The following is a 144,179-nucleotide window of genomic DNA, read 5'->3' as shown; positions in this document are numbered from 1 at the left end:
TAATGGTTACATGATACTGGCACAAATTCATTTCCATCTCAAAGAAATTCACATGTTCGATACGTGTTCGCAAAATAAGATGAAATTAATATTGTTTTATGTTTAAACCTGAAAAATAAAAAGGAAGATTATGAAATATGAGCTGAAAATGTTATTTTTTTATTTGAACTGAAATTAATTCTATCACCTGCGGAAAACGGGGAACTTGAACTTGAATTAAAAAAAATCCAATCACAGTGATGACGTAAATGCAGTTTCTGGGGTAGCGGTTAAAGTTAGCTTAAAGCTGTCGGCAAGAGTGAACAATGATATGAAATCCTGGTGTTCTGATACACACTTTTCATCCTCCTGTAAAAATGATCTTTTGGTATCCCGTTGTGCACAAACGAGAATGAATTTACTTACTTTAAAATATCGAATGGTCCCTTCAGTTTGCTGTCTACGTGTTGCTTTGTACTGTGATTTAACCTAATTTATTTCAATACGTTAGGTCACATGCAACACCCTTTTTACTGTTTTTAAACCTCATTTTCTGCTCTGTGAGTCTAACCAGACCAGCATGTCTAGTTGAGGCTCCTTGATCTTTTATTTTTAGTCAAAGCGTAACCTCACCACCCGCCTGCCCCGTGGGGGGAGCCCCATCTCACCACCCGACCACAGACGGTTTGGATCGGACTCATCTCTGGGGGGAATGAAAAGGCTTAGTTCAATTAATGGTTGAGATTCCCCCTTCAAGAGCAGCCGCACTCAGCGCAACCGCCACCACACCCAAAATGAGCCGCATGCCAGAGCATGGTGTCTCTGCCCGCTAAATACATCTGCCTGTGTACTGCTCACATGTATGCGATACCAAAACGTGCCGCATCTTCTTCTGATGCTGTGTTGTGTAACATGTCGCCTGCTGTGCCTGCAGGGAGCCTCATCAGCACTTGTGTCAGTGCGTTACTGTCATCTGTTGCAGCAGGGTGACAAGCGGAGTTGGACGCAGAAGGAGCAACACCTGTATGATGTGATGCAATTCATGCAACACCTCTGCAATGACTATTACCCACCCTGTTTTATTGTGTTCTTCATCAGACAGGCTCTGATTTAACTCTTTGAGTTAAAGTTGAGGTAGCTTTATGAGAGCATTGTGATTCATTCATCCAACCTCTACCCCAAAAGTTATTTATGCAATTCTATTATTTTTATAAGGGTATTTTTGCTTTCATAGCATATTCTTTCCTGTTTGAAATGATCAGTCCCATAGTGAGCATAAGGATGGCAAGGTCGCTGAGTCTGACCATCTTCCCCTCAATATTTTGATCCAGAGCCTTGATGTACTGTTTAAATTGCCTTTAGATTTGATACAGATCTCCATCGACTTCAAGAGTGTCCTCAGGCACAGCGGCGCTTTGAGCTGAATTCTAATCAGCATGCATGCTAACATGCTCACGCTTTGACCTTGAGGCGCTAGAGGAGAAATTAGGGGATCACCAAAGTCACCAGGGTTCATTCTCTGGGGACCATAAATGTGTGTACAAAATGAATGGCCATCCAGCTAAAAGTGGAATAGTTGTTGAGTTCTTTAAACCAGGGTGGACCCGCAAGACCATTAAGCTGAAGTTGCCTCCCCAAGAGTCATGCTGCCAGCATATTTTATACACAAGATATTGCAATTAATAAATGATCTCCGACAAAACATTGCTGCAGAAATTCCAGGTCTTTAGAGCATGACTACTAATGCTTTTTTGTGTGTGACGCTGGGCCTTTCCAACAAGTCCTCCAACCCATACGTAAGTCATTTGTTCATACCCTCTAATATGACCCACAGGAGTGCGTCCTAGCGCCACTGCCAGGGACAGCAGTTTTAAACATAGTTAATGTTGTAAATCAGGCACAGTTTGAGTAGTTTCAGGCACCAAAACTACTGGGTTAGGTTTAGGAAAAGATCATGGTTTGGGTTAAAACAAGTAATAATAATAGTTATTGTTTATATGTAAATAGGGAGCATGTACATTAGTTAACATTCAAAGCAAATTCACCGAGGTACATTTACGTACTTAATTATGTGACGTATTTATGTATTTGACATAGCATAACATTACTTAATGGACAACTTACAATGTAAACTAATGTACGGAAGTTCAAATAAGTCAATGTTGACCTGTGGTTTGACCCAGGACACAAACAGCAGTCTCCTGGGTGACAGTCCTGTGTTTGTTTGACTCATCCATCCACCTTGACCTCCTCCATGAGCGGACTTTGTCACTGTTAATACTGCCGTCACCTGACTTTCTCCTTTGCTCCCGTTTCCAGAGGCCTTTTCTTTAGCAAATTCATCAGGAAACCTGATCATTTGAAGGCTCAAAGAGAATCAGTATCAAACTCATCAATCACACAGTAAACTTTTCATCATTTATGTCTGGTCAGTCATGAAATCACATCTCTCTGTGAAACCTGTGACCAGCGTTTCTTTTCATTTCTTATGTGATGATCCACATGACACTGCGTCATTGAAAACAAGCTGCTCTCGTCGGCATGAAGAGTTGCTTAGATACAGCTGGGGTGCAGACATCGGCCTCGGCTGTAACAAAATACTGGGAAGAGATGCGGAAAAAAAAACGTATCATTTGTCAAACATTTTAAAAAAAACGGTTGTCGAGTTGACATGTGCCAGACCTCCTAACAGTCGATGTTTCCCTCGCTGCTGCATTAGACGTCAGGGGGAGAAGACAGGCTGTCAGGGCAACCGCTGCGCTGTACGTCGATCCCTCCCACCGCGTGGCGTACTTAGTGCAATCTCTTAAATGTTGCAGCGTTTCTCCGGCTCTGGCACAATAAACTGTTTGAACTGCTTCACAGAGATCACCTAGCGCTGATCCCTGAATGAAAGCTTTGTTGTGCTTGATTTCACGTCTGTAGCTACATATGCCATGAAAGTGTGTCGGTGCCTTATCGGGAAGATCAACTCTCAGTATTGTTGCGTAGTTGGAAGAATAATAGAGCCCCTGGGATAAGCAGGAAGAGAGAGATTCACACGGGTTTTGTATGTTGAAAGTAATAGTTACTTGAATCAGGTGAATACGAGGTAACAGAAGAAAGAAAGGATCAGGTGTTAATGACACATCTTCTGTATTAAAGAAACTCAAACCCAACTTTTTCTTTTCACTCCACATTTTTATCTCTTTTAGCTTAATTGGTATTTTATTTTAAATTTTGCATAACCGCTGTAATGTACGCATGCCGACTGGATAGAGGAGCATCTATATGATAAATGTGCTGTATCTTTTCTTGGTAAGCTTCCTTCCTTCCAGCTATCATGCCAAATGACTACTGTAGATAGATTGTTTCTAGTGTTTCCAGAGTATATTGGTATGAACTAAATTTACTGTGTGTTTCTTTTCTGCTTCCAATTTGGCCAAGTGAAAAAATCCTAAATCCTAAATCAGAGGTTTTCAAAGTGTGAGGCCAGGCTCCGGTGCTCCAAACAGTCAGGCCTCTCGGGGAGGCTCAGTGAATGAAAGTGGGAAAGTATTCAATTAGTTAGTTAATAAGTTATCAAGAGCAGTGCAAATGCTTGTGACTTGGCTAAAGAGAGATCAGAGATACAGCAGTTCTTGGGAATTTTACTGTTTTTCCCACATTCCCAATCATTCATTCATTCATTCATCTTCAACCGCTTGTCCCTATCAGGGTCGCGGGGGGCTGGAGCCGTTCCCAGCTGACATGGGGTGTGAGGCGGGGTACCGTGTCCCCCTCATTCCCAGTCAGGGCGCACTCACACTGTCTGTCCGTACCGTGCCCCGGGCTTTAGGGTACTTGTCCCCCCTCCCTCTCCCCCCGCGCCCCAGGCCCGTTTGTACTCACACTACCTGGGCCTCGGCCAATGCTTCTTGCTGCCTATACGTCATCACGCCGTAACACGTCACACGCATTGATTGACATCATCGCGATGCGTCGCTTTGTTTACAAATCTTTCCATAGACCTCGGAGTTTTTGTGCGTCTTGTCGACTGTTTTTGAATATTTTAATCGACCAAATCTGCAGTAAACACTCCACCTCCGCATCACACCAACGTGAACCTTTCGCCGCCATTGTTCCGTCCGTCCTTCTATTTTCTATGTCCGAGCAGGAGCACATAAATTACATCAGAACCATCGTAGGCCTCGTGCTAGTGCTCGTGCTTGTACATGTGCAAACGCGCTCTACAAAAGCCCACCTCTCTCAGGCGGGATGGACCTTTTTATCCTCACGTTCATCACAAACATGCTCCTTTTAAAATAAACCATGATTCCTAAACCTAACCAAGTGGTTTTGTTGCCTGAATTTAACAAATTCAAAAAAAGTTTTTGTTTCACAACGTTAAAAAGAACGGTCATATATGTCACAGAGGAACGACCTTGTCTGTCATTTCCAGTAGATGTGATGACGTGTTGTCCAAAACGTATGTAGCCTAAAACACGGCGTACATGTACTGGTCAGAGGGTAGTAAGAAATTCAAAATGATATACTGCAGTAGATTATTTTCCCTTGATCTAACTACATTGATATTTAAACTCCTTCTTAAGCATTTTGGCCAGGACAGCAGAATCCTTGACGTAAATAAAGGTTGCAAACAAATAAAGCAGCACCTTGTGCCAAAGCACCCATTAAATGAAAAGGTCATAAAAGTTGAGAGCGGACGGCAGAAAACCAGAGGCCAAGACTTTATAGATGCTGGCAAAGTACCAAATAAAGTGCTCTGTATTGAGTGTGCTTCAAAATCTTTCATAATCACAATTCATAATCATTCCTCATACTGTGGGATATGAAATATTTGAACAGCTTGCATGAAACACAAGACGGGAGGCAAAGCTTTACAGGATAAACCAAGAAGTCTGGATCTCGCAGACATTAAGACACATGTGCACTGACAGGGAACAGAGGTTTTTAACAGCAAACGCAGACACGTCGTGGTTATACAGGAGCGCCAAAATGTTCCAACGCATGTAGACACAAGCAGGAAATGTGCACGCGCCAATCATCCCTCATGCTCTGAAAATTAAGGACAGATGGGAAGAAATCTTTACCTGGATTTCACACACGCTAATGTGTCTGCTTTTATCAGGCAGGAATCTGAGGGAAAATACAAATACACACACACAGACACACACACACACACACACACACACACACACACACTCTTCTGTGGGGATATTAAGGTCACTGCTGTACTGAGAGAGGGATCTCTCTGGCAGCTGTCTGACTGGAGCTACACTTGGCTGACTGTTAACATGGAAAGCCTGGAAGTCATTCACACATGAAGCTTTTTAAATGTTGCATTTGTAACCGGCATTTCTTTCCACTTTTGACTTTTCATCTTGATGCAATAAACATTTTCCATCATGTATTATTTTGGGCTGCAACTCATTTTTATTTTCATTAGCTGCTAATCACTGTCAATTCATGTTTTTTCCTTAAAATGTCAGATAATCATATAATAATAATTAAATTCAATTCAGTTTTATTTACAGTGCCCAGAACAGTTATCTCAGGACACTTTACAGAGTAGGTAAAGACCACACTCTATGACTTATTTATGAACAGGAACGTCAGACAGACCCAGCTCTGTGGAGGACGGACATCTGTCTGTACCGGTTGGGAAGGAAGAAAAGGAGAGAGAAAGAGAGAAAAGATGGACAGACACACTTCCAGAGATGCAAGTAGCCAAAGAGTAACAGTAACTATCATGCTATCTATAGTAATGTGAATATGACTCATATGTTATGGCAGTTAATACAGCAGAATAGTAGAAACAAGCACAGCTGAGGTGATAGATGATAATAGCAGCAGGAAGCGTCATGCAGGACCAATAATAGTATAATAGTAATAGTCAATATCAAATTATTATTGCTTGCAAAACCCAAAGATATTATGTTTATTATGATAGCATGTAAAGTTCTAAATGTCACTTTTTAAAGGCTGGTCCATCAAATGTTTTTTGCTTGAAAAAACATGGAAAAGAGATGTGAACTATTTTAGTGACATCATTCTTCCCATTCAAGTGAAAAGAGGATTCCTTTTAAATGAAAAAAAAAACAGTTTGATCTTCCTCATTTCAATCGTATAATTAAAATAATTAACAGTATAATTTTTGATTTAACAATTACAAAATTGCCATTTAAAAATGTGTGTTTTATATGCCTCCATTTACTTCACACCTAGTTTATGAGACAATGATAAAACATCTGTAACATTATTACACAACTTATTTTCTTATCTTCAACAAATGCTAAATAAACAAATTGAACAAAAGATGTGCAAGCAATACTTTGCATTTAACAAAATTATTTATTTAAAAAAATAGACATCACTCAAGGCTGTATACTTGGTCAAAACTACAAGTTCTGCTTTAAATACATCTTCATTTGTTTCTTACAAAGATATGAGTATTAATATTTGTTCTTAAATAAGTCTAGAGTGAAATCATGCCTGCAGGTACATTCTTATACTAAGGTCCCACAGACAGGATTTTACTAATACAAGAACTCAGTGACTGCCAAGAAAGTTCACATTTCAGTCAACATTTACATATTATAATAACTATTTATATTATATACGCCTGTATTAAGCTTTTATTATGCTGTGAATCATTGTCTTTGACTTAAATTCCACTTTTTGCCTGCAAGGAAGTTGAGGATACAACAGCAGTGAAGGAGAATCAAGCACCGGAGCTAAACGTTCAAACACACAGTGAACGTCAGCGGGTCTTCTCCAGTCTGAGGTCATCTGAGGTGGAGCAGCAACACAGAGCTGCTTGTTTACTGCCAGACAGCGAGGACACTAATCGACATGCAGGATTTTCTTTCTTATTTCAATAAGTGAAGAACAACAATACATTACATGGTGGAATGACAGAGATGATACAGACAGAGATAGTAGGAACAAATAGACAGTAGGTGGGGTTGGGTATTAGATGGGTTGGGGGTTTTCGAATTATGTTTGTTCTTGTGTGTATGTACATGTGCAACCCCTCACGTCCCCTGTGACCTACTGTACCACAACTCTATAACACATCTGTCTTAAGTCTTCTTTGTCAGGAGCCAGATTTGACCCAACTGGCTTTTGGTAAATCATTCATTCATTCATCTTCGACCGCTTGTCCCTGTCGGGGTCGCAGGGGTGCTGGAGCCGATCCCAGCTGACATCGGGCGTGAGGCGGGGTGCACCCTGGACAGGACCCCAGCCAGTCGCCAGTCAGACAATAATTCACACCTTTTAGAAATTTAGAGTCACCAATGAACCTAACACCTACACGTCTTTGGACTGTTGGAGGAAACCGGAGAACCCGGAGAAAACCCATGCAGACACAGGGAGAACATGCAAACTCCACACAGAAGGGCCCCAGCCGGGATTCGAACCAGGAACCCTCTCGCTGTGAGGCGACAGTGCTAGGCCCTTTTGCGTAAATGGTCATTTTGCGAGTTATTCCCCGCACCGTTCATGACAGTCTAATATGTAGCTAAAGTAAAGTCAAAGTCAGTGACAAAAGTTTGTCTGAGAAACATGGAGCATGTTGCAACAATGTGCTGTATTTTATGCATCATGTTCAAGGTGCTACTCTGGACCATTACAACCATTTTGGTAGTACCTAAGTCCAAAACTCACTTTTACATTTTTTGCTAGCCACTAATGAAACTCTCTAACATTTGCTGAGAATTTTTTTAAATTACAAAACGTCCTATTTAATAAGGACTAAAATAATATAATAAACAGCCTCATAACAACACATGAAATATGTGTAGTTGTAGAATTGTACCTCTCTCACTTAAACCTGCATACTCTCGGAAATGTAACCATAGACATGACCTTAATGTGCTCAATGGTAGCTACAGCCCTGGTGCTACTGTAGACTGGAGATGGAGGGAAGTGATGCAGCATTTTTTTATTCCTTTATTGATATTTTAGAAAAGAAATACATATATATATATATATATATATATTTAAATGATATAAGTTTACATAGTATATTATTAGACTGAAGATTTGCTGATCCCATCAAGCAAGTGAAACATAAATGTTAAGACTTGTATTTGCTGCAGGTCTGTCTCGGATCAGTGTTTTACGCTTGTAGAAAAGAAATCTCAGACTCGACAAATGAAAGTGCTCAGGTGGAACCTGAGAAGGAAGAAAGGTGCACAGTTAGATGACTGAACAATAACCTCTGCTCACATTGCCTGCAGGCAGGAGGACCTGGCGTACGATTACAACTCCTAAAAAAGCACAAAGCAGAGGCAGAGATAGGGGAGTATTTCTCTCTTCCTCACCCCCGGGTGCTACCTGCACTGCAGCGAGCAGCTGAACGTCTGATTCAGCCATCACGTTGCTGCTCTGACCAACTTTAGAGACGCAGCTCGCTCTGGGTCTCTGGGACCACACAGCCTTGTTTGCCACATTCCTCTGGCAGCCAGGTTGAGTGTGACTGACAGCTGTGGCCAGTGAGTCACAGGTACAGGCCCCGTCTCACCCCGCTAAACCCCCCACTGACAACCCCCCAACAACCAGCCGCCCTCACAAAGACAGCCTCTGAGGGTGGTAAGCTTATCTGACAGCTAACTATCCAGCCTTTTGGGCTCCGACTCCCCCTTCCTCCCATTCCACCCATCCTTTCCTCTCCTCTTCTTCTTTGCTTTCATTCCCCCTCTCCTTTACCCTCTCGTTACTCTCTTATCCTATATCCTCTCCTAACCTCTCCTCTCCCTGTCCTGAGCTTCAGTGCCCAGAGGCCCCTGGGGGGGTACTAATCCAGCCTTGCCTCTCTTCATTCCTTCTGCATCCCTTCTTTGCTTTCTTTCCTCCTCCCCTTCATTACTCTCTTATCCTTTATCCTCGCTTCTCCTTTTCTGTAGTATTGTTTTAAACGAAATGGGAAAAATCAGCCAAAACTTGTGTTGCTCGTCCAGTCATGTGTTTCTATAGTTAGCATCCAAACAGACTTTAGCCTCAGACCCTTAGCATGATATCATGTTTAGTATATCGCCTTCAAAAGCATATTTCCATGTAGACATTTTACTTTATTCTTATTTAAAAATGAGGCAGCAGAAGCATTAAAAAAGTCATCTTGAGACTCAGTTCATGGAGCTAATGTTAGCTTATTTAGCCAGCTAGCTACAATTGACAAAATCTGCCATGAGCAGAGCTGTGTAGCAGTAGTTGATGAGGTGTGCGTACTACGAAGTAGATCGGTACTTTCCTATATATTCCAATGGCTTTTTGGCTTATAGGTAGGTTTCCTGTAAATCACCAAAAAAAGAGGGGGCTATACTCCTTATACCTGTGCATACCCTTCACCACTGCAACAGCTCCTATAATCATCAACCAGAAATTAAAAGCCATAGTATATAGAGAGTATATAGGTTCAATATTATGACATTTCATTCTGCCACAGTTAGAGTTGTAAACTAAAAGACAAACCAAACAGGATGTGGAAGGGAGATAAGAAAGAATAGGCCTAGCCAAGTCCCAAATTATAAAAACTGCACACAGTCTTTTTGGGTGTGTTCAATGATGGAATAAATATATATATAGATGTTTTACTTAAGTAAGTAGTTACCTCACAATGTAGCTACAAGTATTCCGCTGTAAGTTAAATTATTTTGCACACAACAGCACAAATATGCAGGTTCGTTAGAGTCACGCACGCACGATCAAAGGTAGGCGAGGAATGGCGTGTCAGCACCACCTAGTCAACACTCATCAGTCCACCACCCTCATCATCCTGGGAGAGGGTGGAGGTGGAGGTGGGGAGGGGGGAGTCGGTTGGTGGATGCAGGTGACCTGTCTCCCCACACGGTCCATCAAGCCTCTTGACACACTGTGCAGCCTCAAGGGGATCAAACACAAAGCTCCCACTCATCAGCGAGGACCAAGAATCTGATCATGTTTTTGTGTAAACACCCTGAAAGCCTCTCCTTTAATTATATCAAAAAAGGTAGAGATTAGTGTGCTGACAGTTACCTCAATGGAGCTAATTGTGAGTCATTTCATAGAGCAGCAGAGTTGAAAATGACTGCTGGCTTGCAGCCTAAATGTATCCATTAAAGACAGCTCTGAACTGGCCTGAGTCATGGAGGAAATATCTGGCTGGTGATGTTAGGAAATCAGTAAGACTCAAACAATGATCCAACTTCAGTCACACCTTACTTTATTTTAATGAAACTCAAAGTGTTTGTCCAAGTGGGGATGGTGAAACTTGATAAGGTTAGATTAGGTGTTAATCATTACAAAGTTTTTAAAGATTGTCTTGAGTCTTGTGAATTGGAGCCACTTAACATGCTGGGAATGAGTAACAGTTACAGCAGTTTCAAGCAACGGAGTAGTAGAACAAACTTTTTACTGTAAGCTCCAAGTTTTTAGCCAAATAATCTGCATTGTCCTCTTTCACTTCATGATTGACTGGCATACTGTGTTGTTCATGCGAACCAGTACATGTTGCTAATTTTTTTAAATCAGTAGTAAGTGACATATCCTGGTGTGAAGTTTTTCATTCAGCCTGGTTAGACATTGCACATGATGTTGTCCTTGTTGCAACGATGGTATGATGAGAAGGTATGGTGATAATAAGTTATGGTGTTAGAGACAACTTTGGTAGAGGTTTAAAGCTAACTATATATATTCAACAACATTGAATTGGTCATATTTTGACTCTAAAATTGCCCGTAGGTGTGAATGGTTGTCTGTCTCTGTTTGTCTCTATGTACCCTGTGATAGACTGGCATCCTGTCCAGGGTGTTCAACAACCAGAGAGCAGCAAAAGTTGGTGAGTTCACCCATGTAGCCGGCCATTGGTGGATTTGTGGTCAGCGCGTCCCTCCGACAAGATCCCGCCAGTACTGGTCTCTGCTCTTGTGACTCCATCTTGTTAGTTCAGTTCTGAGTTGTTGTTGTTGTTGCTGTTGTTGTTGTTGTTGCTGTTTGAATCCCTGAAAAGACAGTGTCGGTCTTCATGAGCTAGGTCAGTGTGAAGCTGGAGTGTGGTTTAATAGCTAGAGTCTCCATGCGGTGTGCACTTAAATCATTCTTCTTCTTCATCTTCAGAGCTTTGTTTTCTTCCTGTTTGGCACATGCAACATGATAGAAATCAGCGGCCACTCACTCACTATGAGTTCTCCGAACAAAGAGCTGCACTGTTCACACATGGGCTCAAGTGGACATTACACAAACTTTATAAAGGGAGATAGCTGGGTCAAGTCGGTTTAATGTCCCGTCCAACTGATTTGTGTTGTCGTATACAGCTCCTCTGGGTGATGTCTAGATCATTTTAGGTTTGCAACGCATGCGTGAAAGGAGCCGAAGGTAATAATGATGATGTTGGGGAATGCAGCAACATTTTTTTTTCTTTTTTTAAATTAAATTCTTTGGCACTGAGCAAAATAAATATCTGTAAATTATCTGAAAAGGACATGGTTCTCAGAAATGGGAAAAGTTTGTCTGTTTTTCTCTGTTTTGCGACATATTTCTGAAAACACAGTCTATAAAAACCTTTATTCCAAGACAGCAAATACGACAAAAGGGCTGATAAACATACTTTTATTGTTTGCATGTTGAGGGCACTGCGACAGCCTCAGTCACGCATCGTTTGCTGGGTTGACAACACAAACCCAAGTCCATCATAACAGTTGTGATTAACGGCCTGAGCTTGTGTACAGAGAAACACCGCATCCACCTTGTGACACAGCAGGCATCAGGGCAGATATGATAAACACTGCATTTCCCACAGACAGGTTTTCTTTTTTGTCGAAACTGCAATCTCAACAGCAACAGAGTGGAACCACAGTGCATTATCCAGTCTGATGAAAGTCGAGATAGGGTTTGAGCTCGGGCAGTTTGTCGGCGGAGTGCATTCCACTTCCTTGCACATACTGTACAGTCATTTATGCTGTAGGACTGAAATATGATCTTGGAAAGGCTGTCGTGAAATGGCAATATCAGAACCAGAATTTATTTTCCACTCTGATGGAAATTAAGATGTGCTTCTGTATGTTCGAGCCTTTTAAGGACACGGGAAAATGTGCATTCAAGACACTAATTCATGCGTACGAAACACAAAAGCTTAACATGGTGATTACCACTGTGTGAAGCTGCTGACAAAAAAAAGCACGGGGACAAATCAGAAACTCGCTAATTCTTATGTTGTTAAAAAAAGACAGATGAAATATGAGATAAGTGCTCAGCGCAAACCACCCCTCAACCCTGATTGCAAAGATACTGTACTGTAGGAGCAATGCGTGTGATGGAGGCGATATCATCAGTTTGGTGTTTGCACAGTGACACCTAATACTGCTTTATAGAGGGGACATTTATCCTCAGGAATGCAGGAGAGATAAAAGTGGATTTATGGCCAGTTATGTATGCTGGGGGCACTATAAGGCACACATTGTTGAAACCTCATTTACTTTCATTGTTAAAAAAAATGTAACACAAGAACAGTCTTTCACATACGGTTCCACGTAGACAATTGGACAAAATTGGTCATGATAATCAAGTAGGGTAGACCGGGGTTAGTCGTGCTTATTATAGCCAAACTAGAGGGATCTGTTTTGTCATGTTGATATCAAGCATTTGATGTCATTCACATTATTTGGTAATTTTGCGGAAGACACAAAAAAATATATTATTTGGTAATTTTTATGGGTCAGAGTTGTTTTTGTTATCTACGCTTTTTAAGCTGTTTCATAATCAAACACTTAAAAGAGATAAGTAATAGATTTAGTTGAACACATGGTAGCTCAACTGTCTTACTTGTACTTGGGATGGATTCTCTGTCAGAACAATGAAGCAAGGCCTTTCTATTGCTTCAGTAACTTTAATAATAAACAGTCGTGATGCGAAAAAGGGAAAAAAGGAAACAAAGGAATGATATTTAAGGGAAATCATTTGAAAACCAAGTAACTTTTGGCAAAACTAAACAACCTTTGGTGAAACATTGTCATGAGGACATACAGCAGATGCTCTATGCTGATATTTCCACATGTTCTTTTACATTCTGAGTCGTATGAAAGAAGACGTCTGTTGGAGTCGTTTAGTTGACATTAGACGAGATTGTTCAGCTGCATAAAAACTCATGTGGCCTGGTTGGAGCAGAGATGGCTCTTGGCAGATATAGAGATTAACTTTGCAAGCATTAGCATTCCATGTTAAGCGTGTCTGGGGGTTTGTCACTATGCCGACAAACACAAACTTAAACAGCAGAAGCGAGCGAGCGCGCGAGAGAGAGAGGGAGAAGCTCACAAAGCAGTCTTTTTATTACCCAGAACCCCACTGTCTCCCAGGGAGCACATATTTAATTACAGACGTGACAAGGAAGACATGAGGGAGTTCAAATGCAACGAATCTGTCATCCCCCCGCCCCGAGTGGAAATCGCACTCTCACCACACAGCATGCTGTACAGATTAGCTCGGGGTCGGAAATTACAGAACATCTCCCAACCTCAGTGGAACTCTCTGCTGAGGCTTGCCAACTTTCAGGACCGGCTTCCTGCAGCCTAATGAATCTCCCGTTTCTCTTTCTAGCTGGCTAAATAGGCCTTTCTGTCCAATGGTTGTTTCTAGCTTATCATGCAGGAGACAGATGTTTATTTTTGCTTCAAACCGAGCACGGTGAATGCGATGTTGTAATTAGATTTTATCCTGATTCGACTATTTTTCTAGCAGTAGCTCAAGGCCCGAGTCTGAATGTACCTTTTTTATTCATACTTGAAAAGTGTATCCCTAGGCACTTCATAGGCAACGGCGCACTTGACACAAGTGTAACTCAAGAAATGCTTACGATGTTAAGTTTTGTTTAATGGGGTGCCTCAGGGATCCATCTGCGCCTCTGCTCTTTTTTTCCCCCCAATGCGACACCATTTATGATATTTGATCGCTGAATCAAGGGACACAAATCAAGCGATCCTCTCCTGTGTGGGAGGTACAGTATACGCTCACCCGCAGTCAGCGAATTTTAACACAGCATTTCTTTGCACATTTATCATGGATGAACGTAACACTTTCAAAGCTATTATTTTCCGCCTTGACAAACATGAAATCCATCCTTGGGTAATAATAGGACGGCGGGAGGCATTTAAAGAGGTGGCTCAATGTACGGCAAAAGATTTACACACTTCTCCTCAGACAGCTTCAGGCTTTTATCTGTGTATGATACACCGCTCTCGAATGGCCACAGAGGATAACTTACTTAACCGTACAGAACTTCATGCTTCACAACTGAGTAAATAGATAAGTGCTGCATAATGTCTGCTGCATGAAGCATTCATGTCACGGTGTACACCAAGCTGTGGTGAAGAAGTGCTAAATCCTTAAAGCACCAATCAATATCTTTACACCAAATCTTGATCAAACAACTATGTGTAAAGTAATAGGGGCTGCTTGTAGTGACAAACCCTCAGAGAAGTATTGCCCAACTGTGCAGCTCCCCTCAGCTCTACATTTTAGCATGCTAGTGTTTGTAGCTTGCTTCTGCTGCATCCAAGTGGCTAAAAACGCTATCAATACAAAAAAAAGTAGCAAAACCCCAATGCAAAAATAAGTGATAACAAGTAAAAGTGTTTCCATATTGTTAAAAGTGACATTTCCATGTCTTTTTTATTATAATGCACGTCCAGCTGCTAATAATACTGTGAAAGGATAAAAACGCTTAACCCAAAGAGAATTGCACACAGACGGTATTCATGAACTGTGCCTTTAAAAGAGCTGTCAGGACTTCTGTACAGTTGTGATGTCACAACTATACCATATACAGGTAGAAAGTGCTGCCACGGTGCTGTTACAGGCATCCCCGGCTGCAATGACAATGCAGAAACACTAGAACACAGACCTGGAAACGCTGACCAATCAGAGCAGATTGGTATTTCTTTCGGCAGGAGGGCTTAAAGAGGCGGGTGCTAAAACAGAGCGTTATAGACAAAGGAGGATATACGTATTTGTATATTCAGACAGACAGTATGTGAAAAATAACATGTGTTGAACATTGAAGCATTTAAACATCTTCCAGTAGAAACCCCAAATACAAGTCTGAGCCTGAAAATGAGCATAATATAAGATCTATAAAACTCCCCCAAGCAATATTGTTGTGCAAAAAATTGCTAAAGTGACTTCATGAAGGTCAAGTGAAGGTGTCACTTGATTGTGCTTTTTAGCCTCTTTCGCTCATTATTTTATATTCAGGGTCCTCTCGTTAACCCTGTTTGCATCCACGGGAAGCAGCTGTTTTTCAGCAGAGGAAAAAACAACAAACCTGATAAAAAATGGTCCTTGTTATGTTATTAGCTGTGTTCTGCTGCCCCAAGAGGCCATTGCTATTGCTTTAAGTAAGATTAACTATGCAGGCACAATGGCCCATTTCAGTTTTGGATAGTTATTAGTATTGCATCTATGTGTAATCAGCATTTTAATGTTGTCAAGATGCAGCTGGTTTTAATTATCTAGTACACCGTTGAATAGCTTAATGTGCTTTATAACAGCACTTCTAAAGTAACGGCTGTCAAATCAACGTAGTAGGGTCAAAATCCGATATTTACTTCTGAAATACATCAGAATTGTTTTCAAGCTGTTCTTCAGTAAATGACAGCAAGTGCAGTTAAGGATCAGGCTGCGTTCGTCGATGTAACAGTAGGAAAGGGTTACTCAGCTATAACCGTAATCCCTCCCATAAGCCAGTGTAATGATGCCACAGTCATCAGGTCTAGTGTTAAACACCTAATTACAGAAATTGCTTTTGTTCCTTTTACTGAAGATTATTTCATCAGTAAAACACTTTTGCCTGTGAAAGCACAGCCCTGAAATCAAGACAACATGCATTGATTCTTCAATCCGCACGAGGCAGTGCAATAGTCCTGGAGATAATGCAAATATGAAGTCATCGGAAAGGGCGATCGGGCCGTGCTCGTGTGAATTACTTGCACATTTGAAAGGATTCCAACTAGTACTTAACTCAAGCAGCCATCAGTCTGACAAGTAACCCAGTGTGCCGTTCAGATCTCCTATTAGCCTGTGTCATTAAACCAACATCATAAACCCTCCTAAGTACACTTTACTGCAACTGGAATGTGTTCATGGATTTAGAAAATGGTGCCCCTGCTGATATGGTACATAATACCTTCATTTCAGTTTTTGCCAAGTCATTACCTTTATTGGTGACGAGGGAGCCAGTTTATGAAATGAGGTATATCTTTGATGGCTTAGAAAAGCGGTAGAAGGACCTCACAGCGAGGAAGGGAAAACTTTCAAAATGTAAAAATGTATGATCTGCCTTTCCTAATTCAGACGGAATAACTAGATATAATTTACAAGGTATTTTAATATGCAAAAATAATGGACAATAGTATATGAGAATTATACTGTGGCTGCTTAGCACAGAAAATAAGAGAAGCTCCATTTAAATGGCCATTTCTAAATGTATATGAGGCGCACTCACACTGTCCTTCCGTACCGTGCCAAAACAGGTTTTACAGGTAAAGCCTAGTTCGTTTGACCAGTGTGAATGCAACCGCTCAGCGCCTAGCTGTGGCCAGCTGGCCGTCCCCGGCCCGTTTGGGAGAGGTGAAGTGTGTGTTTGTAAAGTGTGTTTGCACATGTACGAGCACGAGCGTGCGCACGTGTACGAGCACGAGCACGAGGCCTACGGCAGTTCTGACGTCACTTTATGTGCGCCTGTTAAAAAAAAAAAAAAAACGGACCATGCGCGGACATTTAACAACAACAACAACAATGGCGGCTAAAGGTTCATGTTTGTGTAATGTGGAGGTGGAGTGTTTACTGCAGATTTGGTCGATGAAAAGTTCAAAAACAGTCGACAAGACGCACAAAAACTCTGAGGTCTATGGAAATATTTGTAAAAAAAGCGGCGCATCACGATGACGTCATCAATGCGTGTGACGTGTTACGGCGATGATGAGGTATAGCCAGCAAGAAGCATTTACGCAAGGCCCAGGTAGTGTGAGTACAAACGGGCCTGGAGGGGGGGGACAAGTACCCTAAAGCCCGGAGCACGGTACGGGCGGACAGTGTGAGTGCGCCCTTTGAGTCAGTTTAATTAATGGTAAGTGAGAGTTAGCTAAACTGTAAGCTACTTGCCATTTTAGGGGTACCAAATATATTAACCATTAGAGGCCCACCACAGACCTATTATTTTCTTTTTTATGATAAACTGTGATGTTGATGTTACAATATGATACACAGATTTGGTGAACATTTAACCATGTCTGACCGCTTGAGGGTCGATAAGAAATGGTCAAAACTCCCTCCAAAACACCACATTAAGAGACTCAGACCTTGAGGACCATCGCTGAGAAACCCATGCTGTGGATTTGATGTCAAAAACTTTCATCATTTGGAGATTAATGCAAGACTTGCATTTTTCAGTGATCAGATTCCTGGAAACTGCTCAGAAACCCCTTAATTGTTTGTGAGTCACCCATCCTCTGAATGCCCTGGGTCTCTAGTTGGTGGTTGTAAATTATCATGAGGCTGTGATTATCTTAGAGGTCACAGAAGCTCATCATCACACATGAATACAACTGGGCTTATGAATCCACAAGAGTCTCACCTTCCAGTCAGACCCAAATTTATGCAGTTCCAGACTTTTTAGGCGAAAATAACACATTTGTGCTGCATGAGAAAAACTGCATGTTTTTGTCCCAAACTACATTGGATTAGCATAAATTTATCATACTTGGCACCACTGGATTCCATCAGTCGTCTCGTGTCATATGATACCAATATCTTCACTCTAATTTTAGCCTGCTACAGCCTTTTAATGCTGACTGAGATTGAATCGATATTTCCCTGGAAACTCTCTCAGGCACAGAGGCTGCAGAGACCTCTGTCCAACAGCTGCACACTGGCCAACAGGTGAGAAGATCCATGAATCACAGCTGGTGTTCAATTCCTCCACAGTTGCTTCGGTGCCTGCTCTGATGAAGAGATGGAGATGGCCACAGAGATGGTCTGGCCTGCATGTAGATAGTAGCTCTTAGCCTTCTTCTTCACCTTTTCCTCCATGTTTACTCTGATTTACATTTGAAAACCTTGACCAGCCAGACTAGCGGAGTCGGCAGGAGCCTGTGGAGTTGATTTCCTATCCTGATGAGCAACTCGTAGTCATGAGATTGATGCCTGCAGAGATGGTCTTGCTAGCTGGAGCTCATCTTTACTCTGATGTTTACATTTGTGAACCTTGAGGACTAGGCAGGATACAGGGGAGTTGATTTCCTATCCTGATGAGCGATTCATGCCATCACCATTCAACGTCAACCACAAAAAGCACAACTAATATTTGTTTAATAGACATAAGAGCATGGATGCACTGACTGACAGAAACCCAAAAAGGGCCTTACCCTTGTTAAGGGAATGATCAGATTATTGTAGTTCCCCACGTGTACATAAGAGGGGGTTGAATGAGAAAATGACGAGAGTAACATAACCTCCGGTACAGTAGGTGGCGCTCCACCAATATACAAATGGTCCGAATATGGCTTTTTTTCCCGGTTCACCTTTGTCAACATCACAAGCGGCCAACTTTTGGACAGAATTACGGCAGAAACAGGTCTTCTTGGTAGTGATGTTAGTTGCCATGACGAAGTCCTCCCTCAGTTGAAAAGGTAACACTATCAACTGCATGTAAAAGCACTGAGAGTTGGGTTTCCCAGCTGACAACAGACATTGAAGATAGACGACGAGTAGCAGTTTTCTAGCAGTAGCAGTTACATGGTTCCATGTCTATGTTGTACAGACACAGAGCTAAAAAGGAGAAGTTATAATTATTACATTATTGGCAATCCTGGTAAGTCCTAAATGTTTAACATGTTATTTGATACCCGTTTGTTTGGACCCAGTTAGCATTAGCTAGCTGTCCCAGAAAGTTTCTCTTGCTTAATGAATGGTGGTTAAAACTGCTGACAGGAATTATTTTTAAGAAGATGTTGTCTGACTGTAAGGTATCTATCTGCCAGCCAATCAGATATGAGTATTTTCTGTGTTTCCTTAAGTGTCAGATGTGACTTTCTCTTCCAGACACAAACATCTGCAAATTCTATTCTAAATTCATTTATTTAGTCAAAACGCAGTGAAGCCTGACCCTCAAACTCTAATACTGCGTGACAAGGAAATCTCCACCATCTGCTGATTTCTTTTGTTTTGTTTGTCCTCTTTACCTCAGGGTGTTGGAAGAAACTCAGGTAAACTCTCAAACCACAGGACTGTGTTTTGAAAGGGCATCCAAAAGAAGTGGGTCCGGTGAGAGTGTGAAATTGGATAAGGGGTCTAATGAACAGCACCACACTCCACTCGCTGCAACTTGTCACTGTCCTCCTCGCTCCTCTGCAGCCTCAGTCTGGAGTTTGATATTAGTTTCAAAGGACTCAGAGCACAGAGTCTTCTTCATTTTCTAATCTTGAGTCACGATCAAACTGCATGAGCATAGCAATTTGTGGTGTGTACGGTAGCTGCCCTACTGTAAGATCCCCACCTGTATCCAACACCCATCACAGGTCAGATCGTTATTGAAATGATTTCAGTTACTTCAGACTTTTCTTTGTGGGAGCTGCGTCAGAGGATGAGAGTCTCTCCTGGGAAGCATTTCAGTACAATGGCGCAGTGAAAATGAGTATGAAACCAGTGTTCTCCACTGACATCAGAAGGATATTTAGATTTCCCCTTCTATTAAATCTTGCAGCTATTAGCCATAATCTAAATGTCATAAAGTAATGTGTAGATACTATTTGTCACTGGTGTGTGTGTGTGTGTGTGTGTGTGTGTGTGTGTGTGTGTGTGTGTGTGTGTGTGTGTGTGTGTGTGTGTGTGTGTGTGTGTGTGTGTGTGTGTGTGTGTGTGTGTGTGTGTGTGTGTAAACCTTCAAATCAACATATTTCCAGGTTTAGTTCCTGTTGCATGTTTATCATCTTCAGTTTTAATTAAGTTTTTCTGCAATTCTGCAACATCTTAATGAAAATATATGGCTGTCTGTCATTATCCAATTATGCCCAGTTAGTCAAAGCACAGCAGTGACCACTTTAGTATATGGTAAAAAAAAAAAGGTAAAAATGAACAAAATGCATTTGCTACTAGGCTAATAATGTCGATGACACACACCATTATTGACTCACAGATTAAACATTAATAACAAGCAGTTCATAATATGTGTAATCTCTGTGCCTGCGGTGTAACATATTGGCACCACTAGTTTGGAGAGGTTTGTGATGAAGGGCAGAGGATTGGTTATTCCCCTCTCTGTTAAAATATTTGGTTTTTCAAATTTCCATCCGCATTATCCTGCTATAAATAGGCCTGCAACAGGAATAAATAGGGGTTGTTGTTTGTGTGTGTGTGTGTGTGTGTGTGTGTGTGTGTGTGTGTGTGTCTTTTGCATGCCTTCACTGTTACTGGGTTCTGATCAAAGATTAGATTTTTTGTAATGATGCAATACTGACACCTGGGAGTCAGCTGAGGTACTGCATGTAGAGTGAAGGGCATTTTCTACCATATTCCACATCATGATACTGCATGTATCGCTGTCTTTATTGTACTCTCACTTACAAATCACTTTCGATTTAAAAAAAATAAAGGGTAAACATGTTCACCCAGTCATTTGGAAAAAAAAACATTACAACCCCACCCACTCGCAGATGTGTTTGGTGATACACAGTAGTTACTTGATTTGGATGTTTGACCTTCACTCTGAAGAGTTATGGATGTGCGGTGAAGGCTGTTTTTAAATTCATCTACTCCTGATTAAATCTGAGTTTAACACGTATATGTACAAGCAAGATATTGTGACATTGCAACTGGCATGGAAGACAATAATTGTCCGATATGCAACTTCCACACTGGAAACACAGTGAAGTGCACAAACACTGAGAATGGACTTTGATGTGAAGTAGGAGACCACTTGTCTCCAGTAGTTTAACTTTTGAACTTAAAAATATCAGCATATTTATAATATCTGTAGTTTTTACAGAGGGAACGGGAGTAAATCTAATTCTAAGAATAGAAATGGTAAATGGACTTTTACTTATATAGCGCCTTTATAGTCTTCTGACTACTCAAGGCGCTTTCACACCACTTGTCACATTCACACAGATGGCAGTGGACATCTACAGACCATCTAATCTAATCATTCACACCACATTTACACACCCATGCGCAGCACAGGGAGCAATTTGGGGTTCGGTGTCTTGCCCAAGGAGACATCGACATGCGGACCGAGAGGATCGAACCGACGATCTCTTGAATGGAGGACAACCCACTCTATCTCTGAGCCACAGCCGCCCCTGCAATGATAATTTAACTTTCTGAATCATGTCAGACCCAAATTAAAATGTATAAAGTGTTTATATGTGTCTTAAAACAGGGGTCTTTGAGACATCTGGGCTTCGTAAATCAAAGATATAAAGTGACTCATGACCTTTTACATTCCTTAATGAGCCCTAAAAAGCAACATCCTATTTCCTATTTCCTATTAAAACACGTGAATCATCAGGTGTAAACAATTAACAAAAGAAGCAGACAAAAGAAAGGATAAGACAACACACCAGTTGAGAATCAAACAATTGAATTGACTGCTTCATGGCTGAATGGGTTACAGTATAATGCAGTATCTACACAGTATATACAAAGTATGTGAACATTAAACATGCACTGGAAAAGATTACAAACATTTTTAGTGGACTCAACTAATCTTTTATCATTAACTTAATGTATATGTATATATACAATATATATATGTTGAGTGAACTTGAATCGAACTAAACTTGTTTCCTGAAGTTCAGTGAACTCACTCAGTCGTCGAGAACCAACAACAATTGCATTATGGGGCGTTTTTACCACAGGGACTTTCCCTTTGGACCTTTGGAGGAATTAATGCCCTTTACCTGTGTTTCAACCAGAAGTACCAGGGACTACTATTTAATCCACTATGATAGCTTCATGGCAAACAATTCCTGGCTCCGGGGTAAGTACTTTCTGATGGTGCAGGAACTGTCAGGGCGGAGAATGAAGGGCTGAACTGAAGCCGAACACAGGTGCCAGAAATGTGTCCTGGAATAGTTCCTAGAACAATTTATATATTAGAACAGTTGTTAGTGAGGTCGGCCACTGATTGAGCGGTAAATCCTGGCTCATAGTCCATATCTCAGTTCATCCCGAAGGTGTTGGATGGGGTTGAAGTCAGGGCACAGTGAAGTTGTTCCACGCCAAACTGGGAAAACCAGACATGCAATAGACAGTAGACGGGGTCGTCCACAGAGCTTTCGGCCACATTGTGTATTTATTTGCCTCGAATGTCACAAAGTAATTAAAGTCGCCAGACATTTGTTCATGTAGTATACTGGCAGCTTCATTAGTGAGTTAGCTGAGGCTCTGAAGTGCCAGGATGGGTTAACCGCTCCATCTCATGTCATCACCCTTTTCCCTTCTGACTGACTCCAGTGAGAAACCCCTCCTGTATATTTCATCAAAAGATTTGTATTCTGTAATTCTACATTTCAACATGGCTGAAACATTTGGCCCTCCACCCCACAATGAATGACTGTTTGGTGTGTTTGGCAAACGCCGGCGCAAGGGATATCTCATACAACGCCCATGTAATGTACCCAACAGTAGAGTTTACTGATTGATATTTATTTCCCCGCGCTGAGATTTTCTCAGTGTGAGCAGACGAGGGAGATGGAAACTGGGAGAAGGCGAGCATGCTAGGAAACAGCAGGCCCTCACATTAGACTCCGCAACAAGGGCTTGCTGGGAAAACTCCCGCAGAAAACTAGGACGACGATTTAAAACCCGAAAAGCATGTTAAACAAATACAGACATGCAATAGATCCACTGACAGAATTAATGGCTGGCCGTTCACACACTGGTTATTAGAAAAGAGGGCAGTGTTGTTTTGCTGGCTCGCACTTCCCCGAGGCATACAATAACCTTTTTGTAGCTCACTTTTTTAAGCCTATTCAACTAAACTGCCGTTGCCTGAGACCGAAACCAACGGCTTGCTTGTAAAAAAAAAAAAAAGTAACAATTTACCCTCCTCTCCGACAATGTTTCTCCTCGACCCCTGAGGGATGAAACAGGACTGACCACGAAAGCTGCGCTCAAGCGTTACAGAATGAACAACGCACGATTAGCATGTCATTATCTGCCCTTATATCTGCCCCGTACTCAAAAAGTTCAAACCCGATTGTCCTTCTTTTGCGTCAGTTCATTCAGGTCGGATCCCATTTCCGTACACTTCACAGAAGACAGAGCACGGTGCGTGAATGGCTGCTTTGGATTACCGCAGCCCTTCATCTTCTCATTGACTCCTGCATTTGATCTTTACGGCCGAGCTTTGACTTTACAATATGCTGATGGATTTTATGAGAGTAGGCACTGTGTACTTGCGCTGAGCTTTTTTTTTCAGAGTGGAGGAAACAGCCTTTGATAGTCTGAACTAATTTTATTGAGGGGATTTCACGTTTCTATCTGACATCTGTCTGCCTCGTCCACGATGGGTGATCAACGCGAGCCGAAGATAATTTCATTTCACTTTCTTTTTAACGTCCTCGTCAACTTGCTTTGCATGCAGCTCTCTGCACGGCCTCATAAAAGTAATTTTCCAGACACAAACCACTCACAACACAACCACTCAGTTGGTGCATGATTGGTTTTCAAGGCGGTGTCCTGGTTTTTCATTGAGCACCGACTCTAAACTGAAAGCGGCACTGTTTGTATGTAAAAAATTCAAACAGAATCATCTTGATCATCCAGAATCACAAGGTGGGATGCAGCTAGGGCCATTTCCTGTACTTGATTTGTGTTGAAGTGATTAATAAGTGGGCAGATTAATGAGTGGACAGGTGGTGAATAGATAGTTTGATCCCTGGCTGTTTGAACCCCAAACTTGCTCCGTATCTGTATATGTAGGAAAAATGTGAGTCATAATGGGTTTTGACATAATCATCTACCAATCAGGGGCTTATCCAGGAGGTGAGCTTGGATGGCACAGGGCACCCTCAAAATCTGATTGGCTAGCCCATGTGCCGCCCCAGTAAGAGACCCACAACCCTGGGACATTACTGTCTTTAAGAAGAAGAATTACTTTATTAATCCCGCAAGGGGAAATTCAATTTTTTCATATGATTCAATATTATTATTAATCAGGTTACACACACACAGGCCCAAAATCCAATCACATGCACAAACAGGACCTATATACATGCAATTAATGGAGAGATGTCAGAGCGAGGGGGCTGCCAATGGATCGGCGCCCCGAGCAGTTGGGGGTTCAGTGCCTTGCTCAACAGCGCCTCAGCAGTGCCCAGGAGATGAACTGGCACCTCTCCAGCCACCAGTCCACACTCCATTCATGTCCACACAGGGACACGAACCGGCGACCCTACGGTTCCCAGCCGAGTCACCTCTGGACTGCGCTACTGCCGCCCAAAGAGGCTGTAGCAGGCTCTGTTTTAAAGCTAGATGAAAATATTGGTATCATATGAACCTAGACAGCCTAAGGATTCCATTGGTATCAACCAACTGTGTGTTTTCTTATCAGAAACGGAGCTAAATTACACTCCAAATGTAATCTAAATTTCGTCAAGGAAAAAACTGGCACGGCCATTTGCAAAGAGTGCCCTTGACCTCTGACCTCAAGATATCTGAATGAAAATGGGTTCTATGGGTACACACACCATGTCCACGTTATGCTAATCCCATGCAGTTAGGGACACACACTGTTTTGGTTCCTCAGGGTCTCGGGGTCTTACTGTAATATTTTGTAGGGATTTTCGGCCATTTCGATCACTTATTGATAAAACATTTTAAAAATGGTTAGAATTTGCAAATTGGGTGAACTGTCGGCCTCTGGGGGTTAGATGTGAGTATTGCAGAGAGAAATACTAAATGTGAGCACGCATACTTCATGCCTCCTTTACAAAGGTCAGTGCCACCCAGTCAGAAAATTCTGGAAACACCACTGCTGACAAATGGGCAGGAACCAACTCTCTCTCTCCTTTCCCGGCTCAAGCAGCAGCATGCATTTGTCTTCTTCCATGAGTTGGTTTTTGCTTTTGTTAGTCCTTTGTTTCTGTTGATGGGTCCGGTTGTCATGTTTGTACACCTTTATATCTGTTAGATTTAGTTTCTTGGTTGGTTTAGGCTGAAGGGAGGAGCCCAGTCCGGCGGCCCTTTGTGGGTTGGGTTTGTTCAGTTTTGGTCGTCCCATCAGCTTTTTGGTAGATTTGTTGAAGGTCACACCTGTTTGGGTGGTTATTTATATTATTCAAAAATAAATTTACTGTTACTTTCTACAGTCAGTGACTCTTTTCATTATATTGGAGCTATTTTGTCAATAGCCTTTTGGGGGGTAGTAACACGCCCCAGTAGGTTTTCCGTAATCCTGCTGACAAACAGACGAATCGAGCTGAAGACATCCCTGCCGGAGGTACATGTGCTTTTGCAATGAGTTACTTTATCTAAATGAGGAGAAATCAATTGAAAGTATAGTACACCATTTATTGTGGTTAGCAACAGACAAACACTTTGGTGATTAGATTCCAGCAACATGAAGCATCTTCATTAAACGCAGGCCCGTATGAACAGCCGACATGGCATTAAGGTACGGGTCACAGAGAGTCCAGAAGAGAAAATGCACATCCTCTGATGAGCATGGATCTGCTCAATAAACTTCACTATAATCTTCCCACTCTATTTTAATATTTGGTGCTCAAGTAATGCATACGCACCACAAGAAGTCCACCTCTGTATTCCTCTTCATGTCATCCCCTTCAGCGTTATTCTTTACCTGTCCACCAGATGTCCTCAGACTTTTCTCCTTTCATTCCACATGCTGCCACTCCCATCTGCCCTGCAACGACCTCACCCCCCTCACCTGAGCTTCCCCGCCCCCTCCCCCCTCTACCTCATTTCCTCTTTACCGGCCTACTCTACCTAGACTGATTGTCCAGCCTAGCTTTCCAGTCCTCTGGCTGGCTTGTTCTACCAGTTTGAAAATGCCTGATTGTTTGGACTTTGGGTTCCTGCCTGTGTTGGATTTGCCTCTCTGGTTTTGACCCTCGCCCGCCTCATGGCCCTGTAAGTGTCTGGACCTTAATGAATGTAACTGCACTAGTTCTGCCTTCCTGTTTCACCGCTCACTCCACCTGTGACACAGACTTAATTGACATCTGATGACGTATTTTCAGCATACTTTGTCATTGAGCAAAGTCCATCAAGTACATATTTTGAACTGACCGTGGCGCCAGACAGATGATTAGGAACAACATGATGAGGAATCCTCTTCTGAGGACCATGAATATAATTAATACCAAACTGGTCTTTAGTGTTAGACAGTAGCTTACAGTTATTCTGTCATTAGATTAGTCTAGACAGTTTAGACTTTTTTAAGCCTAAAAAGTTAGCCACCCTGCTCCCAGGCTAACTGGACTAAGGGCGCATGCACACTGTCCGTCCGTTCCATGCCCCCTCTCCCCCAGCAGGCCAGGCCCGTTTGTACTCACACTACCTGGTCCTCTGTGAATGCTTCTTGCTGCCTATACGTCATCACGCTGTAACACGTCACGCACATTGATGACGTCATCGCCATGTGTTGGTTTGTTAACAAATCTTTCCACAGACCTCAGAGTTTTTGTGTGTCGACTGTTTTTGAATATTTTCATCCAACCCAGTCTGGAGTAAACACTCCACCTCCGCATCACACCAACGTGAACCTTTCACCACCATTGTTTTAAACGTCCTGGGGCACGGTACGGAAGGACAGTGTGACACGGCGACTTAAGAGCCATGTTATTCGGATTAATTTAGACATCTATCTGAAGTCTGACCAGCAGTTATATCTAAACCAAAGTCAAAGTTATTCTGTGTGAAACCGGCCTAAATACATCCAAGTAACATGGCTTTTAGTCCACTGTTAGCCTGGGGGCTGGGTGATTAACTTTTTAGGCTTGAAATAGTCTAAAATGTCTAGACTAATCTAGCAGTAAAATGACTGTAAGAACATTAAAGGCCAGTCTAAAATAACTTTGTGAAACTGGCTCCTGGACCAAGTGTTGGATTAAAAGACTGATTCACTGACAGACTGACTTCCCCGTCTTTAATTCCTGGCTTTCAACAGGGAAAAGAGCTCACCGTGCTAGGAAAGATGTAAAATGACAGACGAGAATGATGACGCGAAGGAAAACAAGGGGAAGCCGTGGATCCCTCTTGACAGGTAATTGATGCAAAGCAAGAACAGGCTACGATCGATTCCAATCCAAACAATCTGAGCATTTCCATAAAAGAATATGAAAGCGGGGTAAGAACTCATATACAGACAGCTTTACAAGTCGTCTTAACTTTCAGTTTGCTACTGTATTTGCATGTGTTTCCAATGCCGGCGCAGGCCACCGGATCCACATGTCTTCCACGTCAAAATGAGCGCCGGGATCAGTGAGAGCACGTGAAAACATCAGTCAGCATAAGGGCATTAACTCAAACATGACAACAACTTGATATTTATATCAAAAGCATCCTGAGAGCTCCTAGCTTAGCCGGTGTAATCAGGTTAGCCAAAAGTCTCCTGTGGGGACGTAATCTACTTTGATGCTCTGTCTGCAACTGAAACATTGGATCTGTGTCAGTCAGGCTGCACAGCTCCCAACCAGTCCAGCCCACTCCCTAATTCAATTACATTAGTCGACTCATGTCCTACTTAACGTCCAGGCAGCCGACGGCCTGATTACGGAAGCCACAAATTGTCAAATACAAAACACGAATAAACATTTATGTCTCTCAAAACGAGGAGGGGTATAATTATCCTCCGTAATGTCATTTCGCAGGACAGATGAAGTGCAGCAGGAGTTCACTTTCAGATCCTCCGCGTGGAATTTCAAACACTTCTCCTTTCTGCTGTTGGACTTTTCACTGAACTCATTTACCCTGGACCCAACCTTATCCCTCAGGTTATAGAGTTCATCGTAAATATGGTTGTGTTTGTTTGGGTTTGAGACGTGTGTATTGACAATTTTGAGGGGAATTGATTGAAGATAGATAATAATAATAATAATACAGTAGTATTTGTATCTGCCTTATATTTCTACATTCTGAAACATTCTCTTTCTTTAGAAAAGTGAAACTGTCACGTGAGCACTGCTGAAGAAGTTATAAAGACTGAATATAAAACAATATAATTCGCAAAATTATTTTTAATATGTAATGTGCTGATGGGCGGCAGTAGCTCAGTCCATAGGTGACTTGGCTGGGAACCGTAGGGTCGCTGGTCCCTGTGTGGCCCATGTATGGAGCGTGGACTGGTGGCTGGAGAGGTGCCAGTTCATCTCCTGGGCACTGCCGAGGTGCTGTTGAGCAAGGCGCGGAACCCCCAACTGCTTGGGGCGCCGGTCACTGGCAGTGCCCTCACTCTGACATCTCTCCTTAATTGCATGTATATAGGTGTGTGTGTGTGTGTGTGTGTGTGTGTGTAACATGATTAATAATTCAATTTCCCCGTTGCGGGATAAATAAAGTAATTCTTCTTCTTCCGATGTAAAATATTGTGTTCATGAAGCAAAAATGGGAAATAATGAGATCCTTTTTTTTCCTTACTCTACTCAAATATTTACATTATAGAACTCAATTTAATAATCCGTAAATTATGACTTTTTTTTTTATATTCACACAAATTATGGTTTTGTTCATTTAACGTGTGTGTGTGTGTGTGTGTGTGTGTGTGTGTGTGTGTGTGTGTGTGTGTGTGTGTGTGTGTGTGTGTGTGTGTGTGTGTGTGTGTGTGTGTGTGTGTGTGTGTGTGTGTGTGTGTGTGTGTGTGTGTGTGTGTGTGTGTGTGTGTGTGTGTGTGTGTGTGTGTGTGTGTGTGTGTGTGTGTGTGTGTGTGTGTGTGTGTGTGTGTGTGTGTGTGTGTACAGAAACGTCCTGATCAGATAGATTGGTGCTATGGATCATCTCACCTTTCATCACACGCAGGAGGAACTAATACGTTTGAGTATAATTTTACAGCTTAACCTTCCACAGAGAGATAACTCTTTTCCTACTGTAATAACTTTGTGTTTACATTATTTAACATGTTTATATGGTTTTCAAAGGGCCTAAAGATAAGAAATGATATACCTCCTGCTCTTTAGAAGCATGTTTAGATTAGAAGTACAACATGTTGTCCACTAGATGGAGCCACTTAACCACGCAAACGAAGCCTCCTGCATCTGCCGTTATGCAAATATATCACCGGCTGTTATGAATTCTGGGAAATGTCACTAAACATTGAGCTTTATTAGACGCCTACATATAATGCAGAAATATGTTTTTTAAAATTTGACTCCAGCATAAGAAGACCCCACAATGTCTTACACAGAAGACAGTAAGGTTCAGTGTACAGTCTAACTACTCAACAGAATTGGACCATTCGGCTACATTTAAATAAATGGTTTGGACAATTTTAGTAGAAATAATTGTGTTTATCTTGACTTAATCCTATTTGTTTATTTAGAGGGTATCATTATAATACTTATATCATGTTAAACAACACTTTCATGGTGCTCAAATACGAATTTGAAAGCAACTTTTCACCTTTTAACGCTCAGTTTTACCTCCTGCACCACTCGTGTTTTGAAATATACATTGTGAATCATACGATCTGTATGTTTCTGTGTGTTTTATGAGAAACGCACAGGTCCTGAGCTCATAGAGACAGTTTTAACTCACGTTAATCTGCTACTGGAGTAATCGAGCGCGCTCGGCGCATCATTACCTGCCTTATTTGATTGACACCTCCTTCCACAAGCGGGGACAACGGGCTGCGCTGCACAATGGAGGGGGACAGGCGGTGGGAGGGCGGGCAGGAGCGGCGCCATCCAATGGGATGAGCGATGGGAGGGAGTTTGTCGAACTCCTGCTTTGTCCTAACTTACTGGGACTCCTGAGCGCAATATGACTGAAGCGCCTGCACCGTTATTCCACGGGACGGTGCGTAGGCTCAGCCGCCTGCCCGCACTCCACGCCGCTCACTTGCGCCCAAACTTTTGGATAAACTTTTTTTCTTTTCTCCACGGAGCAAGCAACTTGTAGTTTTGTTTTTACCTTTTTAATGGATTGTGAGATTGGACATGTTTTTGTTTTTGCGGAGCTGAATTGAAACGTTTCTGATCTGGGAATCCTTCTCTCCATTCAGAGGATTGTGTTGCGTTGACGCGCAGCGCGGCGCAGGATACAAACGAACACTTCTGGAGTACTTTGGGACACTGAATAACTGTGGAAAGAGTCGCTGCTGGCTTTTCCCATTTGAGATTTCTTCTGCACAGCATCTGGAATACAATGCTTTAGAGCCCGGTAAAGTTGATGCATCATAGGCATGGACTCTGTCTGAGAAAGGTGGACTGGCTAAGTGACCATGGCGCTCGCAGGTAGGGGCTTAGGCCGGTTTCATATGATTTTACTGATATTATGGACTCTGTCGCAGTACTCAGCATCCAGCCAAGTCCGTCAAGAGTTTCAGGTCCTGGAGGAGCAGCCCGTCGGCACCTACGTGGGCACGATAGAGACCAAGCCCGGCTTCACGTACCGCTTCAGCGAGAACCACAAACTTTTTGCAATTAACGGCACCACCGGAGTCATTTACACCTCCTCTGTGATTGACAGGGAGGTTCTGCAGAGCGATGTCATCAACGTGGTGGTGCTGTCCAGCCAACCCACCTACCCCACCGAGGTCAGGATAGTAGTTTTGGATATTAATGATAACTCCCCGGTGTTTCCAGACGCGTCAATTGTCGTGTCTTTTAAGGAGGACGCCAGCAGCGGCAGGCAAGTGATTCTGGACACTGCCACAGACTCAGACATTGGAAGTAACGGAGTTGATCACACCACGTACAGAATAGTGAAAGGCAACGAGCAGAGGAAATTCCGCTTGGATATTACAGTCAATCCTAGTGGAGAGGGGGCATTCTTGCACCTTGTTTCAACTGGAGGCTTGGACAGGGAAGTTACTCCCTTCTACCAGCTCCTGGTTGAAGTGGAGGACAAAGGAGAGCCGAAAAAGTTTGGCTACCTGCAAGTAAACGTCACCATCCAAGACATAAATGACAACCCTCCTATTTTTGATCAGGATCAATATCAAACTAGTGTTTTTGAGGATGCTGCAGTAGGTTCTAGTGTTCTGCAGATTACAGCATCGGATCAGGATGAGGGAGCCAATGCTGAAATCAGGTACTTTTTAGATGAAGGCACACCTTTCCAAATTGACCCCAAAGCTGGTACTATTGTTATAAAAGAGGGTTTGGATTATGAGAGCAAGAGAGAGTACTCCCTGACTATTCATGCAGTAGACAATGGGGTGCCCTCTCTGTCAGGCAGAACAGAAGCCACAATCAAACTTTTAGATGTGAATGATAATGACCCCGTAGTGAAGTTTAGGTATTTTCCTACAACTTCTAAATTTGCCTCCGTGGATGAAAACGCACAGATTGGCACAGTTGTGGCTCTACTCACTGTTTCAGATTCAGACTCCCCCACAGCTAATGGTAACATATCTGTTTCGATCTTAGGAGGCAACGAGCAGAGACACTTTGAAGTGCACACGTCCCCTGTGCCCAATTTAAGTCTGATCAAAGTGGCCAGTGTGTTAGACAGAGAGAGAATTTCCTCATACAACCTGACTGTGTCTGTGTCCGACAATGGCAAGCCTATCGCTCGGTCCTCCTTTGCCAGCCTGGTTATTTTTGTGAATGATATCAATGATCACCCACCCATATTCCAGGAAACACTGTACAGAGTAGATATCAGTGAAGACATACCAAAAGGCAGCTACATTAAAGGGGTTTCTGCAACAGATGGTGACTCTGGGCAGAATGCCAACCTGCGCTACTCCCTGGTGTCTGGAAACACTTTGGGCTGGTTCTCCATCAGTGAAAACAGTGGTCTGGTAACCAGCGCCGCTTTGCTGGATAGGGAAATAGCGTCTGAAATTGTTCTCAACATTAGTGCCAAAGACCAGGGGCTGCAACCCAAGATTTCTTACACTAAACTCATAGTTAACATCACTGATGTGAATGACCAAGTGCCCACATTTACACAGAGCACATATCACGTCTCTCTGGTGGAGCACGCTCCTGCAGGCACTGAGCTGATGGTGCTGTCTGCCTCAGATGACGACGTCGGAGCCAATGGAACTATCCGGTTCTCATTTGATGCAGAGACTCCAGCCAGTGTCCAGGAGCTGTTTCGCCTGGATGCCGTGTCAGGGCGATTAAGCACAGCCGTGGAGCTAGACAGGGAGGATCAGGCCTCCTACTTACTTCACATCCAGGCAGCAGATGCAGGCAGCCCCCCTTTGCACTCTGTAGGAAAAGTCAACATCACCCTGAGGGATATCAATGACAATAGGCCAGTTTTCTACCCTGTGCAGTATTTTGCCAATGTGAAAGAGAACGAGCCCTCGGGTTCTTATGTAACCACCGTTTCAGCCACAGACCCCGATTTGGGTCGAAATGGCACGCTCAAATATATAATTACAGCTGGAGAAGCTTCCAAATTCCGCATTAATAGCAACACTGGGAAAATTACCACACAAGTGCCCCTGGATAGAGAGGAGAAAACGGCTTACCAGCTGCAGGTGACAGCAGCAGATGGTAGTGGCCTGCGCTCACACACCCAGGCTATAGTGACTGTAACGGTCATTGACACACAGGATAACCCGCCAGTCTTTAGCCAGAAAGTGTACAGTTTTGTAATGTTTGAAAATGTGGGAATCGGGATGGTTATAGGGTCCGTGTCGGCCACCACTGTAGATTTGAACACAAACATTTCCTATCTAATCACCTCAGGGGACCAGAGGGGGCTTTTTGCTGTTAACAGCGCAGGTCAGATCACAGCATCGAGCCAGATAGACAGGGAGGAGCAGGGTTTCTATCAGCTGAAGGTTGTAGCCAGAGCTGGGGAGATCACAGGGGAGGCCTTTGTTAACATCACTGTGAAGGACTTAAATGATAATGCCCCTCATTTCATTCATGCTGTGGAGCATGTGAGTGCAGTGGAAAACTGGAGCACAGGTCATGTCATATTCCAGGCCAAAGCTTCTGATCCAGACGAAGGCACCAATGGCATGGTGGTTTACAGCCTCAAACAAAACCCCAAAAGCCTGTTTCATATTCATGAGAAGCACGGCCTCATCACGCTTACCGGGCCTCTGGAGGTCACCACAAGCTCTTATGAGGTCGAGGTCATCGCAGCAGACATGGGGGTCCCCCAGCACACCTCCAGCCTCATCCTCATCATCAGTGTTTATGACGTCAACGACAACTCGCCAGTGTTTGACCAGCTTTCGTACGAGGTCATCATCATGGAGTCTGAGCCTGTCAACAGCCGCTTTTTCAAAGTGGAGGCCACCGACAAAGACTCTGGTCTTAATGGGGAGATTATGTATGACATCGCCGGTGGCAACACAGGTGATGTGTTTGGCATATTTCCAGACGGGCAGTTGTACATCAAAGCAGAGCTGGATCGAGAGATACAGGACAGATATAACTTAGTGGTTGTAGCCAAAGACCGGGCCGTGGAGCCGCTAAGTGCCACTGTCAATGTCAGCGTGATTCTAGATGATGTAAATGATAACCGTCCCCTCTTTAACAGCACCAATTACGTGTTTCATTTCGAGGAAGAGCAGAAGAGGGGGTCGCTTGTTGGACATGTTTTTGCAGAGGATAAGGACTTTGGCCCAAACAGTGAGGTCAGATATACATTTGAGACTCCGCAGTCCAACTTTGAGCTGAACGCCATCACAGGGGAGTTGACCAGCACGCTGCAGTTTGACCGTGAGTCGCTCATGAGACAAAGAGGCGCCGCTGTGTTCAGCTTCGTTGTCGTCTCGTCAGACCAGGGTCTCCCCAAGCCCCTCAGAGACCAGGCCAAAGTGCAAGTTTACATTCAAGACATCAATGACAACCCGCCCAAATTCACCAAAGACATTTACCAGGCCTCCATCTCAGAGTCAGCTCCAAACATGACACAACTGCTGCGGGCCTCCGCCTCCGATGTGGATGAGAACAAAAACGGACTGGTTCATTATCACATCTCTGAGGGTAATGAGGAAGGACAGTTCACTATTGATAGTGGCTCTGGACAGGTTACTTTAGTAGGAAAGTTGGACTATGAATCTACATCCTCCTATTCATTGAAAATCATAGCTGTTGATGCTGGAACAGTGCCCCTGTCCTCCTCCTGTATGCTTAGTATCAGCATCCTGGATGAGAATGACAACTCCCCCTCCTTCCCTAAATCTTCAGTGTCTGTGGACGCCCTGGAGAACATGAGGATAGGAGAGCTGGTGGCCTCTGTGACTGCCACTGATGCCGATTCTGGGCAGAACGCAGACATAACTTACAGCATCACAGCCACAAACAACCATGGCACTTTCAGCATCAGCCCTAACACCGGCAGCATCTTTTTGGTTAAAAAGCTGGATTTTGAAACCCAGTCATTTTACAAACTCAACATCACTGCCAAGGACAATGGCAGACCACCCCGCTCTTCATCGATTCCTGTGGTCATCCATGTCAGGGATTTTAACGACAACCCTCCCATATTTACCCCCGGCGACATTTTTAAATCCATCCCTGAAAATCTTCCCCTCTCAGCTTCAGTCATGACAATAACAGCTCATGACACAGATGCAGACATAAACGGGGAGCTGGAATACTCCATTGTTCAGCAGATTCCCCGGGGAGGCCACTTCAGCATTGACTCAAGCACCGGGGTCATATACACCAGCAAGGAAATTGACAGGGAGTTTTCAAATCTGTTCGAGCTGACAGTCAAAGCCACTGACCAGGCAGTTCCAAATGAATTCCGCCGCTTCGCACTGAAAAATGTCACAATATGGGTCACAGACCTGAATGATAACATTCCTACTTTTATGTCCCAGAATGCTCTTGTGGCTGAGCCCAACATAGTCATGGGCTCCATCCTGACAACAGTGTTGGCCTTTGACCCAGATGAGGGGGCAAACGGAGAAGTGGAGTACGAGCTTATAGAAGGGGACTCTGACACCTTCATCATGGACAGGTACAGCGGAGATATCCGTCTGGCCTCCCAGCTTGTACAGTCCCGACTCATGTACACCCTAACAGTGTCAGCCACCGACCACGGCACCAGCCGCAAGACCTCCAGAACTGAGCTGACCATCATCCTCCAAGGGATGGATGGGCCGGTTTTTTCCCAGCCAAAATACATCACCATCCTCAAAGAGGGCCAGCCTCCAGGCACCAACGTCATCTCCCTGGATGCCTCAAGCCCGCGGGGCTCAGCGACCAAAGTGGAGTATTTCATCGTGGCGGTTCGCAGCGCTGGAAAATCCGTGGGACGACTTTTCACCATCGGCCGCCACACTGGAGTGATACAGACGGCTGCAGAGCTGGACCGAGAACAAGGCTCCGACCTCTACCTGGTGGATGTGTACGCCATCGAGACAGACGCCAGCCAGCCCAGAACACAGCGTGCTGAGGTTAGTACACTGCTGACTTTTCTATTCTCTACAGGTATTGAAAGCCACCTGATATTTTGCTATATTGGTGTATTTGATCTCTTTGGCAGGGAGAGGACATGAACTCACCCACTGGCATTTGTTAAAAACATTTGGGTGGAATAAGTGTAATGACATCAAGGTTTGAACTGGAAAAGATTGAAAGAGGCTGTCCAAGTCACATATAAAACAAAGCCACCTATTGCATATTTATGCTCATAATTAAATTCCTTTTTTATGCATGGCTTTGCATTATATTAAATAATCATTTTCTTGGACTCGAGTATGAAGGCCTTGTTCTTTGGCATGATAACTTTATTGTTCCTGTATCCAAAAACATAAAAGCCATAACAATCCATCTCGAATGTGCCTCCTCTAATATTTGAGCTGTCTTGGGAAGGGAAAGGAGTGTTGCATGTCTTCTGCACAAGCACCTCTCCTGCTCTCATGAACAGAAATATCCCTGTCGGCAGATATAAACTGCACAAATCAAAAAAAATTAGGACCACTTTTTTATTTCTCCACCGTAGACATAAATCATTATGGGCTGCTGTTTCAGGTTCAAGGCCCATGGTGTATCAAGTAGAAATGAGAAAGAGTGTAATTCATAAGGTCTTCCTGTGCAGGTATGCATCATCAATGCCAGCATTACTTTGAGCCCTTGAGCCTGAGGCTGTTTTGGCACTGGGGTGGTCTTGGGGTACCTTTTTATACCACAGGGAACTGCTCCACAGGCAATAAGTGACCATTAAAATTGGGTGACCTCTTAAGACTCTGTGAAAAGACACTGAGGGCAGAGAGGGTGAAACTTAAGCCGTCCACTGAGTTTGCATTATGTGATGCATCGTTTTAAGGCTTTCCTTAAAGAAAGAGGGAGTTAAATTCTCTGAAGTGTAATGCGGGAACCCTAAACCCAATTTTGGGTGGCTAAGGCCTAGCCGCCAGTCAAATGAAAAACAAATGTGAGTCTATATATGTTTTGGAAATTTTAACCAGGACTTGAAATGCCATGTTATTACAGGCTTGATGACACACATGCTGTATAAGTTGGACTTTTCAGAGCGAAAAAAAAAAAGGTGTAAGCTTTTTCTCCTCTTAAAGAATGTGCTTTATGTTACCACGTTAAAAAAAAACCTGATGTGAAATGATTTAAGAGTTTAAGAGCTCTGTCTCTGACGGTTGTTATCGATGCCTTTTCAGCCACTGCAAACATTGAAACTGAAACATAATACAGCAATCAGTTATTTGGAGACAAACTCACACATTATTAAAATCAAGGATTACTTGGCAAAATCGTGTTAGCTGTGTTAACTTAAAGGGTTTGCTCAGGCCAAATGGGAATATCAAATGTGCTCTGACTTTGCCTGCAGCGAAGATGGCAATCTGCTTTTCCTGCAGACTCTACTGTCGGGCTAATGAGAGAATATAGTGATTCAATGCTCCCTTCCCAAACCTTAAACTCTAGATTGGTTTCATGCTAAGCATGAACCTTCTCACCCCTTGGAGAGATGACTTTACCACACCACCTGGCTGACTAGTCAGTCTCTCCATTTTGAGAAGCGTGAGATCTAATAACTTAAAGGAATTCAAATGACCTTCTACATTTGGAAATGGGGGCTGTTTTGTGCTGAAAGTCAGAAGGCACTCATCTTTACAGCTATAGTTTTGTCATACTATTTGTATCTCCTCTGTCAGCTGGGTCTCAAAGGACTGTCTGCTACAATAGTGTAAACCTTCAGACTTAGACTAATGTTTTTCCAGTGCAGTGTTTATACACCAGATACCCGGTAGCAACTGGGGGATTATTTCCACCCCTGGGGTTGTGACCCTTCCGCATTCTCCATTTCCCATTCTCCCCATTGATTGGATGCATGAGGGGAAAGCTGGTGTTTTTTTTCTTCTTCTGTGCCCCATGTGTGATGTTTTGGAAAGACTGAAACAAAGAAAATTTGGCTGGACATGCATTATCGATGGCCATGATCTTAAACAACTCGGGACCCTGCTGTGCCTGCAATAAGAGCACAGAAAGGGGATTCTGGGTTTTTTCGTGGCCTTCTTGGCATCTTGGAAAGTTTCATTGTTGGTGATTGTTGATTAGATCTGTCATTGCAGGACTGTATGTGACCTTTGCCTCACACCTGGGTCATGTGTGATGTACAATGGGTATTTCTTTTGGCCAAACAGTGGCCGTGCAATGCCTTGCAGAAAGTTAGATCACTCACTCACTCACTCATCTTTAACCGCTTGTCCCTATTGGGGTCGCGGGGGGGCTGGAGCCGTGAGGCAGGTACACCCTGGACAGGACACCAGTCTATCACAGGGCACATAGAGACATATTGGTTATTCTACTTGATGACTTAATTACCCAGAAATCTTTGTTTCTTCTTCTTGATAGCTGATACAGATAAAGATGCTGAAAACAAATCTCTTGGCAGCAGATCCATCCATTGTTGGGAATCCAGATTCCATTCATAGTGTTCAGGAGGATGTTTTTTTTATTTCGCTCCAAGTTTTGATTCATCACATCCTGCAATGTCCTCGTTTAGACATCCCCCTATAACTCACACTGAGTTAATCCACACCGAATCACATAAGACACCTTTTCTCTCCATGAGCTGAAACATTCATGTATCACTTTCACTTCAGGACACAACTTAATCAGTGATGTGACAGCAGGTGTTTCCCATCAGCTGTTTAAGACAAAACACCTGTACATCACTGACTGGGGTATTAGCAGAAGAGCGTTGTGTTTGAAAGCTATTAGCCTTCATATGGTGATTTCCAAGAAGAATGATCTTAAGTTGCAGCTGGAAAAACAAGGGAACAATTGACAAATGTTACAGTCAGAAGGTAAAGCAGATATTCATTTTCACAGAGAATACGGGGGAAAACTAATTCATCCATTTAAGTGTCAAACACCTGCCACCGGTAGACTTGAAAGGTGTCTCTGAAAGGTTTGTGGCCTTGCAGATGATGGCAGGTTTAGTCAGGTGAGATTGACGAAACACAGACAGTTAAACGCTGATCCAGTTTTCAAAGAAAGTGCATCAGTGTATGTTTCTGACTAGGGCTGCAACAATTGATGATTTTCTCGATTAGTCGATGAGTTGCTTGGTCTATAAAATGTCATAAAATGGTGACGTTGCGGATCAGTGTTTCCCAAAGCCCAAGATGATGTCCTCAAATGACCACAACTCAAAGATATTCAGTTTACTGTCATAGAGGAGACAGAAACCAGCAAATATTCACATTTGAGAAGCTGAAATCAAAGAATTTGGAATTGAAAAACACATGAATCAATATCAAAATAGTTGGTGAGTACTTCACAACTTCTCAAATAATCAGTTCAATTGATTTATTTTACCAGTTTAGTCTCTTAGCATCTATAAGCAGCACGGCCATTATGTTACACAGCTTACAGCATGTTTGTTGCTGGTGTTTTCAGCCGTTTGTCATTTGCCACCAACAAAATTGAATGCAAGGATTGGATTTTGGTACTCCTTTACATATACAAAATACATCCAATGGACCAGAAAGAAATCACAGAATATTTAGGTTTTTTTTATTGCCATCTTAACTATCTTTGTTTCCTATAAGCTGTACTCTTTCTCTTCATCTGCCGCCTCACAGTCAATCCATCCAGCCTCTATAGGCCGGACTGCTACCACTGTTTTCTTAAACTCACTGTGGATCAAAATGAAGTGCTGTTTTTTTCGGCGAGGCCCTCGAGTGCCACATCAGTCCATGCCCCCTCCTCTTAAAGGCATTGTTCCCCCCTCGAAAGTAAACACAGTTGGAGTGTTCAACAGGCCTTCCTTTGTTTTGCCTTCGCAGATAAAGTGTTGCGCTGCCCCGGCCGTGGATCGGGAGGCTTTTGTTATCTTTTTGTCTGTGCCAGCGCCTTGCTTTGGCAGATTTAGGAGTGTGTATGGATGCCCCTGTCAGCCAGCTTTCCTCCCCTCTCCTCACCAGTGAGGGACGTACGGAAGAGCTGTTTGGAGTTGAGAGATTGAAGAAAGAAAGGGCTTGGGAGGGTTCTGGACTTGTCAGACGGTGTTATTGGGAGCTGTGGGAATGAAGGAAGAGGAGGGGTGGAGGGAAACTTTTTTTCTAGGAAGGTCCTGGACGGGCCAGACACAGGCTCCATTGCAAGGAATCATGGGAAGGAAGAAGCAAGGGGAGGGCTCCTGATCATGTCCTAGGTGGGAGCAAGAGCGCTCAATCTGCCTGTCCAGAGCTTTTGGACATCAGTCAGGGAATGCAGATGGCTGAGGCAGATATGGAAATGAGTGTTATATCCATTCTGCTCTTCATTAAGCTGTCTATCTTTGTGTCTTTGCATCTCTTTTGTGTCTGCCCGCCTGCTTTTTGTCTCTGGGAATCTGTTTGTGTCTCTCTGTGTTGTGGATCGGTTATGATTCATAAATCTCACTGGCAGCGAACTTCAAAGTTTGCTGTTCTTTCTTTTCTCTTTCATTCCCTCTTTTGCTTTCTCTGTGTTTTGGTGACGCTGAACCTCCTCCGACATGAAGGGAAATGTGATCTGGAGGACATCAGAGGGGGAATTGAGGTTATAGAGACGATAGAAGGCGAGATAAAACCTTTAAAGTCAGCCACGTCAGCGAGGCGGGGGGGAGAAGGTCACGCAAGACTGGACAATAAGAGTCAGATTATGCTTTTTTAAACGTATTTGTGTCTGTTTGTGAGTGTGTTGGTAAAAAAATAAAAAATATTGATGACTACAGTTTCCAGAGAAAGGTCAGGCTGTGATGCTGATAGCCCCCCAAGCGGAGCATTTAGTGTTCTTCGTCAAATCAAACTGAACGGGGAAAACACACTTTGATTACATTTGAATCATACACAAGCTTATAGCAATAAAATTTCATGTTCCTCAGAAGGGACATTTTACAACAACTGGAAGAGGAGTGATGCAGAACAAACTGCCTCCTTGTGTATTGTAATTCATGGTCTAATTGTGATTTTTGGTGTGTGAGTGTGTGTGTGTGTGTGAGTGTGTGTGCCCCAACGTGCTTGAGAAAGGGCGGTCCACAGTCCACTAAGGCCGTAACCAAGGTAATAATTCACGCGGTAATCCGTCTTGATACGCGTTTTTGAAATGGTCATCAAGGAGGTGAGCATCTGTTCGGCCCTCCTGGTAGGTGGTCGCTCCGGGTGAACCTGCGGGTGAGCCGGTGCCGAGGAGTGCAGGTTCTCCCAGGGCGCCTGTCCATTTTTACGAGACAATCGCCGTAAAAGTTGGATAAACATTCGCTCATGCATAGATGCGTGCAAGCACAATGCTGCCAAGAGCGAACACACACACTGACCATAAGTTCAAACTCCTCAAGTGCAGGAAAACTTTAAATGGTAGCCACAGTCAAACTAATTCAGTTTAATTTAGATTATTATGATTATGTAACTGTCAAATACAATTATTGGGATACTTTGTGAGTGCAGCTTTAAACTGCACTTCAATGAAGCCAGCAGTCTATATCTTTTATTACATGAGACTGTTTGTTAGTGTTTGTCTTGTTCCATTTATTTTGTGGCCCAGTGTAACTTTGTTTGGTACAGTAGTTACGGCTGCTCTCTAGTTCATTTATCCACTTCAGAGAAATATTAAAGTTTTTGTTTTACTATCGAGCTCTTAAAGCTTGAAGGTCCTTCAGTTTTAACTGTAGCTGTGTGACGCGCCGTCTCACATTTCAGCGTGTTGGACTTTTTTTGTTCTCATCAGAAAGCAGCGACTGGCACAGCTCACGGTACACATTTGTCAAACTCGGGGCTGAGGGGTCAGGAGCAGGGTCATATTGTTCTGCTGTGCCATGTTCTTTAAAGTTGAGCCAAGTGTCACGTTAGAAATGAAAAAGCAAAAGGAACTTTTTTTTGGCCACAAGCCACAAAGGCTGTTAAATCCCACATTTTAGTCAGTCAGTTACGATATTTGAGCGACCAGGCAGGTTTTCAGAGGAGATTCAGATCTTTTGTAAACGGCTGGTTACCTGCTCAAGTGCCCGAGGAGTCACATTCATTATCCATGACGCTTTCTCTCCGACTGCTTAAGATCCAAAACATTCACATTTCAGTCATTGTGTGTGATTTTGTGTGTTCATATTTAAAACAATAACAAAATCGTGGAAATATGTAATTTATCTGAGCCCTAAGGCGCTGGAAAAGCTTGAAAATGGACCTTAAAGGTGCTCGAAAGTGCTTGAATTTGAACTTGGAGACGCTCGACGAACCCTGATCAAAATTTACAAAACAGTTCTTCACAAATATGAACACAGAAAAATACTTTTGTTGTGTCTCCTGACACACTGACCAACCCAAACCCTCGAGGACAAGCACACAGCTATATGTTTGGCTTAAGACTTCAGAATAACACCGTAGCACCAGGTAGGGGGGACCTGCGACTGCCACCGGGTATTTTGCACGCTGCCCTGAAGGCTAACTTCTAGTAACCCCTCAAATCTGCCTCGTGACCTCTTGTGGGGATCCCGACCCTTAGGTTGGGAACCACTGCCAAAGTGATGAAAAATGCTGTATAGACATGTTTTCCTACACTAATTCATTAAACAAAAATGCCAGAGTTCTGTATCACCAAGACTTTGCTTAATGAAATCGTATGAAATCGCCCAAATTTGGTTTAAATCAGAAACTATTGGATCATGTATCTGACCAGGCCCTCAATCCCAGCTGTTTACTTGGCAGTTTTTGGTTTGAGTTCAGTGCCCAGCCCTTAGATCTGGGTAGGTGTTGCAGCATCAGTTGATATTGTTGGATCTAGTGGAAGTAAAGTAAAAGTACCCATGATTACCTTTGAGATTTCAATCACATTGTCTTGACGTTGTAGCGCTCGTTGTGTTGCCTTCTGCGGCCAACTGAATTGTCCTGGTGTGGTGGCTCCACCCTGCCGCTACTCTAAACAGGTTAAAACAAAAATTATTTACACTCTCTATTTTTAAACTCGGTTTGCCGCTAAATTGTGTTTATGAAGGAAATGTGCATGTATTTTAAAAGTAAAGTCTCTCAGCTCTGCGGTTGGCTGTCCGCAGACTCCTTTCTTTTCTGCCCTCTTTCTGCCTCATGCAAAGTCAATGCAAGACCTCGGGTTAGAATAATAAATGAATGTGGCCAGAGCCGTGCACGCTCCGCAGAGTTTTGCATCATCGGGTTTATTTTCACATCACAGATACATTTCTCTTGTTCTGTGACTTTGATTGTCGCGCCTCATTTGGGAGGGGTCATTCCTCTGTCTTAAGCACACATGCTAGGACCAAATGTGAGATTGAAATAGTATCAATCTCTGTCGGGGAATGCCTGTCTCCTTTGGTCCGCTGAATCTGATGTGATCAAAAGGGAGCCGGTTTACCGTTTTTTGTACCGGGGAGGGAGGGAGGGAGTGTGGGAGGGAGGGGGGGTTTCTTCAAGGCACAATCAGAGAGGTCCATCAGAAGCTGTGATCTAAAGTTTCCAAGCCTTACAGTCACTCAACCGCAGCAAGGTTGATTGGGAGTAGTTGAAGTGGGAATGATCAGGTATGGCTATGATGTTTTTTTCCAAAAGAGCTACACGGGGAAATAAATCTTTGCCCGAGTATGACTACATCCCAGAGATTTCTTCATCGCTTTTCTCTGCACCGCTCTCACTGTGAAGGAACCATAAAATATGCCCAAGTCTGTCCAGCTTTGAGAAAAAAAAAAAAGAAAATGTTCCACTACTTTCACTTGTAAAACGAAGGGAGGTAGAGAGAAAGAGGGAGAGCGGAGGGTTGATTTTGGCACGCACTCTCCGCGGTAATAATGGATCCCAGCTACAGAATGATTTGTTCTTACACGTGACTTACCGAGCTCTCTAGCATCAACAAACACTCGAACACATCCACATGCAGGGATACACACAGCACATCTCCATTGTTTTCAGAGCTCTGACTACACTGTGCTGCCTTGTTGACCCGTCTCTCTTTCTCTCCGCTGTCTGTCTTTTTAAAAAAGAAAAGAAAAAAAAACTTGCTCCTGCTCTTTTGCACATCTCACTTCCCCGCTGACCGTCCATCAACGGCACCTCCAAAGTGACATTTAGTGCGGTCACCTCCTCCACAGATCCTCCCACCTCCAGGGACATCAAACGAGAAGGAGAGAGAGGATGTGCGTTTTTGCATCGTGTGCACTGTTCTCTCTCTCTCTCACACGCACGCACACACACACACACACACACACACGCACGCACACCTCGTCTCGGCTGCTTGCGGTAAGACGAGCGACCCCAGGCAGGCAGGAAGGGGTATCTCCCACAGCCCGGACAGATAATTTCGGCGCTAGATGGGAGGGAGGAAAAAGAGGGAGGGGAGGAAGGGGGGAGGGCGGTGAGGTTTGAGCTGAGCAAAGGAGGGAGGGCCGGGGTAGGGCTTTAGTGTCAGAGGCAGGAGACAAGCACAGATAGACTGGCACCAGAGAGCAAGAGCCCGTGTTATTGTTATCTCCCCTCTTATTTTATGAGTTTTCCACCAAGAGATCCAGCGTAGCTCCCGCTCCGCTCGCAGAACACGCTCATACTTTATTAAGAGGTTAACCATATTGTGATGTTGCATTTGTGCAGAGCTTAATTTTTATGTTTTCTAGCTGTGTTGTTGTGATTGTTACTTTTCAAGCTCTCAAAATGTTTTGCTCGCTCGCTCTGCCCCGCAGGTTTTGACTCCCAACAAAAAATAAATAAGCCAAGCCACAGTCGATTTGCAGCTGTCTTCAATTTTTGAATTGAAATATTTCAGCTTTCAAAATGTCCCTGCGTGACATTCCCTGCACTTAATTTCTAAATAAGTTTTATAGATTGTTTTAAAATGATGCAAATGTTGGTCACAGTTCCGTCCGCGCTCTTCATTTGACAGGTTGTTGGCCTTTTCTCCCGGACCACAAAAACCCACTGACGTATCTAATGTGATCTAATGGTGTTTTCCCCGTTTATTAGAGCTGTTTTTAACATTTAGTTCCTTTTTTGTTTTCAAACTTTATACCCTTCTTTTGTGAAGAGGTAATTGTGCGGTGTTATTCACCTCTAAAAACCCAACCGACCCGGCGACGTGCCGTTCATTTCAAAGTCATGCTGTGCAGCCGAACATTGTTCAAACCCACAGAACTTTAGTTTAAATTCTAGCGGAGATCCCAGTTTCCAAAAATAGCAAATATAAGAGGCACCGTTTTGAGGGAACGTGTATAAAAACTGTGTGCTAATCATCTCGAGCATTCCCGTGTGTTGCAATAATGCAGCCATAAAAAACATGGGAGTCTTGGGATTGAATGCTTCACTCCGTGTAAACATCATATATCTTCATTGAGGAACTGGAACAAGTTATCCAGAACATATGTGATACTGTCTAAACGCTACAAGAGCAAATCTACGGTCAAAGGGTCAGTTTAGCTAAATTAAAGCAATTTTCTCATTTACCTCGAGTGGTATCTATCCCTGCAGATAGATTGTGTTCTTTGCCCAGATTTATGTCTGTGAGGCTTTTGTCATTTGGGTTAAGGGACCCTTTAAGCTCTCATTGAACTGACAGGTGCTTCTTATAAGGCGTTCTGTGCAGTGTCGTTGACTTACAGAACCTCCTCAACACGCAGGCTTCCCTACTTGTTAAATTGCGTGTACACATCATCCTCCCATGGGTCGTTTTGCCGAAAGCCTGTGGTTGTTTGAGCACGTAGCCGAGTGGAACGTCTCGGGAAAATAGCTTGTGGTCACCAAGACAATAACTGCAGAGCGTGAGCCTCACTTTGGAGGATTATTATCTCATTCGAGAAGATTCTTGGATCAGAGTTGGCTCAGCGCTGGCTCCGCATTTCCAAAACAATAATCTTGAAGCATCTTTTTTTTTCAGTGAAATATCATCGAGCACACTTGGTGCGAGCTTAGTGTTCAAACATTTCCATCTTGCACGGCATAATGTGTGGCTCTGCATGGCACCTAGCAGGGGCTGGCACTCGATAGCAAACAAAACACAGTGTTTATACAAATTTCGAACAACTGATCTGCTGTCAGGAACAGAGAGCAGTAAGAACTCCTGGCTTGGAATAGCTAGCCATTTTGGTGAACGTGGCCTTCCTCTCCCCTCTCCAGTTGGGCCTGTTTAATTGAAAGCAGCTGGGGAGGGTTCTGGGCAGCGATGTGCGGGTCCAGTCAATGTGACTCACAATCGGGGTACCCGATCCGCCCTCGATGGCTCTGTTGTCAGACAAAAGGTCTGTTATTATTAAAGCTGGTGATAGCTCAAGCTGCAGACAAAAGGAAAGTGTGACTGTTTTCGGGCTCTTGGCTGTGATTCTGGTTTCGATTTACATCTCGTTGACAATGTGCTATTTTTACTCCCTTTTATGTCTCTTTTTTTTGCCCACTCTGTGATTTTCCTATGCAAATGGATGAAGCGGCCTAATTTCAGCAGGCTCTATTGTGTGTGGAGGTAATTGTGTGAGGTGTAATTTAACAAAGTGCTGCCCTTAAAGTTGACTTTATGGTCTGTCCTTTCAAACACTGGGCTACTCCTGACTTTGTATTGCTTGTGTTTGTGTAAAAGTGTTTCTCCTTCATAACAGTACATACCCTCAGCCTTAAACAGTACTGTTCTTGCATACTTTTCGCACAATCTACCCAATCTTGGCGCCCTCTCCTCATTTTTCTGCAGTTATCATGCTTGGCGTCTTTGGCACTGACATGTAGCTCCCCGAGATGAAGAAAGTGAAAAAAAAAAAAAAACAGCCCACCGAAAAATGAATCATCCCAAACTTTGTCTAAACTTGGCTGGCCTGCAGTTGACGGACAGATCGTAATGAAGTCTCCCTCCCAGGACATTGTGTTCTTATGGTATTACATGGAGGATGATCAGATATTACATTGTGTCTATCTTCTCCAGGGAGCTGCTTCTATTGGGGCTTCACTTGCACTGAGGTCTGCAGACTGAGTGCAGGGGCCTGTGGGGTATGTGAGTGAGAGAGGAGGGTGGGGGTACAACAACAATACAACACATGGAACCTCCACTGAGCTCCCTCAGACTCTGCCTCCAAAATGCTTTTCACACTGAAAAATAATCTCTATCGTGTATAATCTCTATATAATCTCTCTATTATTGAAAATCTTCCGGTGCAATAAGAATATTTAAAGCTGTTTCCAGGACAGTTTTTGATTATTTTTTTTTAAGAGAAAACCTATATCAAGAATAACTTCTCAGTATAATTAATTCTAGCGCAGACCTTGATTTAAAATAAATAAATAATGGTAATATTGGTGAATATTCATCAGGATAATCAAGAACATCCTCATGAGTGACTTGTTTGGTGAATTGACTACAATTTATCGCAGCTTTTCCTTCAACCGTAACATTCATTTGGCCAGAGCCTTGAAGTAACAGTTTAAATCAAGAAGTGCTAAGCGAAAGTGTTTGTTGCACGTACAAATAACGTCTTAGCGCATGTATTTATCAAACGCACAAAGTATACTCATCAACAGGTTCATATGTTGTCTAACGAAAGGTTATGCACAACAATTTGTTTGATATCTTACTAAATATGACAGTATTTCATATGTGATATATTCTATTTAAAGCCTATAAACTGTGACTTTTTAGGGGGAGCCATATGATTTATAATTACCTTATTTTAGATGTGTGTCCTATCAGTGATGCATTATACAATATATGACAAAATGCATGGTAACATTATTCCAGTATAATTTAGGGCCGTTCATAAGCATAGCAAGAGTTTGAAGCATAGTCTGATGATTATCAGGGTAATACTAATAATTCCCCATACTACTGCTCAGCCTATGAACGCTTCACAACATTTATATCTTCTGTGGCTCAAGAGGAGCTTTGTTATGTCTGGAAAAAAAATTACCCTAGTGATGTCATCGGGGTTATCACGGCTCAAGTTTGGAGACTTTTAATAGAAAGATTGCTGAAGAAGAGAGAGGCGCGGGCGACAGCGGAAGAGAAAGCCCAGACATGAGGGAGAAAGCAGGCGGGTGTTGCATACTGTGAGTGTGTTTGCAGGTTGCCCTAAAACTGCTGCAGTCATCCGGCGCGCCAGCTGCCTCGGTGCTAATCCCTCCTCCTGCAGATTTGCACATGATCTTGCAGAGGCTTTATGCCATTTGTTGCAGTTATTTGATAATGAGTGAGTGATCCAATGGAAAGCAACACTCTCAGGGCCTTCCCAGCAAATTGTGCGACCTTTGACCTCCCTTGGCAGTACTTGAGCGGAAGCACTGCCTCTTGTCTTGGCAGCTAAACAACCGGCTATGTGTGTCTCTTAAGTGCTTGTCTGTGTGAATATACTCTTTAAGGGAGTGCGATTGTGTTTCATCGGGACGATCCATGTTCGTGTGTGAGCGCATGTGTGACAGGGTCCGACATCGCAGTAGACTGGCAGCCCCGAGTGTGAACTCTGCATGCTTCCTTTATTCCTCTGACGTCTGACAAGGCTGAGACGCTGTTGGTAATGATGTGGTTATTACTTCCCATCATGCCTCGCTGCAGGCCGGGCAGTAAAACAGTGCGGTATATTCTCTTTGTCCCTCATCGGCTGCCTGTGGAGACCGGCCCTTCGCTGCTCTTTTATGAAGCGTTTTTACCGACACACTCATGGGACCTCATTCACAAAAGTGTTCTCCGGCCCGATGTGTGATTCCATCATATTATCCTGTCAAACACAAAATATAACTCAGTTTACCTCTTTCATGTCTTGGAACAATGAGATTGTTTTCAACAAAAGTCTCCACATAGAAGCTTAGACTATAGGAGATCAAATCTTTTTTTTTTTTAACAGTTTTTCCCTTTGAATTTTGAGTATCCTCTTTGGGAATTAAACTCTCCTCGTGGAAATCAATCAGTTATAGGGTACGGGCATCGGATTTCAAATCGTCTTTGAAACTCAAGATTTATTCTCAGGCTTTATATTCGGCCCCCGCTGTTGAGTTTGCACGAGCCCTCTGCTCGGACTATGAGGAAGCTGTAGTTGCCCCAGACCTGGAGTAATGCCAGCTGTGGTCATATGGAACCATTTTGATCCACTGACTGTCAAAATGCCCCGTCTGCCCCCGGTGTTCGACTCCATATGGAGGCTGCGTGGACATGGTGCTGTTTGGTATTAACACAACAACGACTCCAGTCTCTCACAAGAGTCGGGATTATATATCCACCTCCCCGTTCCCCACAGGGGGGGTTAGATGACTACGAGGGCAAATGTTGAAGTATGAAGTGGCTTTGACATTGACGCCAAGTATATAATCTGATTTTAAATTTCTGGAATTTACCGTAGATGCCTGGTGGTGTTCTCATATTCATAATAGACGGAATTTATGTCGCAAATACAATAACATTTTGACATGTTCTGTCCTCTTTTGATTTAATTTAAAAGTAGTTTGACGTAAAGACAGTTACATTTACTGTTTCCGTTCAGGTTTGATTAACAAGCGATCTCTGGGAAATGCAGTGTTTAGCAATACTGTTAAAGTTATTGGAGCTGATGATGGTAATGGTACTGTCATAGTTATGACCCTTATCTGATGAGTGTTTACATAAGAACAGTGCCATTGGATTTGCATCTTTAAAGGCACAATAAGTAGAATAATCCTAAAAACACGACTCAAATAGAGAAGTGACCCCTCTGAATCATCACTTATACGAGTCACGAGTCCCAGCCCCCTGCATGTATTATCTCTTTTCTTTTCTCTTTTATAAATGTATTTCTTTCTCTCATACGATGCAACGAAGGTACCAATTATTATTTTCAGGTAAGGAAATGTAATCTTTCCAAATCCAACTGCATTGCGATCACGTAACATTGGCAGACCTGATGGATTATCGAACTCAGGAGAGCTTGATGAGTTCGCTACTGAATTGGATATAATAGAATTAATGGAAATAAGTGGCTAGCTGGATAAGAAGGAAAAACGCATTCAAAAATAAAACCTTGCAGCTAATTTCAGCAACCATTTGAAAATGGTTTGTAGTCTACACTAAATATCAAGTTAGACAGTTAAAACTGGCAAATAGACAATAAAAACTGCTTTTGGTTGTCCGATATTCTTACTAGAAGTGTTACAGTTCACAGTTCATAACACATTCATTCATTCCTTCACTTCTTGTACAATCATGAGCACATTATTCAGGATTTATGCTAAAAAAGAAATGAGTAGATCCTTTCCACACTGTTTGAAAACTTTTTTCTTTCCCTCATTAATCCTGCTCAGTTCACAGAATAACATTCATATGAGTATCATTATGACACAAATTACCCCCTCAACACCCCATTGTTGGGGTTGTTTACATTGTTGTTTTTCTGCTGCTCTGGCACATGAATTAATTCTCACGTTAATTAATTCTTGCACTGAAATTAACTTGCGAGGAAGTCCCGGGATGATTCATTTAGGGTGTATATGATTAGGACCAGCCTGGAAGATCAGAGGCTCGTTTTAATGTGTAGCATCAATGCTAATTCATCTACCAACCCCTGCAAACACCCCTCCTTCTCTCAATCCCTTCCTGTCTTGTTGTGGTTTTATTCTTTCTGATCATAAGGCCCCCCCAACCCCTTCGTGCAGTGTGTGTCGGATGGAAATGAGGTCTCCGCATTTCTTTAGGGATGGGATGGAGAGATCAATGGATGGATAGATGGAGGGGATAGAGACCCCCGTGCGGAGGCTCTCTCTCTCCAGGTTTCCATTGAGCGGAGATTACATCGTCAGTTGGTGGCTGTAAAATGCAGTTTTCCCCTGGCAGAGACCAACAGGACTCACAGGAGTCTTTTCAAACCTCCCCATTGTTAGCGAGGGATTATTCTTTGGGTTGTTATCCCATTACGCTGTAATGGTAGCAATTTTCTGCTTAGGAATTTGTCTTTTTCTGGGGAAGTGCATGCCAGAAAGTTTTTGTATCAAGCATTTATCATCTGTAATTTGTAAAAAAGCGTTAGATTACATATCCACTGCGCGTGACTCGGTAGACGACCCTCTCAATTGTCGTCCGGATCCCCAAATACTTCATCGAGGCACCGATATCCTGTATTTAAATGGAAACGCATAACTTCCTTTATGTGGGGAAATAAAATATAAAATTACACAATGAGAAAAGCGGCAGGTATTAAGGGATTGTTATTATAACTCTACTGGTCTGAAATCAGAATTCCTCAGCATAATGCTTAAGTCAAATTCTTGGAATATTTAGGGTATTAATTTTTCCCTGACATGTCCAATGGCCCTTTCTTTATTATGGAATGGGACATCAACAAGGCTTTTCAAAGTAATGCTCTTAACAGGTCATTAAGCTTTTTTTTTTTTTTTTTGAGTTTTTCTGTAAGTTTGCCCAAACACTAAAACCTTGTGTCTTTCACGTCTGATTAGTGACACTTTAATAAAGTCGTTTAAAGTTCAGCGGACTGAATTTCCCACCTTTTCTAGTGTTTCTATGGTCACGGGGAAACGACCTGCATTCAGGCCTGTACGCAATCTTTTAAATGCAAATCCTTTAAAAGTAACTGTGTAATTCTGTCTATGGGGACTCTCCCGACTTGGCTGCGAGAGAAAGTGTTTTTTTATATAAGGCAACCATGGCTGTTTTCCTTTCTGTCTTCTTGATCTGACAGCAATTGACTAAGCCAGTCCTTAAGGCGTGACAAAAGCTTGGCAAAATCTTTACATTTCTTTTCCTCCTTTCTCCCCCCTCCCTTGGCTAACTTTTCTTGGATGGGCCAAGGTGGACAAAGCCTGTCTTCTCTTCCACTTGATTGGGTCAGAAGGCTGAAGTTAAATGTTTGGTTCAAAATTGTCTTAGCATTCCCAGCATCATGTTTTCTCTTTCCTTTTTTTTTTTTTTTTTAATGGCGCTCAGGGAAGCTTGGAAAACTATGTCGAATTGGTCACAATCAAATCATTTACGGTGAGCTCACAGCGAAGGAATTAATGCATTTTATATGAGGATGCCGAGTCTGAAGCAAAGTCCCCTCAGCAACATGTGAGAAAACGCTCTCTCTCTCTCTCTCTCTCTCCCTCTCTCTCTCCATTACTCTCTCCTTGCTCTCTCTCTCTCGCTTTCTCCCTGTGTTTTACTTATTGAAATTATAGCTGTCACCCACTTCACAAGGAGGAGAGCCAGGGGAAGCAGGTCATTGACTTGATTTTCATGGGAAGGCTGATTCGGCCATTCAGGGTCTGATAGGTCCAGTATTGACAGCCCTTTGCGGGAGGGGAGGGGAGCATGCCGCCTTCATTGTACCCACGGTTTGCTGAGGAAAAACAAGAGAACGCCTGGGAGACAAAGACCTCAATGGGAACAGTAGCCCCTGTGTCCCCTTGCCTCTGACTGCTGCTGCTGGGAGGCTTGTGTCTTCCATTCTGGCCTCAAGTGCTACTCCCACCCTCTCTAAAACACCCCGCCACCCTCTTCTACCGCTCTTTCTTCATCCTGTCAAGTGGCTGCAGAGGTGTTGCCGTTTCATTCTCTGACCCCTGACACCCTCCCTCCGAGTCCCATCGCCTCTAAGTGCAGAGGTTGTTTGTCATCTTCATTTGCAGGAGAGTGCTCTTCATTCGTATCTGTCGTGTCCCACTCAAGTAAGGCTGAGACTCACCCGATATCAGCCTTTTACTGTAATACAACATGCTCTGTCATCACCATCTCTTTATCACTAAGGAGAGGCTTTTCTCTTCATACGGTTTCTGAAGTTTTGTGGCACTAGTACGTTTCGCATATGTCCACTCATGCCACTTTATGCCTCTACCAAGGACTATTAGGACTGGTATATTTGTATAAATCAAAAGTTCAACAACGGTTAAGTCCTGCTCTCAAGCACTTGCTCTTGTTTTTACAAGTTCATTTGAGCTAAAGAGCCCTGGTGACTCATCAGAGTGTGTAGTACACTAGTTTAGGTTCAAGGTTATCGGGTCACTCTTATCAAGGCCTCTCTTTGAAGTAAGCCCTGGCTCTATTTTCCTCCTGATAAATACTCTATGTGGGCTTAGCCTGGGCAGACATCCAGGATGTGTGAAGGATGGAATGATTTCTGGTTGTGTGTTTTCCAGTGTGTTCCAAAACACCAACTAATGTATTGCCAAGGATTGCCAAAAATAGTTTGGATTGATTTGATGCTGAAGAATGCAGTGCTGCGTTGTTCGTTGCAAACTCACTCCAGGTTTGGACCTCAGAGCATCAACTTTTTGACCCTTGAGGTAAAAAATGACTCAGGATTATTTATCTCATGCCCTTTCACAGCTAAATCTGTAACCTTGCACGCAGATAAACAGAAGGAATTAGAGAAGATGCTGTGGGATGAAAAGCGATCCCGCTAGTTTTTGCTGTTAGTGTTTTTGGCAGAAAAGAGGGGGGTTGACCCCGCGGGTTCATGAGCAGGAAAAAGAAATACAACTGCGGAGGCTGAACTCTAACCCCTCCTGACTTGGCTTCCAACCTCTCTGAGCACTTTTTGACCTTTAACCTTCAGGTTCTTTGGCTAACACAGGAAATTGTCCCCCCTTGACATCCAGTCAACGCTGCCTTCAGTACCATATCTCTCCAACGTTTGGTGAAAGAGCCATAATGAGAACACAATGGAGAGTCCAACACTCTGAAATCATGCAGCGTTGACAGTGGGAGATCACAGTTCCATGAATTTTTGTTTCAAGATGTCGAAATGATAAGCCAACTGGTAACCATTACGCTATTTGAAACTCTGGCCTGTATCCTTCAAAGAATTTTGTGAACACGCACATTAACATCTTGGTTGCCTTCAGATTTTTTCCTTTTTCTTTCTTTTTTTCTTGGTGACCACAGTGCATTGGCATGGCAGACTTTGCAGAGGGACTCTATCCTCCTTACATCCCACACACCCACCCCCCAGCCCCTCAACCCCCAATCTAATACTGGCTTCTTTTGAAGTGTGGATTTTCTGGAGGAGTGTTTCGCAGCCCCTCCCCATCGCCCCATACCCAAATCTGTCTATTGATGTATCAGGGCCCCGGCTTTCATACGGGGATATGGTCCCTCGATTTTCGGTCGTGAGCTCTTTATCATAATTTACTGTATCAGGGAGTGCTTCTCTCCTGGTATGTAGGGATTGAAAGGAATGGTCATGTGCTGAACTGATTAAGAAGTTGGTGGTGACCTGAGGTTAAACCCTTGGAGAGGAGGGGAGGGGGTAAAAATACAAAAGAAGTCGGAGCGGGCGTAGTGGACTGATAGAGGTGGTAAAATGGGTCACACAAAAGGTAGAAAAAAACCATATTGTCCCACTTGAGAAGAAGTGAAACTTTGCAGACACCGAAGTCAATGACTCACCCACTGCTGCCAAGGCCTCCATCCTAAAAGCAGTAAAGATAACTCCATTAAAACGAACCTTTCAATTGTCATCTTGACGTGTTTTGGTAAAGACACTTTTTTCCTTATCATATTCCATTAACTTGAGATTACCTCACTCCTGTCTCTCCCCTCTCTGTACCCTCACTCCTTCTCATGATTCAAGGCACCACCAGACTGTTTTCGTAGCTGGCTTGTCTCTTTTGGAGGACTGGAGTAAACTGAATGGTGACAGCTTTGCCTGCCAGGCGAGTTGTGTGGTGCAGTGTCTGTATTGAGTCTAGGCTTGAGTCCCCCCCATCGGCCTCTCCCCCCCTCTGTGTTTGATGAGAATCAGACAGATTTAGCAGAGGTTTGTACAAGTGCAGAGGCCGGCCGGCTCTCTGCGCACCTCTGCTGCCATGCTAATAGTGGCACAGCCTGGGACCGCTGAGATTACGTGTTACCAGGCCGAGATGTCACAAGCCCAGGGGGCTTTTGTTGCCTTCAAAGGGACGCCTGGTCAGTCTGTTCCACCATTAGTTATCACACTGGCTCGGATGAAACAATGCAGGGCAAAATAAGGGGAAAGGAGTCATGAACTGTGACGGATCAGCTCAGCCAAAATGTTTTTTCTTTCTTTTTCCGTCCCATTTTACAGCCTATTGACAGGACCGTCCTAAAAAACTCTTATTGCAGGATTTCCGCTTTCCCTTTGACAATTAATTGAGCGCTGCTGTCCTTCCTGGCAACACAGTCGCATTAAAAAAAGCAGTGAACCCTTTTGATGGTTAACTTAGCCCAGCTGAGCACAGCCCACTCCAGCAATCAGATGTAACGGCATATTGCGTGTGATTTGGAAAAAGTGTGTTAAGGACTCTTTTCTTTGAGCCTTAGTTGTCGTAAGGGGAGGCGGATCGGAAACTTTCTTGCTGCCAAATTGGTGGTCAAAGTGGAAGTTTTCTGCTCCAACAGCGTGACAGTAGTCTTATCAAACTTTTAACCATTCTCGCCACAGAAGTGAAGACGTCTCAATGCTGTCTTTGTAGGAAACTCTGTCCGTCAGTGCTCAGTGAAAACCGTGCAAAATCGAGCTAAGTGGAATTAATGAGCAAATTTTGCCCCCGAGACCTGAGCTGCCTCTGTCTTTGTTTGTTATAGTGAGTGTTTTCACTGCAGCCCTTTTGCCCTGGCATGGGGTTTGCAAAGATCTCTGGGGTCCAACAGGTAATTCCCAGGCATTTCCCCTTGTTTGGCTAAGGGGGAAAAGTAGCGTCTACCCATTCTACCCATCCGTGTATGTTAAAGTCATCAGCCAGTCGGAAAAAAAAAACACTGAAAAACTGAGGTCGATGTGTGCAAGACTGTCCTTAATGTTCATTACTTCATTCAGAAAAGATGTGTCCCATCCTGGGAAATGTTTAAAAACTGAGACATGGAGAAAAAGGCTTTGAGAGAAGAGGCTTGTCATCTAAATGGTACTTTCTTTTCTGTCACAATACATTTAGCTCCCGGTAATGGGAATAAAGTTTACTCAAGCAGGGAGACTTGTATGGATTAATTGCAAATGTTTCCATTCGGTTCTGTGTACATCTAAGGAATAAACAGCACTTTTGATTCTGCTCAGATCTATTTCAGCTAAAAGATTCGCCTCTCTTAAAATGAAATTGTGCCATTAATTTCCGCTGTCATCTCCAGACACGTATCAGAGTTTTGTTTGTATGAAGCTGGTTTGGCTTGTTAGAAAGTTCTGGATGTCTGTAGCAATAGTGTTCCTAACTAAACACCCCTATCCCGTTGCAGATTCAGAGAAAAGACAGACGTCGTCGCTTCTTTCATGCATATTATTGAATTAAGATACACTGTGTAATAGTACACAGTATAAACTGATTTTAAGAGTATTTTCTGACATCTTTGAGTGGAATCAATTTAGTCTCCTTTCAACGGTGAACACACTTAAAGCTGCAACTACAAATTCTTTTCATTATCGTTTTCTTTTTCTTATTTTCTCAATTAAATAATGAATTGTTTGGTCTAATAAATGTAAGAAAATAGTAAAAAAATGCACATCACATTGCACCGAAAGCCTGACGTTCATCATCACATCAGACACATTTAGAAGGTATAAGTAGAAATCCTTTGCATTATTGCAAGAATGACTCATCCATAATTGATTATCAAAATAGTTGTAGATTGGACTTGACTTATTAATGAATCAACTAGTCCTTTTAGCTCTAAACACACTATATCTTTGTAACCTTTGTATCATCTATTATGAAGTATGAAGGTATGACACAGCATTGTCTCAGAAAATGTCCATCATATCTCATATATAGATTCTCATACTTATGTGTGAAGTGTATGTGTGAGCAAAGTGTGTGTGTGTGCGCGCGCGTATGTGTGCGTGAGTTTGGTGCGGTGCTTTGTGGGTCTTAGTGGGGATCCTCCCGGGCCCCAGTGGGACGATGATAAAAGCCTTGTGTGACACTGAATCACTGGCCTTTTTAGAGGATTTCCACGGCCCTGAAAGGCAACTGTGATAATTCAGGGACAATCCTACCCCGGTGGTCTCCCCATTGGCATCCCTTAATAACTGTATTAGCAATTAAGAGATGAGGGCGAGCCGCAATCGCAGCCTGCAGCCGCCCTCGCAAATTGTACCGTTCCCTCATCTCGTCCGCTTGCGGCCGGGTTTAATAGGCTGTGAGAAGACATCATCCGTGTACTCTTTAACCCTCATTCATTATGGTCTCACCATAATAGATAACAGACTCAAGATAATGTCACTTGACGATATAACACCATACGCGGTGTTTATTTTCAGTCGCCGTCCCTCGACGGTTGTGTAAGATAATAAATGAGTAGATCGTGGAACAGCTGAGGCCGACTAAAAATTCTAGGTTGAGGTTACAGATATGGGAATCTAACCCCCAATTTCAACACCTTCAGGCACGGTGAGTGATGTGGGGCCCAGGCAGGATCTCCAGAAGGATTCTGGGTAACATTCTTTCAAATAGGCATTAACAAAGATTAATTTTGAATAATTCACTGAGAGGATGACCCAGCTTTCGTTCCATAATCATAGTATAAACTTAACATGCAGGTTTCCTACAAGCCTCCCCTCACGGCCGCGATGATCTGTCAGCTTACGTCGTCACTATGAGCATACCCTGGGGGTTCTTGGCATGTTTGCATGAAGCTGTTGTTGGACAAAACCAACACGTACAACATATTATTGGGTCCTATCATTTTTACCGTGTATATTGAGTACATATTTAGAGTTTGAAGCTACATGCCAACACTCATCACATTTGTGTGTCTTCAGTTGCGAGCTGTTCTACGACTTTGTCATTTTAGTTCATGAGGCAAATTTCACTTGTTAGGACGACACAAGATGGAAAAATCTAGTTCTTGAAAACAATCTGGTTTGATAATTAGTGACTGGCAGCATTAGTCACTGTAGTAAACTCATAAATCTGCCATCCACAATGGGACTTTTTAACTGTGGTGCATATCTTCATTTCGCTTTACATTAAATACATTTGTTATAATATATTTTTGCGTAATTTTAAAGGGTACACTCTTGGCTTTCATTTCCGCCCAGTTGTGATTCTGACTGTCAAAGGAACAAGTCACTTGATCTCTTTATAAATCTCATTTCACGCCAACTTTTATACTAACTTTGGCAATTAGGAACATCAGAGACAAATAATTCAAAAAACAAATATATAATTTACCATGTTGCATTGTGAGGGTGATTCAGTGCCTTCAATTGCAAGAATTCCCTTTTTCTTTGTTATTGTTTTTTTCATTTTATGACCTCCAAATTATTTCTGTGTGTGGTCGTAGTCTGTCTCTGTTCTCACAATTACTTTTAGCAAATGTATTTATTTATTACCTATGTCTGTCATCTTATCTCGCTAGAAAAGTATGCTAATGTTATATATTTGACACCATGAGCTAAGTTTCAAGCATCATCTCATGAATCTCAGTGAAGATATCAACAGATTGATAGTAGATTAAAATAAAAAGTCAATATTTTCTCTCAGCAGATGAATGTATTTGGGACATAATCCGCTCTGTCTGTGAAGAATTGTCTAAATGAACTTGTGCTGGTGCATTTTTCACAGACTGTAAATTTCTTTTGGACAGAGCTCTGGTTGTTTCATTGCCCCTGGAAGAGAAAACACCCTGTGAATCATTTACCCACAAAAACATAGCAAAATATACCACAAAAGGATGGATGATTTGCTCTGCTTTTCTTTTCTTGTTTTTGGCACTTGCCACCTCGACTCTCCTCCTCCTCACAGCGTCTCACAAACCCTGTGGTCAGCGAACGTTAAGAAGTTATGGATGAGCATACTGATTCCTCTGATTAGCCCCCCCGCCCTCCACCCCCCAATTGGTCTACTCTGTCCTAATAGGAAACTGGGTAGATTCATCCTCCAATCCGCCGTCCACCCCCGGAGGCCCATGATTGGGGATGTGTATGGTGGGGAGAAACCAGGGATGACAAATAAAGGCTGAACTCTTGAATGGCAAGGTTCTGCTTCCCGTGGCTCTGTTTGCAGCGTGGACCCCGGAGGCCATAGCCCCTCCGCCCGGGGGGTTGTCAGTTACTGATGGCACTGTTGTTGGTTCCAGTGTGAAGGGGGCCGAAGAAGCCCCACCACAATCCCGCTTGTTAAATAGCATGAATTAATGAAGTGGCGGAGCTGGGAACTTCCTACCCCTGAGCGACTTGGGGGGAAAAAAGAGGGCCACTTCCTTAGCATTTCTATGGGTCCCCGACTCCTTTTCATCCTGTCGGCTTCCCCCCCCTCCAAAATCCCCCACTCTCTTCCCCCGCCCTCCTACACCCTCAAAAACTTCTTCTTTTTTTGAAGTCCTTTAATCCTTGGGATTTATGCTGGGTTGGGAACAGCAACTGATAAGCAGCCCCAATAAGCAAAAAATAAGATGGCTTTTGCAGAGTCGTATATGTAAATGCAAGTGTGAACAGTGGTGATGGCTAACGGCACAGAAAGTTGAGATGAAAGAAAGTTGCAGATGTGAATTTTTGTTTAAACTTCTTCTTTTTTTGTTATTTGTTCCCTCACTGAAACATAACATGCAATTTTTTTTTTCTGGCAGGTCATTTTAAAGTTCACGTTACAGCTTTGTCTCAAACTTTCTCTCTTCTCAAACCGACTACACGACGAACCTCTAAGCTTTTGAATCGAACTGAAAACTTTAAAAATACCTGTCATAAAACCCTACGAGGATTACAAATGTGCCTCAGCAGCAGGACAGCATTCCCACGGTGCACCAGTCTCCATTTTTATTGCCACCGTACCATCGTAATATATGTTATTTATGAAACTGCTTCAGATTTAGTTGCTAGTTTATTAGTCTTATGTTACATACAATGTCAGTCTCCTACACACCTGATTTACAGAGAGTCAAAGACACGGCAACACTTTTATAGAACTGTAAACTTCTCCGGTGATGCTGATGGATGGCAGCAGCAGCACCTCTAGTGTTGCACATCACCACAGAGGAGTCGATTTAAAGTCCCCTTCAGCAGCAGACCCGGGACAATATTTTTCAAGTGAAGACAAATGCCACCTGAGGGAAATGTAGTCTTTTAGGTATGTGTCGTGCTGCTTCATGAGAATGCTGCCCTCTTAATGGTCCATGAGGCTCATACTTGTTGATTTAATGCACACTTAAAACGCAAAAGTTCACGCGTAGCAACTTTAGAATTGCTTTTGAGAGAAGATACGCATGGGTCCAAGCATGCTGACACCCCTTGTTCTTTCATTTCGGCCGAACAAGTCAATTTTATGAAGACTGATTGTCCTTTAGACCGCGGCTTCACCTAGACCTGGCTCATCTCAAAGTCCTCTGCAGCGGTCCCTGCAGTGAATCACTCGGAGGCAGACCGAGGCGGCTTTGCAGATAACACAGATCCCTTTGAGGTAAAGGCTGGTTGGCGGCCAGTTCCCTAATGGGTGCGTGTTTATACTTTGAGTTTTTATCTGCTGTGAAGGGCCCTCCACCATACAAAGGCTGGAATTCCTGTCGTAAAAGCTTGATACTGCAGCGCAAAATCACGTAAATAAATGAAAGGAATAATCGGTCAAGATGGGTGGAAAGGTAGCGGTACGCCCCTCGCATGCAACAAAACGGGGCTACGATGGTATCTTCTCCCCGGACCAGACATGCATAGAGGGGCTACTTTGCCATAGAGGGGGGAGTGTAAACACGGCCTCAGAGCCTCGACTCGCTTGCTCATTTTAGGGGCAAAACACTTTAAAGACTCTGATCCTTAGCTTTGATAGGGAGGTTTCCATAATGCCTTTCTTCCAAAAGAGCAGCACTTGCATGGCGACTGCTGCGGGCAGAGTAACTGATGTAGACGTTTCCATGTCTGGCTGCACCAATTTTGGAAAGACGGCCATTTCATGCAGTTATTATTGAGTGATTACGGTTGGCCGTTTTGGTAATGCACAATCATGCTTCATTCATTGAATGTTATTTCAAGCGTATCAAATCTATTTTCAGCCTCATATAGAAAACAACTTCCCCGGTAGTTTGGCAAGTAAACATGAATCCCTTTAGTGCACGAAGCCGAAGGACTTCTGTGCATAAAAATAATATTAATTAGAATCTTAGTCACTTCAGATGCCGAGTAAGACTGACAGAATAGACACTTATTGTTGTGACTGAGGTGTATAAACATATTCATAGCCATGTGTATGGTGCAGCCCATTTTAATTCAGTGAGGTGTAACTAATACTTACAACGTAAGGCCGAGTTTGACCTTTCGCAACCAGCGCTTACACTTCAGTGCAATGAGACTGATTTGTGCATGAAACTAAATATATCTCAAAACAAGTCAGTGTGGCGTGCAAAAGCACCTCACGAGGCACCACAACTGATTTGCTCAATTCCCCGATCGCCTTGTTAGCCATGATATCACGGCAGCACCCCAGAATGAAATAATGAGCAGGTCATAGACTCTTCCCATGGACAAAACACTGGGAAGTGACCAGCTTCAAGCCTGGGCGCAGAGCTCCCTCCCTGCCTGGGGCGTAGCGATGTGCCCATTATCTCCCTTCTGTATTTCCCTGTGAAGGAACCCCTGCGGTCGCCGTCTGACTCTCATCCCCCTCTGCAACAAAGACGAGTGGAGCTGCAGGTAGCACCGCTCAACCGGGTCCTGTTTTTTTTCAATTAAAGGAAGGAGGGGGCTCAGTGAGCGCCCCTTTGAAAAGTTTATGAAATTAACCAATTAGGACCTGCAGGGCAGCGAGATAGAGACAAGAAAGGGAAAGAAAGACCCTTCTCTTTTCTCTCTCTCTCTTTCACAAACACACACACACATTGCCCACTCTCCCAAAGCCCAGCATGGATTAATCACTCTGTCTGGGCGAATGAATGGTTGTTCACATCGCCGAGGCCTGTTATTTACAATTAAGTAGTTAGACAATAAAACTCACGCCGTAGAGTCTGCTCAGTCCTCCATGGCCTGCTCTCACAGCACCTCGTTTTATATTTCCCTCACCTTTCCGTCTGCCTTTTCTCACTTGATTCCTTGTCACTCTTTTTAATTCTCCCCCTCTTTGTGGTATCTCTTTATTCTGTTTCTTTTCTCCTGCTCTCTCTTTCATTTACACATTATCTTTTTCCTTTTGCGTTTTACCATTTTCTCTACTTCTGGGCTTGTCTTCTCGCTTTCATTTGCCGTTTTCTTTTTTTTCTTTTTTCTCATTTACTCGCCGTCTTTTTACTCTGTCCTTCTGCAGTTGCCCAAGACGCTCCCTACCTCTTGCAACTTTTTTCCATCAAAATCTCTCTTTTTTTACTCTCTGTCCCTGTCTCTCTTACTCCCTCTTTCTCTTACTCAATTTAAAAGTCTTTTTTTTTACATTTCTCTCTTATTTTGCTGAGAAGGAGCAGAACCAGATAATGAGGCGAGGAAAGGTCCCGGCCCATTAGCTTCCGATGAAGGAGAGCAGCAGACTTGTATGACTGTTTTTAATGCCGCTGAGTCAGATCACTCACTGGTAAACATATTGATATACTGACTCATGCTGTCACATACATACAGCAGTGTTGGAATCGAAATGGATCTGCAAAGATTTCATGTCGGCATGGCATCCGGTAATGGCCTTTGCAGCCGTTACCAGATGCATTACCAGTTATTCTGCAGTGCATGCTGTAGGTATTTATATTGTTCAACCATTGTTTTATCATTCCTAGAATACAAATGTTTTCTGTTATTTTGAATTCATTACCTCTTCTGAAGGGAAGGAAACCTGCTCCTATGTCTCTCTCAACTGTGCTGTCTATATGGCAAGACAGAAAGAAAAGGAACGAAATGAAGGAAAACGGGGCTTTGAATGAAAAAACCCATATATTTATACTTATATACGGTACAAAACCATATTAAAGAAGAGAGAAACCTCACAAGTATGTAACACAGTTTTTCAGTGTTAGTACAATACATGTTTGCATTGGAAGGGTTTCTGTTTTGATTCACCAATTTAGGTGCAGTGGGAACCGAAAAAGTCAAAATAATGCTTTCGTATGCAAGGGTTCGTGTGATAGTCTGCGCGGATATCCGTCCACCTCCACTTTGTTTGCCACCTAGGAGCCCAAAAAGAAGCTGCTATATAGTGACTGTTTGGCAGTACGCTTCAAACCAAGACTAAAGACCCCTAGTTTTCAGCATTTTAGCATTCAGCAAATTGCAGAAATGTGCAGTTTACAAAGCTTTCATCGTCATATCTTATGTCACATAAGCAGGTGTGGTTAGGAGTTTGGTTTTTGTTCAAAAACACCATACTAGGACTCAGTGTAAGACTAGGATTTACATGTTTTCAGTCTGAAGGGGAACAAAGACACCGGCCATGTCTTGAGTTGAAGCCCATCAACTGACCAGAAAAGCACCAATTGTGTTAGATTTGCTGCCGGGATTGGCAAAACCAGACGTCTGTACCACTATTACCTCTTGTGTCTGTATGCTCATTGGATTTTAGGCAGAATTGCATAATTACCGTTTTGCAGCAGTGCCTTTCATTAACCTCTTCAGCATCTGTGCATAGAAGTGTTTGGAGAACACCTCCAATACTAACGTTAGTCTTTGTTAATTGTTTCTCAGTTTTAAATGTGAAAAACCAGCCTGGTCTCACTAAAAGGTGTGTGAATGACACGCTATTTCTCTTAAGCCATCTCGCGTATAATTACAACGCATGTCCTGTTTTTTGCGTGTCATTTCACGCCATGTAGTCTCAATTGACTTGTATAGTGCAGAGATGGCGTTGTCATTTCACGCACAAATGTCATTGAGGGAAAACCCACGTGTTCGTATTTCTCCGCTACTTTCCGGAGAAATACGAAGTGGTGGAGCTTTCTGTCAGAGGGTTGTTTTTAAATCAATATTTCATGTGAAGGATGGCTGAAATAACGGGCGCGAAATGCCCTAACCCTAACCCTAACCCTTACCCTAACCCTAACCCTTACCCTAACCCTAACCCAGACCCTAACCCTGGGGAACAACGGGCGTTAAATGACACGCGAAAAGCTTAATATGCGTAGACATGCACGCGAAAAGTCATGCAAGTCATGAAAAGTGGCGTGCTATTTATACGCCCTCCCATGAGACCACGTTGGAAAAACAGCAACAAGTCTCATAATAGACGCAGTTAACTCACATTCACACACATGGTCACACTCACTCACACATCAAGCCATGCAGACAATGGCGGTCAGAGGACAAACCACGACTTGTGTCCAGCAGCACGGTCAGTTGTGTCCCCCAGAGAGTCAGCATTTACTACAAAACAAATAACAGGAAGCTGCGCTGGCTGCGCCGTACGAATTCCAACAATCCCCACCCTTGTGTTTCGTTCCTTCCCTTCTCCTGCTGACTTAACTTTACGACCTCCTCCAGCCTCGTGTCGCCTCAGTATGGTCTGGCCTGAAGTGGTTTGACACGAAGCAGTGCCACTGGGTATTGTTTCAATCACATTGTGACTCAGGGATTGTTTGTTCAGTTTTTGCCCATTTTAGAAGACCAAGGTAGGAAAAGTATTGGGAAGAGTCTCTTCATGTATGTCCATGAGTTCTTGATACAAAAGGCAATAGAATAGAGAGAAAACATATCTGTGCGCTGGATTATTGCTGGATTATTGCAGGGTTAGTGGCTCATTTAGCCTTCACTTCAGCCTCTGTTGCTGTTTGTAAGGTTTTCTGTTCTCTGTGCTCGTTATTCCTATTGCAGAAGTAGAGTTTGGAAACTCTTAAAGCCATCTCACATCTTCCTTACTAGAGTCTTTTTTTTCCATGCAGAGTTCTTCCAAGTCATTTGTAAAACTGGTCAGCTAAAAGCTTTTCTCCCTTTGAAGCATCTTGTTCTGAAATGGAGAATACTAGTCACATTTCCTCTGACTAATTAAGCCTTGACATCACAGTAAACGGACGAGTTAGTCGGTTATTTTGTCCATTATAAACATTCCTGTGGTTGATAATGAAGCCAGCTGTTGTGTCCAAACCTGCCATGAATCTCAAACAATATTTTCTTTCAAATCAAGTGTGGAATTGGAGTATTTAAACCTTTTATTCTCTGCTGTAAATCTCCACACATACAGCACGTCTTATATGAGCATGTAGAGTCCAGTGCTGAGTAGCATTGGTTAGGTAATAAATCCCATATACTGGTTGTAAAGCTGATTTACAGACATGATGGCCACAGTCGACTACAGTTTGAACTAAATCGGTCTCAGCTCTGTTTATCTTCTAAATTTGGACTCTGGAGAACGTTTAATTAGTGTCAATAGTGGTTTAATTATCCCATTCGTTTTCATGTCATAGGTTATGGGCAGCGTGCTGCGCGGCTTAAATACACTTGTGTTACACTTGTGGAATGCATGGAAAATGATGTTGTACCCTAAAATTTGACATCACCATACTCTGCGAATTGATCTTGATCATGCAGGAAGAGAAAGTTAATTTTTATACTCTGCATTTATGCTGCCATATATACAGTATATCATTTTAACAAAAAGCAGGTCTATTCTGACAGTTTTTAACCATAATAAAGTAGCATGGATTTGGAAGTCCTGATGTTTCATACTTAAGCAAGAACCAACTTTGGACAATGTCATCGAGATAGAAATAAACAGCCTGGCCAAGCGAAGGCGGAGAGGTTTGGAAAACTGATTACAGGCCTTCGATTTCTAGCCCACACTTGACCAAAGAATCAACATATTTACTGTATAACATTTCAGGAATAGATGAGAAGAGAGACCAAACAAAAAAAAGAAACAGAAAGAAAGAGGAGTGTTTAACAGAAAATAGCATCACCCTTTTTGATTGCCAGCTCCAGGGCATTTGCCAATAACAACATCGAGGGGAGTCTGTTGCAAAGAGGAGTGCACTTCTTTTTGGGATGGATTACATTTACAATCTTTGTTGAACTCTTCCTAGGAAAAAAAGATCACTGTCATTGTCTCAGAAGTCATGGCAGCACGGTGAAAAACACTATCTCATCTCTTAGTATCTCCTAAAAGCAGCCTTAACCACATTTATACCATACTCGTGTATATACCATATGTGTATATACCATATATATATATATGGTATATACACGGTACCCTGCCCTCAGTTTGACTTATAGAGGATAAATGGCATCTGTAATCTGTGTTTTCGTGTGTGTGTGTGTGTGTGTGTTTGTGTGTATGTGTATGTGTGCGCTGGTGTATGAGTGTAGGGGAGATAATGCAGAATACATCAGCCAGGGCTTAGATTAGGGTTTAGACCATGTTGAGTGATTCACTTCTGGGTTATCTTAATTCTTTGAGATAAGCTGGACAGTTCTCAGACTCCCACACTTACTATTTCACCAAAGTCACTGTCTTGGATCCTACCTGCTGAATTAATGTCAGCGATGGGAATTTTGTATTGACCAGATAATTGGGCTTCAAAGTACTATATGCAGCCACACACAGTAACTTGACCCATTCAGTGACTTGATTTCTCCAAAGCAAGCTCAAATGGTGTTGATCAAGTCAACATTACGTTGACATTTGGGTTTGATTGCCTCGCAAATGCTACAATAGCCTCAGATAGTTCATAGTCAACTAAGGCTTCAGCCAATGATCTATTCTCCAAAGACAAACGGCAAAACTGTAATACCACTTATTTTCTAAACCCAGGCCAAAGTATAATGAACATCTGCAAAAATTACACGTCTTGATAAGATTTTCCAAAAGGCCTTCCACCGTTTGTTTGACATCACTTCAGCCAACTCCCCTACTTTTTTTGCCCCAAAACTCACATTGTGCCCTTAGAAACTTTCTCTGGTTCCCACCCGGGCGTCCCCACTCACAGTGACAGACACCATTCATTAGTGCGCTGTATTTGTCTGCGCTGTTCAACCTTCTCTAAACAAAGGAGATGAAGCAAACACCCAGGAGTGTCTAATGGTCTCCCCAGCTGCTGATGCACTAATTGCGGAGGCCTCCGAGCACTGCATATCTGTCTTTGAGGCCTTGATGGATCTCTGAGAACAGTCGCAGATGAGACCGGTCGCAGATGAAACGTCACACACAGTCAGGGTTAGTGCAGAGAGGCTAACATATATCACTCCCTGTTTTTGATGAATAGCTTCCTTCCCCAAACACAGCTGCCTAGTCAAGTTTGAGTCCACCCCCCCCCCCCCCCCTCGCCTTTTCACCGCTGCCCCAAGAAAAACGAAGACGTTGTGGATAAAAGTTAAGAGTCCAGTCCCACCTGAAATCACTCAACGTTGCATGGATTAGTGCTGTATGGGATACAGTGTGGGATGCATTATCCATGTCTGCCTCTGGAACAACATTTGACTGTCCTCAGCTGTAAAGTTTCCAGCAGTGGTCCTGTCACATGCCTTAAAGCCTTAAAGCCTTAAAATGATTTTCTGGGATAGATGTGTCAGCTAAATAAATAATAGTGTAGCTTGTAGTTTAACACTTAATTTTATTATGTTGTGGACCAGCACCACAGACTGACTTAACACATCTATCAACTTACATTTAAAGGTCTGCATTTGGTAAAGGTTCCCTCTATTTTATGTTAATGTGGGTGTACCTCCACATACTTTACATTCGGTGGTCATTACTGCATACCAGAGGGGGCCAACTCATAAAAGAATTAGTACAGCAGTAAAGCACTTTTTGCCATTTGTCATTGTTCGAGATATTAATCCAAGGCACCTCAGAGCGCCACAGGACGTTTATAAACCTGGAAGCGTGCATGATATAGACTAATCACTGAACTACAATGAACCACAGAGATTCAATTCAGACTGACACAATATGGCAGTAAACCAAGTTTAGTTATACATAAATTACATCTTCATCAGTCATCATTTACAGGTTTATGTCAAACCAATGTTTCCAAGGTCAAGGGATGAACTTTCATGATAAAGTCTGGTTTATTTGTAAACTGTATATCATATACAGTGTCCTAATTGATTTTTTATAAACAAATACATTATAGTCTGATAGACATGCTAAAACTGCATATAAAGGTTAAATAAGGGGACTTAAAGAAAGGTGTTGATATTGATCTTGCATTCACTTTTTATATTTTCACACACTTTATCGGTATTCAGTGAACGCTGTGTGAGCCCTGACCAAATGTCCCGCTGTTGCATTGATATGGTGAACAGAAATGACATAATCTTGCAATTTTCTCTGAGAATGGGATTGTCACCAGAGCAACGGAGAACTATTTACAAATTTTGCCTGTCAACACTGCGTTCACAAAAAGATATGTTGTTGGCCAAGTCATTCCCTTAGAAGATAAGACGGATGGTGAAAGAGAGATGGTGAAATGCAGATAAAGTCAGGTTGTGTGTGTCTGTAAGAGAAAGTACTGAGTGAGAAATTGTGTTTGTCTATATGCAAAAGATATGAGGGTGAAACCAATGCCAACGCTAATGCTGTGAAATAGCCCAAACAACTCTCTTGTTCAAATTCCACGAATTGATCAGTCCAGTCACACATTTCTCACACTGATCTCTTCCTGATTTGGATACTTAGTTTAGCAGAAAACATACAAACAAGCAGTCATTGTGAGATTATGTCAAAATCTTCTCACGGCGCAACAAAACCCCTCCAGTCCATTTGGTGTTTGTTTCACGTGAGCATGTTTGGCTTTCTAGTAATGAGCCGGATCCTTAAAGGTACCCAGCAGGCCAGGGAGCGCTTTTGACAATTCCATTCCCCGTCTGGCTGACCTTAATCTGGATTAGTTGATTTTCTTTCCTTGGATTAACAGCTTGTGGTTCAATTAAACTTCACGCAGCCCAGTGAGTTTGAATCACGGCATTACAGAACACTGCATGGAGCATGGAGCGAAACTGAAAAAGCTCCAACTTCAGTGTTTCCTCCGTGGACAGTGTCTGCTGTCCAGCCAAACCATCTGGCCTGGAGAGATTTTTTTGGCCTACCAAGTCTTAAGGCTACCGTGCTATGCAAAGGCATTCCTAGACAATGTGGAGACATACAGAGAGGCGGCAGCTAAAGAGTTAGAGACTCTCTCTGAAAGGCAGTTTTAAGTCTTAACTATGAAAACATTCCTCAGAAGTATATTTTTTTTCCTTGAGTGAAAGCGTCATGGATAGAGACAAAGAACCATTTTACACTGGATAAGTAATGTAAGACCAAAGCCCAGTGCAAAGGCAAAGTGGAGACAGGAGAGCTAGCACTGTGTTTAGCTAGTTTTTTTTAGCTAGTTTAGCGAGCCCAATAACTGTCCAAAGCCATTCTAGCCCTCAGCTGTCAAGGCAAAGTAGGTACTTGCTTTTATCCCAAAATAATCAATCCTATGGTTATAAATGAGTTAGAAAATGTCTTTTATGTTTACCTTTTCAGTTTTTTTGACCGAAGCTCCATCATATGTGATTAAGTTCCCAGTTAACTGCTTGGAGAACGGTGGTGCTTTAGCATCACAGTTAAATTTTAGGAGTTTCTTTCGTTTTTCTAGTACATAAAAAAATAAAGTGAAATATGGGGTGCAGACAGGAAAGAGGAAGGGCTTATTCATCACCTCTTTTAATATGTCAGAATATATAAGAAAAACTGTTGTTTAGATACTCAAATTACCTTGTTAATAATATCAGAGCAGCTCTGACTTTGAAAAAAAAATGCTTGTAAAACTACAACTAGAAAGTCCACAGTTTGAATCTCTGGACAGACTGGAAAAATACGTGGAGATGAACTTGAATGAGAAACACCTCTTCAATAACTAACATTTAGGTGCCCTTGGAGGAAGGCACTTACCCACTCAGTCAAGCCACAACTGTTCGTATAAAGCTTCTTGTTGCCAACAGTAGATGGCTGTGCTTGCACTGAGCGGCTCCCAAGTGTGAATGTGTGTAACAGTGTGAATGTGAAGCAGACTTGAATGTGTTCTCAGCAAAACACTTCCCTGGGTCGCAAGATGAAAAATTCAGTGGTCCACTGACAAACCAAAGCTTTGTGTCGGATGGAAATTCTATCACCGTAATGGAAAATAAACCTCTCGCCGTGTGACAGTCCGGTGTGTTATATTTCACAGAACGGAGACGCACAGTAGCATTTATTTTCTTAGACATATCCAATATATTTTTCTTAACTCTTGGGCTATTCTTTAAACAGGTAGGAATAAACAGTGGAGGCCCAGAGCTGGATTTAGTTGAAATCTGAGCTACATGTCAAATGAAAGAGGAGCTTTTGCGTGCAGAGGAAAAATAGAAACAGGAATTAGGACCTACAGTGAGAGACTAGACAGATGTGCATGAGGGTAGTGACTGGATTGGAGAAGGACTTTAGATTGACTGTCAGTGGATATTGAAACCTTAAAATACTACAAGACTTCTTTTCCACATTTTTTAATTACCATGCGCTATATAGGGATTCCTGTGGAATTGAATTGTCAAGCATCTAAAACACTAAATAGTATTGCTTCCCCGGTGTGATGTATTTCCTGTTTAAACAGGATGTGCAGGCAGGACGGAATACAATGAGAGCTCAATCAAAAGAATAAACCAGTCAGTATGATTGAAAGCAGGAAATTGGTTTACTGTAAAAAGAGTTTTATAGGTAGGGTTTTTTTTATGGGTTGGCTGCAGGGATGGCATTGTTGGTGTGTTGGTCGGTCAGTCCACCACTTTGGTCCAGACAGAAATACCTCAACAAGTATTTGATGAGGTGCAATGACATTTTGTACAGACATTCATGGTCCCTAGTAAAAATCTTACTGACTTTGGTCAACCACCGACTTCTGTGTAGCTTTGTTTGAGAAAGGACATCTGTCATAACAGTATATGACTAATTGATTCTGATACTTAAAGGCCAATATTGACCCGACATTTCAGTCCAACACTTTGGGACACTGCTGAACAAGCCAAACACGGACAAAAAGAGTGTGGAGGTTCAGGAGAAACAGAAGAGGAGGGGAGAGTATAGACAGAAAAGAAGCAGAAGAGAGACAAGAGGCTCAATTGACATTAGGGCCTCACTTGTCTTTTTCTGGTCTCTCGATTGCTGCCCTCATTCCCCCTGTCCCGCCGTGCCAAGTGGTTGGTTTCGTCCATGCATATGGGGCCATGGATGGGTGGGGGTGGGGTGGGGTGTTGGATGGGTGGGTGGAGGTGGAGGTGGTGACTGTTCCTGTCAGTGGCTAGATCATATGTGACACTGTAAGCCTTTTTTACCCCGGCGCAGCCCTACTTAAATCCACTTCTCTGCACTGACTGACACCGGCCAGACGTCCTGCAGCTTAGATATTAGAAGCTTTTATTTCAACCTCCTGCCCCGGATGACGTGCAACCGTCAAACCAATGTTTTGATTTTTCATAGCGTTCACGGCCAGCCGTATGGAAGTGATACCGGCACAGTTTGTGGTCATACAAATGTTTTTCCTGTATCCACAAAGAATCATGCAAATGGTTCTGTTTGTGGGTAAATATTGTTTTCATTACGAGGACTTGTCATTGACATCCTGTTAAAACTGTCGAGACAAGAAAAGCAGGTCTGTTTTTATAACAGCGGACATGCTCGGGATGAGCGCTTGCCCAATTGCTTGTTTCCCCATAAGAAATGTGTGTATTTGTGCTATTCGAAGCTGTTCAGTCTAAACATATATTCTAAAGAATTTGGTTCTGAACACAATCTGCCTTTCCCTGCATGTATTGTTTAAAATGCTGTGTAAATGTTGAATTAATATGTCACTCGTCAGGCTCTGTTTGTGTGTTTGCTTGGGTGTGGAGTGAGTTTGGGATATACTGTATATCTTGTTTCATCCCCACATGGTTGTCAAAGATATTGATAATGACTTTAGATTGTCTTTTGTTGTTGATATTGTTGCTAGACTAAACAATTTCCCTCGCTAGTAAACACCAACTTTGTCGGACTTTGGTGTTCACCGTTTTAAGAAGCCCTTTGTTTGAGTGATTGCTGGTTTCACTTCCCAAGTTAGGACATCATTGCTCTTTTGTTGTCTGAGTATTTATTTCTGTCAAATTCCCAAAAGCCCACAAGTCTTGTTGTCTGGGGCGGCCTGTCTCTTTTTTTTTCAGGGTGAAAGTCTGGAGGATTTATTCAAACAAGAAGTGTTAGAAATGAAGTACAGAAGGCGTCCCGTCTTCTGCTTTGCTTCTACTGATCCACAAAATACATGTCAGAGCTGCAGGAGAGGTCAACTAACAAATGACACCCTTGTTCTAAACTAGGGTTTTGACCCCAGAGTAACCAAGGGATCCCACAATTGCAACTGCTCCAAGGAATTAATCATCACCTTCTGACCTCGCGCGCTGACCCTGTAAACCCTGGAGAAAACCTAAAGGTGTTATGGATGATAGTAGCGAAAGGAGGAGGGGAGTGAGAAAAAAAAGTTTTCCTCTCTCATGAGGCGTCTATGGGGCCTTTATGAGTTGACAATTAATAGTCTCTGTAGGTTTCCTGAATGGGGAATTGAGACGAATTGTCTCTTGGCTATTCAGCTGCATTCAAGCGTGCCGCCAGACAAAAAGGAAAAAAGAAAAGAAAAAAGCGATGGCTGTGAAGGCGAATTGCCCATAAGGCTGTTTTTGAAACATTTCCTTTTTGTTTTGCAGACACAGGCCCTATGGGAAGACCCCCATACACTCACACCACCACCCACTGAAGTGACCATTTTGAAAGCCAGAAACCTGCCAAAACAAGGCCACTTTAAAATAGTGATCTTTCAACAGCTCTTCTTATTGTGAGTCATTTAGCCACTGGACCGGTGAAGGAAAACAGATCATATTGAGGCTGACGTTTGTTTGTTCGTGCTTGACATCTGAAGGCAGAAATTATATTCACTCATTTCAGTAGCCACAGAATGACATGCTATACGTCAGCTGCTTTTGCTTCACAGACAGTGAGGCATTGATGTTATGGCCCGACCATAAATCACGAAGAGAGTGCCTCAAATTATGTGGAACTATAAAGCTCTCGCTCCATGGAGAAAGTTTTGGATCGCATCCGTAGAATGCAAAGGATGAAGCTGGGAATTGCCATGAACAGTGGGAGATAATGAAATGTGCAGGCAACATGGGAAGGCCATTGAAGTTTTTTTTTTAATCCGCTAATGATGTCTTAGAGCCGTAGAATTCGTCTTTGGCCACAGGATTTCTTCCCATGCTATTTTGTCTTGGATGCTGGAAGTGCATACAAATGGCTTGTTAATTAAGATGGATGGTACTTCCAAAAGGCCCATCTTCATGATAATAAGGGAGACTTAAACATGTGAAGCCTTGTAAGACCTCCTTGTAGTGCGGAATTGCGTGTGGAGGTATGTGTGCGGTGTGGCGTGGGGGAGGGTCGCTCTTACCATCACACATGTATGAATGAGCATGTCATAGCCCACCGTGTGATTGGTGCACAGTTTGCGTTTTCATCCATTTGTATCTGCGGGTGAAAAAGAGAAAAGAGAGGCAGGGCTATCTCAGAGCCCTCCAGTCTGTTTCCATGAATGGGCTCAGCAGGGGGAAACTGTCCCTCATTGTCGAATCATTTGGCAGAAGTCTTTTTTACGCCACCTCATGTTAAATTCATCAACATTTCTCCATCATTTTTTTTCTTTCACCCCTCAGAATGTCTTCAGATCAGGGTTTCTTGCCAAGCTGATTCCGGCTGAGGCCTAAATGACCGCGGCAGATGTACGGCGTGCCAAAAAGAGCTATAGCTTTCATGACGATGAAGCAAAAACAAAAAAAGAGAGGGAGAGAGAAGGTTATTTTTTGGATCAGGAAAAACTGAGTTGACTTATGTGATGTGGAGCAGTATTTTTAGAGCTTGATTATGCTGGCCCCTGTATATAATATATATAATATATATATATCGATAGAACAGCTTTCATTTGGCCAGCTGGGGCAGAATAAATCAAAGCAGGCGGACATACTGTTGTACTATGGAACTGTTTCAGCTAATGAATTACAAACAAGCCATACTGACACATTAGCATTCATATGAGTTGTGTTTTTCTTGATGGATGTAGCTCCGCTCTGCTCTTGCTAACGCATAAGCTAACTTTCTAAATCTTCTGTTTGGCACTGGAAAGGTAGCATTTATACATCCAAAATACTGCATAACGTGTTGTAATCAATTGGTATTTCTAACAGTGGCTAACCATGGGTAAAGTCACCCCCCTCCCTGTTAAATTTAATTATTTTTACGTGTTCAACGCGGTCAACTCGGGCGTGCCGTCATTCCAAATTCTGATTATAGAGATAAATGGAAAGGTGCTTTACTCTCATATTTCCCAAAATGTCAAATTATTCCTTTAAGTGCATACAGAATTGATTTTTTTTTTTTTTCAATCTAAACTTCTTTACATTGTTATCATAAAGCTACTATGTTATTTTTAGACTAATCAGCAGGAGCTTCTGGTGGCAGTCGGGCTTCCTTCTGGAGCACAGGTCAGCAGCAAATTTGACTACTGCATGACTACCCACCCCCACCCTGTTGCTCCTCCCAACATTAATGTTTGTAGGGTTTTTTTCTTTAACAGTGGCTGCCGGGGGTGCCTTTCACGTATCAATCTGAGTCCTGTTATAGATTAGAATTGGTTTCTCCACCCTCTATACACACACACACAAACACACACACACACACACACACACACACACACACACACACACACACACACACACACACACAGACAACTCATTGTCCTCCACTACTCACATTGTTTAAATGGAGTAAACAGCAGTTAAGTGTCATCTTTTTTCAATTCTCACCTCTGTTAAATTAAAAACGAACTTTATGAAGTGAATGGAAACTGGTATATATGTGTGACATTCAGAGCACTTTTTCTTAATAATGTGCTAATAGGGTGACTGTGGAAACCCTTGAAAATGACAAGTCTTTGTGTTTTCCAGCCTTGTTAGAACTAGAAAGGGACAGATTTGAAACCCTGTCATCAACAAACAAATAGGGGGAAATCTGGGAACATTTCCTGTCATGCTTCCTGAACTCTCATGGAAACCAGATCCAATGAAGTGATAATCAAATTATTCGCAAACATCATTACAGCAGGCTAATCATTTAAACTAGATTTCTAGGTTAAGGAATTAGCTTACTGCAGGGGTGGATATGTCATCACAGATGTGACTTTTTAATAATTAGGTCAAATCCAGACTGAGATGCTTTGCTAATGTGTTTTTCGTCTTCCCCCGGCCCCCCGATAGCCCCTGTAAATCTCACGCATTTATCTAGTTGACAGCAACTACGAAATGGATGCCATAATAGTCTTTAAAGTCTCTCGCGGACCCTTCCAGAAGTCTTGGAAAGCAACACTGGCTTTAGAGAGAGATGCCACTTAGATTTAACATTTATCTCTTTCAATCCCACAGATGTAAAATCTGATAGTACATACTGGACCATTTGGAGCAATCTCCCTGTCTTATATATTTATAATGGCTCGTGACCAATCACACAAAATATTAAAAAAAGAGACAATAATATCACTTTTTCTGACATCCCGGGTGTTGTAAGAAGCACTCAAATCTCTTATTTAACTACGTAGCCACACCGAATAAAATACTCCATCAGAAGAAAGATTGAACGGTGACTCACTCCCTTTCAGTGTGTTAAATCACTGATGTATTAACCTGTAAACTATATTTACAATGCTGTAAGTGGTGAAGGAGGCGCTGAGTCTGACTACTTCATTATACTTTTGGAGAGTTTAAAGTGTAACAATGTGTTATTTTGCAGCTGTCGGATGAAAGCTGAAGCTTGTATCTCTAATTTTGGGGATTTTCCTTCCTTTCATATCAGTTGAAAGATTATGTGCTTCTCCACGGGCTGGAAAACATTTTCTTGCTTCTTATCCTTTGTAAAAAAGAAAAAAAAAACGTGTCGCCTTCATTTTTAACAGGAGGCAGCTCTTGAAAAGAGGACATTGTTATCTGGGAACTGCAAATGAGCTTATCTTGTGTTTAATGCAAAATGTTTTTTCAGTAAAGTAAGTGGTAACTGCAGCCATCAGACGTAGGAAAAGTATAAAAAAGCCAATATTTTGGTCTAAACAAATGGTAATATCAATCAGATATGTAGTTTTCAGTACCATACATGGTTTAAAAATCATAAAATCTTTGTTTTTGATCTATTTTTAGTGTTTTTGGGAGCATTTACAAATTGTTATGTTTCTCAGTTTCTCGCCTTTCCATGGTCTGCGTGGTTTGAATGCCGTAATTGGAGGTAATTGTGGAGAGAGCAGGGTGATAAGGCCGTAGACTCACGCAGTCAGTGGCTCCAACATGGATACCGATAGGCGGCTGACTCCGGTTATGGTCTCCTTCAAATTTTTTCAGAAGTCCTTTAAAAAAGACGGATAACTGATAAAAAAGAAAATACATTTCTTTGCTTACATCTTCAAAGCATACTTTTCTCAAATAGGCTAATTATCTTGTTTTCTACCTTTCATCTCACAAGGAGGAGAAAATGCTTGTTTTGATGTTCTTCTAACCTCTTAATCCAGGGATACAGAACATGCTGTGTTTAATAGGCTATGGTAATTTCGATGATGGCTTTGAATTGTGCGCCGGCTTCAAGGAGAGCTAAGTCTTGTCTCGCCTCCATTAGCTCTACTCTGATCTTGCACAAGGTCTAATTAAACTTTCCATCCAACTCTCTCAGGTAGGAATAATAGGGAAAGAGTTATGGCTGTTATAGTGAAGAAGAATCCCAGGTTGCAGCACTCCCGGACGGATATAGGACCATTAAAAAGGAGATCCATCACGCTTTGTTTCCACTGTCCTGTGTGCAGAGATATGGGCAAGTCTAGAACTTCTGTGAAACAATACACTGGTCCGGATGACCCAGTGGGTTATTCCTTCTGTGGCTTATATATCCCACCAGAAATGTTCAGCGGGAACCTCGCTTGGCAAGGGTTTGCGGGGGGCTTGAAGGGGCCTGCTGTAGACAAACAATCTTTTAACAGTTGGTGAAGTGGTCCGCCGAGAGGACAGTGATCCCCTTTATTAAAACCACTTGTCCAACATTGTCTCCCCTCTCTCTCCCCTTGTTGGTTACATAAGGCCAAGGTGCTTTGTGATCGTTTGCAGACTCTCCTGTTTTGTTTTGTTTTGTCTGTCTCTTTGTCTTACTCACTCCAGCTCCAGAGTTTTTTTTTTCTTTTCATGGAACTGCAGGAGATTTTGGGGGGGAACTTTAGGGGGTTATGATTGTATCCTGACTTCTCTCTTGCACAGTGCGTTGAGGTTTGGCCGACGTCCAGCTTTGTCTGCTTTTTCCCGGGCACGGTCCCATCTCCAGCTCGCTCAAATTCCTGTCTCCAGAGTGCGCGTGCACTAGAGCCTGATGACTGCGGTCAGAAGATGAATTACTCTGCAGGCATTTGTTTGACAGATAGAGCTGGTTGCGATTGTACACGTGTTAAAGAAACTGTACGGAAGAGATCAGTTTGACCTTGTCTTAATTATTTAGCTGCGTTTCCCCTTTTTAAAAGACAGCCGAGATGGCACTTCTACCAATGTCCTTGACCCACACAATTCATGACTTCTTAGATTCTCCATAAATCTGGAGCCAAGAGTCTCTGACAATCTATCTAAATAGTTGAAACAACCACAAGGAGAGGTAGAGAAAGAAGTGAAGATGAAGTGAAATAATGATGGTCTCTGCATATCTCCAGAGTTGCAGGAAATGAATGATGTTGAATGTGCCGGTTTATCACCCACTTTACAATTTCTCTTACATAGCAGAGCGTTCTTCAGATGTGCGTGGATCATGCCGTACGGTTTTCAGATTAAGCTAGGCGAGCACAGACCTGGGTCTGGGCTTTTTCGAGACAGTCGGTAATCCATTTCCAAAGTTGAGGTTGACAGATCCTTCCGTACAATACGGTGTCTCTTAAATAGAGCAGGGACTTTGGGTAAAGTATGCTTTTCCAATATGCAGGAAGTTGGAAGCCTTTCGGAGTTCAATACTTTGTTGAAGGAGTTGTGGGAATCAGTTGGGACATCCTTACCTGCTAAGGTGCGGTTCCCCTGAGGTTTCAGTCGGCAGTTGGAAGGGATATAACCTCTCAGTCTGCATATGAGAAGGCCTAGTGATGACTCTCCTGCTCCTTTTGGAGAAACAGCAATTGGAGCCTTTGTGTTTTTCTGCTTCTGTTGGAATACTCTGCTAACCAGCCCAAGCTGTACCAGCCTCCGACTCGGTCACGGTCCTCCAATTACACGAGGCCCCAGCTGAGGCATTAGACCAGTGTAACCTTAGATAACCATCATGTCATTGTAAACAAACAGGGCATCATGCATCAGATTGGATTAGATTTGGTTATTTATTTATCATACGTCGTAGAACCAGCCCGTTTCAAAGACTTTAGTGGTGACCCTCTTTAATGGAGATGCAAAAATGATTTTGTGCCATTTAGCTGTTTATACTGTGCCAAAGCCTGACTAATTCATTTTAACAACACATGAATCTGGCTCTGGCCCTATGATGAAGTGTTGTATCTGGAATTGCTTTGTGATCCCAGTTTTTTTTTTTTTTTTTTTTTTGACACATTAGGTCCAACTCGAGCTCATGTGCACATCAGTAAAAAATGGATGATGCAAAGTGCAATCGTTCAATCTCAGAGGCCAAGAATAAAGAGAGCTGGAAGTCGGTGCTTCCTCCGACCCTTGACCCCGAGTCGTCAACAGCATCTAATGAGACATTTAATCATTTTGAAATGATTGTTTCCTGCAAGAGGCGCACCCTGCTCCAATTTTTACGACCAGATGAGCTCAACATTTACAGGCCAACTGTTGAATCAGTTGCACTCAGAGTTCACATTTCTTTCAGCGAAGTCTGCCTTGGAAGACGTGTTTGTATGTGGACTTCTCTCTGAAGTTTGTGGTGTTCAATGGAGCAAGCATGCACTGTATTACTCATCTGTAATGCAAACCATCCCTCACTTAATTAATCAGACCCTTTAGCCGTTATTAGAAATAACAGAGTAGGTAACTGACAAAATATGTAGCCTACATGGTATTGTGCTCAAATAATAGATCTCTTGCTCCCGCGGTGACTTCTCCCCGCTGTCTGTCTGTCTGTCTGCAGAGGTCTTGGCAGAACTGCAAGCATGAAACGTTTAAAGTGGGAAACACATGAAAACATGTGCTACTTCCACTTTTTAGACGTGGGGAAAATGGTTGTTTGCTCTCCGGGACGCAGGTGATGCTTTTACCTTCAGCTGTAACCAGAACTGTTTCTTCTCACCTCGGTTATTACAATGCGGTGGGATGGAAGAATTATTTTGGTGTATTTTGTTACTCCTGAGGTAAAGTCTGTTCTTTTGATGTCTGCTCTGCTTCCTACAAGCAAGTCATTTTAAAGATGTTTCAATGTGCGTTGTCGGTAAAACATTATATGAATGAATGATGCATTTTTGATACTTTTTTAGTTCGCCAAATTACAAAAACATACATTTTTTTCAACAAGCCACACAGAGAGTTTTGCTATTCTGTGCCAATAATCTTTCGAAACCTCTGTCTCCACCCCAATACAGTGGAGTTTAATGGAATTTAATTTGTGCTCCTCACAGCTTAAAAATTACATTTGAAAAAACTCAACAGCAGCATGTCTTTCCAGAATCAATGTTTTGGTTACTTTGGTCATATCCGCAGACCTTTCCCTCAACAGATTTCATACGGACTATTTCTTTGGAAGTTGCAGTGAGGTCAGTGGATTAGTCAAAATAACTGGGACATTTTTACTGGAAAGACAAGTTACTGCTGAATTTTCAGATGTATTTTCCCGTGCGTTGAGCACAGCGTCTATTCTCCCCACTAATATTGGGGTCACTGCGGAAATTTCCGACATCTCGAAACCTCCGCACATAAAAAACGAAACTATCCACGTGGCTACTACTAGAAGTTAGTGGAAAAACGTCTTTCTGTACTATGGATAAACTGAGCCTTTACGTTTAAGTCGTATGAGAAAGGAGATTACATAACATAATCTCAGACATCTAAATTATCTCCCCCTGTCAGTCCGTGCGTTTATCATATCAGCTCTGGGAATTTTGTGACAAGATTAATTTATCACTGCCGAGTACGAGCTCCAGTCTCAACCTCTTGGACAAATACCTTCCATCACTTAAGGTCTCATAATCGACAGCGCTCAGGAACCACTTGAAGCGTGAATCATTCATACCTCCCCATAAATAATAAAACCCTGGCAGCCAGTTAGCAGCACCTGCAACTTGAAACAGTAGTTCGTGAAACACAATCTTTTACCTTGTAAACTAATGTGTTTCACCTGCCCAGGCTGGGGCGCCTGGGTTCGCCGCAGACAGGTAGAGGGAACAAAACTCTTCCTGCTTCTCTCAGCCTTCCCCCCTCCTGACCTTGCTTTCTCTTCCTCCAATGAATTTTTTACCAAAGCTCTTTTGATATATTCCCGTCCCATGGGAGCGCGGGTAATGCAAACTGGAAGCGTGAGGCGTAATTATTTCTCAAAACTGCACTTCTACCCTAATTAGTTCACTCCTCAGAAGTGGGCCTTGCATTATTTACACATCAAGGGGACACACAGGGCGAGAGATAAATATTCATTGTTTGTTGACTTTGCCCCGTTCCCTCGGCTCAGGCGCAAGCTGAGTCGAGAGCCGCTGTCATTGAGGCTTGTTTATGCGACTCTTGCATCGCTGATGCCCAGGACATAATGTGTACTTGTTCTTCTGTAATTATCTCCACTCATGCAGACACCAAAACCAGAGCCAGTTTAATAAGTGGACAACATCCTCATCCTGGCACAGGCAGATCAGATGAAAGTGCTCAGTGATGAGATCTGTTTTAATTGTGACCTTACGCAGATTTGCCCCGCTGTAGTCGGTGTCATTGGTAAACAGCAAGGGGCATATTTTATTCAGCCAGACTTTTTGTTTTGGGTCATCTTTAATGAACAGAGCATTTATCCAAAAAGGAGTCTGTGGCAGCTGTTGAGAAGTGTTTCCTGCTACTGTTGGTTGCACAGAGGATTCGTGGGACATTTGGAGTCTGCTTTTCCTGTCAATAGCCGGGTATGAATAGGCCGCTGTAGCTGACCTCCCACCTTGGTGGTTTCACAGCCTTGAGCCCTATTGTCTGCCCTAAAAATGCCCGCTGGACTGAACTTCTGATGCCTCAAAAAGCTGCACCCATTGTAGACTTTTGACAGCTGTTATTTTCCCATTTCCTATTTCATCTCACTAACACATTGCTTCATCTGTGTGTGTGTGTGTGTGTGTGTGTGTTTCGGGGGTTGCGAAAGAGAGGTTGGGGCATCTTGTGATGCCTGGCAAAAGAATTACCATAATCACTGTCAACATTAATGGAGATCCTATCACTGGAGAATTTAAACACGTCTTTTCCATATTTATAGAGTCAATAAACAAAGAATGCGCAGCAAAATGTCTGTTATGATTCAAAAGCGAGCCGTGTTTACTGACTTTGAAATGCATATTTGGGTTAGTGGATGAGGTGGAGGGGATCGCAGTTTAAGTTGTGGGATATGAGTGGAAATGTAATAACACCACACTAGACGCAGAACATCTGAAACCATAAATGTCTCACTCTCACTGTCTCCAGGGTTTCCACTTTCCCTCAGACATTTACATAGCGGAGCTTGCGTAACTGCTTCTCTGTCGTGCTATAGTAGGTGGCTGGTTGGGGAAGATTGGTTTGACTCCCACTGGAACTGTAGCAGTAAGTGTATTTCATTTACACTAATATATATACATTGTAATACTAGTGCTGTTGTATTGGGATGAGGGCTTTGTGCAGGTCAGTCAAGTTATTCCGCACCAAACTAGCAAAGTAAGGGGGCGGCAGTCCATAGGAGACTTGGCTGGGAACCGGAGGGTCGCTGGTTGGACCATGAATGGAGTGTGGACTGGTGGCTGGAGAGGTGCCAGTTCATCTCTTGGGCACTGCCGGGGTGCTGTTGAGCAAGGCACCGAACCCCCAACTGCTCTGGGCGCCGTTCACTGGCAGCCCCCTCACTCTAACATCTCTCCATTAGTTGCATGTATAGGTCCTGTCTGTGCATGTGTGTGTATTTCGGGCCTATGTGTGTGTGTAAAATGAAAAAAAAAATAGAGTGAAAAATGAATTTCCCCATTGCGGGACAAATAAAGGAATTCTTCTTCTTCTTCTTCTTCTTCTTCTTCTTCTTCTTCTTCTTCTTCTTCTTCTCCTTCTTCTTCTTCTTCTTCTTCTTCTTCTTCTGGCTTTGTTGCACCGGAGCCTTAACATTGAAACAAAAAGGGTCTTCTACAAATTGTTTCCAATCCATTGGCAGCAGGATATTGTGTAAAACGTTACATGCTGTTGCATTAATATTTCCCTTCATCACAATTTAGATGCCTATCGAAAACCATGAAAACCAAGGCACAAAAAGAAGAATGTGAAAAAAATACTGTTCACATACTTTTGGCCTTGTAGTATATTAACCGCAAACCAGGATGGAGATGAAGGGTTCTCCAAGTGTGGTGAAAAATACATGGGGTATCCTTAAGTGGGCTCACATGATCCTTTCTTTTTTTTTAAATGAGGAAAAGGTTAAAAGTCACTTTACTTGAAATCACCGAATTTATATAAACAATTGATCTAATCATAGGTTTCACTCTTACCACTGCTGCGTCTGTATTAAATTTAGGTTATCAGAACAAGTCTCACTCTATTGGACAAGCTTTATCCACATGGGGGGTCTGTGGTCCGCAGTAATGTGTGTTTATTTTGGATTCTAAGACATGAAAGTGAAAATCCCTGAGCTGCAGTTAGTTTGCTCTACAGTTACACTCACTGTACGTCTCTATGGAATAGAGCCTCAAGTCAATTTGTAAATTGTAGAATTTCCATGAGCTCCGGTGACAGTGGGGTTAGTTCTACCCACAATGCACTTCTCTAGATATGCTGGTTTATGTTGGTGTGACATGTGGGTATTGTATCTGCAGCGGTACTAAAACAGCTTAGAGATATCAGCAAACAAATGTATCGTCTTCAGCTTTCTTTTCTATTGAGTTAGTTTAGTACATCAGTCTGTAATGAAATAACTTTGTGATTTAAAGCTTAACAACCTCAGATCACATGAAGACAATTATCGAGGCAGCAATGGCAGTACCCCAACTGCTGCTCTGCTAAGCTATTACTTAAGTTTTTTTCCCTGCTTGTGATTATTTTTCCTCCATTATAATTACATTAAACTTCTGCCTAATTTATGTGGTTTTAAAAACTCAGTTGTGAAGGTGTTGGAGCATTAAAATTGATTGTTCAGTTATAGGATACGGGTAAGAAGAGCTTTAGCTAAAGCCATCTCACCAGCTAGTCTTAGCCAGTGTGCAGACACAGGCTACAATGAAATTATCATTGCTGCTACTCTGCTAAGCTAGTCCAGTTGCCTTTTTAGTAGGACTTTTTCACATGGTATTACACATGAACTGCTTTATGTGGTTTAACAAACTCAGTTAGCTACAAAATTGTGTGCAATTGTGAGCATCAAATGTGCTTTAGAGTTACAATCACTGTGGAACCTCTCTTTTTGCAGTTTCTGCTTTGAAGGGCAGAACTTTTCTACCATTAAATCGAAATAAATTATCTTTCGGAAAAACAATAAGTCAGTCTCTTTTAGTTTTTGACCTTCCAAGTCCGTCTACTTCACTCCATCATTTCGCAGCTTTTCATCTCCCGCTTCTCTGAAGTCAGAAAATGATAACTTTCCCCTTCTTGTGCAGCTTCTTCATCATCTGAAATCCAAGAAGATGGACACGTTTTTTTGTTTTTCTTTTCTTTTCTTTTTTTTCTTTGCAGCGATCTTAACAGCTGTAGACGGCCGAATTTGGCAGAGCTTTAACGGAAACCGCTGTTTATTCTTCCTCTGCAGGTGGAGATCACGCTGCAGGACGTCAATGACAACCCGCCCGTTTTCCCTAATGATATTCTTGATGTGACCATTGAGGAGAACGTCGGAGATGGCTTCAAGATAATGCAGCTAACAGCCACGGATGCAGACAAGGTAATGGCTCCCCCAGTTTCTATTCTGTCTGACAGTGTTTTTGTACTTCTCTGTGCCCGTTTTCCACTCCACTGCATTCAGAATAGATATCTTGGGAGTGATTTCAATTGAAAATAAGCTCTAAATTTTTGTTCCTACAGTGTAGAAACCACCATAGATTCAAATGGGATTTTGAGGCCAACACAGCTGTCAATAATGAAACGAAGCTCAGTCGACATTTAGTATTTTTACTGTATGTTGGACCATTTTCATGCCAAAAAAATGCAGATATTCAGGGCAGAAAAGCCATTGAAATAAGATCATGGCATGAATTGTGGGAATTATGTGCATATGAGCAATAGAGTGAACAATAGAGGATATTTAGAAGTAGTCCACTGTGGGTATCTATAAAGAGGGGAGCCACAGGAGGTCTTTTAGAGGTTATAGTTAATAGCGTGTTAACAAACATGGTGTCAAACATATAGCGTTAAAGTAGGGGTGAAATAATTGTTGACTAATTGACTGTTTTAATAAACTGTTAGTAAACGTTTACCCTTTTTTTCAGTATGTCAATTGACCTGAGAAAAACAATTACGTTACGTTAGTGTCTTTAGAGTAGAGTACCGTTAGTTTAACCCATGAACTTTGTCACCACACAGTGACACAAAGTGGCCAAGACAGATTGTGCTCCCTTCACCCTCACACAGCAACACAAACACCACTTTGAATCAATCCGTCTTCACACACACATACGGAATTGTCCTTTTCTGCCTCATGTGTTGACGTTATCTGAGACGCGCTGAGGCCGCCGGTGTCACACGGCTTCGAGGAGAACGGCCAGCGATTGATTTTTCAGCCTGCTGCTCTGATAGTCCCTCCGCAGCCCCGATAGTTCACATTACATCACTAGGATCACTCTCAATTAGTTAAAAGCTCCATCTCTAGCTGCTTTAGGCAGGATATGGACATTAAATCCTGCAGTGAGCAGAACGTAGGCCCCGCCGGCATCTCCAAGGTCTGTGGTCCCTCACCCAAGCCAAAGGACACAGTTGAAGTGAGTGGAAAAAAGTCAGGCCGTAGAGGAGAGAAAGATTAGGACGAAGGGAATATGGACTCAGATTTAACGTTAACTTATGAGGCCACACGTTTTTTATTGCACAGCTGTTGCAACCTCCCTTCTCCTGTCTCCGAATGTGAGAAAAGTTGTACAAAGTCTCACTTCTGGCCATTTTCTTTTTGTCAGATTAATATATTGACTGTAAATCTCAGACCTGGAGGAAGGTCAGTCTTTTCAGTAGGGGGATTTTAAGGACATTATTTGATTATTTTCTTTTTTTAGCGCCCAGAGTACTCCCAGCTTTGATCTTGAAAGCATATGGTATTGAAATCACACTGTGCAGTTGTTCACTTTTTCCTCAAATCCAGAGTGTCAGTCTGAGCTGTGGTCCGTAACATGAACCTTTTAGGCTTTTAGTCATTTGTAGAAAATTAAAGATTCATGCACACGTATGCGTAAAAGTCCTCCCGAATAATCAATTTAAGGAACTTTCTTTCACGAGAAGCCACATTTTGCTTCCGCGCAGGGATTCAAATGAAAAAGAAAACATAAAGACACTTAAAGAGTATATAGAATAGCCTTTTTAGGAAATACAGATTCTAGAGATGTTTACTCCAAACTTCAGTGGTGCCATGAATAGGTTGCTAAATAGAAGCCTGTACTTCATTCCAGCTCTCACTCGGAGCCAGATATGAGGGCAGCCAAGTCTTTGCCCACATCCTTACGAAGGAAACTTAAGTTGCGCTGACACTAAGCGTACGGAACGCATTGGAGCCCTCGTTGAGAAAGCCACATGTGTGAGCCAGTTCGGAGTAGCCAAGAGTGCAAGCTGTTGGCCAGCTGACGGGCTGAATTCAGACATCATAATGATCCCATCCAATTTAACAGTGCTACATGTGGGATTCATGTGTGAGGGTATTAAAATGCTGTTGCTATGCATCCGTTTTTTTGCAAGGCCCATTTCCACCCTGAAAAAGGGGGAAGAGGTTGCAGTGAGGTTGAGAGAAAATCAATATAAAAGTTTGCTCTTTTGTCTAATGCAGGCTAGACCTCTCTGAAAATGTTTCTCACCTCATTTGAAAGAAAAATCCGGCCTTTTTTGTGCTTTTTGGAAAGACTCTGAATGTTTTATTAGAATTCTGACCTTATGTGGAAAATATGTCACAGGTAAAAAGGAAAAAAAAAACCTTTCTTAATGAAGAAAAGTGTGCAGCAATGGCTGTTTTAAGAGAGGTCTTTGAAAGTAAGCCTCAAAATGAACGGTAATGTGTTCCAGAGGCCTACATACCCACTGCAGGTATACTTCTAGACACTTTTTAGCAGTTGTGAATGCGTTGAAAACAGATTTACAAAGCAGCGGTGCAGCTGGTTGGTCCATCTCCACCTTTCAAGGCCTTAATGTTTGAGCTCTCAGTGACAACTCGTTGCTTGTTTTTTACGAGTCTGTGTTATGATTGGCTTGCATGCTCGGTGCTGTTGCATGCAGGAAGCTCGCTATCCCCGCCGGCGCTGTCTGCTTCGCACCTCTCACTTCTCGTTGGAACCGCTCGCTCCCAAAAAACACTCATCTGCTAAATGAGTTTCCTTCTGCTCCCGTCTGGTACGCTCTGCTCCCTGGGACGCTGCTGTTTAATTGGTCACCCCCCCCCCCCCCCCCTCCAAACAACCGAAGCTGTAAAACAGTTGAAGTGCAGGTCAAGAGGGCAACAAGTGTCTAAGTGTATGAGCGTGTGTCAGATCTAAATTACTGACGTTGGTTTAGTAAAGAGAAGAAGGAACATTACGGTGTGAGTGGAGATATTTTTTGTGTGTGCACATGCTTGTGTTCATTTCTATAGGTATGTGTTTTGGTCTGTGGTTTAGATGGACCCCCTTGCTCGGCCTCTCCCGCCTCCCTTGCTCTGCCTTTGAACCCTATCAGAAAATTAATTGGCAAACCGCGGGTGTTGGGTTCCGGACTGCAGCCCAGGTGGCTGATGGGATTGCCAGATCTGGAGCCACTGATTGATGACAGCAGGGTCCTTAGATGAGCTCCGTCCCCGTCGCCTTTTTATTTTTTACCGAGCCTGGATCTCTGACCGGGGCCTCTGGTAATGCAATGAGAGACAGGGTCAAGAAGACGGAGGTTTTATCCGTCATAAAAAACAGAACCACGGGAAAGAGATAAGGGAAAGTCATGAACTTGGCCTTACAATATTGACTCCGTCAGGAGCTTTTGACGAGCGGCCATGATATCTAGACTTGTTGGGGCATTAACATTTAATACAAGTATCTTAAAGATAAAAGGAGAAGAACATTTTAGGATTTGTCTTTGTGGCAGACATAATTTATTCTTATTCTGTTCCACCATCAAAATAAGTAAAATACTGAAATGTCTACTCCTTAAATATTATGTGAACCTGAAAAACATGTGTCCATAAATCAGACTTGAACTATCATTTCAGACGCTGCTAAAGACTGATAAGCAGCACAACAACAGGGGGTTGAGAGAAAAGTTTAACTTGCACATGTCCTTTAAAAAGCACAAAACTGCTCAATTGTCAAAGAAGGGTTAAATATGTAACTTGCATGCTCAACAAATATATGCCTGAAAGCTACAGATTAAGTACGAAGTGAAAGGCAGTGTGCTAATGTTACCCCCCACCATCACTGCATGCATACAGTTTATGTATAATATGATTTATGTGAGCACCATTATCCACCGAGGCAGCAATGTGTTGACATGCAGAATACAGCGACAGCTTAATGCAACGCCTCTCTCTACGTAAGCCTTCCCATTGTCCCTGCAGGATCAAAAAGCACCACACAAACATCAGACATAGTTGAAAGAGTCTCTTTTAGCTTAGCTCTTAACCAGCTGTAACTAGAGCTCCATCTCGCTGAATGGCAGTGGCTTTTTGATGTTGCTTTTTTCTTGTTGGCCGAAGACACAAGAGTGAGACAGTTGTCTGATCTCTTATTGTCCCCGGCACAAATATAAACGTCAGGCTCTGTCGTCAGGCTCATTCAGTTGTCATATCACATTCAGTCCTCTCCTATTCCAAAGCCTCTTGCTATAGCTATCACATGTGTCATGGCGCTTGTACTTGTCCAAGGTAACAAGGGATATATTAGTTGCATTTATAGAGGAACACTATAGCCCCCAAAAGTTCAAAGACTTACTGGAACGTCTCCATTCAGCTCCTCTGTCTCGTGTGAACTGCGTTACAGTACGGATGAGCACAGTACTTTGTGTTTTTGACAGATTTCAGAGGATAAAGTAAGTTTTAAGAGTTACTGCACTGCTAAAATATCATTTTATTAAGTATACATTGTCTTCTTGACTGCTAAAAGTAAAATTTTCTCCAAAAGAACCAAAAAAAATTACCAATTTAGCGACTTAATGTCAACCTCTGTCCCGTACCGATCAAAGATTTTCAAGAATTGTGTAGATTCAAGTGCCTTATACTGTCTTTATACAAGACACTGACACTCATTTCTTTCAATTCTGAACTGTTGATTTTTATCAGGAAATAGGGTGAAATAATCCACCTGCACTGAAAGATTTTCTTCAAGACTTTAAGGCTTGATAATTGTTTAAATTGATTAAAGTTTACTCTATTTATCCTTTTAATTTTAGAGTTTTTTGTTTCACTATTTGCTTTTTAATGAAAGGAGTTTGGAGTGTGTCTCATGTCTGTGCAGGTCAGCTGAGTATAACCCCTTTACATCCGGTTTCCCTTTCTTCTTCTTATCAACTGCATGGTCTTTACTTGTCCTCATGAAGAAGGGCTTCATTCATGCTAAACAAGGTGCTAGTTTGATCTGGAGACGTTACACACTCACATGTGTGGTTAACTGATTTCCTGTCCTGATAGAGTTGCTTTTGATATTTGTGATCACGATGCTCCTTCTCTCCGTGGTCTGAGTTCAGCAAAACGCATTGAACCTACTGGCCCCTTTTTTTTCCCACTCTGAACCCTGAGAAAGAGTTGGAACAATGTTCAAGAAAACCAGCAAATATTGACTTAACATTTGGTTTGGTTCGTTGCCCGCCATGAACTCAGTCTATTTGAAACGATGAACAAGTAAACACAAATGTTGATTCCGCAATTCTGCTCATTGTTAAGTTTATGGTTTTGTGTCGTAAACATTCAGATCCAATTACGCTATGCTGTGCAGGTTACTGTATTTGCAACTACAAACTATAATATTACATTTCCTGTCTCTCCCTCAGGGACCCAATGCCCTTGTGACGTACACCATCATCAGTGGGGCCGATGACAGCTTTCGGATTGACCCCGAATCCGGTGATCTGATTGCCACCAAGAAGCTGGATCGGGAGCGGCGTTCAAAATATTCCCTTCTTGTGCGCGCGGATGATGGAAAACAGTCATCTGACATGAGGCTGAACATCACCGTCAAGGACGTCAACGACCACACACCCAAGTTCTCCCGGCCGACGTATTCGTTTGATATCCCCGAAGACATGGCACCAGGTGAGGTCTCAGTGTCACTCAATGAAGCATCCAATGTCGGTACCCATCAGCTATCGGTCCGACACCGATTTAGCCCTCTACGGGCAATGGCTGATATTTCAGGCTTTCTGGTGTTTCTGGCCAAGACGTCCCCTTACGGGCGGTGCTCATCGTTACTGCCCTTTTAGCAACTTAAGACACGAGAACGGAGTTGAATGTGAGTGACAACATCAGACGATTGCTGATGGGTTCCAATATTGCGACAAATTTGCGCCTTTTGCTCTCCTCACGGACTCTTTACCTGCATGCTAAAACTCTGAAACCAGACCACTTCTGCTACCCAAACCTTTTCCTTTGCCTACAATATTAATATGCAGAATTTGTTTTTAGAGAGATTATAAAGCATCCAATTACAACCAAGTCTCATTAAAATGCATAGAATGCAGACATTGTAGACTCATACAGGCAATGTTTTTTCCTCTGCAAAAGCCCTTAGGCCAAACTTAGACAGCTCTGTTAAGGTCATCAAGAGCCTCAGATTATTAGGAGCAGCTTCTTCATAGCAGTTCGAGAGTATTTTTTATAAGAATAGTTTATATGACTGTTGTAGCTCTCCCAAATCCTCCGTATCTTCCTTAAGGGGAAAATTAAGAGTTTAATAGGTCGAAGGGACAGAAACCGATATTTGATTTATATGGAAATCTATCAACGACCAAGTGGATTTACAATAATACTGACAACTGTCTGGCACCGCTCCTTTTATCCCTATCACAGCTTCAGTCACAAGATAAAATGAGTTTGGAATGAAGAAGACCATAAATTTAGGATGTCATTAAGACATTCTTATATTAAGTACTAATAAAAACTCTGAATAATAAGCTGTTCATCATTATCTTCATCTCTACGTCATCAGTTTAACACCCAAGATTGGGAGAGTTTCGCTTCTATAACAATACAGGCCAAGTGAGTTAAGAAAGCAAAACTGACGGAGCGATTTGAGTCACTGGTATTAATAAACAGCCTTAATAACCCCCTGTAGATATATTAAAGTCATTTTTTTCTATAAAGTCTAACTTCTCGCCTCTGTGTTACAACCCGTCTGGCTCCTTCAGGCTCCATCGTGGCGGCGATCCTGGCCAGCGACTCTGACTCAGGGGTGAACGGAGAGGTAACCTACTCGCTGGAAGAAGACGATGAGGACGAGACGTTCCTCCTCAACCCAGTGACGGGAGTTTTCAACGTGACACGTCCGCTGGACTACGAGACTCAGCAGTACTATATTCTGACGGCGAAAGCCCGGGACGGCGGGGGGCAGGCGAACACTGTCAGAGTGTATTTTAATGTCCTGGATGTGAACGACAACCCTCCTGTCTTCAACACCAGCGTGTACAGCAAGTCTGTCTCTGAGAGTCTGCCGCCTGGATCCAGCATTGTCACTGTTGGGGCCAGCGATGCTGATGATGGTACGTACGAAAGGGAAGATGAATACCAGAGCAGGAACATAATATATCATAACAACCCAAACATATATGTTTGACGGACCTCAAACATTTGTCCTTATTTCTTTCTTTTTATAATTACATGTAACAATTCAATGTTATTATTAAACTACCTGCTTGAAGTCTAGTACTTAATCTATTCACAACTTGAGGTTTAATTATATATATATAAATTTAATTGTAAGGTTGGTTGAATTTGACAAGTATTAAACATCACTGTTGTCAGACAAATCAGAAACAAAACTATGTTATTTGGCACTGATTTGACTCCATACCAGGTTTCAGAAAACTTTCTTTCAAGTCCTCAAAGCAATGTCAGTCAAAAGCAACTGGACTTACTTTATTTGTCTAGGAAGACGTTTCACCTCTCATCCAAGAGGCTTCATCAGTTCATGTACGCATCTGACCAGGCTGGGACTGGACCAGGACAAGAACCAGGCTGGGACTGGTCCTTTGAACTGATGAAGCCTCTTGGATGAGAGGTGAAACGTCTTCCTAGACAAATAACCAAGTTCAGTTGCTTTTGACTGAAATTGCTTTGAGGATAATGACGACCTGGACGAATGAGAATATTCAGACTTTCTTTCAAGATTTCCCTAACAATATTAAATATACAGTATTATTACATCTAGAAACATTTGGCACACTTCCAAATTAAAATAAGTTATATCAATGCAAGAAAAGACGCATATTTTATATTGTAGATAATCCTAATGTTAACCTCTGGTCAAGTACCCCAGAGATATCCGTATATTTAAAGATCAGCTCTGTTTTAAGCAGTAATGTACTCCCGTACTGTATAAATCAAGAGAGTTCGCCAAAGCAGATTAATTTAATGCCGGCCTGTCATTTTGTTATGACAGTTGGTTACACAGAAGCTCTCAAACCTACATTTTATTTTTCATTTTTATTTTTTTCGCCGTGCATTAATGACTAGATGAAATACATTTTCACCATGTGATTAAGCGGCTTGAGTTTTTTTCGGCATTTCAGGTGGTGGGTTTTGTGAATGTGAAGTGCCGTGTGGTATTATGAACAGTCACCGCTACTCTCCTCAGCTGTAATTACCGCTTCACCCAGACCTAATGTGGTTATTGTGACCTACATTCCTGGGAAATACGCTGCCTAGTTCTCAACCAGAGTCTGGCTTCTTTCTCCACTGTCCACATAATCTGACCGCGTCGTCTTCTGCAGATATATAGTTGACGCTCTCCACTGTCAAAATAAAACGCCGCCATTGTTAGCACTTCCTATACTCTGACCCCCGACCCCCAGACTTTGTTTCTAGATGCCGTAGGCTAAACTCGGATGGAAGTAGCACTCAACCTTCTGATAAGGGATTACTTGTGTACTGTAAATACACGCTGGAGTGTGGGAAGGTGCCGGAGCTTTCCACATGAATACCCCGTTGAGTTGAATTACAGACGCTCAATTTAAGCTCATTTTAACCCCCCAGTTCCAGGGGAGTGCTGCGGATTAGGCCACATTTCAAGGATAGATAGTTTAGTGCTTCCATCCACTCAGTCGCACTGTAGTTATCTCAGTTGAATAATTGTTTCATTCGGGAGGGATTTTCCAAAAAGCCACGACCGCACTATCAGTTTAGGAAGTGGTTTGTAGTGGTGTTTGTCTTTTGATAGAAATCTGTCATGCTACATGAATAAATCGTCTGCTTGGAGGACGAGAGCAGCAGCCACAGCTCCAGCTGCTGCACATGCACAATTTGTGGAAATGGATGTTGATAACGTATATAAGTGCTTAACTCAGTGTCTAATTCCAACTAATGCAGAATATTTTACAATCACATCTGGAACAATGGACTCCAGTCAAAAATATCAACATTTGACCTCTACTCATACCGTTCTGTCTGTTTGTCATCTGGCTATTTATTAAATTCAAGGTCATGCTTAATAGTTGTAGACAAGGTTCGTAGTTAAAAATACCCCCAGACTCTCTCGTACAGATTGTACAAAATATTAGATTTAAAAGAAAAGAGCACCCCATTCAATTCCTTCTCCACCACAGAATCCTCCTATTTGCCCAAATTACATTTTGGTGCCAGGTTTTGTCAATTTTCTACTAACACATTAAAGATTAGGAGAAAAATACAAATGTAATTTCAAATCTCACAGAGTTCTCTGTTGTCATTCAGTATCTTCTTGTATCAAGCGCTTGAGGCTCAGTGTATCAGTAAATATGCTGCATTCAGTTTACTAGAGATGAAACGATTAGTAGCCCAACAGAAGATTAATCGATTTCTGAATAACTGTTGTAGTATTTTTTTTTCTAAAGCAACAATGCCAAACTTTTGCTGGATTAAGTTTTCTCAAATGTGAAGATTTTATTATTTTATGTATTATACATTATAGTAACCTGAGGGTTCTTGGTTTTGGACATAACAAAACATTTAACATAGATTTTTCTCTATTTCTGACATTTTATAGACTATGAATTTGACAAAATGATTGTCAGATTAGTCCAGTTAGATAGTCAGTTGCAGTCCTACAGTTTACTAAACTGAATTTATGTTGTTACATCACTTTGGCATTTGGATTTAACCTTTAGGTTTAGTTCATCACTGTAGCTTTAAAACATCACCATAAAGAAATCTATTTTTGAAATAATTCAGTAATCATTATCATTGTCTTTTGATTCCCTCTTGGCATCTCTTCCAGGCCCAAATGCTCAACTTCTCTACAGAATTGCATCCGGTGATCCCCAGGGCCACTTTGTCATCAGCAAGGAAGGAGTCCTCCAAACCAAGAAGGCCTTAGACAGAGAAATCCAATCCTTCTACAACCTGGTGATCACAGTCAACGACCTGGCTCCTCCTCCCATGATCCGCTTCACCAGTACTGCCCAGGTGTCCATCATTCTCCTGGACGTCAACGACTGCTCGCCGACCTTCACCTCTCAGAGGATGACCTACATCCAGGAGAACACGCCAGTGGACACGGTCGTGTTCACTGCCCAGGCCACAGACGCAGACAGTGGACCCAACAGCTACGTCGAGTACTCCCTCAAAGGACCTTTTGGTAACAAGTTCAGCATCAGTACTATCGATGGGGACGTCAGGTTGGTCGGGGAACTCGACCGCGAAGAGCTTTCAAACTACACCCTCACTGTCGTAGCTACAGATAAAGGCGAACCCCCTCTGTCTTCAATGATGGATGTGACTATGCTGGTTCTGGACGTCAACGACAACACACCGAGCTTCTCGCAGAACATCTACGACATTGAAATCGAGGAGAACACCTTGACTGGGACTGATGTCATCCAGGTGTTTGCCAGCGATGCAGACGAGGGCACCAACGGGCAGATCCGATTTTCTATCTCAGGAGGAAACACCAACTCTGATTTCAGGATTGATTCTGTTACGGGAGTGATTTCCGTGGCCAAGCAGCTGGACCGTGAGGCGTGTTCATCCTATTCGCTGGTGGTCCAAGCCGCCGACCGAGGCAGCAGCCCCAGGGTGGACCGTGCAACAGTGAACATCGTGTTGTTGGATGTCAATGACTGCTCACCTGTGTTTGAGCTCTCTCCTTACACTGTAAATGTCCAGGAGAACTTGGAGAACCTACCGAAAAACATCCTGCAGGTCAGTGTGTTTGTTTTCTCTTTTTGTCAATACATTAAATGAAATTCAAGCAGTTAGGAAGTCATTTAAAACCACAGACAGGGCGGCAGTGTTTTGAATGACAGTTCCAAGACCTTATAAGCTAATACCTTAAACAAATTTGTAGTAATACTAACTTAATAAGTGCAGGTATGTGAGCAGCATCACTGCACTTTTTTTGCTAAATGTCAGGACAAATACCTGACTGAAATGATATATAAATGATATATGACTGTAATTTGTTCCGCACAGTTAGGGCTTTATAGGATTTCACTGAAATATGAAACTGGGCTAAATTGCATGACAAGGCAATTAACGTCCCAACCACCCTGATGACTAAATGAGCCATACATAAAAAATGGAGGGCTGATGGACTGAGTTCCAGTGACGGCACAATTCCACTTTTGCTTGTGTACCTTGTGAGGAAATGAGGGTACCGTTATGTGGTGGGAAGGGGTCCAGACGTGGTGGGCTTTGCCACACAAGAACACACATCTGTGCGCTAACCTGGCTATGCCTGTCTGCAGCATGCACAGCGGCGAGGGAGGGGGGGGGCCATGATGCATTTGGGCACGGCAGTTAAATGTGGTAGTTTAATGCTGCAGTACGAGGGGGGGAAAAGTCAGACAGACTAATAGTTTCGTACTCACTTTTTTTGTGGATTCCCTGGGAAAGTCTGATTAGACAAAGTGAATAAGTAATGATCTTCCTTCCCTCGACAATTACCTTCATGGCGCCGCCCAGCACCGTGATGGTAATTAACCCTCAGCTGCTTCAGTGGAAAGACTCAGGACGGTGGTTACGCTGGGTTACTGCCAGCTATATTTGGCTGCGTGAATTGAGCAACATATTTCTCGCAAGAATGCTCCACTAAAAACCATCCAGGGAGAAAAACAACTGTAAAACTGCAAGAATGAGATTTTTTGGTTCGGTATGTTATATGGCGCTTGGGCCTTTGCTCTGGAGTTTCTACGCTGCTCTTTCTGGAGATCATTTCTCTCCAGTGATAGAGAGTAACTGTAAGACTTCTACTTAAACATCATTTTGAGGTACGATACTTAAAGTGAGATGATAGAACCTTTACTGAATAGAGCTCACATTTATATCATCCAATAAATGTAGCAAAAGTAGAGAACACTCATACAGTCATTAACCAGATCTAATGACAATTGCACAGCAATACGTTACTTCGTTTACTTACTTATGCCTTATTATGGAGTATAGGCCATGGATGAGGGTCCTTGAGTTCTTCGTCATTAGCTTTCTTTCCTATCTGACACCAGGTGTATCCAAGTGTCTTGGTGTCTACCTGGAGATCCAGATGGCTGGCCTCTTTTGCTCTTCCCTTGAGGGTTTCATGTCAAAGCTTATCTGGTGGTGTTTGACATTGGTTTTTATAGTGCTGGCCCAATCCATCTCCATCTTCTTCAACTTTTGTATTTCAGCAATGGTTAGTTTGCCAATATTCGCCAACATTAGCCAACATAAACGTCTGCTCATACCAAGTAAGACTATAGCTATAAAACACCTGAGGGTGTTGAATTGAGCAGGATTGTATTTTATTACATATAGAGTCAGCTTTTAATATGTGAGAAGAATGTGTGCAGGGCTCAATACCAACTTTTAAAAGTGGTTGCCAGGCTGGCAAACAGGCATCAGTGTTTGCATGCCAAAACTGAAAAGATGGCGGCCATCTTTAGTCACCTTATACTTTATAATAATAGCAATTAAGAGAGTATGCAGTTAAACCTCAGCTTAATAATGAAAATGTGACATAGAAATTGTCAAATCTTGTTTAGTTTCGTCTGGATCTTTTTCAGTTGAATCAATTTGCACGTTTCGTTTGTGATGTTTGCTTCACCATTCATTCACACAGATGCGTGTGTGTGTGTGTGTGTGCATGCGAGTGAAGGCACCGATAAGTGTTGTCATGTGCATTTGTCTGGTTCTGACTGTAACAGCAACATTTAAATATGACTAATGCAACAAATATATACAATATATATTTATTTTGGGGTGCATGTTTTGCTGTTTGCTATAAAGTGGTTGATCGAAAATGCTGTAGGTATTGTCATGTTGTGCTATTTTGTACTTGACACACAGATGTTAAGTACCTCAAAATTGTACTGTACTTAAATGTAGTACATGTTACTTTCCAGCACTTCTGCCATGCTATTACAGCTCCCTCTTACCCTCCAGTTCTTCTGTTTATTCCAGAGGAACTTGTTCTGCTGCTGGAAATGAAAAACACATTTCCTGTACAAGAACAAGTTTCGTTCCCAGAACCTCTAAAGTAGCTTGTTTTTGTGATTTCCAGGTTGTTGCCAGAGACGATGACCAAGGTGCCAACGGCCAGCTAAGCTACATGCTCAGTGGTGGGAATGACGAAGGCGCCTTCAGCCTGTCATCCAGCGGTCAGTTGAGCCTGACCCAGACTCTGGACCGTGAGGCTCAGGGGAAATACATGCTGCTGATCACAGCCACAGACTCAGGTGAGGCCGCAGCGAAAGTTGGAGCTGACGCCATCTTGAAATGTTTGACGGTTTTTATGTAACAAATGATTTTATGCTGGCCTTGCAGTATTATGTGTGAGTTCATAGTGTTCCAGAATCTGTTGTTTATCTCTGAACTCGCACCACATTCAACTTGTTCAAGTTATCACGATGATCTGGGTGTATCTGGCGAGGACTGAGCATTGTGTAATATGTCCCTACATGGGCATTGTTGAATTTTAGCAAAGCTAGAAGCATATTTTGTAATCAAGACAGCCAAACCGAGCTGAAAAAGAATATTTTCATAAACGGCATATGTAACAGCAATGTCAACAAACGGCATTTCGATGTCACAGTGTGCACAGCACTCTTTGTGTGTTGCACAGAAACCAAAACAGTTTTTGGCTTGCAAAAAAGTGGGTGTTTTTCGACCTGTTCCCCAGAAGTCCTTTCAGTGGGTTCGATTGAACAGCATCCTCTGTTTATTTGGATACAGCGGTGGATCTCGTTATAGCCAGATAAAAGGTTAACTTGTTATTGCATAGAGGCCAGTTAATGTGCAGTTAAAGGAGTACATGCGTATCCCCGTTGCAGCCAAATCACATGGTATCCCAGTTAAGTATATGTTTCCCTGCGCTGCTCTGGCACGGCCGTCATGGTCTGAGGGTGGTTCTGTTTCATTCCTGGACTGACCATGTGACCGTTCATAACGCTGTGTATTTTTGACTGTGCACAGGCTTTGGTGAGAATTGAGACAATGTTGCGTGGGGAGTTTTTGATACTTCTGCGTAAACACACTTTTAAGTTTTATAACCATCACCTAGTCAATGATTATTTGCATATTTGTGGGGGAGATTGTTTCATTTAAGGCTACATTTTCATTACGAGAGTACATCAATCAAAAACCGTGAAACCGCATCAAACTTTCAGAAGTCTAAGTCACAAAAAAAAGTGTTTATCTTCATGCTTTGTTAAGATTTTCTTGCTTCATATACTCTTCAGAGGTTTGGTGCCACATGGACAAAGTCGCCCAACAAGCGAACGTACTAATTAGGATTCGATCCCTTTTTGTACGCTTCACAAGGAGTCCGCATTTAGAACCCTGACAACAATTCCAAAATATTTTGACAGGGCTTTTCAGTACAATGTTGGAAAGAGAAAGAAAGAGGGATTTGGGGTAGAATATCAAAATATCAAAAAACCCATAATCATAGTACAGGCCAAATTACCCAGCAGCATTTTCTCACATTTTTGAGGCCTCGGCTGAGACAGTGGGGGGAAATGGTTCTCCCAGGCGCTATCTGGCAGGAAATGTTGAAGGTGGATGGTGCAGACATGTCTCCGAGTCTGCTGTCTACCATGACCCATTTTCAACCACAGACATTCATCTTAACATGTTAACGGCTGCCTTTATCTTCCTGCGATGCCGTATTTGACTAGTTCTACAAAACAGAGAGAGAGAAAAAAAGACTCACCCCAAGATTTCAACTTCCATTTGTTAAAAAAAAGCTCGTAACGTCATATTTAGTATTTGTATGACAGCCATGTCAAAGTACTGCAGAAACTACTGTGCAAACAATTCATCAGGAGTAGAAGAGATAATGTGGTGTTTTAGAAGTGCTACATGACTTATGATTGGACAAATATACTCAGCTTTTGAATGAATCACAGACTGACTTCCACATATGCAGGCAGGGCTGTGCACTGTGTGTTGTGCTATAGCGGCCCATCCTCCTGAGACATTCTCAGTCACTTCAGTGAAGGTGAACTCATTAATCGCAGCCTGAGCAGAGCTTCAGGACCCTCTGTTCCTGCTGTGCTGACTGAAATCTGTCGTGAAATGGATGGAAATAAAGGGGCTCACCGGGTGCTGGTTCCCATAATGTGTTCTGGCTTGGGAGGGCAGCAGAATTTGGCAAAGATCTGCCATTATATGAAATTTATGCACAGCCACCTATAATGTGGCATTCACACAAGCCGCGTAAAAGGTGTTTTACAAGGCGTCTTGTTAAGAGGAAACTGTAAGATCAGACCACGGATATTTCTGTTTTCTGTCTCTCTCACTTCCTTGTTTATGGAAAGTTGTTTTGCAGCACTTCTTAGTTAAAAAGTTGTGCAGATAATAGGAGACATTGGGAGCCTCAGGGTCTGGGGCTGATCTTAATGCCGGGGCCAACATCTGGGATCAGCTGCCGGCAGGTCAGATTTGTAGTCTACTGCTTAGCAACGCATACGTTTTGCCCCCATGGAAGAATAACAATAGGATTTCCAGCAGAGCCACACAGTAAGATACTTCTGCCACTCAGTGTTTATGGCATATCTTTACGGGGCATCTGTGGTTGAAGAAAATATATTTTTATGCATCTGGCAGCTGTTCCAGTGTGTGTTTTTAGCCCATTGGCCAAAAGTACCTTATAGAACTGGGTACATAGACACTGGGTTCAGGTTTTCTGTGAAAACTTTTTTCTCAGTTAGTTTAAGCTTCTTTTCCTACAATGGAAGAGCCTTGGAAAGCAAGAGGTGAGTCACCAAGAAAGTTTCAAGTCATCAACGTTTGTTGTTGTTGTGTTTGAAGTGGCCTATTGTCTCTTCTATTTATGGGTTGGTTTGTACTGATGTAGTTTTAACCTTGGTTCTCAGTTTTGAACATCATCTAAACATCCCTTGGTTGAGAAAATTAATGTAGATTCAGTTGAGGAGATATTGAGGCGAGGCAGTGCATGTGAGGTAAAAATTGTATGTGTTCACATGCTTGTATCTGCCCATTTGTATTTGTGTTCGTTTATGTATTTGTATTCGTGTGTCTGTTGTCCTCTGAGTTCTTGGGAGTCTGCGTGTGGTGGTGAGAGCGTCCTCGGGCTGCATTGACATGCACCATGTTTGGTCACATTTATTAAAGGGAAGGCACAGTAAATCCCTTGGCCCATGCCTATTATGGCGGATACGGTTGCACAGAAATCCCATGTCTTTCACATCCCTCCAGCACATCCCTCCATAGTGCCATGCTGTTTGTATGTGGCCTATTTGGCTGGTTGGTAAGGGGAAGATTTGGGTCTAAATGGCCGCTTAGTAGATAAAGAATTTTAATGACCATCCCTACTCAAAGCAGGATCTTTTCTTCTGTTAAATGGCTCACATGAATCTGGTGTAAACACCCTCCAGTCTTCCTCCCCCTGACTTGATTAATTGAATAATGAATTGTCAATCCCCAGCCTGTCATCAAGTTTTGAACAAGAACAACAAATAAAGTCTAACCTGAGCACATGTCTATCAATCTCTGGCATGTTAAGAAAATAGACATTTAGAGCAAATGAAGTCCTGTACGAACACTGATAATGCGGTGTTAAAATGTGGCCGGGGCATTACTAGATCACTGTCCAAATGCACGCCACAATAAATCTTTAATGGGGTCCATTTCTGAAGGTTTCAGCCAGTCTGCAGTCTAGTGGCAACACAGGACTTAGCCAAATAAAATATCAGGTTCCTCAAATGAACTTTAACAGAGCTGTAACATTCTGGATTAGCTCTTTAAAAACTGTGCAGCAACAATGTGGTCATACAGAGTTTTTTCCCTAACGCCTGTTTTCTCTTTTCCACTCCCAGCTACACTTTAACAATAGCTTGATCTGAATGTTTGTGTAAATAGCGTTGGTAAGAAACCTTTTTTTTTTTTAAAGGTGTTGTGGGTTGGATGGTTAGCCTGGCGAGATTCACTATTTAATGATGTTTATTTGCTGTGTTTCTCCCAGGACCCTGGTTAGCACATAAAGTTCTCACAGAGCTAATTTCATCATAACTTATTGGAGCTGTTCATGACTTGCTTTACTATTTCAATAACTTGCAGTATGTAATGTGTGAATAACTTTGCATGCTTTTCACTCTTAAGCACTTTTCCAAAGTCGTATTTCAGATTTTTATGGCCAACGTATGAACATTATAGAGTTGTGTTATGAGCGGGTTCTGCTGCCAGTGTATGTTGTCCACCTCTCGCTGGTTATGATCAGCTGGTATTGCTGTGTCACTAAATGGAAAACAGCTACAGAATGCCCCACAGATGCACTGCTCTCCAAATATTCAACAACACAGCAAATAAAAGCACCATTGTAATAAAAACACAAAAGGAACATCACTTCATTAAATTTCACCACAGGACCTAAAATATGAGAAAAAGCAGCACTATTTGTCTGTCGATATGCTTTCTCCGCCTGCCTGCAAACCGCCAAACCCTATCCATAACATATGTGGAAGGAATTATGCAAAAGGAGTCGGACGCGGCACTCCATAAATAACTGGCCAACTGTATAACATTAGATTTAATTTGACGAATGCCTCTGAGATTTCAGTATTATTAGTAATATTCTTTCCCCTCTACAGCGCGTAGCAGCTCTGAGTGTTCTTCTCAGATATCCCTTTCACTCTCTTGCTTGTTAAGTGTGAGAAAACCTCTGTTTACTCTGTTATGTTTGGCAAACTGTGCATTGGGACAGCTCGCACCCTGCACTCAGCTCCGCCGAGGCCATTCATGGGTGCCGGACAGGGTCGCATTAAAAGAAGCTTTGTTGCAAAGCAACAGGTTCTCAGAGGCAGAAAAATGTCAATTTTGCCTTGATGGCGGCCAATTCTCTCCCCCTTGAGTAATGATGTGTTTTATTTACGCTGTCCCTGAAGAGGACAATCTAGCCGCAGTCCATAAACCGTAATTAACCGTTTAGCCTTAAGCTTCAGGCTACAGATGGGCTGTCTCATAAATTTACACATTCATCCGTCTTCCCTAAGTCAACCTGTCCTGGACTTCCCACTTTAATGAATCCGGTTGTTTGAACATCCCAGCTTTATCCTTGTTTGTCTGTATTTTCGATAAAACATCAGTCAATCATATATTGAAGGAAGAGATAATCTCTTGTGCCAGCAGAGACACTCAAACCTGCTGCTTAGCACGGCTTAGACTGAGCAACTCGGGGCAACTCGCAGCCTTTCCCAGGAGGTGGGTGCTGCTGTTTCCTTCAAATCAACCCCCTGCGAGGCTCTCACAGCAGTGTGTACCCTCATAGCAGCTGCAGCGGTCAAAAAACAGATCACTTAATCATCATTAACACATGAATTTGGACCCCCTCCGGTTCAGAAAGTATGGCCACGGCACCTTGTTGGAGGTTAATGTGATTTGTCCAGTGGTAATGTACACTAATAAGGTGCTTAGACCCTGCCATATGTTTATGCTAGACAATACTTTCTGGGTTGAGAGGCTTACAGAGAAAACTGTCTGTGGATCTCTAAGATGGAAGAGGAGGCAACAGATGGTCAGCCGGTCTAGTTTAGCGTCAGGGTCCTGAAAGCTTGTTATTTTGGACGCCAGTATCTTTGGGGTTATTCTGGGTTCTCCCATTTTCTCCAAACGTGATCCTCACTGAAACGAACCACTTAGATCTCAGCTCCGATCCAGCTCACATTCAGCAATGAAACATTAGCACACAGAATTGAACGTCATTCCCACCGTCAGTTTAACAAGCACTTTAAGTTCTTTGGGATTATTGTGAAATATCAAACAGAGAGCTCTGTTTTAGTTGTCACTGCCCCAACTGTGTCATTCCCAGATCTGAAGGGAATGTAGTGCATTTAATGAAATGGTACTGGTGTTTTAAGATTCAATTAAAGCGGGGAGGAATCCTCATGCAGCTCGAGCGCTTTGAGCTCCCCGACGGATTCACTTGCTTTGTGTGAAAGGAGGTGCACTGACGCCAGCGTCTTTCTACTTTATCCCATATTGTAATGGCTGCTCATAGGATAAAAAAACAGTTATCTGAATACCATCAGTCTGATGTGTTCCCTTAGAGAATACCCCCAGACTTGGAGACAGGGTTATCACCAGGACTTAGCTCGGACTTATCCTTTATGGTATCCATACCACTTCAGAGCTCAGTGACTACAGCACAGCTCTCTAGGGCAAAAACCACCTCATGGAAACGCGGTACCACAAGGTCCTCTATTTTCTTTACTGATTGAGGGAGCATGCTTCTCTGGATTCAAACCTCATTTCCTCGTGTGCAATAATAACCGAGATGAATGTGGATCAAATATACACACACGCACCCGTCTGGACTGTAAGCGATGAGTGGCATTTGCTTCCAAAACAATTTCGTAGCCACAGCGATATCACTTGTGTAAAAGTGCACAGTTTGTCTTTGATTTGAGCTACGATGTTGATAATTTCTCAGCAAGAGGCAAATAAAGATGATGTGAGGCTGTAATCACCAGGAGAGAAGTGTCAGGTCATGGCTATTTGCTTTCCTAAGTAACCTAAGATTAACCCCTGCAATAAGATTATGCTCATGGCACAAACAGACAGAGGTGAGGTAGTGCACTGATTGCATAATCTGTTTTTGTGTGAGAAGTGAGCTCCAAATTAGAGGTCTTTAAACACAATGGTCAATAAGAATGCAAACACATCAGTTTCCCACACTAGTTCTCTGCTGTCAAACATGTGCATTCAGTGACCTGGATATGTTTTTCAGTCTCAATCAGGGATCTTTTGGTCATTTGATGAACATTCATCTGCATGGCTTTGCTTAGTTGAGTTCAATGACATCAGTGTTGCATCAAATGTCTACAGGCAAATAAGACAAAATAAAACATATGTATGTAGCCTTATAGAAGAGTGTCAAATTTTCAAAACTAGTGTAGAACGAAAAAAAAAAAGGAGGATCTGGGGACAGGATTTGCCAATGGAAAAAATACTTTTCTAACCACAGTGCATGGCAGCCACCGTTAGGCAGCTGACTTCCCGCTGCAATTTTCCACCAGCTCTCTTTCCATGGCAAAATGATGTCATTTGTCATAGCTGCGCTTCCAGACTTAGGCATATTTCCTCGCCATATCCCCATCGCTGCCCCCCCGAGGTGACACCCGCCTTAGCTGCAGTCGTCTAAATCATTGACCCTGACACTCTTTCCTAGGCTTTGCCAGATTCCAGCAAAGAGTGTTTGGAGGGGATGCTGGCATTTCTCAGCACACTCTTGCAGAACATTCCTCTCCTGTAGAGTCACTCCCTCCCAAAAAAGAAGAAGGGGATGAAGGTTATTTTCTACATCATAAAAAAGTGTTCTGGGTTTGTTTTTCCTACTATTACAGGTACGGTATTCAGTGGAAATTCAAGAATCGGAAACAGACGGCATTCTCAGCTGCGATGTCGAGCCCCGTTATTAAGAAGACGCTGTCGTATGCATCTTAAGAATGTCTCACCCTCAACTGTAACTATTTGAAACAACTGTCATTTACATACATTTGCATACCTGTGAAGATATAGGGTTCCTTGATGACTAAATCTGTCAGCCCACGTGATGTAACAAGATAGAGCTGAACTATTTACACATTGGACAGCGGGTTTTGGGGGGGAAACAGCTGCCAGGTTATGCGATATCAGTGAGCCCCGGGAGGCTAAGAAGGCACGTCCTGAGGCTGCACAGAGGCGCATGATGCTGTGACAAGTGATACACCGAGAAAGATGTGAAAAATGCTCCGTTTGAACTAACGCCTGTCGACGACAGTGGGGTCAGCACAGGTTCATGAGTGTCAGGGGGCTTTGGAAGCATTTGAGCACGATTTAGGTCTTCACAAAGGTGGGGGTGGGTCGTCTTTGCTCTATGCTTACCAAGGATTAGCTGGGGTAACAGTGTCCTGTGCCTTGCAGTCCATGATGCATTTGGTGACAGACGCAGTGCAGGTCAAAGGTCGTGCAAGCAGTAGCAGTGGCAGAAGAGGTTGTTCATTCTCCTGAAGCAGTAAACAGGTTGTGACATCACATCCTGCGCGAAGGTGGAACGCCTGGAAGGAGGGCACACACACACACACACACACACACACACACATACACACACACACACACACACATACACACACACACACACACACACACACACACACACACACACACACACTGGGCCAGCCTTGTAGCTTGGACTGCTTCCGCTCTTAGTGGGGAAACAATGCTATTGAAATGCAACAACCACACTCGCTGTGTTAGTTTGAGTTCAGAATAAAATATAGCAGCTGACTGGATGTTCAAAATCAAATATTTTCCTCAGTCACTCAGTCTCTTGGTAGGAGCTAATGGCGTTTGTAGACAAAGCCACTTAGCTCCCAGAGCCACTTATCAGCCCCGCAGCTCCAGCCTGCACAGAACATCTTTGATCAACAACGGTCTTAGTGAGTTGCTGACTGTCAAACACACTTTGCCTGGCAGCAGCAGCAGCTTCGCACCGGTTGAACTTAAAGTGATAAAGACACCTTGCTGACTTGGATCACCCCTCAATTAAGAGGATCAGCCGAGGAGGAGCCGGGGCCGCTCTAATCTGTTGCCACGACAACCTCCCGAAGGATGACTCATGTCAATCCAATCGCGTTGCGGACTTAAACTTGACATTGCAGGCTCGGGCATAGGCGGATTAGCCAGCTGCAATCAAGTATGTTGATGATTAAGTCATTCTGCCCACTGCATTTGTTTGGGCACTTCGCCATGTGGTGGTTGTTTGATTACATAACAGCCCTGTGATGATACGGTACAGACTTGATGCTACCTAAATTCAATTTACATTTTCTGCTTGGATCGTGTTTCCGCTGCTGTTCACTCTTTGCATTCGACACCAAATTTGTCACCGCATGTATAAATCACCAATGATTTGGGAGTTTTGTGTTTATAAGCAGTATGCTCTTCATCAAAAATATTTGTGAAGGTGGAAATGCATAATCACCTCAAAATTCAACACTGCCTATATTTGGTTATAAACAAGACCGATAAAAAGTGAGTGAAGTCTTCAGTAGAGCTGCAGAGGACATGACTCATTTTGGTAATGACTCACTAAAGATTAGTGTTGCATGGTTTCTGGGCCCCTTTTGGGATGAGAACTGTTTACTGTTACCTCTGTTTGTGTCATTTATTTTGCTTCTGGAATTCAGATGTGTTTACGCTGAACGCACATGTTAGCCACTTCTGTTCTGACCAGAAAAACCTGGATGCATGAAAAGCTTAAGGTCGAATGTCTGTTTATTATCATAAAGTCAGGCAGCGAAGAGATGTTACAGTAAACTGTCTCAAATCGCATTTTGGGAGGAATCCCCTGCCCTCCTGAAAGAAGCTGCGGTGGTCTCCACAGCCCACGTTAACCCCACGTTTATGATCAGATTTGTTGATCTTCTTAATCTCCTCTCTGCCCGCAGGGAGGTCACAGTTTAGTGTCAGCAATTCAACAGCAGCCGCAGAGCTTGAAGGGAATTTCATTTCTTTTTCAAGGACATTTGTTGGTTTGACAGGCCGTTTGAATTTTACCCTGCTGGCACAAATGTATGTATGTATGTATGTTTATGTGAAGAGTGGATCTCTATACCTGTATAACCAGCCCGTTCTCAGGTCCAGAGCCTAATACCGCCATCTGCGTTGATACAAATAAACCCCTCCACTACATAATTAAAAACTCTCAGGGCAAGTCCTCCAGAGCTAAGAGCGACATAGTCTGTGTAGGGAGGAGGTTGGGGTGGTGGATGGATCCAACAAATACAGGACCTTCACCTGGGAGACTGCAGTTTGTGTCCTGTTCATGTCCTGTATGTCCCCCATGTCACTTTAGTTACGTTCGTAACATTTCCACAAAGTAGTTTTGTTAGCTGTTCCCAATCTCTGAACCCATCTGTCTGATGAAATGTAATAATATAGCTAATATTTCAGGCTTTCCAGTATAGTCAGAGGATATCTGGGGCCAAGACTTCCTCTTCCGAGCGACAGTCATTTACAGTTAGACTAGTAACTTGAGATGCAAGAATTGAGTTGGAGTATGGAGATGTCATCTCTAAGAACAGATATCTGCATATGAATGCAAATAAATAATAACAAAAAGCTAACAAAAGGCTATTCATAGTCACAGTCGTCCATGGTTTCCATGATTGCATGACGGCCAATGCTTTCTGCTTATTTTGCTCGCCACATGGACTTTTAACCTGCAACCAAAACATGCTCAGCTTAGCCTGAACCTAACTACGTAGTTATGAATTCACAATGCTAACAAAGTATCCCCCGTGTTTAAAACAGCGACTTTTTGGAGCACAATTTGACATGCAGGACTAGCCAGTGCTACCCCAAGGAGTCAGCAAGTCAGTAGGATTCATTGACTGGCCTACTTTGCCGTCCATAGAGCCATGATGCTAGCATGTCTAAAATCCCTAATATCTAAACCGAGTGCCTGGACGATGTGTCTCAATGTGTCTAAAAGCAAAAGAGTTCTGGATCGTGTTAATTTTCCCCATCTTTGGTTGCACATGGTACAGTATGAAAGAAAGCAGGCAAGTTCTCTACTCATGTATCATCTCAGGAGGCGGCTGAGGGAAACATAATTCATCTGACTTCCAAATGAGAAGAATTGGCACAATACATAATGAGCGTGTTGACCTGATTTTATCATATTTACAAGATAATCCACGCTGGCTCAGCAACTGAGCCGTAGTGTCCCTCATGCTTTTCTCAGGTCCCTCCACCCCTCGTCACCCTTTTTTCTCAGACTCCTTGTGTTATGATTTTGCACAGCTCCACATTAAGTGACTGTTGATGGCCACCGTCCAAGTGTTTTTTATTATCTCTTATTAATCCAGGCCTCCACGGTACGCAAGTTCAAGCATCTGATGTTTTCATCAGCTGAGTACACAAGCCCAGGGGATAAAAGCTCGAGATTGTGTATGTTTTTATTTGGGTGTATTATAGTTGACACATCCACATAGATTCCTGAAGAGAGCTGTAGGAGGGAACAACTACAAGTTAGAGGTGGGAAAAGTGCCTCATGCTGCTTGCAGATCTCAGCTGAACTCAATCCTCAGGTGCTCTCTCTCTCTGTCCTTATAAACAATGTCAACACATGCAAATCATTAAGAGCTCGAAATACCTCCAAGCCTTTAAAGATGTCCCTGAATCCCATATTGTGACTTTCAGTAACAAGGCTGAACTTGTGTTTATGTTTGGAATCCATATCAGGCAGTGCAGCGTGCCATTTAAGGATGGCTTATAAAGGCCAGCTCAAGCAAGGCAATGTCTTTTTTTCCTCAGGTTTTTCTGCATTGCGGCTCGTTTTCATCTGCTATTGATTTAAATCCATCCCCCCAGGGGCCCAGCAAGCCCTGTTTCGTCACCCGCTCTGGGAGAGAAACGGTTGGATTTTTGCTGAAAATAGCACTTCTCTTTGCTCAAATTCCACAGACCAACTCGCTCATTGCCATGCACCTTAAAATAGATACATCGCTGTGGAAATTAAATCTTTGAGTGTCCAAGACCCCAGGAAGGACACATGAAAGATTTGGTTACAGAGACATTGAGCCCTTTTTGATGTGTTCTGCGCTGTGTTGATGTGGCAGTGCGACCGATGGAAACCCAAACCGTTGGCCTGAGAAATTCGCTTGCATTTAATGCATTGTGGCAGAACCCTCACAGGAATATAAATTGGTTCAGTGTGGATCTTGCTGCGAATGACAAGACATATACAATAAGTCACCATGCCTCTGTCTACTGTTTCCCTTCTACCAGCTCAATGTGGCACAAAAAGAAAATTCTCCATGTTCAGGTCTGTCATGTGAAGGGAAAAGTGAAATGAGTTGCTCCCTTCCTGGCCATTAAAGCAATTTCTCCTTCACTTATTTTTAGTGCGCTCACTGAAGGAAAAGCAAACTGCTATTGTCACACTCAGTTTTTTCTTTCCTCCGTTCATCTCCAGGTTCTCCATCTCTGAGCGGTACGGGGACAGTAACTGTTCTGGTGGACGACGTGAACGATAACGTCCCTGTTTTCACCTCCTCCACTTTCCACACCACCATCATGGAGAACGCCCAGACCGGGGCGGATGTGCTATTGGTCAACAGCTCTGATGCAGATGTGGGCGCCAATGGTGTTATAAGGTACCTTTATGCCTTTGCACTTCTCTGTTTCCTTTACATGTATTTTCTGATCATTTATTTTTATTTTTAAGGAACATTTTTGTCTTTTTACCTGGTTACATTGGCTGTGGAATTTTAGTTTTAGATAGTTGAGACAATGTGTAACAATATGCAACAAATGTTCCCCTCCAAATCTACCTATCGACCGTGTGGTTCATGACCCCCCTAGGCCTCTGCTGCGCTTTTAATCCAATTAATACATAAAGTAGGGTTGACTCATCCAGTTATTCTGATCATCAAGGTGCAAAAGCATGAGCGGTGGCAAAGGGGACTAGTTTTAAAAAGTGGCCTCATAGTGAAATAATTACCAACAAAAATATTTACACAAATTATATCGTATATCGTTTTTTTTCCAGGGACTTCAAATTTTACTTTATTAAACAGATTAATGCAGTATTCAAATATTTTAAAGCCATTTTTTAACAATCCAGAGCAGAGCTATGTAGTTCCAGTATCTACTGTGAGTAATAGGGTCAGCTGTACTTTGCTTTGAATCCCTGGTGTGAAAATATTCTCTAAGGATCGTACAGGACTGGGTTTTAGCTTTCCTCACGCCTTCAGTGAAGCGTTTTACCTCATCACCGGCTTTGTGAAATTCCAGGCCGATGTTGCAATTGTTGACAGGAGTTTAGGAGCAAAGTATAGAGTTTTAGTCAACACTCAGAGTCATTGTTTGGGCTGGGAGTCTCAAGCTGGATGACAGCTTTTTACACTCACAGCCCCCCTCCACGGGGGAGCTTGTAAGAGCTTCTGGTCGGTCTCTCTCAAGCCGGACACTGGCTCAAGTCCGACCCCTCCTCTCTCCTCAGTAACCCCACTGGGTGCACATTGGGGGGGGTACCGCAGTGTGCTCCAGTTTCCCAAAACATAATAATGAGGATGTTAATTGTCTATGACAGTATGAGTTGTGCCCACCAGGGGTTCCAGGGGGTTTGAGGGTCCTTAATGGAGGCCGTAACTGGTTACCTTCAGTTATTAGTTTTGATTCTCACAGCCCATTGAGTGTAAGTCCAAAACCAAGGACTTGTTTCAGATCCGTGGACTGTTTATGTTGTTGATGATGTCCAAATAAGCTTTGCATCCACTCTGCTTTCACAGTTGTTCTGTAATTTGTCGTCCCATCTCTGGAGGGGGATTTTTCAAGAAGCCTTTTCAAAATATGCACTGGTGTGTACATGTATGTGTCAGTTTACATTTTTGTCTGGGACTCTGGGTCCTCCTGGTGAAACATGATATTGGTTTGAAAGCCAAAGACTGTGGCCCCCTCAGTCCTGAAGAGTTTTATGTTATGTGGTGTTATGCGGGTATGTACTTAGTGTTTTATTTGTATTATATGTGATGTCTTTTTTGAGCTATTGAATTTCTTTTTTCCTTTTATGAATACTATGTTCCACAATAATAATAAATTCAATTGAATATGATAAATCCACTAAAGGATACTTGAGTGATCTAGCCTGAACCACAGTGGCTCTCTGTGAGCAGTGAAGCAGAAAACAGTGGCTGCATTTGATAGAATATGAAGCTGGATTCTTTAGTCAGTTTACTGATGTCAAGCCAGTAAAATGTGGAGACCATTATGGAGCCTAATTCTATATTATATGTGCTTTTGTTAAGTTTGAAACAGTGCCCTCTATAGACCACACTGTGACAGGACTGAACAAAACCCCTCAGTCACAGGCAGTGCAGCACTGAATATGTAGAAACTGTTTTAAGGGAATGGCCTATGTAACACCTGCCTGTCAGTATTTACACTAGAAACACCTGTAATAACACAATGACCTCATAGTAACATAAGATGTGCTCATGATGCAGGAATTGAAGTAGCTCCATGGCCAATGAGAAGAGTGATTTTGTATAACTTCATATTTTTTGTCCTGTCACGGTGTAATAACTTATTAGAAACACCATCAACATTATGAATCTGTTCAGGTGCAGTATGACAAAATCCCTTTTCTTAGCTTTTCTCCATTTTCTTTTTCTATATGCAGTTATTAGCTTCTGCGTAGAATTGATCAAAGTATGTTTTCACTCATACAAATTGAACTTTCCATTGGCAGGGGCAGAGAAGATTGATTTTCAGTATCATTGGAAACCAGTGTATTTGTGTTTTTTTCAGACTTCACTAATGGTAGTGAGGAGTAAAAGCAATCAGAATCGAATCACCATATTTCTGTGCGTTCAGGATATTCCTCAGAACTGATTACTGTGATCACAAATAACCCATCTCAGTCTGCTTTTTTTGCCTAACCTCATCAAATTCACAAAGCTTTCACTGAATCTTGTCCTACTTTATCTTTCTCCACAGCTACAGCCTGACCGGAGGCCATGGCCAGTTCTCCATCAACCCGGCCACAGGACAGATTATCACCAGCTCCCTGCTGGATCGAGAAGACAGGGCCAATTACCAGCTGCTGGTTGTGGCAACAGATGGAGGGCAGCCCCAGGGCTTGTCCAGCTCTGCCACCGTATCCGTGACGGTGGCGGATATCAATGATAACCCTCCTCACTTCCACCACCACCCCTACGTCACCCATATACCCGCTTCTACAGCAGCAGGTCGGTATATACCTTTAAAGGCATCTGCTCTTACTTTTACTGTACTTGTATACAGGCTTCAGTTAATGCATAAGAAAGATAAGGGAAACTTCTGCTTTTGTTACCACAGTAACAAACTGTCAACATGTATGTTTATATGCAGCTTTGTAAAAACATCTTTAAACTAAAAACAAATTATCACAAAAATTAATTTATGTCTTTAGGGTCCCTGGTCTTTGCTGTTACTGTCACTGACGAGGACTCAGGCTCCAACGCCCAGCTGCACTACTCACTCATAGGGCGCAACTCTGAGAAGTTCAAGATCGACCCTGTCAGAGGTGCCATCACTGCCAATGAGAAACTAACTGGAAGCTCAGAGGTTACCCTTACTGTTCGAGTAAAAGACGGCGGAGCTAACCCCAAAACAGACACAACCACCGTGACCGTCCGCTTTGTCACTGGAGGAAACTTCCCTGTCATCAAACTGAAAGAGCGTGCATTCACATTCCCTGAGAGCCAGCCGACCAACCACGTTGTTACAATGGTGACTGGGTCTTCTATGAGGGGTGGACCGTTGTCATATTACATCGCGAGTGGCAATCTGGATAACGCCTTTCATATTGACCAGTTATCGGGCGAGTTGTCTATCAGACATCCACTAGATTACGAACACATTCAGAAGTATGTTCTCTGGGTTGAGGCCAGGGATCAGGGGTTCCCCCCTTATTCCTCTTATGAGAAAGTGGAAATAACAGTGCTGGATGTGAATGACAATCACCCAGTGTTTGATAAGGATCCCTTCCATGCTGAGATACTGGAGAACCTTTCTCCTCAGCGAGTGCTCATGGTCTCTGCTGTCGATTTTGACAGCGGGCCTAATGGACAGCTTGATTACGCTATCATTGATGGCAACAGAGAGAACAGTTTCAGCATTAATAGAGCAACTGGTGAAATACGAACCACCAGGCCACTGGACCGGGAGAAGGTGGCTCAGTACACTTTGAAAGTCAAAGCCACTGACCGTGGGTTGCCGTCTAAAAACACAGCGGTCAAAATGCTAATCAATGTACTGGATGTTAATGACAATGCTCCTAGGTTTTCCAAGATCTTTAGTTCTACAGTGGCTGAAAACGCACCAGTGGGTTACACTGTTACCAGAGTCACCACCACAGACGAGGATGCTGGTTCAAATGCCGTTAGCCGATATTCGATTACAGACACCAGCCTTCCATTCAATATTAATCCAAACACAGGAGACATAACAGTAAGCAGACCACTCAATAGGGAAGACACAGATCATTATATAGTCAAAGTGTCTGCCCATGACTCTGGCTGGACAGTAAGCACAGATGTCACCGTGTTTATAACGGATATTAACGATAATGCCCCCAGATTTAGTCGTCCCTCTTACTATCTGGACTACCCTGAGCTCACTGAGGTGGGCTCCCTGGTCACACAAGTGTCTGCCACAGATCCTGACGAGGGTTTCAATGGCAAAATTTTCTATTTCATTCGGTCCCAGTCAGAGTTTTTCAGAATTAACGCCAGCTCTGGAGAGATATTCGTGAAGCAGCAGTTAAAATATCAGAACTCGACAGGTGCTAGCAGTATAAATATAAACCGCCACAGCTTCATTGTCACAGCCTCAGACCGTGCAGTCAAGCCTCTGATGAGTGAGACGACCGTCATTGTGAACATTGTAGACAGCAATGATAATCCACCTCAGTTTGATTTGCCTAGCTACTTTACACCTGTCACTAAAAGTGTCAAGGTTGGCACCAGACTGATTAGGGTTGTGGCTCATGATAAAAAAGACTTTGGCCTTAATTCTGAGGTTGAGTACTTAATAACGGGCGGAAACAGCTCTACTAAATTCAAACTGGATCAAACAAGTGGATGGATTACTGTTGCCTCCTCCCTTACATCTGATATGAATAAATTTTTCCTCATTGTCATAACAGCAAGTGACAGAGGAAATCCTCCTTTGTCATCACTAACATCTGTGCGGATTGCAGTCACAGAGGAAAACCACCACACACCTGAGTTCTCACAAAGCCAAATCTCAGCTACTGTACCTGAAAGCCTTGTTGTGGGAACGGCAATAAGGACGCTGTCTGCCAGAGACAAAGATAAAGAAATGAATGGCCTTATCACATATAATATTGCTTCATGCAACGACAATGGTCTGTTTTCACTTAACAGTAAAACTGGAGTGTTATCCTTAGCTCAGCCTCTGGACTTTGAAGAGAAGCAACAACATGAGCTTAGAGTTTCAGCCACTGATGGTGGTTGGATCGCAAAAACGAGCTATGTCTCCGTCACAGTGCATGTCTCTGATGTGAATGACAATCCTCCTGTGTTTGATCCCGACGAGTACTTCCCCATTGTGCAGGAGAACGTTCCCAGTGGCACCACTGTGGTCAAAATGAACGGCACAGACCGCGATTCAGGAGCTAACGCAGTCATGGCTTATGTGATACAGTCATCAGACAGTGACCTCTTTGTTATTGACCCAAACACGGGCACCATCACCACCCAGGGCTTCTTGGATTACGAGGCCAAGCAGGTTTACCATTTAACAGTAAAGGCCTTCAATGTCCCAGACGAAGAGCGCTGCAGCTTCGCCAACGTCAACATTCAGTTAAAGGGAGCCAATGAATACGTACCCCGCTTTGTCTCAAAACAGTACTACTTTGAAGTCTCTGAAGCTGCTCCAAAAGGCACAGTGGTCGGGGAAGTGTTCGCCAGTGATCGAGACCAGGGAGATGATGGAGTGGTTTACTACCTCATTTTTGGGAAGAGTCGAAAAAAAGGCTTTGGCATCAACAGGAAAACAGGCCAGATTTATGTCACAGGTGCTTTAGACCGTGAGAAAGAGGAAAAGATTTCACTGAAGGTGTTGGCAAAGAATTCAGGGAGCATCCGTGGGGCAGATATTGACGAGGTGTTTGTGAACATTACAATTCTTGATGCCAATGATCCTCCTGTCTTTACCCAAGAACTGTATGATGTACAGGTTAGTGAAGGTCTCTCAACCGGTGGTCTTGTTACCTTTGTGAGTGCTGAGGACTCTGACTCTGTCCCAAGCTGGAGCAGATTTTCATACTCTATTGCTCCTGAGTTTGACAAAAATGTTTTCACTATCAACCCAAAAACTGGCCAAGTGTCTGTGGCTGCAGAGCTTGACAGAGAAACAACTCCTGTGTACAATCTAACAGTTCTTGCGGTGGACACCGGCACACCTCCTGCAACCGGAAGCACCACCGTGATTGTGAACCTGGAAGATATCAATGATAACGGTCCAACTTTGACAACTGCCTATGCTGAAGTAATGGAGAATCAGAGAGCTGGCATTGCAGTTACAAAACTATCAGCATCTGACACAGATCTACCCCCAAACCAAGGCCCTTTCCTTTACAGCCTTCTCAGTTCTGGTTCTGCCAACAGCTACTTCAGCCTTAGTCCAGCTGGAGTGTTAACCACCAGTCGGGAGATCGACAGGGAACAGATTAGCGACTTCTACCTCTCAGTTGTGCTCAAAGACTCTGGTGTGCCTCAAATGTCCTCCACAGGGACAATTCACGTCAAAGTAAACGATCAAAATGACAATCCTTCAGAGCCCAGGTCTATGGAAATCTTTGTCTTTTACTTTGGGAACATGTTTCCTGGAGGTTCTTTGGGAGATGTCAAACCCCAGGACCCTGACATTCAGGATCGGTTCCACTGTTCCCTAATTCCCCCATCCTCTGCTCTGTTTAATATTCCGTCTGGAACATGCAGCCTCAACTCTAAAGCCCGCTCAACAGATGGAACGTTTGAACTGACCATCCGTAGCAGTGATGGTGTCCATGGTTCAGTCAGCAATACAGCCCGAGTCATCTTCATGGGTTTCACGAATGCCACAGTTGACAACAGTATACTAATTCGACTCAACTCTCAAGGAGTCAAAAGCTTCCTTACTGACCACTACCTCAGCTTCCTACGTATTGCCAACTCTCAGCTAGCAGGACTAGGCACTGGGGTGCTGCTTTATGGAGCATTTGAACTGAACAATCAAACTTTCCTAATGGCAGCTGTGAAACGAGGCCACGGACAATATGTGAACCCCAGTGGTGTGGCCACATTCTTCCAGAGTATCAAAGACATTTTACATAGACAGAGCGGGGTGCAAATAGATGCGGTGGACCATGATCCATGCACACGTAACCCGTGCCAGAATGGAGGCAGCTGCAAGAGGCGTCTCAGTGTCGGGCCTGATATGAAGACAGAAGAAAGTGTCCCAGTTATCCTTGTTTCCAACCACCCCCTGCAGCCATACGCCTGCAGCTGCAGGCCAGGATACACAGGAGCTCTGTGTGAGACAGACATCAATGAGTGCCAGCCATCACCCTGCCACAATGGTGGCACCTGCCACAATCTGGTAGGGGGTTTCTCGTGCACCTGTCCCGAAGGTTTCACGGGGATGGCTTGTGAGAGGGATGTCAACGAATGCCTTTCCAATCCCTGCAAGAACGGAGCGCTGTGCCAGAACTTCCCCGGCGGCTTCAACTGCCTCTGCAAATCCGGCTTTGCAGGTACTATACACGCTGGAGTCACATTTTATGTCTGACTACACAGTCACTCATGTCAGACTGTACACACACACATGGCTTTGAGTCCAAGGATAATATTTGTCTCTGAATGTTTCCAAGAGGTGTTTTAGCCATAGCATACAAGCATGGCTGCCAAAAACAGTTTGTTTTTTGAATTACTAGTTGGGGGGTATCAGCTGTGATGCATATCAGCCTGCCATGTTTGCTTTAATAAAAGGGATGATGCGAGGCTGAATCTAGCCAGGACCTGAGTGTAGACTCCATACATGGTTCACCAGTATCACATTTCATTTATGTGCCTTCATGTTCTTGCAGCTATGACCACACACAGACACACTTCTAATCCAACTGTACACAGAAGGATTTCTTAATCAAGGATTTTTCATTTGGCTCCGTTTTGAGTTGTATGACAAATGAGCAGCTTTATAAAAGATCCAATCAGGCCTTTTTAGTTTGGGAATGTAATGAATACACAACCATTACCTTTGATAAAAGGAGAGTGTATTTTAAGTGGAATTACTTAAACGGTCATTTGAATCCTGCATGTTGTCCAGCAGCTGACTGCAGCATCTGAAAGACATTTTCAAAGCGGGCCGTGGCAGGAGATTTGCCTCAAGTCAAGTCATTACTGTCCCTTTTTATTATGACGATAAAAAGTGACTGCAAATCTTTTTAGGTTTCATCAAGATAAATTACCCTTGTGGAGAAATGCACCTATTGACTTACAGTAGTTTGCATGCCCCCACAGTGAACTCTCAACTTCCTGTTTTCCGTGCCTGGTTTTTGGCAGCTGAATCAATCTCCATTAAGCAACTTGTCTCAGGATTTACAACCTTAAATATAGTTGCAGAAGTTCATTGTCGGTTATTTTTGGATTGTGCCATGACCATTTGTTGACTTATCCCAGTACATTATTTTTATTATCAGTGTCACATTCCTCATCATGATGTTTCAACTCATTTAGATGTTCACCTACGTATACATGACAGATTCATGTGCATTGCAACTGTTTGTCTTTCGGCACTGCAAAAAGAAGTTTGAAAATCTGATTATTCTTATTGAGAATAATCTGCCAATTGAGTGAGATCATTTCTTTTTCCTCTGAAAGTTTCAAGATGTTTTGGATCAAATGATGTCATCTTGGACAAGTGATTTCTATTCCAAAATAGCATCGCTTGTGTCAAAAACTTTAAGTTTAAAATAAGTGAAACTGAACTAAAACAGATGAAATTAACTCTCCCTATTATATTTTGTATGGTTGTTTCGACAAAAATCAGATTTAAAGACTTGCCACGACTTTAAATGATTTGTTGGAGCCCAGATTTTTTTCTTTTTTTGCAGTGTATTTCTCAGCTGCGAGGCGATGAAAGGCCTGCATGACTTGGCCTGTGGGGAAAGTGAACTGTGTTCCCCTCGGGGTTTTCCTGTGTTGTCTGCCACCTCATCCATTTTAATTTGTGTTGTTCTGTGAACCCAGGCAAAACGTGTGATTCCATCATCAATCACTGTGAGTGTAACCCTTGTTTTAATGGCGGGTCCTGTCAGAATCGGGTGGATGGATATTACTGTCATTGTCCATTTGGTAAGTAATAGTAGGAAACTTTTTAGGGTAAATTGAAAAGCAAGATGTTTTAAATGTGCAGTCTCACTTAGAAAAGACAGTTATGCCATTAGTAAGCCATGATTTAAACAAAACTGGACACTGTCATTTCATTTTGTGTCTCCATTCGTTGTTGCTACGGCTGCTGTCCTCAATAAGCCTCCAAAAAGAAGAACTTTTCGAAGATGCAAGATTATGATCCAAAAGCAGTGATGTCTGCTTTGTTACCACTAAATAAAGAACCTATACTTTTGCTCGATAAAGATTCTGTTTTATCTGTAGATATTTTTATCACAGCGGCACCGTGAATCATTCAGTGGCTTCCTCTCTGATTCCTCTTTTGGTCTGTTGTTGTCCTCAGGGGTTTTCGGCAAACACTGTGAACTTAACAGCTATGGCTTTGAGGAGCTCTCCTACATGGAGTTTCCGTCCCTGGATCCCAACAATAACTACATATATATCAAGTTTGCTACCCTGAAGAGCAACGCGCTGCTTATGTACAACCACGATAACCAGACGGGAGACAAGGCGGAGTTCCTGGCTCTGGAGATCTTCGAGGGACGGATGCGCTTCTCCTTCAACTTGGGAAGTGGAACTTATAAACTGATGACCATGATAAAAGTTTCAGATGGGCAGTTCCACACAGTCATCGCCAGGAGAGCTGGGATGGTAAGAACGTCTATTTTTATGGTAGAAATTAGCTCACACATGAAACGATTTTCATCATGCATTCTTGAAGAGCTTTTCGTTTAGTGGCCTAATGGTTTTTACGAGTTTAGTTGCAAAATAAATCTGGGCTTTTATAACTGAAACCTGCATCCAAATTTGGCCTTATATCCATTTTTTGCACCATCATATGATAATTAAACTCCCCAAACCACGGGTAGCTCAGCTTTTGGTTTTCATGGTTTGTAATTATATTTTATTGCTCGTTGTGATTTACAATACAAGGATCCAAAATGGCCCCGAAGATTGAAACTCTGTCTCCTGTGCTCTGAATGAAAGGCTTCTCCCTGCCAGCAATGCAGTGGCAAGGAAAGAGGGGGAAAAAAATCCAACTGAGCCCTGTCAAAGTTCCTATAATGTAGCTCTCCTGCTGGACTTCAAATCTGTCATTTCCCACCGTGCACTGAGAGTTTCATAGGAAGCTGGTAAAATCGTTAAATTGTCAATTTCGGGATGGTGCAGAGTGACGGGATGGAAAGGAATACAGCACACGTCGAGAACTGTGATTCTGTCTGCATATGGCGCCCTGTGCGTGAATATTAGGCAGAGGTGCTCATGTAAGGGCTCTCGAAGATTGAGACAGAAATATGTATGTGTCATGCTTCAAGTGCCGACTCCCTCAGGCGGTGTAAAGAGAACCTGATCGCTATGTTTGCAAAAGGTGCTGTGGGTCATTTCGGTGGTCTGGCTTTGAGGTCTGTTCTCGGTTCCTGCCTCCTGAATTCTGAGCCAATGTCAAAAGCAGACAGAAACCACGGACACGGTCACGCACCGCTTCATCACGAAAGGCTCCAAGTAATCAGAGGCAGCAGAAAGTTCACTGATACTGTTACAGTTGTAATTATAATCACCGTCCAAATCTGTTTAATTGTCAAATACAATAAAAGAGACATAAATTGTCACAGCACAGTGAGTTTTCACAGTAGGATCTCATGTTAGGGTCAGAAGGATAGAGCAGTTTGCCAACACAGATTTCAATATAGGCTCAGATTCATATTTTTGGCCCTGCACGTGTAAGTAGTTGTAGACCCAAGATTAGTGCACTATCACCTAGAAATTAAATATACAATGAATGAGTTTGCAAATAATTGCCTATTTACACATCAAGCAGACCTGGAGCCTCATTAGCATTCATTTGGAGTCATGGTTTTGTCCACCTGGTGAATGTAAGTCCAATATTTACTTTGGTCTGTATAAATGTCCTAGTACATTCACTGGCTAGTCACTAACTTTGTCTGTCTGATGTTTGGTTCCTAAAACCAAAACAATGAACTGAAAGACTCTAAAAAGTTCAGTGAAGCTGAGGGAAAGTATAGAGTGGTTTGTCAGCGTTAATGCTGTTTGCCTGTTAAAGGGCCAGTTTCAGTTTTTTCACTATTTTCACATTTGAATTTCAGAAAGTATTGATGATCCTGAGTAACTGGAACAAAACCTTTGTGTATTATTTTCCTAAACCTTCTTTTACTTTAGTTTTCATGAGGTTTCAAGTTGGATTCAGCAAATCCTCAGCTTTCATGTGTTGGGTTGGAGGCAGAAGGATTGAATTCTTTCTTAATCACAAAACTATCTGCAGTGCTCTATCTGCGCCCAACCAGTTCTCACTCCCATCTCGTCACATACGGATGTTTTGTCAGGACCCCTTGGCAGCACTTTTAAACACACTGGATAATAAATAAGTGTCAAAATATGATGCTCCACATACCGCAGTTTTAAACACATTGTGAATTCAAACTACTTGGTTAGATTTATAAAAATATTATGGTTTAGTTTCAATTAATTAGGTACTTTAAATAACTGCGTTGGCGACACAGTGGGGTGGTGGTCAGCACTGTCGCCTCACAGCGAGAGGGTTCCTGGTTCGAATTCCGGCTGGGGCCCTACTGTGTGGAGTTTGCATGTTCTCCCTGTGTCTGCGTGGGTTTTCTCCGGGTTCTCCGGTTTCCTCCCACAGTCCAAAGACTTGCAGGTGTTCGGTTCATTGATGACTCTAAATTGCCCGTAGGTGTGAATGGTTGTCTGTCTCTGTTCGTCTCTATGTGTCCTGTGATAGACTGGCGTCCTGTCCAGGGTGTACCCCGCCTCACGCCAGATGTCAGCTGTGACTGGCTCCAGCCCCCGCGACCCTGACAGGGACAAGCGGTTGAAGATGAATGAATGAAATAACTGCGTTTGTTATTTAACTTAAGTTACGCACATAAATGGGTCATAAACTTTCGGTTTCACACGGGACACAAACCGCGGTCTCCTGGGTGAAAGTCATGTGTTTGTTTGACCCGTCCATCCGCACATCCTCCCTACTTTGTCTTTGTTGCCCATTATACATCATCACCTGACTGACTTTGCACTGGAATAAGGTGAAAGCCTGGTTCATCTCAGAGAGAGCCGTGACAAAGCGTCAGTATTTGGCAGCCTGGGAACTGAACCATGAGAACCGTCTTGGATACCACAGCCGAGGAAAGGAGAACAGTAAATGAAATCTGGGTGAAATTGCATTAATACTGTGACAGTAACAACAATTGTGTGACAGAACCGACTCTCTGGAAAAGATCACAGCTGGGAACATCCAAGAGAGCGCTCAGCTTGTTTGTTTTAAATCAGGGTTTTAAGTGGGAACACACAACAGAGTGTTTCATGAATGAGGTTTGCAAATGTAGTTGGACAGATTAGCACTCACTGTCGCTGATTAGCACCAGCAGCTAATCATCAAGCGTTTGATTAGCTGAATTACTTGTTTTAGAAACAAGCAGAAAACAAATGCAGTTACTCAGTGCCTGCACCACAACAGAGAGCAATGCTACGGCCGCTGCATCATAAAAGTCATGGGGAAATGATCTCTGGTGGCGCTTCCTTTACTTTTCCTTCCATGTTATCCAAGCTCTAAAACACGCTCCTCATCTTTTCGCGTTACATTCTGTATTCATCTCCAAGGGGGTTTCTTGAGATACATATTTTTTCCACCACAGTGTAAGACACTTGAGAGGGAGCGTAGATTATTGAAGTCTGTAGTGTCTCTGATCACAGTAAGAGACGTCAATAAAAAGCTCATGTGGACGTTCTTTAGTTCTTTAGAGTCCGAAATGTGTTCGTGTCCCTCGCCTCTCTGTTGTAACCGTGTGTTAGTTTTACTCTGACTTGGTTTCGTGTCCATGTGTCTGACTAAAGAGGACTGTGAGGGAGACTGTGTGCCTGCGCTTGGTGAGGTCGTGCTCTCCTGGATGATTTGTGTCGGAGATCCGGGCCAATGAGGTCCGTGTTTACTTAAGATCCAGGAGAGTTGGAGCGTGATTGCCCCAGTTTTTCAACACTTTCACACACTTTTCCGGACATTTTCCTCACCAGCCCATTTTTTTCCTTCCTAATAGGGTCCTTCCCTTTCAGAGCACAGAGAGAATAATGCACATCTGGACAAAAGCTTCAGTGCCACGGGAAATAGGAACTGTTTTTCTGTAATGTATGGCATTTTTTATGCCACTCCCTCCATCAACCACTGCGATGAAATGATGAAAAATAATTGGCCTACATGCCATTTGTTGGGCAAAGCTCACAGTAACAACAGGATACAAATACCAAGGGAGAAATAATTGTAGCGGTTGAAGTAATCCTCAATGGGTTGAACCAGAACCCTGGAGTGAAAGTTATCCTGCCGTGCATAAGAAGATATTAAGTCTGGCAAAAACATGGGTTTTTATGGGTAAGGCAGGGAATCATGCTGCAAACAAGATGCTTTTGAGGAATTTTAAATCTAGTCCTCATTTGGTGTCAAAACCTCCAAAAATAAGCATTAACCCACATGTGGTGTAGAAGACACCTTGACATTCTGTGACACAATGTGGCTTTATACATGCGTTGTCTCTTCAGTACTTCTTTCACAGTGTATGAAGGAATATGTCAACATTTCTTGAAATTTGCTTTCTAGCAGAGAGTGCAGCAGAAAATTTATACCGCGCTCATGTCTGTACGCTATGAAGTCGAGCGTACCTATGTTTCCCGGATCCTATGTCATTACAGAACATAGGACCCGCTGTTCCCCACTTTTCCCTAAATAGGGTCCGCTGTTCCCCGCTTTTCACAGAAAGGATCCTATGATCCCGGTCTGTTGTTTTTTCCACAATCAGTGCCGAATTCCCCGGCAAATAGGCCTAAGTAGACCCTAAAACTATCCCCTAACCCTGCCCCGAACCCTAACCGTAACGTCTAGCCTTAACAAAGTGCTGAATTAAATCTGCAAATGCCGAGGCTTATGCGACCAGGCAACATAGGACCCTTTTCTAGGACCCGGGAAAAGTAGGGATGACCCCCTATGAAGCTTCCAACAGTAGCTAACTTAGCTTAGCAAAAAGACTAGAAACAGGGGAAACAGCTAGCCTGGCTCTGTCCAACAGCAACACAATCCACCTACCAGCACCGTTACCTGTTTGTTGTTCTTTGATGTGATTAAGGAGCATACGTGTTCTACATCGAGGTCAGCAACCTTGGGCAGCTTAACCAGTGGCACAGTAGCAATAAGTTTTGACTTTTTCATCACGCGAAACCAACTATGTCAACCAGTCTACAAGAAATGTTTTTTTAAAAATGAGCAATGATTGACTGAGGCAATGTGACTTCGCAGCTGCTGTCCTAAAGACAGCTCACTGCTGACATACGTGTGTGTGTGTGCTACTGTCATCATGTAGGCTGCATCCCTGACTGTGGACCTGTGTGGCGATGACCATGAACCAGGCTACTGCGCCGTGAGCAACGTGGCAGTACACACGGACTGGTAAGAAAATCACACGCATACAGTACACAGATGTTCTGTTTCTATGATCCAACTGTATACATTAAAATAGTGTTGACAGTTTCAGGTCTTAGGCTTGGAAAACTCAATGCATAATGAAATGTTCCATGTCTGTCAAAATAATGGAAAGTATTACAGAACCAATCGTTTTTTACTGCACCTGCTGTTCACATATTAGCTGAACTATCTCCAGTTGTTGTTCGACTATATCCTATTTTGTAGCAAGAGACAATATCTGCACTCTGACACTCGGAATTGATTTTTATTTGTTGTGGTTTCCAACATTGTTTGTCCTATGACCCCTTAAAATAGGGTGTCAAACTCATTTTAGTTCACATGCAGCCCGATATGCTCTCAAGTGGGCGGGACCTGTAAAACCACTTCAACAAGATACAAAATCCATTCTGCCACAGAGTCGGTGTTGGCAAAAGCCTGCCGATTGTCCGGCTGCAATGTTTATGCTGCCTTCAGCGTGTCTTCACTCTATGTATGTTATCATTTGGGGTCTGTAATAGCATATCCAGCATAGGGCCTGCTACTCTTATTAGGACAGTGTGACGTCCAGGGGACAAATAGGAGCAGCAGTTCATTTTACTGAAAATTTGGACTGAATCACTTCTCTGCATTTTTCATCCTGTGGGCTGTTTTAGACCCCCTGGCGGGCCAGTTCTGTCCCACGGGCCGTATGTTTGGCCCTCCTGACTTAATACAAAGCATTTTTTCCAGTTCATGGTAGTTTTTTTTTTTATTTCTTGTTTTATTTGAATATTTCAGACGATTAAGGAGGTTAAACAATCCAAGAACAATAACAAGAAAAAAGCTTAGGTCTAAGTATGTAATTAAGTAAGTTAACCTATTGTTGTAGCAAAAGTGTTATTTCTCCCCTTCTGTCCTTCTAATAATCCCTCAGATTCATCTTATAAGCCATTATGGTGGTCCTGACCCCCTGATTGGGAACCACTGGCATAGATAATGAACACTGGGGTCAGACATTTGGGTTTCTTTGTCAGATATCTTCATCCCCACCATATCTGTGATGTACATGTGAGCTCTTAAGCTAACCTGGGAGAATCCCCGAGTGTGCTCTCTGGGTTGAGTCTGTCAAAGAGGTTCAAGCTGCTCCTGGAGCTGAGCTGTGGAATATGTGTAAACAACTAAAATCTCAATTAAACTGAATAACATACCAAATCTGAAAGCCTAAAACACTCATACAAGGTCTACCTTCGTTGTTTCCATGAATGTAATATCCATTGCAACATGCTGCGTTATATCATCTAATATAGCTCTTTGGAGAAAAGACACTTTTATTTTTCATTTAAGCTTTTTTTTGTTTATTACCACTTTACTGTCAAAGTATCTGGATGAAAGCATTTTTGTGCAATGAAAACACAAAAAATGAAGTAATCTGTTGTAAATATGCAATATATGATGTAAACCTTCATTAAATCTCTGGATGATCATTGCCTCTATGCCCTGCTCCGAGCCAGGCCTTGTGGGGTGAACACTTGACGCTGTGTGTGTGTGTGTCTGTCTGTGTGTGTGTGTGTGTGTGTGTGTGTGTGTGTGTGCTAATGTAAGCATGAATTTAAATAGAATTTTTGTGCTAATGTAATTTTGTTACGGCATGCAGTTAAGTTTTTGTGTGCTTCTTTGTGTGTGTGTGTGTGTGTGTGCAGGATCCTGGACGTGCAGCCCAACAGGCTCTCGGTTGGAGGCGTCAGATCAATAGAACCCGTCCTTCATCGGCGCGGTCAGGTCGCCACCCACGACTTTGTCGGCTGCATCATGGAGTTCGCCGTCAACGGCCGCCCGCTGGAGCCCAGTCAGGCGCTGGCATCGCGTGGCATCCTTGACAGGTCTGCATACCCTAACCCCCCCCCCCCCCCCACTTACTCCAAGCTCTCCATCATCTCCCTCTTCTTCCCATCTGTCCGTCTTCTGTAACCTCCTCGACTCTCGCTGTGGGACATCTGTTCACGCTCTCAAACCCTCTCGAGACTTTTGAAAAAGATGTTTTTTTTTTAATACAAATGGCTGATTTTTGAAGGGGGAAACCAATTGCAGAATTACAGAGTTTTTTCTTCTTCTTCTTTTCTGTCCTGCTGGTGCATAGTGAGGCGAGAACAGATCTTTTAATATGCTAATTCTTTTGGGGTTCTTTATGGGTTTTTTGTATTGCAGCACGGTGAGAGAAATCACAGTTCATCTGCAGATCTCCCCCCCTCCCCCCGCTGCCGACTGCTGTGCGGCTGACTTGTCAAAGTGACGTTGTGTTTGTCGTTGTGTCTGTAGATGTCCGAGACTGGAAGGAGCCTGCACCGCCAGCCCCTGCAGACACGGGGGCACCTGCTTGGACCACTGGTCTTGGCAGCAGTGCCAGTGTGTGGATGGTTTCACTGGCAAATTCTGTGAGAAATGTAAGTACGCGCCTTTGAAGTTTTATTGCTTAGGCTGCACTTACTAAGGAATATTCTATCATGATTATTTATGACTCTTTCCTCATGAGTCATTAAACTCCACCGTGTAGCTTAATATAGGCCACATCATTGCATTCTGAGCTTTATTTCAAAGCGTTTGTGCATAACTTTATATAAATACTCGACCTCAGAGAACCAAAACAGACTGAGACACCTTATGAGGTTCACACAAACTTCCATGTATCTCCGGTGTAAGGTGCTTCTTTATGTTAAGCAATGTTACCAATAATCATTAACACATTTATTGTGAAACTTTCGCATTGTTTTGTGGGAACAAACAGGATCGTTACTTGCGAGGTCCGGGAGCCTCCGTGCTTAATGTGTCCCTGTTTGCCACTCGGGTTTGATCTTGTGGGAAATGGACTGGTTTGCTTTATGGCACGCAACAGGATCACGGCACTTTTCCTGTAAAACAAATGGAGCGAGCTCTTCTCAGTCATGTGTTTCATCTTCAGGAAAGACAGAGAGAAAATAAACACGATGCCAGGAAGTGCAGGGAATGACAAGTAGGAACATCCTCTTCTCATAAGGAAGCAATGGGATTTATGAGAAATGTCAAAGTCATAATACCAGTGCTGTGACTCAGACGCTGCCATCTTGTCTATGGTCTTGTGGTTACAGTACATTTAATAAATTATACCCATCAGTCAGTGGCTTAGCAAATGTTATCCGTCCGTCCTCACTTAATAGGGTGCTAGAAGCTTGGTTAAAGCCTATCAGGGCTGGTTGGTCATACACAGTAGAAGCTGGTTCACACACTTTATCATAAAGATGGAATTGTAACCTCATCTGTCGGATAGCAGTCTATAAACCATGCGTCTTTCGTGAAACAACATATAGTCTATCAGAGCAGAGCTATATACAAGTGGACAGCCAAGTGCAGCTAATAAGCTATGATATCTAGGTTTCCTCAAAGTTCAGCAATCATTTTAAAGTCAGTTTTCTAATTAGCAGCACAAATGTTTGTGTCAACCTTCCCCAAAGTTGAAAATGAAGCAAAAGACTTGCACAGATCCACTGTTAGCCGACTCACCGAACAGAGTTTGGCAAAGAATTTTGACAATTTCAATGCTTCATCTTGAATCCAGCCGCAAATTCCACCACCGTGACATTTTTCTCCATACTGCGATGTGTGTAAGTGAGGGAGAGGAAGACTGGCACAAACGCAAAGCACATTTTTAATGGAAATCATTATAAACAACAAAGACTCGAATTCCATTGAGCATTTTACAGTGTTGTAAAACCCAAATCTCTAAATGTTCTCTTAATTGAGACCGTAGTCGGATCTTTCTTCACACTTCGAAATGTATTTCTTCCAGTGTTTTATTAACGTGTTTAATGGCTTATGATATCATACTTGTTAGGGGTTAATTCAAGTTCATCGTGTCTTGAAATACAACTGTAAAGTTTGTTTCCTGGATACAATCATGATAACCTCTTAAGCCTACACAGACGCCTGCACATAGTTTCATATTTGTGCCAATTCTGAGCTTATTCTTCTAGTCAGTGTGTTTTACATCAAATCATTCAGGGAACCCAGTCAGTCTGTTGTATTGTTAAATTGGATGTAGGTGTTTTTAAACAAAAACCCCTACTCCTCTTTGTCCTTATATTTTGGTCGATATCACCTCTGAGAGAAAATATCAAAGTGTTACATATCATTGGGCAATAGACAACCAAAGATATACACAACACACACACACACACACACACACACACACACACACACACACACACACACACACACACACACACACATCTGCAACCACTGATGAGACTGTAAGGACAAAGTTGTGGTTATGGCAGTCAGGATTAGGAAACTCATTTGAGCCTGAGTGTCCGCCAGCTCCAGTAGGAAATCTAAGTTTTTACAGTCGCCCGTGAAACTTTGGTGAAGTCAGACAGGCCTGAGGATATTCTCCGTCTTTCTCCCACAGACATGACAGCAGACACCGCCCTGTCCCTGGACGGCACCGGCCGTTTGGACTACTCCCTGAAGCAGGGTCCTAAACGTGACGTCCTCCTGAGGCAATCGCTGCAGGGCGTGACCTCTGACCCCGCCGGTCCCAGCAGCATGGAGGTCAAGTTCAGGACACGCAGCAAGAGCGGCACTCTGCTGCACGTGCAGGAGAGCAGCAACTACACCACTGTGAAGGTGAGGGAGAGGAAGTGAGAGTGGAGTGAAGGCTGACATGTGGCGCTCAGAGAAACATACTATAAATTTTAAAATGATTTCATATCGCTGTCTTTATGGACATTACACAGAATGTACTGTACTCTAATGGCTCACATGGTAAATTCATCATAATATACATTCCGATACTCCCATACACTTCCTATTTTTAACCTAAATACTGGGCTCTCTCTGTCCCTCATGCACTGTTTAGTGAATTCAGACTAACCTCTAAATGAAACACAGCACCTCAGCTAGTGGGTCCACAATAAAATCCCTAAACTCTTGCAAGTGTTCATGGGAGGAAGTCTGGAGATTGTATCATCAGCACACAACAGCAACAGTAAATTAATCTGGCCAACAGGAGCAGATCAAAGAATAGGAAAGCTTCCTACTAAAACATATTAAACTCACTTATTAAACTATAAATAAAGACCTCTTTCAGTTGAAGGTCCTGCCCACTGCCAGCCCGTTCTCATTCCCAGGGCGTCAAATACCGCCACTTTGTCTCGGCACTTGGCACCAAACGCACCAGGCTGTAACTGTAAACCGTGGTGATATTAGAAGCTCGGAGCAAGTGCTCGAGGATTAAGAGCGCCAGACTATGCGTAAGGAGGTAGGTTGGGGTGGTAAATGCATCAAACAAACACCAGACTTTCACCCAGGAGACTGCGGTTTGAGTCCCGTGGGTCACAGTAGTTACGTTATGAGAGCACTTATTTGAACTCCGCCGACGATCTCTTTGTGTAACCCTAACCAAGTGGTTTTCTTGCCTAAACCTACATAACTTGAGTTTGAAACAATGACTGAAGTTGAGCGTCATCTGTTTGATGCACAGGGCTATTCAGGGTATTATTAAGTGACGCCAAAGGGTCCTGACAAAACGGCAGATTTGATGCTATATTTAGAAGATTTTCACTGCAAGGGCCTGATATCTATGCTCTCATCAAAGCCACCGGACGTCTTTGACAAAAACTGTTTGTTAACTTTGTTAGTTCCTAACCCTTTAAAACACCAAAGTCACACAATAAATCAAGAAAATAAACATATCGAGGTTGTGCGAGGTAAATTTACTGTTTTTGTCAATGAGTCTGGGGGCTATGAAGAGAGCCTAGAAAGGCTTAAGTCCCCCCGCAACCACAGTCCATTGTCTAGCTTACGTGTCGGGACTTTTGCTTGCTTTTCCAAACTGGGGGCGTGCCAACCGCCATCTACTGAGGTATCTTGGAGAATCAGCTTGATGCAAATAATCCACAGTGAACTGAATGTTGCATGAGAGGTGCATTTGTATCCACATTTAGAATACTGTGTAGGACATTTACACATAGCGGCCTGTGAATGTTCTCATTTGTCCAGGGCATCGTTATCCCCAAAGAACCAAGTCCAGCTGCTTTTGACTTAAATTTCTTTGGGGGTACACAGAGTGGCGTTTTACCGCTTGGTATCGTTAATCAGCTAATTGGCCAGCTAAGTTTGCGTAGTAGTTGCTGTTTTTTGTATGCATGAGCCACGAGCCATAACTGCAGACTCACAGTAGAAGGCTCATTAGTGTGCAAGTCATAATTAGTTCATGGTCACGATTAGTTTGTAGCGCCAGCACAAAAGAATCAGCATTGGCTCCTCCATTCATTTGAGGTGACAGAGCTGCAATATGGCTGCCGGGGGATTTGTTGAGCATTTGCAGTCGTGAGCGTATGTTGTTTGTGTTTGTGTGTGTCGGACATACAGTGGGCTGACACTGAAAGGTCTCTTGAATGTTTCGATGTAAGTTTTACAGGTGGGCGTGCACACATAAGTGTCTGTGCATGTTTCCAGCTCTCCTAACTTTGATTTACCCCTTACAGCACAGTCATCACCCCACACACACTCTCAAACAAGAGGCAAACTCTATGGGTCTTTCTCAGTCACCTCCCTTAATTCTCATTCCTGATTTTCTGCTATCATCCTGTTCAGCACTTCCTTCCCTCTAACTGATCCTGGACAGCTGCCCAAAGAGGCCTGAGCACTCATTAATCCCCTTCAATTTTCCTTTTAGAGCCCCTCCACCCTCACCACCGCCGACCCCTCCCCACTTTCATATCAGACTTTCTCTCTTATCATTTTTTTTAGTTTTTCTGCAGCCTCTGCCGCTCATCCAAACACCACCACAGCCTCCTAAACAGTCCAAGGAGGTGTACAACATATGTGCATATATACTGTATATGCACATATGTTGAGAGTCTGAACTATATATACTGAGATATATAAAAAAAAAAGCATGTTTAAAGATGTTTAATAGATAAACCTCCTGATTGGTTTTCCAGCTTCAGAGCGCTCCGTTTTCTTTGGCATGGGGAACTTTCCACTTTTCCCATTTTAAATCAATTCTCCCGGAAGCTACTTATCATTGCTGATTTTTCGGGTCTTTGAAAAAGGAGGTGAACGAGATTACTTTTCCATCGAAGTGGGGAGTACACATGAGATTACCATACACAGTGTAAGCCGCAAATTTGTTGTCCATGCCAAAGTGAGCTTGATTCATTTCTTTTAAAGGCTCACTCTGTCCTCTCTGTTCTGGAAAGAGGCATCACCAGTGGGCGTTTGAGTGAGCATGTTTCCTCTGAATTTGTTGTCAGCTAAGCTTCTGGTCATCATCTGGCTGAATAACATCAGTTACACACAAGTCGTGAGAACATGATTAACCGCAGCGTGTCCCGCCGGGAGGGAGATTTACGAGCGTCGAGCTACATTTTTGTTTTCAATCTCTGACCTCAACATCAGATTCTGAATCAGTGCGGTGGTAGCTTTGTGGAGACTGCAAGAACACTTCCTCTCACTGCTCATGATTAATGCTGACATTTTAAGTCACTGCATAAATAGGGTTAAAACTGCAGTGTTTCAGATTAGTGCAACTCTCCTCAGAGAACCTTATTTATCATATGCTTGAACTCGAGAATTATAGCACTATGCAGATTTAGGGATGCATCCAGTCTGTCCGCTCATCTCTGATGTATGCTGTTTAATGTGGATATTAACATCGAGCATACTCTGTGATTCTTTTCTCAGCTGAGGAATGGCAACATCCACTACATCTCTGATGCCGGAGTCGGGGGGAAGGTGGAGCGGACCGTGGGAGACGCAGTGCTCTCAGACGGCCAGTGGCACACACTCCAGCTGGTCAAGAACGGCTCGACCACGGTGCTCCAGGTCGACAGCAGCCACACCAGGGTCATCCAGCATGCCACCCAGGACTTTGGAGGTCTCAGTGTTGTAACCTTTTCCCTGGGAGGGATCCCACCTGGACCTGCTCAGCAGAAAACTGCAGCAGGTGAGCCTCCATAGTGAGCTTATTATGTGTTTGTGTTCAGGAGGAATAGGATAACAGGTAGTGGATTTCTGTCTATAACTGAGTGCTAAAAACTGCATTGTCTGGCTGGAAAGCACTGGATTTTTATAATATTTTGACGAGATTTGTCATTTAGACTCTTAAAATTTAACATTTTAGATATTGCCAAACTATAAAAGTTGAATGTACATTATATTTACATATATACTGTATGTGTGTGTGAATGTACATGTGTATTTAAATGCTATGACACACGCTGAGGCTTTAGAAAACTGGCATTCGACCAAGAAACTCCCCCACTCTTTACCTACTGTAAATTACTAATGCAGCAGCACATGTTATGGAAACCTCTTCTACTGGAAGTGTGTGCACATGCATGTACTGTACCTGTGTGCGACTTAGCCCATATAAATCCAATACAAAGTTTTGGGGCTTTTTTCTTCCTCCAAATGAATTAATGCTCAAACTCCTGACCATATTTGGTGGCTGTCCAACACGTTTCTGTGAAACTGGCCTGGAATCTGTCCCTGAGATTTACCTACCATGAACTTAAATGAGTTGTATAAATGTTTCTATATCAGACTATCATTTATGGACAAAACAACTGATATTGATTTAATTTGACTTAGTCTTGGAACGCCCACCTTTGAGCACTTTTGGTGTTTTTGTCTCGTTTCCATGGATCCTCATCTTAGCTTAGCGTTAAATCACAGATCAGATGTCCTCGAGCGTGAGCTGGGAACAATTTGGCAAAGTGAAAGAGACGATTTCCAAAGGGAGGTCATGCAACACAGTAAAGTTTGAATTTTAGGGGAGGGGAACATAAACCTAATGATATAATCACTAATATGGTAAAAAAAAAAAAATATACGTATTTATTTTATTTGTTGAGCTTTTTACACTACGGCAACGACATACATGAAATAAGCATTTTCTGAGCATGCAGATCCGTGGCATTCTGCCTGTTAACCAGCCCCTACTCCCTTGATGTATGTCTGAAAGGTTGCTTTCTGTTGTGTCCTCACTTTTCTGAACTAATGAAAAGGCACAAATGGATTTAATCTGCACCGGGATAAATTCAATAAAAGTCTATTTACATCGGTGAGGCAGTACTGTTGGGCAACACACGAAGAAAACGATTAAATTAGACACGGAGACATTCATCCAACCCAGATGTATGTCTTGAAGCTGTAATGGCTCTGGTGATGGATCCTCTCTTCGAAAATATTTCATATTTCCTTCAAATTGGCCAGAGATGGATTTTTAAAATGATTTCTCTTTTTAAAGGATGTGCTCTCCACAAGAAATTTCCCTTTTCTTTGTCCTAAGCTTGAACCAATTATCTGTCTAAACAAAATGACTTAGCTCTGATTAAAGCTCCCAGTTCCTGTTGTTTACAAGGGAGAGATCCAGCGTTGACAGACATTTTGAAAACCTACTGTATCCGTCTGGTGGCAGTCGAACCCTCCAGACCACTATTACTTCCTTGTTAGCTGCCGATGGCTGCTTCTTGTTATATGAACCAGCTCTTTTTGTTTTCAGGTTTCGACGGCTGCTTGGCTTATGTGAAGTACAATGGGGAGAACCTGCCATTTACTGGAGAACACAGCCTCGTCACCTTAACTAAGACCAGTTCTTCTGTCAAGATCGGCTGCAGAGGTCCCAACCTGTGTGAGAGCAGCCCGTGCTGGGACGGCTTGATGTGTGTCAACCAGTGGTACACGTACCAATGTGTTCCACCCGGCGACTGCAGCTCTCATCCGTGCCAGAACCATGGCAGCTGTGTGCCGGACGCCCGCTCAGGTTTCACTTGTGTCTGCTCTGAGTTCTACACAGGCAAGACTTGTGAGACCTTGGTGGCCTGTCTGGGTGTCCAGTGCCCTGAGGGGAATGTCTGCAAGTCATCCAACAACGGCGGGTTTGTCTGCAGCCCAAGCCCCACAGCGGAGACGATGGTCCTCCCCATCTGGGCAGTGCCGGCTATTGTTGGCAGCTGTGCCAGTGTTCTTGCCTTGGTGGTGCTCAGTCTCATCCTGTGCAACCACTGTAAGGGTCGCAACAAGACCAAAGTGCCAAAGGAACCCAAGGAGAAGAAACCCAAGGAGAAGAAGAAGAAGAAAAAGAAAAAGGGCAGCGAAAACGTAGCGTTTGATGACCCGGATAACATCCCGCCCTACGGAGATGACATGACGGTACGGAAGCAACCAGAAGGGAATCCCAAACCAGACATCATTGAGAGGGAGAACCCTTACCTGATCTATGATGAAACAGACATCCCCCACAACAATGAGACTGTCCCTAGCGCTCCCTGCGCCCCCTGTAACGGCCCAGAGGCAGATATTGAACACTACGACATAGACAATGCCAGCAGTATCGCCCCTTCAGATGCAGACATCATCCAACACTACAAGCAGTTCCGTAGTCACACGCCCAAGTTCTCCATCCAGAGACACAGCCCACTGGGCTTCGCCAGACAGTCTCCCTTACCCCTCGGAGCAACAAGCTACACCTACCAGCCTCAGTACACCCAAGCCCTGAGGTCCACCCCACTCAGCCACTCCCACTCAGCGTGCCCCACTCCAAACCCTCTCTCCAGACACTCCCCAGCCCCGTTCACCAAGCCCTCCTCCTTTTACCGAAACACTCCAACCAGAGAACTCAACCTGGCTCGTCGTGAGGGCAGCCCGCTGGACCTGCACAACGACATGTGCCAGCCACCCCCCATGTTCAACTACGCCACCCGGCTGGGGAGGCGCAGCAAGAGTCCGCAGACCATGGCCAGCCACGGTCACACCTCCAGGCCTGGCAGTCGGCTCAAGCAGCCGATCGAGCAGATCCCCCTGGAGACGGGGCCGCCTGTGGGGCTGTCCATTGAGGAAGTGGAGCGGCTGAACACTCCACGACCACGCAACCCCAGCATCTGCAGCGCTGACCACGGGCGCTCCAGCTCAGAGGAGGACTGCCGCAGGCCGCTGTCAAGGGTCCGCAACCCAGCTGATGGCATTCCTGCCCCAGAGTCCTCTTCAGAAAGTGACTCACATGACTCCTTCACCTGCTCAGAAATGGAGTATGACCGGGAAAAGCCGGTGTCTTACAGCTCCCGAGTTCCCAAGCTCTCGCAAGTGAACGAGTCAGACGCTGACGACGAGGACTACGGTGGGAGGCTCAAGCAGAGGCGGTACTCGAGCAGGAGGGCTGAAGGAGGACCTGGCATTCCCCAGATGCCTCCTACTGAGCAGCACTACACCCTGCCCCACAAACTGGGCCAGCAAGCTGGGGGCTTCAACTGGGACAATCTGTTGAACTGGGGTCCTGGCTTTGGACATTATGTAGATGTCTTCAAGGACTTAGCCCTGCTTCCTGAGAACGCAGCAGCAAAAGACATTGAAATGAACAGTGGTGATGGCTCGGTGACCATCCTAAACGAAGGAGAAGCTGAACAATATGTATGAGACTATTTATTACGATGTTGTAGAATATGATGATGTTCTCCATTTAAAAAAGAAAAGAAAAGGAAGACTGTATATTTCAAGAGAACATTGGACTACATGTTTTTTTTACATTATTCAAAATAATAAGACGACTTTCAATGCAGTAAGGCAGAAAAACGGCACCTGTAACGTGACAGATTTTGTCATAAGCCACCTTGGAATAGTTTACCAGTCTCTTCTAGGTCCAAAGTCAACCGTACAATCGTGCATTCATCTCTCTGAGGCCTCATTACAACGTATCCATTGACACTGAGTGGCTCAAAAAAAAGAGAAAAAAGGAAATCACACGTCTGAATTCAATTTAGTGACTGCAAAGCTCCATTCATGTTATCTTGATCAAACATTTCTGTTTTTTATTACCATTATTGCCTCTCCTTTCCTAAAACTTCTGTCACATTCACAGCTAAGAGATGAGACGGTAGATAATATTAACACTCACAGGAAGAGAATTCCAACGGGCCGTGGAGCAAAAAAGGAAACTCCCGGTCTCCGTCTTTTTAGGGGTCAATTTTTAATTTACTTAAAAGGAAGCATGTGTGTTTGATCCGACTGCACCTGTAGGTGACAGGACACGGCCCTCTCTGTGAAAGCAAGTACATCGTTTTGCTCGCACGGCATGGCAGACCCCACCCTCTTCTGTCCGTCTTTGCCCCTGGTGTGTTTTCTCACAGAAGACTGGCTAAACGCTCCAAGAGTGAGGATTAATCAAGTCCCCTGCCTTACAGACATTTGAGGATTTCAGCACGAGGGGAGGACTTTTCCTCTTCTGTTTTTCTGGCCTAAGTTCAGGAGGAGTGTTTTTGTCACAAATTTGTGTTTTCTGACCCGCCAAGCGTTTGATGATGATGATGTATGAAACCCATAAACATGACCCCAACTAAAACACTATGAACTTGTGTACATTTTTTTTTTAAATTCATGAGAAATCATGGAGTCATTTGTCGTTGGCGTCCGTGTCCATTATTTTGACATGTATGGTTTCTACATTTTTGTACTGTTTATTAACTTAAATTACTTAAGCTGTGTTTTTATGGATATTTTCATATGCTGAAATGTATGTTCTTACTTTCGGGGAAAGTAAGATTGAAGACTTATTTTTTACATTTGTTACATATGTAACATCAGTATTTTCCACTTTTGATAAAACTATAACATGCTGTATGCTTTGTACCTGTAAAAAGCCAATAACAGAATAAAAAAAGTATTTATTTAAAAGCTGCTTTAGAAACTTTTTTTCTTTCCTGCGGTGGTAAGCAACTGATTTCAGATGCATGTAAGCGTTTGCAGTTTTTAAAAAACGGTCACCTTCAAGCTCAGATTACCTCCCATCCCTAACCATTAGGGGGGTAAAGCATTTAATATTCACTGTGTGCAGTCTTTAAATAATACTGAGTCTGAACAAAACATTTAAAAAGGCATTTCAGGACCTGAATGAAACTGAACCACCTCGCTCACGGCCAAGCAAAACACCGAACGGACTCTGCGACGCAGGGCCCTATATTGCTTTCAACAATTATTTACATCTGGCTTATTGAGCAGAACCTCTTTTTTGTCATAGCTCAGTGATTCAGTATGCAACATGCTTATCTTCTCCGTCATCGAGGGGGAGAGAGGCCACGGGAGAAAACGCAGGGAGCCGTGAACCCAGCGCAGAGTGACAGCCCAAATCTGGGTAAATTACTACGGGCCCGCAGAGGGGCTCGGTCCTGCAGAGAGCTCTGTTGACCGAAGCCTCTTTGGGACAGCTGTACCACACTGACGCTGAGATAATAATAACACTCGCAATGATAATGAGTGTGTGTGTGTGTGTGTGTGTGTGTGGGTGGGTGGGTGGTGGGGCAAGTAAATAGGAAATGAATTCAAATAAACCTCACAGCGTCTCCTCTGCTGTGACACGGTAGAGTCTGAAAGATATCAGGCGGAGGCAACTTCAGGAGCAAACCCTCCAACCATCCCCACCTCCTCCTCCTCCTTCCTATAGGTAAGCAGGAGAGACTTGTGCACATAAAGGCCACATTGTTCTACAGTTTTGTAGGATGTAAAACACTCATGAGGACTGACGTGAATCTGTCTTCCTGATTTTCTTGTGTGCAGGGTAGTGGTGGTGGTGGTGGTGGTGGTGGGGTTCCTCTTTTTTTTTTCCCAGAAGTGCTGTTTTTGGATATTGTCCAGATGGCTGCTTGACTTCACCGAATGGCAGAGGAGCTTATGATGTGTTTAAGGATTAATTGCGGTGTTTATCCTAAGTGCGAACTTTGCATGTTACGTTATGGGACACGGCCTTTAGAAAAATGCAACACATGTTATTCCTGTCGAGTCCAGCGGTTCTAATGTAGCCAGCAATACACTATTTGTGTTACTAATGACAGAAGGAACATGCTACAGTGCACAACCACACACACCCACACAGAGGATCGATTGGTACAAAGTGATTTCTGAAAGTGCGACAATAAGTCAGCCATAATGTCATCTGCGGATCTCAGCACTAAATGTATTCATCTTGAAGGAAGGTGCGAAAGGGCCGCCGTTCGATTTCCCATGGTGCTCTCAAAGAGTACTGACATTTTTCCCCCTCTGAGTCCACAAATGTCATGAAAACATAATTCCTATTAAGATAATTTCCATGTTGACTCAAGAGTTCCCCCAAGTATTTATAAAAGGATATGGCATTGAGCTGCGAGTGACTTCCTTGAAACGGAGAGTTCCTCCCCAAAAATCCTCCCGAAAAGCTTGTTTATAAAGATTGATTATTCTGCAGTGTCCTCATGCAGCTACAGCGCCTCTCCGGGTTTCATTGAAATGACTCATGCTGTAATTAAAAGCATACTCATTGCTGGAACAACTGACATTTTTCGCTATTACTCTGATTTGTTGGTGTTAAACGAATTTGATTTGACTGTGAATGTGCACGTGTGTAAACAGGCAGAGAGAGTAAACTTCATATAAACCTCAAAACATTTTCTTTTAATGTAAAATCTGGATGCAAAAACTGGATGCTTTTTAGCACCAAGTCCAGAGTGCATCATTGTACTTGTTGGGACGTTCTTGTGTTTGCAAAGTCCCTCGTCTGACTCAAGCTGGAGACATTTGTTGCATGTCATCCTTTCTATCTCTCCCTCAGTTGGATATATAAAATCAATAGAAACAATGGTTTAAACAAGTCGGAAAGCATGTGTATTAGTGAAAAATGTAGTTAATCACATATGTGCGATACTATCATAGCTGTGTTTTATATGAAAAGCAAGCAGTGCATCTTTTACCAAAAAGTAGAAAGGTCCTCACGGATCATCCAAACGTCAAGTGTTAGGATTTAGGTCCCCGTGTGTCTTCGTCTTTCTTTTCTTTACTATCCTGTGGGTGACACAGTGGTGGGCTGGTAAGCACTGTCACCTCACAGCAAGAGGGTTGCCGGTACGAGTCTGGGCTGGGGCCCTTCTGTGTGGAGTTTGCATGTTCACCCCGTGCCTGCATGGGTTCTCTCCGGGTTCTCCGGTTTCCTCCCACAGTCCAAAGACATGCCTGCGTTAGGTTCATTGATGACTCTAAAATTGCCCGTAGGTGTGAATGTGAGTGTTTGTCTCTATGTGGCCTGTGATAGACTGGCGTCCTGTCCAGGGTGTACCCCGCCTCACGCCTGATGTCGGCTGGGAACAGCTCCAGCCCCCCGTGACCCCGATAGGGACAAGCGGTTGAAGATGGATGGATGGGCTATCCTGTGAGCTTTTTTGTTATTTTGAGAGATATTTGGAGGTGTGTTTTACAAGATGTGAAAGATAAGAGTAGTGTCGGAGTGTTTGACTGTCAGACAGAAGGAAGGTTAACTAGGCAGACATGAACGCATCACGGAAGTTCTCGGCAGACGCTCTTCAGACTACACCACAGTCACACCGTTCCATGCTAACCACCAATCCAGCAACAGGGGCTGCTTTTTGGTTTGCATAACTACTTCAACCTACCTTCTCTAGTGATTCAATGTCAACCTCATCCGCCCACTCAGCTAACAGGTAAGGACCAGTTATAAGAGCCATAGCTTTAAACCCCTAGACCAAACTACTGTAGCTCGTAACACAAGACACATTTACTGTACATGCACAAACTTTCAGCAGGGAGGTCGCGGCTTAAACCGGTAGTAAGGCATTGTGTGTGGCTGACCTTACTAGGCTGTAGTTTTCTGTGTGAGCCAGGATTGAGGTGACAATCGAAGCATGTGAGTGCGAGCAAGCAGAGCGGATTGCAGAGCAGATTTTTCAGTTGAGCGTTGCCATATCTCCCACTCCAGGTCCGTTCCGGCACCACTCACACCATGAGTTCCGACATTTTGCTATCAGGTGAGCGAGGAGCTAAACTATATGATACCATGCAACTTTTATTTCTTTTTTTGGGCAGGCTGTGTAAGCGTTCTGAGTGGAGCCAGGTGAAAATTGGGGCTGAGTGTAGAATGATATTCAGCGACACAGCCAGGAGCGACTTTGATTGGTTGAAACGTCTCACTGCTCCCCTCTACATACTGGGGTTGATTGTTGCTTTGTCTGACAACCAGTATCACATCAACATGTGATGGTCAGCTGCTGCTTTCACGCATATGTGACCGTACCTTCAAGTTGCACATGCGATGTTGAGCAATTATGTTCCTTGCCAAACATACAAACTACATTTTTTAGATGTCAGGGGTCACAGCACTCACCTCTTTCCCCTGTACAGAATATAACGTCCTCACCTCTCACCAGACGACTCACTATGTCTCCCCTCATTAGGAGAGTCTTCGAGTGGCTCTGTAACCTACATGCCAAACAGCATGTGCTCCACAAATTAACACCCGATCTTAGCACTGTTCTCCATTTTCACATCTGCATCAAAGCTGCGAGGTTCATCTTCGATAAGTATTCCTTAATGCCGTGTGTACTGCAGCCAGCCGATGCCTTTCAACACACATGAAAGCGTCAGCGAGTCAGCGCTGTTGGGAAATGAAAGGGAAAGATAGATCTTTATGTCCTTGTGTGTGTGTGTGTGTGTGTGTGTGAGGAAGACCACGGCTGTTCCATCTTCGGGAAAGCGCCTTTCTTCCTCTTCCACTATAAAACTCTGTGGTTTTTACTCCAGCATCGAGGGGTTTGGATTAAGAGAGGCTCTGGTTGCCACCAGCTTGAGAACATTTATAGAGTGTATGATGGATGCTAAACAGACAACACCGTCACCATGAGACATGAGACCCCTGTCGCTCTGTCAGAGGCAACACATCTGTTTCTGATCCCACGTGTGACATTCTGCTGCTTCAGCGATTTCGGGGTCTTGTTTTGTTTTCTAATGCGGGGAGATGCTGCTGACTTAAGTGCTGGTTAACTCACTGTGCGTTTGGCAACCAGCAGAGCTACGAGAGGATTCTCCCAGTTGGTCCCACCGGTTTCTTTTGCTTAGAAAAAGCAGATGTTGGTATTTACATTGACTTGTGGGTTGAATTTGATGACCAACACATTCTATTTGCAGAAGTTTACCCTTCACCATGGGTTGTGTGAGGTCAGGTAGGATCTCACACAACCCATGGTGAGAAGAAGAAGAAAAATAATTCCTTTATTAGTCCTGCAACAGGGAAATTTATTATTATTCATGTTACACACACAGGCCCAAAATACACACACATGCACAAACAGGACCTGTTAGAGCGAGGGGGCTGCCAGTGACCAGCGCCCCGAGTAGTTGGAGGTTCGTTGCATTGCTCAACAGCACCTCGGCAGTGCCCAGGAGATGAACTGGCACCTCTCCAGCCAGCCAAGTCACCTATGGACTGAGCTACTGCCGCCCCAAATTAGTGAAATATGAAAGAGGTGGCTCTGAATGATGAACCTACTGGGACTGCAATTGTGCTAACATCTAAGGAGCATTTTAGCATATTTTAGCTCATCGGTTTGATTTTAATGGCCCAAAGCTTTACTGACCTGGTTCAGCCACATCGCTTTTATTTGCCCTATTTAAAGCCCAAAGTCTCCCAAAACCCACAGTACAGTACCGGCCCAGTAACAAAACGCAGACACACAAAGTTATCAACTACAGAACAGTAGCAGCGAGTGAGCGACCTCGGGTGTTTGTGGAGAACAAACCGAGCGAAAGGGAAAGTCATTATTGAATTTATTTAACGTTTACAATCTGTTTAATATTTTCAAAGTAAACCAGATAAATTAAAACAGCTTGCTCCAACCCACCCTATTATAGTAACATCAGATTCCTCTTCATCTGATTGTAATTCCTCCGATCCCTCTCTTTGTAATGCAGCACCAACCTCTGCTGTCTTTTTAGACCCTGCTATCCCTCACCTGGCCTCCAGCTGTCCTCAGCAAACTGCTTTTTCTGCCCTAACATCACCTGAACGCTCACCTGTCTACACACCTGCTCCATAATTGTCATCAGTCTGTGTGTGTGTGTATTTATATATACAGTATATATAAATATAAATACACACACACACACTGCAGGTTACACTCCTGCCTCTGTCTTTTTTTTTGTTATCTGCCATTTACAGTATGACCCCCTGCCTTTTTTTCATCTCATTTTTGACCAAGTGAAATGTTGTCTTATGCTGCTTCATGACTCCATGTTCCTACTTTGAGTATTATAATTTAATTTTGTCAATTTTCACTTCTGCTTTACTATATTCCAGATTAAAATACACTACATTTACATACTACATGTATTCGAGAGATATGGTTACTAGTTACTTTACCAATTAAAATTGTACCTTAAAACATGTGGTAAGCCTATTAAACACAATGCATTGCTAAATATGAAACAGTGGTTCAGGACCGTTATGGCCCTTGACCACTTACAAAACAGCAGTGTCCTGGGGCCCCTTCAGATGTTAGGAGACCACTCTAGGTTTCATTGAAAAAAATGTTCAAGACCTAAAGAGGTCAAATAATATATATAGATTCACACACACACACATGCACGCACGCACACACACACGCACACACACACACGCCCACACACACACACACACATACATGTGCGTTTACACATTTGTATGTAGTATAGTGTATCAGGGAAGACTTCACCTGACTGGTTTGGCACAATTTGTAATGTATTTGCCCTCTTTTTATATATACATTTTTGTAAATGTTCATGTAGTATGGCTTGATATTACGCAGGTATTTCAACCTTAAAAAACATTCCAAACCTTTTTAAAAAAAACCTTATAAAGTGAATAAAATAAAATAAACTTCTTATTATCTTATCTATTCTTTTGCCATTTGTTTCTTTAATCTGTTCTCTGTGTTTCCTATAAAGGTTACCTATCCTCACTCCTTTCTCGTCAAAAACTGCAGCTTGGTCAGCGTCTGATACGACACACAAGGCGCTCTCTTTAGCGTCTGTATGAGGCGCACCAGGCTTGGACGGTGCGATGTGAGAGGACGTAGTACAAAGAGCATTGGGAAGGGAGGAGGTTGCGGTGGATGTATGAGTCAAACAAACACAGTTTCACCCAAACGCACTTATTTTAACCCGAGCCAAAATCTTTTTCTAAACCTAACCAAGTAGTTTTGTTGCCTATTTGTTTTTGCACGTCTAAAATGATGCCAAAAGGCGTAGGGCATTAAAAATAGGACGCCAAGGGGTCCTGACGAAGTGTCCGTATGAGAACAGATGGAAGAGATAATGTGTTGGCACTTCAGGCGCATCACATCACAGCGTGTATGTACCTTCTGCACGAGTCCCAGTCCACCGGTCTGGACATTTGGACCCAGATCATATCGAGGCTTTAATGTCTGTCTGCAGTTCTTTAATCACACCGGGGTTCAGTTTGGACCACATCTCCATCCGACCATCTTCAAGAAGGATCTGCTACGAATTAGTCATGATCCGCAGCTTCAACACAAAAACATTGCATAAATGATGGTCAACAAGCAAATCACACAGGCAGGGCCAAAACCCCAAGACCAGAATATAACATAACACACACACAAACACACACAGAAGTCTCCATGTGGCCAAATATGCCTTGTGTGGGTGGACTGGCTATCTAAATGTTTACTGTTCCTTCAGCCACCACTTCAGCGGAGCAGCTCTTTGAAGGCCTCAGCTGCAGTTTAATGGAGAGGATAAAAGAGCGGAATGGTACTTTTTTTTTCTTATAATGGATAAAACTTAATTTGAAAACTAAGGGTAGCAATTATCTGTAAAGCTTTAAGTTATATAATTATGGTTTATAATGCTGATTAAAGTGCAAGATACAGTAATCATGATTAGTCAAGATTGGTCTCTGATTAAGGAAGTGGATTATTTAATAGCACATCAACATTGTGATTATTTTTTAACGGCAGTGGTAACTCAGGAAATGAAATGCTTCAATATTGCTTTTCTGTACGTTTTAATGACAACAAAAAGCATTAGCACCATATGATGCTTCCTGATTAACTGTACCTAATTTCCCCTCTGGGTTAAGTTATCTATCTATCTATCTATCTATCTATCTATCTATCTATCTGTCTGTCTGTCTGTCTGTCTGTCTGTCTGTCTATCTATCTGTCTGTCTGTCTGTCTGTCTGTCTATCTATCTGTCTGTCTGTCTGTCTGTCTGTCTGTCTGTCTGTCTGTCTGTCTGTCTGTCTGTCTGTCTGTCTGTCTGTCTGTCTGTCTGTCTGTCTGTCTGTCTGTCTGTCTATCTATCTATCTATCTATCTATCTATCTATCTATCTATCTATCTATCTATCTATCTATCTATCTATCTATCTATCTATCTATCTATCTATCTATCTATCTATCTATCTTTCTATCTATCTATCTATCTATCTATCTATCTACTGCTCTACATTAAATGTGAGTTGTGTATTTATACCTTGGATATGGGATTTGCTCTGTCTCCGTAAGCGTCCCTGGAAAGGCACTATAAAACGTCCAAACATTATTATTATTATTATTATTATCATCATTATTTCCTGTGGTTTTCTGCAGCTTGTTGTGGACTCGTGTGCCACATTTTTGGTCAGGACAGTAGCATTTATTTGATTGTGCTGAGGTAGGGAGACGATTACTGCAAACTGAAAACAATGCTGGTTCTGCTGCCAACATCTTCCTGGAGCAGAACCAACATCCCCGATGAACTGAGGGAGGCTGCTGCTGCCGTTCAATCCAAACCACAATCAGAAAAGCATCAGCACGAGAAGAAGCAGAGTTTATTTTGTATGCACATAAAGTAGTAAAGTAATACCTCACCTCAGATTTAGATAACATCAAAACAATTAAACTGCCATGTCACACACACTGCAAACACAAACGTGTAGTTCTCCTGCACATATGCACCTCCCGGCTTTATTTAATCTACATCCTTCCTTCCTTCTATTTCTTTACCATTCGCTTTGATAATACTTGTTTATTTTAATGCTGATTTATGGGCGGTGTACAGAGGAATTTATCGCTCCGGAGTTGTGCATTATGCCTTGTTTTTGTGCTTTTATGCATGTGGCTACAAGGAGAATTTTCCCCCACAGGGACAATAAAGATGAATTGAAATCGAGAGGATCAGAGCGCAGAAACAAGCAGCAGCGAGCAGGGACTCAGCTCCTTGTTAAAGGCACCCAGTGGAGTTTTCACGGTAAACAAACAACTTTCTGCGTTCCTCACTAAACCAGACAGTGTGTGTGTTTGCTTCAGGTTGAACGGAGACTTTGAATGCATTTCCTACCTGATGGGACATTTGCAAAGTCCTTTTTATGTTTTGAACCCTGTATGGTCTCACAGGCTTGCAGCTAAATTCTCATATTATGTATTATTCATATTATTGTTATTTGCAAATTGCTACCCTTATAGAGCATTACCTTCTACTGTTGGTGAAAATGTGCATTACTCATTAATGTACTAAGAGCGCTGGATATGGTTGGTCACATTAGCCTTGAACCCAGTGTGTCCCAGAGGCCGACCACAGTGCTGCAGAAAAGAAACATTTTACTGGCAGCTGAAACTGTAACCACTTACTCTCCGTGCAGCACATCAGTTTAATGCTCTGCAGTGGAACCATGTTAAATTTCTTCATATGTATTTAATATAGAATTGAGTATGTTATTTTCA

General features: G+C 43.0%; 1 protein-coding gene across 1 annotated transcript; it reads left to right on the top strand.

Moving 5' to 3' along the window:
- The first annotated feature begins 30,378 nt into the window (after window positions 1-30,378).
- On the top strand, window positions 30,379-135,291 carry fat4 (FAT atypical cadherin 4). The gene is made up of 17 exons (XM_083915955.1): window positions 30,379-35,491; window positions 83,234-83,365; window positions 88,618-88,879; window positions 89,971-90,321; window positions 93,033-93,955; window positions 96,291-96,465; window positions 108,207-108,387; window positions 110,732-110,982; window positions 111,186-115,535; window positions 117,031-117,135; window positions 117,515-117,822; window positions 122,553-122,638; window positions 124,333-124,512; window positions 124,949-125,073; window positions 127,071-127,288; window positions 130,352-130,613; window positions 132,174-135,291. The coding sequence occupies exons 1-17, from the start codon at window positions 30,389-30,391 to the stop codon at window positions 134,081-134,083; spliced, it is 14,922 nt and encodes a 4,973-aa protein (XP_083772081.1). The 5' UTR covers window positions 30,379-30,388; the 3' UTR covers window positions 134,084-135,291.
- The last annotated feature ends 8,888 nt before the right edge of the window (window positions 135,292-144,179 follow it).

Source organism: Echiichthys vipera (genome assembly GCF_963691815.1).
Source record: "Echiichthys vipera genome assembly, chromosome: 6".
Taxonomy (NCBI): domain Eukaryota; kingdom Metazoa; phylum Chordata; class Actinopteri; order Perciformes; family Trachinidae; genus Echiichthys; species Echiichthys vipera.
This window is presented reverse-complemented; position numbering and strand designations above follow the sequence as displayed.

Bases quoted from the DNA above. Each gene is read 5' to 3' on its own strand.
- fat4 (XM_083915955.1), top strand. From the start codon at position 30,389: ATGGCGCTCGCAGGTAGGGGCTTAGGCCGGTTTCATATGATTTTACTG. The intron at 83,366-88,617 runs GTAATGGCTCCC...TCTCTCCCTCAG, and splicing joins CAGCCACGGATGCAGACAAG to GGACCCAATGCCCTTGTGAC. The intron at 124,513-124,948 runs GTCTGCATACCC...TTGTGTCTGTAG, and splicing joins TCGCGTGGCATCCTTGACAG to ATGTCCGAGACTGGAAGGAG.